Source organism: Hyperolius riggenbachi, chromosome 12 (genome assembly GCF_040937935.1).
Source record: "Hyperolius riggenbachi isolate aHypRig1 chromosome 12, aHypRig1.pri, whole genome shotgun sequence".
Classification (NCBI taxonomy): domain Eukaryota; kingdom Metazoa; phylum Chordata; class Amphibia; order Anura; family Hyperoliidae; genus Hyperolius; species Hyperolius riggenbachi.
This window is the reverse complement of record NC_090657.1, coordinates 215,188,623-215,332,801: the sequence shown is the minus strand read 5'-3', so window position 1 is coordinate 215,332,801 and position 144,179 is coordinate 215,188,623. Positions and strand designations below refer to the sequence as shown.

The 144,179-nt window shown below is 47.5% G+C and overlaps 1 protein-coding gene across 5 annotated transcripts; it reads left to right on the top strand.

Annotated features, from left to right (window-relative positions):
* The first annotated feature begins 58,397 nt into the window (after positions 1 to 58,397).
* DNAI2 (dynein axonemal intermediate chain 2) lies at positions 58,398 to 135,313 on the top strand. Of its 5 annotated transcripts, none has more exons than XR_011025166.1 (15): positions 58,398 to 58,500; positions 63,702 to 63,889; positions 85,456 to 85,617; positions 87,290 to 87,411; positions 93,193 to 93,335; positions 96,101 to 96,214; positions 108,034 to 108,173; positions 112,602 to 112,724; positions 115,475 to 115,698; positions 117,680 to 117,815; positions 118,914 to 119,060; positions 122,725 to 122,970; positions 134,233 to 134,268; positions 134,382 to 134,525; positions 135,193 to 135,313. XR_011025166.1 is itself a non-coding variant. In XM_068262754.1 (15 exons), exons 3-14 carry the CDS (start codon positions 63,707 to 63,709, stop codon positions 134,266 to 134,268), a joined length of 1,779 nt encoding a protein of 592 aa, XP_068118855.1. In that variant the 5' UTR covers positions 58,413 to 58,500; positions 61,676 to 61,796; positions 63,702 to 63,706; the 3' UTR covers positions 135,193 to 135,313. The 5 variants fall into 5 exon arrangements, 3 of the variants coding, with proteins under 3 accessions (XP_068118856.1, XP_068118854.1, XP_068118855.1); XR_011025165.1 differs by having other exon boundaries at positions 134,230 to 134,268; XM_068262754.1 differs by lacking the exon at positions 134,382 to 134,525 and adding an exon at positions 61,676 to 61,796 and having other exon boundaries at positions 58,413 to 58,500; positions 134,230 to 134,268.
* Positions 135,314 to 144,179: the final 8,866 nt, after the last annotated feature.

Here is a 144,179-nt window from a genome sequence, read left to right as displayed (position 1 = left end):
GCATACCTGTTCAGTGAACCCACCACTGCATACCTGTTGTGTTCAGTGAACCTGCCACTGCATACCTGTTCTGTTCAGTGGACCCGCCACTGTATACCTGTTCAGTGAACCCGCCACTGCATACCTGTTGTGTTCAGTGAACCTGCCACTGCATACCTGTGCTGTGAACCCGCCACTGCATACCTGTTCTGTTCAGTGGACCCGCCACTGTATACCTGTTCTGTTCAGTGAACCCGCCACTGTATACCTGTTCTGTTCAGTGAACCCGCCACTGTATACCTGTTCTGTTCAGTGAACTCGCCACTGTATACCTGTTCAGTGAACCCGCCACTGCATACCTGTTCTGTTCAGTGAACCTGCCACTGCATACCTGTTCTGTGAACCCGCCACTGTATACCTGTACTGTTCAGTGAACCCGCCACTGCATACCTGTTCTGTTCAGTGGACCCGCTACTGTATACCTGTTCTGTTCAGTGAACCCGCCACTGTATACCTGTACTGTTCAGTGAACCCGCCACTGCATACCTGTTGTGTTCAGTGAACCTGCCACTGCATACCTGTTCTGTGAACCCGCCACTGCATACCTGTCCTGTTCGGTGGACCCGCCACTGTATACCTGTTCTGTTCAGTGAACCCGTCACTGTATACCTGTTCTGTTCAGTGAACCCGCCACTGTATACCTGTTCAGTGAACCCGCCACTGCATACCTGTTCTGTTCAGTGAACCTGCCACTGCATACCTGTTCTGTGAACCCGCCACTGTATACCTGTACTGTTCAGTGAACCCGCCACTGCATACCTGTTCTGTTCAGTGGACCCGCTACTGTATACCTGTTCTGTTCAGTGAACCCGCCACTGTATACCTGTACTGTTCAGTGAACCCGCCACTGCATACCTGTTCTGTTCAGTGGACCCGCTACTGTATACCTGTTCTGTTAAGTGAACCCACCACTGCATACCTGTTCTGTTCAGAGAACCTGCAACTGTATACCTGTACTGTTCAGTGGACCCGCTACTGTATACCTGTTCTGTGAACCCGCCATTGCATACCTGTTGTGTTCAGTGAACCCGCCACTGTATACCTGTACTGTTCAGTGAACCCGCCACTGCATACCTGTTCTGTTCAGTGAACCCGCCACTGTATACCTGTACTGTTCAGTGAACCCGCCACTGCATACCTGTTTTGTTCAGTGGACCCGCCACTGCATACCTGTTCTGTTCAGTGGACCCGCCACTGTATACCTGTTCTGTTCAGTGAACCCGCCACTGTATACCTGTTCTGTTCAGTGAACCCGCCACTGCATACCTGTTGTGTTCAGTGAACCCGCCACTGTATACCTGTACTGTTCAGTGAACCCGCCACTGCATACCTGTTCTGTTCAGTGAACCTGCCACTGTATACCTGTTCTGTTCAGTGAACCCGCCACTGTATACCTGTTCAGTGAACCCGCCACTGCATACCTGTTGTGTTCAGTGAACCCGCCACTGTATACCTGTTCTGTTCAGTGGACCCGCTACTGTATACCTATTCTGTTCAGTGAACCCGCCACTGCATACCTGTTGTGTTCAGTGAACCCGCCACTGTATACCTGTACTCAAATGTAGAAAGGAGGCTGGCACCACCAGAAGTAGAAAAGTAAAAATTAGCTCTTTATTGATCAGTCATAAAATGACAGCATGGTCAAAAATAAGGCTTTGGCGGCCTTATTTTTGACCATGCTGTCATTTTATGACTGATCAATAAAGAGCTAATTTTTACTTTTCTACTTCTGGTGGTGCCAGCCTCCTTTCTACATTTGACTACTGAGGATTCTGAGGATACAGGGATCCAAGGCTTGGGCACACAACAGTTCCTTCCTATGGATGAGTGCTCCTCCAACTTCTGTTTTTGAACTGTATACCTGTACTGTTCAGTGAACCCGCCACTGCATACCTGTTCTGTTCAGTGAACCTGCCACTGCATACCTGTTCTGTGAACCCGCCACTGTATACCTGTTCTGTTCAGTGAACCCACCGCATCAGTGCGCATACCTGTGCAGTTAAGTGAACCCACCTACCTACGTGAGTGCACGCAGTGTGATATACCACTCCGTGCATACCCGATATGGACAAAACAGGTAGAGGAAGAGGTAGTGCCAGAGCCAGAGGAAGGCCACCCGGCAGGTCTGCGCGAGGTCGTGTGAATGTAATTTCGTGTGGACCTGGCCCACAGTACAGTGCTCGGAAGAAGGCACGTCCCATCACCTCCCAAGATTGTCAGGACGTGGTTGAGTATTTAGCGACACAGAACACCTCATCTTGCTCAGCCACCAGCGCTACTACTAGCACCACTTCCGCTGCATTTGACACTTCGCAAGAATTATTTAGTGTTGAAATCACTGATGCACAGCCATTGTTGTTACAGCCAGATGAATTTTCACCAGCTCATATGTCTGAGTTACGCGGCAACACTATGGATGTAACGTGTAAGGAGGATGAAGGACCTACTGATGGTGCATGTTTGGATTTGTCTGAGGCAAGCGAAGCTGGGCAGGATGATTACGATGATGACGATGATAGGGATCCTCTGTATGTTCCCAATAGAGGAGATGAAGAGGGGGACAGTTCAGAGGAGGAGTCAGAGAGTAGTAGGAGGAGAGAAGTTGCTGAAAGAAGCTGGGGCAGCTCTTCGTCAGAAACAGCTGGTGGCAGTGTCCGGCACCATGTATCGCCACCTATGTACAGCCAGCCAACTTGCCCTTCAGCATCAGCTGCTGAGGTCCCCATAGTGCCCACATCCCAGGGTGGCTCAGCGGTGTGGAAATTTTTTAATGTGTGTGCCTCAGATCGGACCAAAGCCATCTGTTCGCTCTGCCAACAAAAATTGAGCCGTGGAAAGGCCAACACTCACGTAGGGACAAGTGCCTTATGAAGGCACCTGGAGAAAAGGCACAAACAGCAATGGGATGGCCACCTGAGCAAAAGCAGCAGCAGCACACAAAAGAAAAGTCACCCTCCTTCTCCTCTTCCTCCTTCAGGTGCATCATCTGCTTCTGCCGCTTTCTCCCTTCCACCTTCACAGGCACCCTCCTCCACTCCGCCTCTGCCCTTGAGCGCTTCCTGCTCCTCTGCCCACAGCAGCAGTCAGGTGTCCGTGAAGGAAATGTTTGAGCGGAAGAAGCCAATTTCGGCCAGTCACCCCCTTGCCCGGCGTCTGACAGCTGGCGTGGCGGAACTGTTAGCTCGCCAGCTGTTACCATACCGGCTGGTGGACTCTGAGGCCTTCCGTAAATTTGTGGCCATCGAAACACCGCAGTGGAAGATGCCAGGCCGCACTTATTTTTCGAGAAAGGCCATACCCCAACTGCACCGTGAAGTTGAGAGGCAAGTGGTGTCATCTCTTGCGAAGAGTGTTGGGTCAAGGGTACACCTGACCACGGATGCCTGGTCTGCCAAGCACGGGCAGGGCCGCTACATTACGTACACAGCCCATTGGGTCAACCTGGTGGTGAACGATGGCAAGCAGGGCGCAGTGGACCAAATTGTGACACCTCCACGGCTTGCAGGCAGGCCTCCTGCCACCTCCTCTCCTCCTGCTACATGCTCTTCGCTGTCCTCCTCCTCCTTGGCTGAGTGGCAGTTCTCCTCTCCAGCTACACAGCCCCAGCTCCGCAGGGCCTATGCTGCATGCCAGGTACGACGGTGTCACGCCATCTTAGACATGTCTTGACTCAAAGCGGAGAGTCACACTGGAGCAGCTCTCCTGGCTGCTCTTAAGAAACAGGTGGATGAGTGGCTGACCCCGCACCACCTGGAGATAGGCAACGTGGTGTGCGACAACGGCAGCAATCTGCTTGCCGCTTTGCATATGGGGAAGCTGACACACATACCCTGCATGGCACATGTCATGAATCTAGTTGTTCAAAGATTTGTGGCAAAGTACCCTGGCTTAGCGGATGTCCTGAAGCAGGCCAGGAAGTTCTGTGGGCATTTGAGGCGGTCTTACACAGCCATGGCACGCTTTGCGGAAATTCAGCGGAAAAACAACATGCCGGTGAGACGCCTCATTTGCGATAGCCCGACTCGCTGGAATTCGACCCTGCTTATGTTCTCCCGCCTGCTAGAACAGAAGAAAGCCGTCACCCAGTACCTCTACAACTACAGTAGAATGAAACAGTCTGGGAAGATGGGGATGTTCTAGCCCGACAACTGGACACTGATGAAAAATGCATGCAGGCTCATGCGGCCGTTTGAGGAGGTGACAAACCTGGTGAGCCGCAGTGAGGGCACCATCAGCGACTTAATTCCCTACGCTTACTTCTTGGAGCGTGCTGTGCGTAGAGTGGCGGATGAAGCTGCGAATGAGCGTGACCAGGAACCGTTACGGCAGGAACAGGCATGGGACCAATTTTCATCAGACCCAGCTGTTTCCTCAACACCTGCGGCAGCACAGAGGGGGGAGGAGGAGGAAGAAGAGAAGTCGTGTGCAGAAGATGAGTCAGACTCAGAGGATGATGAGCAAGGTGTTTCTTTGGGGGAGGAGGAGGAGGAGGGGACGGTGGCAGGAGAACACCCGCAGCAGGCGTCGCAGGGGGCTTGTGCTGCTCAACCTTCCCGTGGTATTGTTCGCGGCTGGGGGGAGGAGGTTGACTTACGTGACGTCACTGAGGAAGAGCAAGAGGAGATGGAGGGTACTGGATCTGACTTTGTGCAGATGTCGTCTTTTATGCTGTCCTGCCTGTTGAGGGACCCCCGTATAAAAAACCTCAAGGGGAATGAGCTGTACTGGGTGGCCACACTACTAGACCCTCGGTACAGGCACAAAGTGGCGGACCTGTTACCAACTCACCTGAAGGTGGAAAGGATGCAGCACATGCAGAACCAGCTGTCAACTATGCTTTACAATGCCTTTAAGGGTGATGTGACAGCACAACGCCAGCAAGGTACCACTGCCACTAATCCTCCTCCCGTGTCCACGCAGTCAAAGACAGGACGCTCCAGCGATCTCATGGTGATGTCGGACATGCGGACGTTCTTTAGTCCAACGCCTCGCCGTAGCCCTTCCGGATCCACCCTCCACCAATGCCTGGAACAGCAGGTAGCTGACTACCTGGCCTTAAGTGTGGATGTAGACACTGCTGTGAACAGCGATGAGGAACCCTTGAACTACTGGGTGCGCAGGCTTGACCTGTGGCCAGAGCTGTCCCAATTTGCCATCCGCAAGCGTCCTGTCAGAAAGGACCTTCAGCGCAGCTGGAGGCATTGTCACTGAGAAGAGAAGTCGCCTAAGTCACAAAAGTGTTAAGTACCTCACCTTTATCAAAATGAATGAGGCATGGATCCCGGAGGGTTGCTGCTCGCCCCAAGACTAAGTCAGTCCCCGCACACACAGCATCTCTGCCTGCACGCCGTGTGACTGGCTGCCTGGCCTGCCCCAAGAAGACTAAGTCGCTCCCAGTCCCTCCACACAGCATGTCTGCCTGCAGGCCGCTTGACTACCTTCTCCGCCACCACCAACAGGGTCCGGGACTCCAGGCGGATTGCTGAATTTTTTAGGCCGCTGTTAGCAGCGGCCGCTGTAATAATTTTTCTGGTGCGTGTACATGACTGCCTAATTTTTCTGGCTGCACTGCGGGCAGCTGCAACAACAAAAGAAAAGGCATGTACATGCGCCCATTCCCCTTCGTGATCATTACCTTGCCGTGGTGAAGGGGCTTGCGTATCACAATGAAGCAATGACCGGCGCCTAGATGAGTGTCTCGGGGGGCACACAAAAGATAATAAGGTCGTTGCTTCATTGTGGTCAGACCAAATTTGATCAGCTGGACAGTCACTGTTCTGTCATTCAGCTACATCAGCCAGGCGACCATATGGGCTGTAAAGCCACCAAAACCTGCACTCTCGCCATTGTGCGCACCAGTCCAGCACGGCCGTCACTACACAAACAGCTGTTTGCGGTGCGTTACACGGTGAGTTTGGTGTGTCAGTGTGAAGTAGTACCTTAATTACACTCCCTGATTGATGTATACACATGCAAGATGTTTTAAAGCACTTTAGGCCTGTCATTTAGCATTCAATGTGATTTCTGCCCTTAAAACGCTGCTTTGCGTCAAATCCAGATTTTTCCTGGGGACTTTTGGCGTGTATCCCACTCCGCCATGCCCCCCTCCAGGTGTTAGACCCCTTGAAACATCTTTTCCATCACTTTTGTGGCCAGCATAATTTTTTTTTTCCAAAGTTCGCATCCCCATTGAAGTCTATTGCGGTTCGCGAACTTTAACGCGAACCGAACGTTACGCGAAAGTTCGCGAACCCGGTTCGCGAACCTAAAATCGGAGGTTCGGCCCAACTCTAGTCGTGGGGAAAAATGAAATCTTCATCTCCATAAAGCTTTTCAGCAGATGGAAGCATGAAGTGCTCCATAATCTCCTGATAGCTAGCTGCATTGACCCTGCCCTTGATAAAACACAATGGACCAACACCAGCAGCTGACATGGCACCCCAGACCATCACTGACATTCGCTTCGGCCATAGGAAGTGAGTGTCATTTCCTGCTTTGCCGGCTGCCAGATAGGAGTTACCGCGTACTAACGCAGTAATCCCCGAAGAATGTTGCCCCCAGTGCGGCCCCCAGGCTTCCGCCAACATTCAGAGTGAAACCGGCCTGAATTTGCCAGAGACTAATACTGCACTTTGGAAGCCCGATCGATTTACGTTCAGACTGGCATCAATCTGGCGTGCTCGAAAAGGCTCGGTTAGATGTGTGGCAGTAGCGGCTTCTTGACTCCCTGTGTGTAATGCGTACCCACAAAACGAACAAAATGAAAGTCAATGGGAACGCAATGGTATGCGTTTTTCATGCGTTTTTTCCCCAAAATATTTTTTTTGCTGTATTTTGGTTTCCTGCTGTCTTCCAAGTGATTTGCATGAATGGAAATCTAAAAATGCATGGAAAACGCATACAAGCCGCATATGCTATGCGTTTTGTATATGCAAACACATTAACCTCCCTGCCATTCTAAAAATTAGCTGCGCACGGCAGGGAGGGTGTTTTTTCGCATTTTTTTTAGCATGTATCTAGCCTAGCGCTAGCTACATGCTTCCCCCCCTCCCTGCGGCATCCACCCGTATGCGCCGATCGCCGCCGGCGCATATGCCCATCCGGCAATCCCGTTCTGAACGGGATTTCCATGAGGGCTTCCCCGGTCGCCATGGCGACGGGCGCGATGACGTCACCGACGTCATCGACGTCGTGATGTCAGAGGGAGTCCTGATCCACCCCTCAGCACTGCCTGGCACTGATTGGCCAGGCAGCGCACAAGTCTCGGGGGGGGGAGCACCCTCTGATGCGGCGGGTAGCGGCGAATCGGTGCGGAGCGGCGGCGATCGTAAGTGACACGCAGCTAGCAAAGTGCTAGCTGCGTGTATAAAAAAATTATGCAAATCGGCCCAGCAGGGCCTGAGGAATCCTCCGCGGCAGGTTACTGCGAGCTGAGCTCAAGATAACCAGCAAGGAGGTTAAAACACATGGAAAACGCATTGCAAACGCACCACAAACGCACAAACACCGCACACAACATTAACTTACAACATGACATAAAACGCAGCGTTTCACGCTATGTCCTATGTGAACCCAGCCTTACATGTGCTGTCAGTGCAGATTAAGGATTAGTGCATAAGGGCCTGTACAAACAGACTGCGTTGCGCTGTGTTCTTATCATGCATTTTTTTTCAATTGCAAAGCCTTTTTAAAAATAATGAAAATTGTGATGAATTGTACACAGTAGTATGATGCGATTTTAGAAACTTGCAATCGCAGTGACTGCATTAGAAAATCGCATACAAAAAAGGCAAGGAAATTGCATTTTTTCGAGGTCAAATCCTAGGAGACCTTGCAACTTCCTGTTGAAGGACTTTAAAAGACTCAGAGACGAACCCAATACTAAAACTCTGATATTTACCCGGGACAAGCCTACAAGAGCTTAACTAACTCTCCCTAGCAGAGTCTGTCAGCAGCTGTCCCTTAACTAATTACTGTAGGCAGATGAGTGAGTAAAACGACAGGAGAACCTTGCCTTTTATAAGGGGGGGTGGGGCTCCAGGAGTGAGTGCAGTGTGATTAGCGATTATGTGCCTGCTGACTGATGTAGAGGGTCAAAGTTGTGCCTAATGGAGCATTATGGGGGCGAATCGAACTTCCGCAAAACTTCACCTTCGCCGGTGAACGCAAACCACCTAAAGTTCGCCTGGAACCGTTCGCGGACAGACCGTTTGGGCCATCTCTAGTAGGCACATGCCTACAGGCACCTTATGTGGGAGAGTCGGCCCCTCCTCAGATCACTGACCTCCGGAGCTTAAAGTCTTATCCCTGCCTCATATCAATGGTGGTCGATTTTAGCGCTCGATCGATTGCAAATAGATACATGATTGAATAGCCGTTCGATCGATTTGCGGCCAATTTAGATCAAATTCGATCGATTTGATCTACTGACAGGGTGGAAAATCTAGGTCAATCTGCTGCTGGCAGAAGGTTGATGGCCCATAGAGTTGCACTGGATCTAATGGTGCAGTAATGCCTTTAGATCGATTTTCAATAGATTTCCAATAGATTTAATTCTGAAATCTATTGGAAATCATTTCCTATTGTGTGGCACACATCAGATAGATTCCTGTTAGATTCGACCTGACAGGCATCTGACAGAAATCTATCTGATGGTCGAATCTGCTGCAAATCTATCAGTACTGTATATGGCCACCTTTACACCATAATCCTTGTCTCATGTCACCAAGGATGATATGAGATTGTGATTACAGTTTAAAGGTGGCCATATACTGATAGATTTTCAGCAGATTCGACCATCAGATTGATTTCTGTCAGAAGCCTGTCGAATCTAACAGGAATCTATCTGATGTGTGCCACCTGCTAGGAACAGATTTTCAGAATGAAATCTATTAAAAATCTGCTGCCAGCAGCAGATCGACCTAGATTTTCTATCCTAATAGATAGATCAAATCGATCGATCGGCCGTTTGATCAAGTATCGATTTGCAATCGATCGATCAAACACTGAAATGACCAGTGTATGGGCCCCTTAATATTCTAAGGACAACTAGTGACATAAGGAAGGGTTTAGAGTTCAAAATATTTGTACTTGGGGGTGTGGCCTGTGTTCAGGGGCTGAGTTTAGGGCAATAAAGTTCTTGTGCCTATGGGCCTTTGAGTTGTAAATCTGGCCCTGCACATGAAGCAGGCATGGGCAAACTTGGCCCTCCAGCTGTTAAGGAACTACAAATCCCACAATGCATTGCAGGAGTCTGACAGCCACAGTCATGACTCATAAAGGCAAATGCATTGTGGGATTTGTAGTTCCTTAACAGCTGGAGGGCCAAGTTTGCCCATGCGTGTGTGAGCTCCTCTGAGGGACAGTTAAGTGACATGACTATGTACTCTGTACAGCGCTGCGGAAGATGTTGACACTATATCAGTAATAATAATAATTGTGGTTTAAGTTTCTGTCTCACAGATCTGGGCCATGTTCATGAATGATTTCTAATTTAGGAGATGATGGATTCTCCCGGGAGTCCTGCGAGGAGAATTCTCCGAGAGTCACGTGACCGTCTTTAGTAAATTGTGTGTATTGTGTGCAGCGGAGATTACTGACTGCGGGAAGCTAATCCAGCAAACAAACACTGCCTGCGAAACACAGGAATCCCACCAAGCATTGTCCTTCAAGGGGAACAGAGACTGAATTTGGGGGCTGGATTGGCCATTCTCCTGGCGGTGAGAAACCCTCATTATCCGCACACATCCCCCGCTGCGATCCCATACAGCCCAACCTTGAACGTGGCGGGCGAGACAATGGCCTGCTTTGTCACATGGTAATTCCCCTACAGTGTAAGGGCCGCTCTGTGACCTGAAATAATGGCTGCAAGTCAGTGGCGGAGGAGATTGTATACACACACACACATACATGGCCAGACCGCACGCTGCTCTTTTTATTGGTTGTCTCAGCACTTGGCAAAGAGGACCTGTCTTTCAGAACCACTTTCCTGTAAAAGACAGGAATTTAGGCCAGGATTTATTGCTGTTATGTTTTGAAGGTGTTGGGGAGCAAATAAATAGGTGACTTGCAAAGCAACTGGTGCCGGAATTTCCTACTCTTTGGTTCTACAATTCCTGTAAAAGACAGCTGAAGTGAGCGGCATATGGAGACTGCCATATTTATTTACTTTTAGGGCCCATTCACACTTGAAAGTGGCAAAACGGTAGCGCTTAGTGCCACCGTTTTGCGTGGGTGATTATACCGTGATTAGCGTGATAAAATCACTGTACACTTTCGTGATTCCCAACGATCGCAAGTGCTCAAGAATTGCAAGAAAATGCTGCAGGCAACATGTTTTGCGATTGCCATTAATCGTGAAACGCCCGCTATTGGCGGCGATCGCGGCAGTGAGATCACTGCCATATGGTTAAATTTGCGCTAGCGCTTCAGCAATTAGCGGGAATCACCTGCTAATTGTTCTAGTGTGAATGAGTCCATAAACAATGCCAGTTGCCTGGAAGTCCTGCTGATCTCTTTGGCTGCAGTAGTGGCTGAATCACACACCTGGACCAAGCATGCAGGTAATCCAGTCAGGCTTCTGTCAGAGCACCTGATCTGCATGCTTGTTCAAGGTCTATGGCTAAAAGTACTAAGGTGCGTACACTCCTTTGGTGGCTGTCTCCTGTCAGGGATCAGGGCCTGATCTTGGGCGAAATCGATGGGCCTAGCTGCATACACACGTCAGCTTTGTAGCTGACAACGCACTGTGTTGCTATGTGTGGGGAAGGGATGGGGGAACGCCGGAGAGGTGACGAGTGGCATGTGCGTGACGTCACGCAGTCGGTAGGGGAGTGGCGCAAACAATGGGATCGGCGTCGCTGGGTGTGAATAGATCCGCCAGGTGGATCGCTCAGGGGTTGGGGGTCACGGGTTGCCGTACACACCCCCCTGATTATCGTCTGAGGCGGTCGTTATCATGTCTTGCTTGTGCAATGATTCTCTATGAGAGAGTTCATATCTGAGAGGTTAGTTTGCGATCTGCTTAAAAAAGAGGTGCTTGGGCCATTTTTGAGGCGATTTGCCTAAATGGAAGGTATAGGAAAAACACAAAATGCTCAAAAAATCGCTTTGTCAAGAAATTGCGTGAGTGATTTAAAAAAAAAAAATACATTGGGCTTGATTCACAAAAGTGTGCTAAGTGTTAGCACGCCAGTGAGAAGCAGCTTATCACATGCAAACTGCCTCTTCGCGCGCTAATGCGCGTGTAAAGTTTAGTGCGCCTAAAGTTTTGCGCGCGTAAAGTTTTATGCGCCCATTAAACCCTATGCGACTTCCCGTTCACACTGGACTTTACGCCCGAGTTTATTCCTCAAAACGGTGCTAACCTACTTAGTGCAATGGTTATCACGCCCAAAAGTCTTTAGGCGTGCTAAGTACGTTAGCACCGCTTTGTGAATCAAGCCCATTGTATTTATTGTTTCTGGATTTTATTCCGGATCAAAAGACGGAAGCACTTTGCAAAAGCGCTTACAAAAACGCCCACTAAAATGAGCGAACGCGCAGAAAATCGACAGGAAACGCAAAAAAAAAAGCCCACCGCGGACGGACACGTGAGCCGAACGTAATGTGAACAAGGCCTGCGTCCTGTTTGTTTACTGCGATCAATGGAATTCTCTGTCCTCCATTTTGAAAATGGTGATTATTATTTTTATATAGCGCCAACATCTTCCGCAGCGCTGTACAGAGTATATAGTTTTGTCACTAGCCGTCCCTCAGAGGAGCTCACAATCTAATCCCTACCTTAGTCATATGTCTATATCATAGTCTAGGGCCAATTTCAGGAGGAAGCCAATAAACTTATCTGTATGTTTTGGGATGTGGGAGGAAACCAGAGTACCCAGAGCAAACCCACACAGACAGGGAGAACATACAAACTCCGTGCAGATAGTGCCCTGGCTGGGATTCAAACCGGGGACCCAGCACTGCAAGGTGAGCATGTTAACCACTATGCCACCATGCTGCCCATATAATCACGTGGATCCTCTGTCAGCTATAACTAAAAGGACAGCTGATGAGCAAGGTAATGTCCATGTTTTCCTATGGCTCAAGTGGGCGATGTTACAGTTTAACAGTGTGCTGACCCGGAAGCTGTTACAAGGCTATCATGGAGGACAGAGAATTCCATTGATCGCAGTGGACAAACAGGACCCAGGAGAGGAGAAAGAGATTAATGAGTAGGTAAGTATGACCTACACAAAATATCCATGGGGCCATTGACTTACATGACTTCCGGTCAGCTCACGTTGCTGCGGATGTTGACCGGTAACGAGCTGAAAACGTTCCAGTGTGAAATGAGCCTCAGTGTCGGATGCAAATCCAGGATTTTCAAGGGGGGGGGGGGGGGGGGCGGGGGTGTTATTCCTGAAAGGTCTCCCTCAGCCCTCAGCCACGCACAATACAGTATAATAATGTGGTAGGACATCATGCCTGACAACAAGATCGATCAGGAGCAGTTTGGATACAGATAATAATGAGGACAGCCGACATTGGTAATGAAGGGGAAAGTGAAGCATTCACACAACAGGGCACAGGACTGTGCTCATACCTGACTCTTAAGTTCCCCAGAGCTACTCCATCCTCTGTACACACACTGCTGCTCCATGCTCTGTACACACGCGGCTGCACCATGCTCTGTACACACGCTGCTGCACCATGCTCTGTACACACCCTGCTGCACCATGCTTTGTACACACACTGGTGCTCCCTGCTCTGTACAAACACTGCTGCTCCATGCTCTGTACACACGCTGCTGCACCATGCTCTGTACACACGCTGCTGCTCCATGCTCTGTACACATGCTGCTGCTACATGCTCTGTACACACGCTGCTGCTCCATGCTCTGTACACACGCGGCTGCACCATGCTCTGTACACACCCTGCTGCACCATGCTTTGTACACACACTGGTGCTCCCTGCTCTGTACAAACACTGCTGCTCCATGCTCTGTACACACACTGCTGCTCTAAGCTCTGTACACACACTGCTGCTCTAAGCTCTGTACACACACTGCTGCTCTAAGCTCTGTACACACACTGCTGCTTCTCCATGATCTGTACACACGCGGCTGCACCATGCTCTGTACATACGCTGCTGCACCATGCTTTGTACACACACTGGTGCTCCCTGCTCTGTACAAACACTGCTGCTCCATGCTCTGTGCACACACTGCTGCCCCATGCTCTGTACACACACTGCTGCTCTAAGCTCTGTACACACACTGCTGCTTCTCCATGCTCTGTACACACCAGGGGCCCCGCGAGGCACCAAGCAGACCACGCGGCCGCTTGGGGCCTCAAGGTCTTAGGGGCCTCGGCGGCTCCGTGACGTCGGCGTGACGTCACTGTTTTCCTGCAGCCCCGCGGGGCTGTCAGAGCAGAGCAGGGCTACGGGAAGATGGCCGCCGCCGAAGCCCTGCTCTGGAGACTATTTATGCCTCCAGTACAGGGCTTCGGGTGGCCATCTTCCCGTAGCCCTGCATTCAATCAGCGCGGGAGATTGGAGGAGGGAGGGAGCTCCGTGGGAACTGCGCACCTGAGGAGCCGGCCGGGAGACGGGGAGAGAAGACTTCTGCCAGTGCCAGGTGAGTAAATTCTTTTCTTTTTGCAGCTCTAATTGCGTTTATCTGCTGAAAATGTGCCCTAATTGTGTTTGATATCTGCTGAAAATGTGCCCTAATTGCGTTTGATTTCTGCTGAAATGTGGCCCAAATTGCGTTTGATTTCTGCTGAAATGTGGCCCAAATTGCGTTTGATTTCTGCAGAAAATGTGCCCTAATTGCGTTTGATTTCTGCTGAACTGTGCCCTAATTGCATTTGATTTCTGCAGAAAATGTGCCCTAATTGCGTTTGATTTCTGCTGAAAATGTGCACTAATTGCGTTTGATTTCTGCTGAAAATGTGCCCTAATTGCGTTTGATTTCTGCTGAAAATGTGCCCAAATTGCGTTCGATTTCTGCTGAAATGTGCCCTAATTGCGTTTGATTTCTGCTGAAAATGTGCACTAATTGCGTTTGATTTCTGCTGAAAATGTGCCCTAATTGCGTTTGATTTCTGCTGAAAATGTGCCCTAATTGCGTTTGATTTCTGCTGAAAATGTGCCCAAATTGCGTTTGATTTCTGCTAAAATGTGGCCCAAATTGCGTTTGATTTCCGCTGAAAATGTGCCCAAATTGCGTTTGATTTCTGCTGAAATGTGGCCCAAATTGCGTTTGATTTCTGCTGAAAATGTGCCCTAATTGCGTTTGATTTCTGCTGAAAATGTGCCCAAATTGCGTTTGATTTCTGCTGAAATGTGGCCCTAATTGCGTTTGATTTCTGCTGAAAATGTGCCATAATTGCGTTTGATTTCTGCTGACAATGTGCCCAAATTGCGTTTGATTTCTGCTGAAATGTGGCCCAAATTGCGTTTGATTTCTGCTGAAATGTGGCCCAAATTCTGTTTGTTTTCTGTTGAAATGTTGCACAAATTGCATTTGTTTTCTGTTGAAATGTTGCACAAATTGCGGTTTTATTTTCTGGTGTCTGGGGTAACTGTTGCTGCATTTATTATTTAATGGTCATAGTTGGCTATATTTGCTGTGCTACGGTTAAGCTCCGCCCATACAATGTCTTGGCCAAATCCATCTTTTCGCTGCGCGCGCCTCAATCACCCCCACATCAATTTTCCCCCGCAAACAGCCCTGTCTCAATCCGCTTTCCAGCTCCACCCACATGTCATGGCCACGCCCACTTATGCGGGATAGCCACACCCATTTTTCGAAGGATAGGGCCACTTCCTACAGTCCGCTTGGGGCCACAAAAACCTTAGCTGCACCCCTGGTACACACACTGCTGCTCCATCCTCAGTACACACGCTGCTGCACCATGCACTGTACACACACTGCTACTCCATCCTCCGTACACACGCTGCTGCTCCATGCTCTGTACACACACTGCTGCTCCATGCTCTGTACACACTGCTGCTCTAAGCTCTGTACACACACTGCTGCTCCATGCTCTGTGCAAACACTGCTGCTGCTCCATGATCTGTACACACGCTGCTGCTCCATGCTCTGTACACACACTGCTGCTCCATACTCTGTACACATGCTGCTGCTCCATGCTCTGTACACGCGCTGCTGCTCCATGCTCTGTACACGCGCTGCTGCTCCATGCTCTGAACACACACTGCTTCTCCATGCTCTGTGCACACGCTGCTGCGCCATGCTCTGTACACATGCTGCTGCTCCATGCTCTGTACACACGCTGCTGCTCCATGCTCTGTACACACACTGCTGCTCCATACTCTGTACACATGCTGCTGCTCCATGCTCTGTACACACACTGCTGGTGCTCCATGCTCTGTACACACGCTGCTGCTCCATGCTCTGTATACACACTGCTGCTCCATACTCTGTACACATGCTGCTGCTCCATGCTCTGTACACACACTGCTGCTTCATCCAAAGTCAACTGTAGCAAGGAAAGAAAGGAGGCAGTGCTGTGAGCTAGAGGATACCTGCAGATATTGTGGTGTCTCAACTTGTGCCTGTCCCCAGACACTGCACCGGCCCGTGGTCTGAGGGGGGATTCTTGGCAGCCGTGATTCCCCCCCACCCCCTGCGTTTGCCTATGAGTGTTTGCTAGTATTTTAAAACGATCTAACAGGCAAATATGGCATGAGTCTTTAGAGAAGGTGTTACAGACAGAGGATCCACATGATAGTCAGGCAACCTGTCAGAGGGAGTCAGGACTGGCCACCTCCTTGTTTCTCCCATGATAGGCTGGTTGGGCTCATCAGGCAACTGTGTTGTGACTTTTTCTGTTGTATATCCCGAGTCTTCCTCTCGGGGACCCGGTGCTTCATGCGAGCCGCAGGAGGGGACTATTTCCCACGCCTGGGCCGTCGCCGGCCTCTCCCACCATGCTTTGTTCTGTGGCAAAGTTCTCAGGGCTTGTACAACAAAAGTGACATAATGGCATCATTCATGGCAGGCTGTGTGTGCCGACATGGGGATCCTCAATGCAAGGGCTTCACGGCTTTCAACTGCCAAGAAAAAGAGACACTACAAATAACATAATGGAGAGAAAGCCCTCGCCCGTCTCCACCCCTCTCAAACTGCAAACACCGCTCTCCAGTACTGGAAGTGTCAGTGTACTCGTACTGTAGGGTTAAATATGGCTGTCAAAGGGGGCCCAGATCAGTAATGCAGTAAGCTTATGTCACTGATTTTAGCCCCATTTCATAACACTGTCACGCCACCTCCATTATATGCAGTATAAGCTGTAAAGGTGGCCACTAATTGGATGGATTGGATTGGTTGTAAATAATCTCCACAATTGATTACGAACGATTATAAAAACAGTCATCCAATTGGATTTTCATGGAACCAAAATTTGGATCTTCCTGTTGGTTGTGAGACATAACATAAGCTGTTACTCTGTGCCTGTACTGATAGTAAACTAGCTGCAGTGTGTGCTGATCTCTGCTGCCTCCAGTATGTACAGTATAAGCTGTTACTGTGTGTCTGTACTGATAGTAAACTAGCTGCAGTGTGTGCTGATCTCTGCTACCTCCAGTATGTACAGTATAAGCTGTTACTCTGTGCCTGTACTGATAGTAAACTAGCTGCAGTGTGTGCTGATCTCTGCTGCCTCCAGTATGTACAGTATTAGCTGTTATTCTGGGCCTTTACTGATAGTAAACCAGCTACAGCGTGTGCTGATGTCTGCTGCCTCCATTATGTACAATATAAGCTTTTACTCTGTGCCTGTACTGATAGTAAACTAGCTGCAGCCTGTGCTGATCTCTGCTGCTTCCATTATGTACAGCATAAGTTGTTACTCTGTGCAGGGGCGTAACTAGAAATCACTGGGCCCCCCTGAGAATATTTGGATGGGTCCCCCCCCCATAGGTGCCAAATAATCGTAATGGGGCAGCGTTTCACTGTAAATTAATTGTAAAGTGGGCAGCATTTTACCAGACAATCGTAATGTGGGCAGAGTTCACCAGAAAATCGTAATGTGGGCCAGAAAATCATAATGTGGGCAGAGTTCACCAGAAAATCGTAATGTGGGCCAGAAAATCATAATGTGGGCAGAGTTCACCAGAAAATCGTAATGTGGGCAGCAGTTACCAGAAAATTGTAACGTGGGCAGCAGTCACCAGAAAATTGTAACGTTGGCAGCAGTCACCAGAAAATTGTAACGTGGACACCAGTCACCAGAAAATTGTAACGTGGACAGCATTCACCAGACAATCGTAATGTGGGCACTGCAGTCACCAGAATATCGTAATGTGGGCCAGAAAATCGTAATGTGGACAGAGTTCACCAGAAAATCGTAACGTGGACAGCATTCACCAGACAATCGTAACGTGGGCAGTGTTCACCAGAAAATCGTAATGTGGGCCAGAAAATCGTAATGTGGGCAGCGTTCACCAGAAAATCGTAACGTGGACAGCATTCACCAGACAATCGTAACGTGGGCAGTGTTCACCAGAAAATCGTAATGTGGGCCAGAAAAGCGTAATGTGGGCAGGGTTCACCAGAAAATCTCAATGTGGGCAGCAGTCACCAGAAAATCGCCATGTGGGATGCAGTCACCAGAAAATCCTAATGTGGCCAGCAGTCACCAGAATATCGTAATGTGGGCAGCAGTCACCAGAAAATCCTAATGTGGGCAGCAGTCAGTCACTAGAATATCGTAATGTGGGTAGCAGACACCAGAAAATCCTAATGTGGGCAGCAGTCACCAGAAAATCCTAATGTGGGCAGCAGTCACCAGAAAATCGCAATGTGGGCAGCAGTCACCAGAAAATCGCAATGTGGGCAGTCAGTCACCAGAAGATCGTAATGTGGGCAGCAGTCACCAGAAAATCGCCATGTGGGATGCAGTCACCAGAAAATCCTAATGTGGCCAGCAGTCACCAGAATATCGTAATGTGGGCAGCAGTCACCAGAAAATCCTAATGTGGGCAGCAGTCAGTCACTAGAATATCGTAATGTGGGTAGCAGACACCAGAAAATCCTAATGTGGGCAGCAGTCACCAGAAAATCCTAATGTGGGCAGCAGTCACCAGAAAATCGCAATGTGGGCAGCAGTCACCAGAAAATCGCAATGTGGGCAGTCAGTCACCAGAAGATCGTAATGTGGGCAGCAGTCACCAGAAAATCGCAATGTGGGCAGCAGTCACCAGAAAATCGCAATGTGGGCAGTCAGTCACCAGAATATCGTAATGTGGGCAGCAGACGCCAGAAAATCGCAATGTGGGCAGCAGTCACCAGAAAATCGTAATGCGGGCAGCAGACACCAGAAAATCGCAATGTGGGCAGCAGTCACCAGAAAATCGCAATGTGGGCAGTCAGTCACCAGAAAATCGTAATGTGGGTAGCAGACACCAGAAAATCGCAATGTGGGCAGCAGTCACCAGAATATCGTAATGTGGGCAGCAGACACCAGAAAATCGCAATGTGGGCAGCAGTCACCAGAAAATCGTAATGCGGGCAGCAGACACCAGAAAATCGTAATGTGGGCAGCAGACACCAGAAAATCGTAATGTGGGCAGCAGTCACCAGAAAATCCTAATGTGGGCAGCAGACACCAGAAAATCCTAATGTGGGCAGCAGTCACCAGAAAATCCTAATGTGGGCAGCAGTCAGTCACCAGAATATCGTAATGTGGACAGCAGACACCAGAAAAAAAAAATGCCCCTGTAAAAAAACATTCCTTACCTGTCAGGAGTCTCTCCAGGCCTCTCAGCTCCCCGACGATCCTCCTGTGCACTGCAGCACATCTCCAGCGCTGACAGGCACTGTGCAGGGCTACGGCAAGATGGCTGCCGAAGCCCTGTACTGGAGACACAAATAGTCTCCAGTACAGGGCTTCGGCGGCCATCTTGCCGTAGCCCTGCTCTGCCTGCCGGAGACTATGCAGGCTGCTGGAGCGGGGCTGCGGGGAATGAACTGGCGCAGCGTCTATCAGACGCTGCGGCCAGTTGAGCACCTTGCTGGGGGGTCCATAGCAGCGCTCCCCCCGCGCACAGTGAGCGGGCCCCAGAGCAGCCCCGGGCCCCCCTGCGGCTAAGGGGGTCGCATCCCCGGTAGGTACGCCGGTGACTCTGTGCCTGTACGGATAGTAAACTAGCTGCAGTGTGTGCTGATCTCTGCTACCTCCAGTATGTACAGTATAAGCTGTTACTCTGTGCCTGTACTGATAGTAAACCAGCGACAGCGTGTGCGGATCTCTGCTGCCTCCATTATGTACAAAATAAGCTGTTACTCTGTGCCTGTTCTGATAGTAAACTAGCTGCAGTGTGTGCTGATCTCTGCTGCCTCCATTATGTACAGCATAAGCTGTTACTCTGTGCCTGTACTGATACAATACAAAACAATACAAGGACAGACAGTGTGAATATTACAAGTTAAGGACATTATAAGTAGTGGCAGTAAGCAATGTGAGAATTGTTCATTTACAGTTCTGTGCTGATTACTATCAAGTCCTAGCAGCTCTAACGTGGTTCAGCATTAAGTATGGCTACCGCTTGAGGAAAAAAGCTGTTCCTGTGTCTGGAGGTTTTGGTAGCGATTGACCGGAATCTTACTCCTGAAGGCATGCGCTGGAAGATGGAGTGAGCTGGGTGAGAGGGGTCACAGGCCATTTTGGTCGCTCTCTTTCTGCACCTGCTAGCGTGAAGATCCTGCAGGGAAGGTAAGCTACAACCAATTATCCTTTCCGCTGATCGGATGATGCGCTGCAGCCTCCCCTTTTCTAATGCTGAGCAGGAGCTGAACCATACAGTCATGGATGATGTTATGGTGGATTCGATGATTGCAGTGTAGAACTTCACCATTAGACTTTGAGGTAGGCCAAACTTTTTCAGCTGCCGTAGATGGTACATTCTCTGTTGCGCTTTCTTGACAATAGTGGCAGTGTTGATGTCCCATTTTAAGTCGCTTGAGATCATGGACCCAAGAAACTTGAATGACTCTACCTGGGTTATTGTGGATCCATTTATGGTTAAGGGGAGGTGCTGGGGGGGAGATCTCCTAAAGTCTATTATCATCTCCATAGTTTTGAGAGCATTTAGTTCCAAGTTGTTGCTGCTGCACCAGGAGGAAAGCTGTCCCACCAGCCTAGGCTGAATCCCAACCGAGCTTCTTTGGAGGCCGGAGATCTTTTCTACTGGCTTTAGAACTCCCAGTAAACGAACATTCCACAGAGATCACCTGCCAGTGCAAGAGATGTTTCCACCCGCTATAAATTTCAGTAAGTAAATTAGGGAAAGGAAAGACTTTACAATGGGCAAACAATAACTAAATATAAATTAATTGTATTGTAAAATATATATATATGTATATATATATATATATATATATATATATATATATATATATATATATCATTGTATTGGCCCGGGTTTGTATTTGGCTGGTGTTGGCTTTGCCCACTTTTTCTAACCCTAACACACAATTACTCTATGACCTAGTTTGTGAGCTTTACGGTCTTTGGCATCAATAATTTGCATTGAAATGAAACAAACCTGATTGGCTGTGGCTCCACCCCCTTTTCTGAATTTGAACCCCAGTCACAAACCTGATTGGCTGTGGCTCCACCCCCTTTTCTGAATTTGAACCCCAGTCACCCAAGTATCAACTTTACCAGGTTTGAGGCTTGTGCCATTTACAATGCAAGAATTGCAGGAATTAAAGAGTATTCATCTTGAAAATCAAGAGATTAATTTTGATTGGCTTTTGTAGGCTCCACCCATTTTTCTGAATATTAATCCCAGTCACCCAGTGATCAACTGTGCAAAGTTTGAGAACCCTGCCATTAAAAGTGTAAGAATGGCTGCAGTTTACATTTTCCCAGTGAAATTTGTATTTGCCTCTGCCCACTGATGATCCGGTGTTGCCTGGGTATGTATTTGCCTGTTGTTGGCTCCGCCCACTTTTTCTAACCCTAACACACAATTACTCAACTCAGTTACTCAATGACCAAGTTTGTGAGTAGGGATGGCCTGAACCTCCGATTTTGCGAACTTCCGCAAAAGTCGGTTCGCACGAACTTTCGCAAACTGCAATAGACTTCAATGGGGAGGCAAAGTTTGAAAACTAGAAACACTTATGCTGGACACAAAGGTGATGGAAAAGATGTTTCAAGGGGTCTAACATCTGAGTTTTTGCATGGATGAGTGGGCTAGATGCCAAAAGTCCCCAAATCTGGATTTGACGCAAAGCAGCGTTTTAAGGGCAGAATTCACATTGAATGCTAAATTGCAAGCCTAAAGTGCTTTAAAACAGCTTGCATGTGTATACATCTCTTCCTCAGTGACGTCAGGTAAGTCCTCCTCCTCCCCCCAGCCACGAACAATACCATGGGAACGTTGAGCAGCACAAGCCCCCTGCAACGCCTGCTGTGGTTGTTCTTCTGCCGCCACCTCCTCCTCCTCCAAAGAAACACCTTCCTCATCATCCGAGTCTGACTCCTCTTCCCCACATGACTCTTCCTCTTCCTCCCCCCTCTGTGCTGCCGCAGGTGTTGAGGAAACAGCTGGTTCTGATGAGAATTGATCCCACAACGCTTCCTCCTGTAACTGTTCCTGTTCACACTCCTCCACAGCTGATCCACCACTCTACACACAGCACGCTCCAGGAAGCGTACGGAATCAAGTCGCTGATGGTTCCTTCACTGCGACTCACCAGGTTGGTCACCTCCTCAAACGGCTGCTGCATGCGCTTGCATGCATTTTGCATAAGTGTCCAGTTGTTGGGCCAGAACATCCCCATCTCCCCAGAGTGTGTTCTTCTACTGTAGTTGTAGGGGTACTGGGTGACAGCTTTCTCCTGTTGTAGCAGACGAGGAAACATAAGGAGGGTCGAATTCCAGCGAGTCGGGCTATCGCAAATCAGGCGTCTCACCGGCAACTTGTTTCTCCGCTGAATATCGGCAAAATGTGCCATGGCCGTGTAAGACCACCTGAAATGCCCACACACCTTCCTGGCCTGCTTCAGGACGTCCTGTAAGCCTGGGTACTTTGACACAAATCTTTGAATGACTTGATTCAGCACATGTGCCATGCAGGGTACATGTGTCAGCTTTCCCAAATTTTACGCGGAAATGAGATTGCTGCTGTTGTCACACACCACGTTGCCGATCTCCAGCTGGTGCGGGGTCAGCCACTGATCCACCTGTTTGTTAAGAGCAGCCAGGAGAGCTGCTCCAATGTGACTCTCCGCTTTGAGGAAAGACATGTCTAATATGGCCTACCTGGCATGCAGCATAGGCCATGGGGAGCTGGGGCTGTGTAGCTGGAGAGGAGATCGCAGCACCAGTAGAGTTGAACTGCCACTCAGCCAAGGAGGAGGAGGAGGACAACAGCAAAGAGGATGTAGCAGGAGGAGAGGAGGTGGCAGCAGGCCCTCCTGCAAGCTGTGGAGGTGTCACAAGTTCCACTGCACAGCCACGTACTCCCTGCTTACCATCGGTCACCAGGTTGACCCAATGGGCTGTGTAAGTAATGTACCTGCCCTGACCGTGCTTGGCAGACCAGGCATTCGTGGTCAGGTGGACCCTTGACCCAATTCTGTGTGCCAGAGATGACACCACTTGCCTATCAACTTCACGGTACAGTTTGGGTATAGCCTTTTTAGAGAAATAATTGCGGCCTGGTATCTTCCACCAGCTTGTATGGTAACAGCTGGTGAGCTAACAGTTCCGCCAAGCCAGCTGTCAGACGCCGGGCAAGGGGGTGACTGGCAGAAATTGGCTTCTTCTGCTCAAAGATTTCCTTCACAGACACCTGCCTGCTGTGGGCAGAGGAGCAGGAACTGCTCAAGGTCAGAGGAGGAGTGGAGGAGGATGGCTGTGAAGGTGCAAGGGTGAAAGCGGCTGTAGATGCTGCACCTGAAGGAGGAAGAGGAGAAGGAGGGTGGCTTTTCTTTTGTGTGCTGCTTTTCCTCAGGTGGTCTTCCCATAGCAGTTTGTGCCTTTTCTGCATGTGCCTTCGTAAGGCAGTTGTCCCTACGTGGGTGTTGGCCTTTCCACGGCTCAATTTTTGGAGGCAGAGAGAACAGATGGCATTGCTCTGATCTGAGGCAGACACATTAAAAAATGTCCAAACCGCTGAGCCCCCCTGGGGTGATGGCACTATGGTGGCATCAGCAGCTGACGTTGAAGGGCATGTTGGCTGGCTGTCCATAGGTGGCAATACATGGCGCCGGACACTGCCACCAGCTTTTTCTGATGACAAGGTCCCCCTGCTTCTTTCAGGAACTTGTCTCCTCCTACTCCTCTTTGACTCCCCCTTGGTCATCTTGAACTGTCCCCTTGGTCATCTTGGGCTTGATTCACAAAGCGGTGCTAACCTACTTAGCACGTCTAAAGTCTTTAGACGCGCTAACCAGGGTGCTAAGTAGGTTAGCACCGGATTTCTCAATCAGATCACGCGCTAACTTTGCGCGCGCAAAGTTTTACGCGTGCAAAGTTTTATGTGCGCTAAGTCCCATAGCTTTAATGGGCACTTCGCGCGGTGCGCCCTGCGCTCTGTGCAGTGTGCGCGTAAAGTTTTACGCGCGTAAAGTTTTACGCGCATAAAGTTTTATGCGCGAAAAGCTGGTTTAGACGTGCTAAGGGGGTTTTCACAGGCGTGCTAACAGTTAGCACCGCTTTGTGAATCAAGCCCTTTGTCTCTTAGGATCCCACGTGGCATCCGTATCATCGTCCTCATCATAATCATCCTGCCCATGCCTCAGATACCTCCAAAACTGCACCAACAGCAGGTACTTCATCCTCCTCCTCCTCACACGTTACGTCCATAGTGTTGCCTAAGTCAGACATATGAGGTGGTGTAACTTGCTTAGCACCTTCATCTTGTTATAACAATAATGGCTGTGCATCAGTGATTTCCCCACCAAATAACTCCTGCGAAGTGTCAAATGCAGCGGATGTGGTGCTTATAGTAGCGCTGGTGGCTGCAGAAGATGAGGTGTTCTGTGTTAATTAGTCAACCACATCCTGACAATCTTGGGAGTTGATGGCACATGCCTTCTTCTGAGCACTGTACTTTGGTCCAGGGCCGCATGAAATCACATCAGCATGACCTCGCACAGACCTGCCGGGTGGCCTTCCTCTGGGTCTTCCTCTACCTCTGCCTCTACCTGTTTCGTCTGTTTTGTCCATATCGGGGGGATGAAGTGAAAGGTATCAGGTATGCACTGACTTGACTAATACAATGTGCAGTCACACAGGTGCAGTTAACAGGTATGCACGGAGTGGTATATCACATTGCGTGCACTCACGTAGGTAGGTGGGTGCACTGAACAACAGGTAGGTATATGCAGTGATGGGTATTAAATGTGCAGCTGTCACACACACACACACACACACACACACACACACACACACACACACACACACACACACACACACACACACACACACACACACACACACACACACACACTTACTGTGAACAGGTACAGTGACTGGTGGTATTAAATATTACACTACGTGCACTTACGTAGGTAGGTGGGTGCACTGAACACAACAGGTAGGTATATGCAGTGATGGGTATTACAAATGTGCACCTGTCACACACACGTACCGTGAACAGGTACAGTGACTGGTGGTATTAAATATTTCACTGCGTGCACTCACGTAGGTAGGTGGGTGCACTGAACACAACAGGTAGGTATATGCAGTGATGGGTATTACAAATGTGCACCTGTCACACACACACACAGGTACCGCTGTGAACAGGTGCAATTACTGGTGTTATTAACAATGCGTGCGCTCACGTAGATAGGTAGGTAGATAGGTGCACTGAACAGTGAACAGATGCAGTGATTGGGATGGGATTACAAATGTGCAGCTGCCTGTCACACACACAGGTAGTCACTGAATGTGCTGGGCCTGGCAGTGGTACAGTAGGAATTAAGGTGCCAAAGGCCAGCTGCGACTGACTGACAGGGTTGTATATAATGCAAGTGGACCACACACAAAAAAAAGATCACAAGAACAAGATTAACTCTCAAAAGAGCTGTTGAGGGGTGTTTTTTTTTAGCAATAAGAATCAGCAAGGAGAAAGCTAACAAGCCTACAAGAGCCTAACTAAGCTTTCCCTATGAGAGTCTACAGCAGCTCCCCCATCTCTAATTACTGTAGGCACACGAGTGAGTCCAATGCCTGACGCTGCCTGCCTTTTATAAGGGGGGGAGTGGCTCCAGGAGGGAGTGTAGCCTTGCTGGCTACAATGGGGATGCTGACTGTGATGTAGAGGGTCAAAGTTGACCCTAATGATGCGCTATGGGTGCGAATCGAACTTCCAAAACGGGCGCCCCGAATGCGGCATACAGACTGCTAGGGCACTTTTATTTGGCCTAAGGAAGTGGGCATAGTTCCACGAAACGCGTTGCCTGTGCTTAATATTCAATTAAACTTCCTTACTTAAAGTGAGTTTGCCGTCTGTGAGGTAAGCCACCTCAACCTTTTTTCATTTTATTGATTTTAAAGTGTTTTATATACATTGGGCGCCTCTTTACCCTCTACTTTTCTGAATTTGAACCCCAGTCACCCAATGACCAACTGTACCAGGTTTGAGGCTTGTGCCTAGTGTTGGGCGAACAGTGTTCGCCACTGTTCGGGTTCTGCAGAACATCACCCTGTTCGGGTGATGTTTGAGTTCGGCCGAACACCTGATGGTGTTCGGCCAAACCGTTCGGCCGCATGGCCGAACTAAGAGCGCATGGCCGAACGTTCCCCGAACAATCGGCTAGCGCTGTGATTGGCCGAACGGGTCACGTGGTTCGGACCCGAATGCGCTCTGATTGGCCAAACTGTCACGTGGTTCGGGTAAATAAATACCCGAACCACATCATATCTCCGCCATTTGTCTGTGGGTTTAGCTTTGGGTAGGCAGGCAGGGTAGTTCGCGCTCCAGCCACGCTAGCCAGGGTCCCCCCAGTCATTGTGTGTCGCTGCTGGGAACAGTAGTACACCGCTCGCTCAGCCACACTATATAGCATTGTGTTTACTGCCACTCTGTGTACCTCGCTCAGCCACACTAAATAGCATTGTGTTTACTGCCACTCTGTGTCTGCTGGGAACAGTAGTACACTGCTCGCTCAGCCACACTATATAGCATTGTGTTTACTGCCACTCTGTGTACCTCGCTCAGCCACACTATATAGCAGTGTGTTTACTGCCACTCTGTGTCTGCTGGGAACAGTAGTACACTGCTCGCTCAGCCACACTATATAGCATTGTGTTTACTGCCACTCTGTGTACCTCGCTCAGCCACACTATATAGCATTGTGTTTACTGCCACTCTGTGTCTGCTGGGAACAGTAGTACACTGCTCGCTCAGCCACACTATATAGCATTGTGTTTACTGCCACTCTGTGTACCTCACTCAGCCACACTATATAGCATTGTGTTTACTGCCACTCTGTGTACCTCGCTCAGCCACACTATATAGCATTGTGTTTACTGCCACTCTGTGTCTGCTGGGAACAGTAGTACACTGCTCGCTCAGCCACACTATATATCATTGTGTTTACTGCCACTCTGTGTACCTCGCTCAGCCACACTATATAGCATTGTGTTTACTGCCACTCTGTGTCTGCTGGGAACAGTAGTACACTGCTCGCTCAGCCACACTATATAGCATTGTGTTTACTGCCACTCTGTGTACCTCGCTCAGCCACACTATATAGCATTGTGTTTACTGCCACTCTGTGTACCTCGCTCAGCCACACTATATAGCATTGTGTTTACTGCCACTCTGTGTCTGCTGGGAACAGTAGTACTAGTAGTACATGCTATCCGCACGCTTCTTGTCCTCATGCAAGGCCTGGGTTGTTGTGTCTGAAAGCGTGGCCTTCTCCTCCTGCGCCTCCTCCTGTTCCATCACTTGTGCTGCTGCTGGGTTAGCGTTGCCGGTCCCTGTTTATGGAACCTCATATCTTTATTACATTTATGACTGCATGGCGGCAAAATGCATACTATCCGCACGCTTCTTGTCCTCATGCAAGGCCTGGGTTGTTGTGTCTGAAAGCGTGGCCTTCTCCTCCTGCGCCTCCTCCTGTTCCATCACGTGTGCTGCTGCTGGGTTAGCATTGCCGGTCCCTGTTTATGGAACCTCTTATCTTTATTACATTTATGACTGCATGGCGGTAAAAAGCATGCTATCCGCACGCTTCTTGTCCTCATGCAAGGCCTGGGTTGTTGTGTCTGAAAGCGTGGCCTTCTCCTCCTGCGCCTCCTCCTGTTCCATCACGTGTGCTGCTGCTGGGTTAGCGTTGCCGGTCCCTGTTTATGGAACCTCTTATCTTTATTACATTTATGACTGCATGGCGGCAAAATGCATGCTATCCCCACGCTTCTTGTCCTCATGCAAGGCCTGGGTTGTTGTGTCTGAAAGCGTGGCCTTCTCCTCCTGCGCCTCCTCCTGTTCCATCACGTGTGCTGCTGCTGGGTTAGCGTTGCCGGTCCCTGTTTATGGAACCTCTTATCTTTATTACATTTATGACTGCATGGCGGTAAAAAGCATGCTATCCGCACGCTTCTTGTCCTCATGCAAGGCCTGGGTTGTTGTGTCTGAAAGCGTGGCCTTCTCCTCCTGCGCCTCCTCCTGTTCCATCATGTGTGCTGCTGCTGGGTTAGCGTTGCCGGTCCCTGTTTATGGTAATGGAACCTCTTATCTTTATTACATTTATGACTGCATGGCAGCAAAATGCATGCTATCCGCATGCTTCTTGTCCTCATGCAAGGCCTGGGTTGTTGTGTCTGAAAGCGTGGCCTTCTCCTCCTGCGCCTCCTCCTGTTCCATCACGTGTGCTGCTGCTGCTGCTGCTGGCCTGGGTTAGCGTTTCCGGTCCCTGTTTATTGAACCTCTCATCTGTATTACATTTATGACTGCATGGCGGCAAAAAGCATTGCTATATCCTCACGCTATTTGTCCTCATGCAAGGCCTGGGATGTTGTGTCTCAAAAAGCGTGGCCTTCTCCTCCTGCGCCTCCTCCTGTTCCATCACGTGTGCTGCTGCTGCTGCTGCTGGGTTAGCGTTGCCGGTCCCTTTTCCTGGAACCTCTTCTCTGTATTACATTTATGACTGCATGGCGACAAAAAGCATGTTTATATCTTTGAAAAGGACTAAATATATTGTAATGCAATCTCAAACAGGCAAAAAAGTCTCTGAAAAAACTTTATTGACACATATACAAAAATAGAAAAAATGGTTCTTCATTATCACAAATGGTAGGTCTTAAAAGCACATTGGTTGGTTTGAAACAACAATGGTTGTAGCTTTATGGGCATTTACACTTCAAGGCAACGACACATGCTCGTTTCGGGCTTTTGTATAGAGTTATATGCGCCCTTCATCAGGCCGTGTTACCCAATTCTGCATAGCTCAACCAGGAAAAGGAAAAGACCAATCAGGCGAAGAGCCAAAAAATGGGGGGCATCTGAACCAACCAGATGCACTAGACCTTCCCAAAGGCTGCAATGGAGAGTTGCTGAGCGGGGTCCCCGCGGCAATTTCAATCACGAAAATAGCCAAAAATAAAAGGCGTAGGGTGGCGGTTTATATATCATTGGAAAGAGGAGAAAGAGAGCTTTAAAATGATATGCATCTTTCCATAGTTTCTGCACTGCTCGGAGTACCTTTAAGTTTATTGGACTTACAGAAAGTGTGCAATAATTGTTTTAACAAAATTAGGCAGGAGCATAAATGTGGGCACTGTTGTCATTTTTTTGTTATTCTAAAACCTTTAGAACTAATTATTTGAACTCAAATTGGATTGGTAAGCTCAGTGACCCCTGACCTACATACACAAGTGAATTCAATTATAAGAAAGAGTATTTAAGGGGAGCAATTGTAAGTTTTCCTCCTCTTTTAATTTTCTCTGAAGAGTAGCAACATGGGGGTCTCAAAACAACTCAAATGACCTGAAGACAAAGATTGTTCACCATCATGGTTTAGAAGAAGGATACAGAAAGCTGTCTCATAGGTTTTAGCTGTCTGTTTCCACAGTTAGGAACATATTGAGAAAATGACGACCACAGGCTCAGTTCAAGTTAAGGCTCGAAGTGGCACACCAAGAAAAATTTTGGATAGACAGAAGCGACAAATTGTGAGAACAGCCATAGTCAACCCACAGACCAGCACCAAAGACCTACAACATCATCTTGCTGCAGATGGAGTCACTGTGCATCGTTCAACCATTCAGCGCACTTTACACAAGGAAATGCTGTATGTAAGAGTGATGCAGAGGAAGCCCTTTCTCCGCCCACAGCACAAACAGAGCCGCTTGAGGTATGCTAAAGCACATTTGGACAAGCCAGCTTCATTTTGGAATAAGGTGCTGTGGACTGATGAAGCTAAAATTGAGTTACTTGGGCATAACAAGGAGCGTTATGAATGGAGGAAAAAGAACACAGCATTCCAAGAAAAACACCTGCTACCTACAGTAAAATATGGTGGTGGTTTCATCATGCTGTGGGGCTGTGTGGCCAGTGCAGGGACTGGGAATCTTTTCAAAGTTGAGGGACGCATGGATTCCACTCAGTATCAGCAGATTCTGGAGACCAATGTCCAGGAATCAGTGACAAAGCTGAAGCTGCTCTGGGGCCAGATCTTTCAACAAGACAACAACCCTAAACACTGCTCAAAATCCACTAAGGCATTCATGCAGAGGAACAAGTACAATGATCTGGAATGTCCATCTCAGTCCCCAGACCTGAATATAACTGAAAAACTGTGGTGTGAGTTAAATGGGAACTGAAGTAAGAGGTATACGGAGGCTGCCATATTTATTTCATTTTAATCAATACCAGTTGTCTGGCAGCCCTGCTGGTCTATTTCTCTGCAGTAGTATCTGAATAACACCAGAAACAAGCATGCAGCTAGTCTTGTCAGATCTGACTTTAGAGTCTGAAACACCTGATCTGCTGCATGCTTGTTCAGGGGCTATGGCTAATAGTATTAGAGGCAGTCGCAGAGGATCAGCAGGGCTGCCAGGCAACTGGAATTGCTTAAAAGGAAATAAACATGGCAGCCTCCATATACCTCTCTCTTCAGTTCCCCTTTAAAGAGAGCTGTCCATGCTCAGAAGCGATCAAACCTGAATGAACTAGAGACGTTTTGTAAAGGGGAATGGTCCAAAATACGTTCAGCCAGAATCCAGACTCTCATTGGAACCTACAGGATGCGTTTTGAGGCTGTATTTCTGCAAAAGGAGGATCTACTAAATATTGATTTCATTTCTTTTTTGTGGTGCCCAAATTTATGCACCTGCTAATTTTGTTTAAACAATTATTGCACACTTTCTGTAAATCCAATAAACCTAATTTCACTTTTCAAATATCAGTATATACATTCTTTATGTTATTTTGATAACAGTTCTCCTTTAACGTTAAATTACCAGCTATATTTTGCGGTGACAGTTTATATTTATTGGTCATGTTATAGCAGTCTCTGTTCCTGCTGACTCTGCATCCTCTTATTTGGGGAAGGGAGACGTTTGCAGTTATAGCTGCATTGTAGTCACCTCTCCCCGGTACAGGCATTTTTCAGGCCGCCTTTGGTGAGGGAGAGGTCTCGCATGGCAATGGTTTCCATGGAAACTAAATGTATTGTGGTGGAAATTCTGCTGAGCTATCAAGTCATCTAGGTTGTATTTCCACATGTTTAAAATATTTCATATTCTTCGTGAAATACAAAACGCAGGGTTTGCGCGTCTTCCATGAAGATTAAGCTAGATCCTTCATTAGTGTCTTCCAGGAGACCGAGTTCAGCCTCTTCCCAAGAGCCTCTTCCCAAGAGTATGTTCCAAGATACTGAGGTTAGCCCCTCCTCTTCTAGGAACCTGAGGACAGACCCTCCCCTATAGTGTCTCCCAGATAAATCAGTTCAGCCCCTTCCCTAGAAAGACTCCCAGAAATGTGGGGTTTGCCTTTAAAGGAACACTCCAGCAAAAATATAAGCTGTTAAAATCTGACAGAACCGTCAGGTTTTGGACTATTCCATCTTCTCATGGGGCAGTCTCAAGGTAGCTACACACCATACAATTTTTTAAATATCTGTTCAATTCAAGAATAGCAATCAATTTTTCTGACTAATTGTAACAACAATTCAAAAATCTGACCAATGTAACACACACCTATGTTACATTTTTCCCCAATCATGAATAACATAATTGGAAGCTCAGAAAAATTGATTGGAACTGTTCATCAAGTAACTGACAATCCATCACACACCATACAATTCTTGATAAAGTTGGTCTGAAATTTCCAACATGTCCAATCTCCAAAAAACAAAACCCAAAGAAAAGCTCTCGATTTTTCGGGACAACCAATCATAATTATCAAATTGGTGAAAAGTTGGAGTTTTTAATTGTATGGTGTGTGGCTGCCTTCAGGGTTTTCTTTGTTTTCAGAAGCATTTCCTGAATGGCAGTTTAACTGCCAAAACTGTATGATACCAGCCAGCCTCCCTACCCGTTTGCACACTATTTTGGCAGTTAGACTTAGCAACTGCCATTCAGGAAATGCTTTTGAAATCAAAGTAAACCCTGAGAACCCCCCATGAAGAGATAGGCTAGTCCAAAACCTGTCGGATCAGTCAGATTTTAACTGCTTACTTTTTTCGCTGGAGTAGTCCTTTAACCACTTGAGGACCGTGGTCTTAAACCCCCCTAGTGACAAGACCATTTTTTATAAATTAGGCCACTACAGCTTTAAGGGCTCGCTGCAGGGCCGTTCTGCTCAGCACACAAGTGACCCCCTCCCCCCTTTGTGCCCACCGACAGAGATTTCTGTTGGTGGGCTGTGATTGCTTCAGGGTAGGTTGTTTGTTTATTTTTATTTATTTATTTTTTAATACATTGCACTATTTTTTTTTTTAATCTTATTTTATCCCCGCCCTCTGCTAGTCAATGACAGCAATCGGCCTCCCCAGTACAGCCGTGTCACACAGCTGTCCCCAGTACAGCGCTGCCGTAGATCACAGCGCTGTACTACTGCCATCTAACAGTCTCCTAGCGGCGATCGCCGCTGGGAGACTGATGATGGAGCAGAGCACGCAAACTCCTGCAAAACCCCGCCCCAGGACTTTTACGCTAATTGGCGTTACGTGGTCGACTAGGGGTTAAAGAGGAACTGTCACAAAAGTCTTAAAATTTAGAACACATACAAATAAGAAGTAAAATGAGCCATACATTACTTTTCTCCTATGTTGCTGACACTTACAGTAGGTAGTACAAATCTGACATTACCAACAGGTTTTGGGTTAGTCCATCTCTTCATGGGGATTCTCAGCATGGCCTTTATTCTTTATAAAGACACTCCCTGAAAAAGGATTTATACAGTGATGCTGGCCAGCCTCCCTGCTCGCTGCACACTTTTTTTGCAGTTGGACGGAGCAACTGCCATTCACTAAGTGCTTCTGAAAATAAAGAAAACCCACAAAATCCCCCATGAGGAGATGGGCTAGTCCAAAATCTGTCTGTAATGTCAGATTTCTACTATTAACTGTAAGTGACAGCAACATTGGAGAAAAGTAATTTATAACTCATTTTACTCTGAAAGAAACGTACTTCTTATTTCTATATGTTTACATGTATTTAAAATTTTAAGATTTTCACGACAGAGGTCCTTTAAACTAGAATGTTTTCCAGGAGACCAAACTGCCTTTCCGTTGCAGTGTCTCCCAAAACCCGAGGGCAGCCCTTCCTCTACAGTGTCTCTTAGGAATCTGAGATCAACCTCTTCTCTATATGGTCTCCCAGGAGCCTGAGGTCAGCCCTTCCTCTACCTCCCAGGAGCTAGGGCTCAGCTACTTCTAGAGGCGTATCTGGGTAATATAGAGCCTATGGCAAACACTGAAATTGCGCCACCCTCCCCAGTCAGAGCCCCCCTCCCCTCTAAAAAAGCATCCTTTCTTGTGTACATGTGTTATGGTTGCCTGTGGTTTTTGTCTCGGGATATTGCTGAAGTTACTTTTCTGGGAATATGTCTTCCTATTTCCTCTGTGTCCTCTTTTCTAACACTAAGCCAAGTGCGCCCTACATGCATAAATTAAGTAACAATATTCCCCTGTTCCCCAGATAACAATTAATGTGATCTGAGGTCTGAGTCTGGGACATAGCACCCCATGGTGCTGTGGCGCCCATGGCTTAAGCCATGCATGCACCGCTCTAGATACGCCTCTGTCTACACCAGGCATGGGAAAACTTGGCTATCCAGCTGTTGAGTAACTACAAGTCCCACAATGCATTGCAGGAGTCTGACAGCCACAGTCATTACTCATAAAGGCAAATGCATTGTGGGATTTGTAGTTCCTTAACAGCTGGAGAGCCAAGTTTGCCCATGCCTGGTCTACACCCTAAGGCCCTGTTCACATTTCAGATTTGTAAAATCGCCAGCGCTTAAAAAAAATACCCAAACGCTCAGAGTGTGAACAAGCCCTTACAGTGTTTTCGAGAAGCCTGAGGTCATCCCTTCCTCTTGAGTGTCTTCTAGGAGCCTTAGTACATCCCCTCTTCTAAGTGTCTTCCAGGAGCCTTAGTACAGCCCCTCTTCTAGAGTGTCTTCTAGGAGCCTTAGTACAGCCCCTCTTCTAGAGTGTCTTCCAGGAGCCTTAGTACATCCCCTCTTCTAAGTGTCTTCTAGGAGCCTTAGTACAGCCCCTCTTCTAGAGTGTCTTCTAGGAGCCTTAGTACAGCCCCTCTTCTAGAGTGTCTTCTAGGAGCCTTAGTACAGCCCCTCTTCTAGAGTGTCTTCCAGGAGCCTTAGTACATCCCCTCTTCTAAGTGTCTTCTAGGAGCCTTAGTACAGCCCCTCTTCTAGAGTGTCTTCCAGGAGCCTTAGTACAGCCCCTCTTCTAAGTGTCTTCCAGGAGCCTTAGTACAGCCCCTCTTCTACAGTGTCTTCCAGGAGCCTTAGTACATCCCCTCTTCTAGAGTGTCTTCCAGGAGCCTTAGTACAGCCCCTCTTCTAGAGTGTCTTCTAGGAGCCTTAGTACAGCCCCTCTTCTAGAGTGTCTTCTAGGAGCCTTAGTACAGCCCCTCTTCTAGAGTGTCTTCTAGGAGCCTTAGTACAGCCCCTCTTCTAGAGTGTCTTCCAGGAGCCTTAGTACAGCCCCTCTTCTAGAGTGTCTTCTAGAAACCTTAGTACAGCCCCTCTTCTAGAGTGTCTTCTAGGAGCCTTAGTACAGCCCCTCTTCTAGAGTGTCTTCCAGGAGCCTTAGTACAGCCCCTGTTCTAGAGTGTCTTCCAGGAGCCTTAGTACAGCCCCTCTTCTAGAGTGTCTTCTAGGAGCCTTAGTACAGCCCCTCTTCTAGAGTGTCTTCTAGGAGCCTTAGAACAGCCCCTCTTCTAGAGTATCTTCTAGGAGCCTTAGTACAGCCCCTCTTCTAGAGTGTCTTCTAGAAACCTTAGTACAGCCCCTCTTTTAGAGTATCTTCTAGGAGCCTTAGTACAGCCCCTCTTCTAGAGTGTCTTCTAGGAGCCTTAGTACAGCCCTTCTTCTAGAGTGTGTTCCAGGAGCCTTAGTACAGCCCCTCTTCTAGAGTGTCTTCTAGAAACCTTAGTACAGCCCCTCTTTTAGAGTATCTTCTAGGAGCCTTAGTACAGCCCCTCTTCTAGAGTGTCTTCTAGGAGCCTTAGTACAGCCCTTCTTCTAGAGTGTGTTCCAGGAACCTTAGTACAGCCCCTCTTCTAGAGTGTCTTCTAGGAGCCTTAGTACAGCCCCTCTTCTAGAGTGTCTTCCAGGAGCCTTAGTTCAGCCCCTCTTCTAAGTGTCTTGCAGGATCCTGAAGTCATTCCCCTCCCCTAGCATGTCTTCCAGGACCATGAGGCCAGCTCCTCTTCTAGAGTGTCTTCCAGGAGCCTTAGTTCAGCCCCTTTTCTAAGTGTCTTGCAGGATCCTGAGTTCAGCCTCTCCTCTAGAGTGTCTTTCAGCAGCCTGAGGTCAGCTCCTCCTCTAAACTCTCTCACAGGCACCAGAGGTCACCTATTCCCCTAGACCAGGGGTCCTCAAACGTTTTGGGTCAAGGGCCGGGTCAACATACTTCAGACTGCTGGGGGGCCGGAGTGTACATAAAATTGTCTTTGCGTGCCCAACAGTGAAGCATACCCAGGTGACAACCTGAAGTCCAATTGGACAGCAGTGTCACCTGATGTTGAATTTGATTGGAAACCAGCAAATTACTGCTTTTTTGGCTTCCATGTGCATAGGTGGTGCCAGCTCTGCTATTCTATATGTGGACCACCAATATCTAAAGATGTAGCTGACCGCATCTATAAGTAATTCATTTTCTGTGGTGGGGGGGGGGGAGCAGTAAAAAAGTCTCAGGGGGCCGCATTCAGCCCGCGGGCCTTAGTTTGAGGACCACTACCCTAGACTGTCAGAAACATGGGATCTGCTGCTAAAACAGAATGTCTTCCAGGACACCAAGCTCTAATCTCCATTATAAGAGTGTCTTCCAGGAGATCGAGTTCAGCCTCTTCTCTAGAGCATCTTCCAAAATGCTAAGGTCAGTCTCACCACTTCTAGAGTTTCTCCTCGGACCCCAAATTTTTGGTTGAGCTGGGGGTTGTATTTACCACTGATTTCTACTTACACCCCTTCATGCAAGATTTACATTCATTGCTTGGCCATGCTCTCTCTTTGCTGCAGCGTGCTACGCATTGCCTTCTCTTGTGCTAAGAGGTGCTCCGGATCTTCTGGGATCCTGTCCGTGCCCTGGGTCTGTCTTCCACATGCCAGAGGTCAGCCCCTTCTCTAGCATATCCCTGCAATCTCAAGGCATGACAATTATTGTAGGCCTCAGAGGGGTGGCCATGGTCACATACCTCCAAACCATCTAGATTTGATAGCGGTGCTTCTCTAATTTCATCCAACAGAGTCCACCGATGTGCGTCCTCCTCACGCTCTAGTGCCTGGCCCCCTGGTATCTCCTCCTGTGTTGCGTACAAGTGACACCAGGAGATCGAGATGCCAGGCACTAGAGCCACAGGTGTGTGTAGAGAGGTTGGTCGTACATCTTAGGGGTTTGGCTGGAGGAGGTGAGAGAAGAACTGCTAACAGTAATTAGGGCCACTAAACACAACCAGAAAAGCTATATTGTGGAGGGAGGGTGCCACTAAACACCACCAGGGAAGTTGTATGGGGGAGCGAGGGGGGAGGGGCACTAAACACCACCAGGGAATCTGTATTGGGGAGGGAGGGGGCCACTAAACTTCACCGGGGAATCTATATTGGGGAGGGAGGGGCCCACTAAACACTGCCAGGGAAGCTATATTGGGGAGGGAGGGGGGCCACTTAACACTGCCAGGTAAGCTGTATGGGGGAGGGTGGGAGCCACTAAACACCACCAGGGAAGCTGTACTGGGAAGAGGAGCCACTAAACACCACCAGATAAGTTATATTGGGGAGGGAGGGGCCACTAAACACCACCAGGGAAGCTGTATGGGGGAGGGGGCCACTTAACACCGCCAGGGAAGTTGTATGGGGGAGTGAGGGGGCCACTAAACACCACCAGGGAAGCTATATTGTGGAGGGAGAGGTCATTAAACACCACCAGGGAAGCTATATTGGGGAGGGAGAGGCGACTAAACACCACCAGGGAAGCTATATTGGGGAGGGGAGGGGGGGTTGGGGACGCGCTAAACACCACCAAGAAAGCTATATTGGGGAGGGGGCCACTAAACACCACCAGGGAAGCTATATTGGGGAGGGAGGAGCCACTAAACACCACCAGGGAAGCAATATTGGGGAGGGAGGGGCCACTAAACACCACCAGGGAAGCTATATTAGGGAGGGAGGAGCCACTAAACACCACCAGGGAAGCAATATTGGGGAGGGAGGGGCCACTAAACACCACCAGGGAAGCTATATTGGGGAGGGAGGAGCCACTAAACACCACCAGGGAAGCAATATTGGGGAGGGAGGGGCCACTAAACACCACCAGGGAAGCTATATTGGGGAGGGAGGGGCCACTAAACACCACCAGGGAAGCTATATTGGGGAGGGAATGGGGCCACTAAACACCACTAGGGAAACTCTATGGGGGAGGCGGGGGCTAGCACCAGACACTAGGGAACTGCATAGGGTGGAGGCCACATACAAAATTGGGTCGTTGATAATGGTGTGGCACGGACAGGTCTTAGTGTCTCTTTCAAAAGTCATCATAATGTGGTCCCACAATATGCATCACTCCCCACAATGTCACCTGTTGTATTGTATTGTTCTCTCAATGTTTATATTATAGTTTTATTTATTGTTTTCCTTAATTTTGGTTCAAATGCAGTTTGAACAGTTAGAAGAGCCTTCCCTCTCTGAATGCCACAGATTGTCAGTTGATTACTAAGGTACTGATGGACATCAGTTGGTTGACAACTGCGCTGCATAGCAAGAAGCTGAACAGAAAGGACCAGGGCTCAGAGTGTTAAAACGTTATTGTAATTGCATGGAATCGTTTTTGTCCCCTTAGATGTGGCTTGTTTGGCGTGATAATTCCCTGGGGTGAGCGTCAGGGAGGCGGAGCATCAGCAGTGTTTAGGCTGAAGTGTCTCTCACAGGTCCTAATAACTGCAATTAGGGTGTCTGTCTGCCCCTCCTCCGCACAGCGAGCTCCCCACTGCGATTCTCTGTCTACCCAAAACTGCTCTGGGGAGAGGCGGAGCTTGGAATATATACCATTTGCACAGAACGCAATAAATAGGACAGTCTGCTGTAAATAATAAAGTCACACAGATATATATGATATTTTTATTGCGATTGTAAGCTCTTCTGCTTCTTTCCATCCGTGGTGTATAAAGGGTTTATGTTTCCTAACGGCTGTGGATTATATCTGTGGTCACATCCGGATCCACTCGTGCACTGGGAAATCAAAAAAGATCAGGGCCAGATTTACCATAAGGCACTGTAGGCACGTGCCTACAGGCGCTCAGCGATGGAAAAGCGGCTCACTCCCCTCCCCGAGTGCCTTCCTCCCTTCTTCCCTATGCAGAGTCCTGATGAGAGTATAGATGAGAGGTTATTCACCCTGCTCTGCATTCCACTGATGAGATCTCCCGTCAGGGGCACCTCTAGCTACTTAATATTGAGGTTCCTCTAGCTACCTAATACTAGGGGCACCTCTAGCTACTTAATATTGAGGTTCCTCTAGCTACCTAATACTAGGGGCACCTCTAGTTACTTAATATTGAGGTTCCTCTAGCTACCTAATACTAGGGGCACCTCTAGCTACTTAATATTGAGGTTCCTCTAGCTACCTAATACTAGGGGCACCTCTAGCTACTTAACCACTTCATCCCACAGGGTTGTTCATTTTTTGCATGTGAGCAACTTTCACCTCCCATTCATTTGCCAATAACTTTATCACTACCCATCACAATGAATTGATGTATATCTTTTTTTTTCCACCACCGATTAGGCTTTCTTTGGATAATACATTTTGCTAAGAATTATTTTATCCTAAATCCATTTTAACAGGAATATTAAGAAAGAAATGGAAAAAAAATAATTATTTCTCAGTTTTTGGCCATTATAGTTTGAAATTACAGTGGCTTGCAAAAGTATTCGGCCCCCTTGAAGTTTTCCCCTTTTTGTCACATTACTGCCACAAACATGAATCGATTTTATTGGAATTCCACGTTAAAGACCAATACAAAGTGGAGTACACGGGAGAAGTGGAACGAATATCATATATCATTCCAAACACTTTTTACAAATAAATAACTGCAAAGTGGAGTGTGCGTAATTATTCGGCCCCCTGAGTCAATACTGTGTAGAACCACCTTTTGCTGCAATTACAGCTGCCAGTCTTTTAGGGTATGTCTCTACCAGCTTTGCACATCTAGAGACTGAAATCCTTGCCCATTTTTCTTTGCAAAACAGCTCCAGCTCAGTCAGATTAGATGGACAGCATTTGTGAACAGCAGTTTTCAGATCTTGCCACAGATTTTCGATTGGATTTAGATCTGGACTTTGACTAGGCCATTCTAACACATGGATATGTTTTGTTTTAAACCATTCCATGTTTGCCCTGGCTTTATGTTTAGGGTTGTTGTCCTGCTGGAAGGTGAACCTCCGCCCCAGTCTCAAGTATTTTGCAGACTCCAAGGGGTTTTCTTCCAAGGTGTGCCCTGTATTTGGCTCCATCCATCTTCCCATCAACTCTGACCAGCTTCCCTGTCCCTGCTGAAGCGAAGCACCCCCAGAGCATGATGCTGCCACCACCATATTTGACAGTGGGGATGGTGTGTTCAGAGTGATGTGCAGTGTTAGTTTTCCGCCACACATAGCGTTTTGCATTTTAGCCAAAAAGTTCAGTTTTGGTTTCATCTGACCAGAGCACCTTCTTCCACATGTTTGCTGTGTCCCCCACATGGCTTGTGGCAAACTGAAAACGGGACTGTGGTGATATATTGGGGTGCTGATAATGTTAGGGATAATAACAGAACATATTTCTGTCTTTTTTCTGTCTACTGGGTAAAACCTCAGATGTGTATTGTGCTTGGTAGTAATTGGTCACCTGGCCAGAGTAATCTGAAGGATAATGTAAGTCTGCATGTAAATGTACATTACCTCTGCCCTCATTGTCCAGCCGGGGAAACTGCGTGTACTGCTAATTAGCGGCCAATTGAGGAAGAATAGGCTGGTCGGCATGGCTTTTGAACTGGAATCAGCCATTGTCCCATCATACAAAGCAAGCCTACCAGAGTGTTGGGGATGGGAAGCTGACACCTGAAGGTTGGAAATTTACATGGAAGGGGTTGGAAATTTCTACAGACTTTAAAAACGGAAGTGGAATTGCTTTGAAATCTGTAAGTGTAAACAGGATTACAGGCAAACTGCTACCTGTAACCAAAATTCAATCTTTTCATGGATGTGCTAAAATACACTTTAACCAAGGAAATAATGTGGAGGAAGCTTTTTGATGTCTGCAGAGTTCAATGGGTGAGATTGTATACTGCCAAACTTCAAGAAGCTAAAACAGGAACCCCCTTTGAAGTTTGCATATCACAAGAAAGATTATGACAAGCGTTCGGTGATGTCACAAACGGGGAAACTGCATTAGTTCCTGGGGGCTGGACATTAAATGCCCCAGGGGACACTTCGGACTATTTAAGCTGGCCCAGGACAGCCACCGGTATCTTCTCTCGGAGGTAGCGAATAGCTAGGGATGATCGCGACTCCTGGTCGAAACGGCGTCCTCCCGTCAAACAACGTTCTAACCTAAGCTGGTAACGTTCTTTTTTCCCCCGTTTATTTTTACGCAAATATCCGTGTGTGTTATCTTTGTAACTTTTATCTTGTAACTATTTTTACTTTGTATATATTAAGTTCTGCACTGTTCTATGTTTTTCTGGAATATTAAATTATTATTTAATAAGCTTGACTTCTGCCGTACTAAACTAACACTCATAGCCTAGAAGAGACTGAAGTGTAACCGTGTATAAGTTTCATGCTTAATTGTACGCTTGAGCAACACTACCGTAGGAAATTGTAATTGCATTGTGTGTGGGGGCGTTTGTTATACGTTGGCCTAAGCGCACAGCTGACCCAACGTACGAACAACGCCAGTGCGAGTAGCGACAGCAGAGTGGCTAACAGTATCGTTCGGAACGACTGTTAGTGGGTCTTTGCTTCACGACAGTGTAAGATTGCAACTGTGTGTGTGTGTGTGGGTGCGTGGCGTTCCCGTATTTGGCCTAAGCGCAAAGCTGACCCAAATACGAAAACGCGGAGTGCGCGCTGAGGACTCGACAGCAGAGTGGAAGTGTCTAGCGAACCGCTAGTGGTGGCAGTGAGAGGTGTTCTGAGGGGTCCCAGCCTTGTTTTAGCTTGACTAAGGCTGCTTCCCCTCTCAGTCTGGTCAAACCCGCAGTCGGGAACCGTATACGCAGGCGTGCCGCGGGCCGGTTCCTGACATAATTGGCTGGCAGTGGTGGGATCGTTTGGTACATTAGTACGCAGTTTAGCTCGCTATTCTGAGTACTAAAGGCTGGAAGCTTGCTAGAAGCAACTAGCCTACAGAAGTCTACTCAGTGCAGAATCTATATACGTTTTTTTTTTGTTCAAAGATACACACTTAGTATTTGCTTTCCCTTCCCCCCTTTTTTCTTTTTATTTTTTGCAACACGATGGCTCAGAAAGCATCCAGCTATGCAAGGCAAAACAAAGAGATACTACTCAACCTGTGTGAGCACAAAGGCATCGAGACGGTGAGCGGCCAGACTAAGGAGCAGTTAGTTCGTGCGCTCGAGGAGTATGATGAGGCAGAGCGAGCCCGTGCTTCAACGTCAGCGGATGCAGCTCACGACACGCCAGAGGAGGAATCGCTCCCGCCACAGAATGCGAGTGGAGACGATGTCCTGGACGATCCACCAAGCAGGGAGATGCCATCTCTGGAAGCTGATCTACAGCTACTGAACTCGGCTGATCCTGAACTGCGCCTAAAGCTGATCCTACTGCACCGACAGGCAGAGGAGGGAAGAGCTGAATGGCGACGCCAGGCCGAGAGGGACAGACTCCAGGCCGAGAGGGAACAAGCTGCACAAAGACACCAGGCCGAGAGGGAAAGAGCTGAACGGCAACACCAGCTGGAGCTGGCTAAACTTCAGCAGCAGAACCGGTCTGCTGGACCCGCAGAACGCGAAGGTGAGCGAGTCCACAGAATCCCCCTGGATAAGTTCCCCGCTATGGACAAGGACTCTGACATAGACACTTTCCTACAGGGGTTTGAAAGGACTTGTCGGCAGTATGGGGTGCCCCGCGAGCAGTGGGCAAGATACCTCACACCAGGGCTGAGAGGCAAGGCCCTGGAGGCATTTGTGAGTCTCCCCCAGGAGGAAGAAACAGACTTTGAGGCAATTAAGAAAGCCATCATTGCACGATACCACCTCACGCCAGAGGTGTATCGCAAACGTTTCAGGACAGTGCAGCGAGGCCCTAATGACAGTTACCTGGATCATGCTTGCAACCTGCGCACTGCCTTCCAGCAGTGGTTAAAAGGACTGTCAGTCAAAACCTTGGATGCCCTGCAGGAGCTGATGATAAAAGACCAGCTCCTACACACGTGTCCTGTTGATGTCCGGCTGTTTGTGCTGGATCGAGAACCAAAGACAGTGGATGAGGCTGCGGAAATGGCCGATGCCTACACCGCCCATAGAGCACCTGAGTCCCGGAGGACTACTACGCCCAGCTGGAGAGGAGAACAGATGGCTAAACCTGTTTCACCCAGCACCCAGAGGAGGCAAGCACCGCTGTCTCCTGGATTCAAGCAACCTGACACTCGGAAATGCTTTGTATGTGACAGGGTGGGTCATATCAGCACGACTTGCCCAGAGAGGAAGAGGGAGGCCCCAAAATCCAGTGAGGCCTCAAACCCCAGTGAAGTCCCAACGGCTTTGTGTGCTACCAGGAATGCCACTGGCTATGCAGAGAATCTGCAGCTTGTCACGGTTGGGGGTACAGTTGCCACTGGGCTGAGAGACACTGGAACAGAAGTGACTCTCATACATCCCCAGCTTGTGAACCCAGAGCAGTACCTACCTGGGAAAATGATTGCTGTCAGAGGAATTGGGGGTGTCACCCCAGCCATACCCACCGCCTTGGTCCACCTGGATTGGGGGGCCGGCAGTGGACTGAAAGAAGTTGGGGTAACTGACAAAATCCCCACCAACGTTTTGCTGGGTACTGACCTGGGACGGTTAGTGGCCCGGTATGAGCCTACCCCAAACCCTGTGGAGCCTGCATCCCCAGCAGAAGTTCAGGACTCTTGCAAGGTACTGTTTGATAATGCTGTGCAAGTGGGGAATGCTGGCGAGGCCCCAGGGGCTATGGACTGTGTACTAGGAGCCAGCCCTAGTGAGTCTCCAGTGCCTAGGCCTGGAGTGGAACCTGTTGATACCAAGAATGCAGAAACTGATGAGGTCATTTATGATGCACGGACTATCGAGGCGATTGAGGCAGGAACTGTTGATGATACTTGTGAAGTGCTGAGTAGCAATGGGTGTAATGCTGCAGATAATGTTGATGTTTTATGTGATGTCCCAAATGACAATATATGTAGGGCTGATAATGCTGATGCCATATGTGTTGTGCTACAAAATGCGGGGTGTCATGTGGACACTCCATTAGCTGCAGGAGTAACCAGCGGCGCTCGCTGGGCTGCAGCAGGTGGACTGTCCACTGAAGGGGCAGATGGCACCAGGCCAGATCCTTCCCCTTCAGATGGTTTCAAGACCAAAGGTGATGTGGTTTATGATATGGGTCAGGTGGGCGCTCCCTCGGCTGCCGTGGTAACCCGCAGCGCTAGCGAGTCTACAGCAGAGGGACTGTCCACTAAAGTGACAAATGTTGCTGGGTCAGCAACATCCACTTCGGAACCTGGCTCTGAGGGCCCAGGAGCCTCTCCGTCTGCAGCCTTCCTAGAATGTGTGACAGGCAGCCCTGAGCTCTCTGGGGCTGTTCGATTTGACAGCAGCCTGGAAGAGCTCAGGGGGCTAGCCAGCAGGTCACCAGCTGGGAGGGGCGGGCTGAGAGGGTTCTGGGAAGTTATTCCCTCGGAGCTGTCCGAAGTGGAGGAGGCAGCCCGGCAGAGAATCATTCCCCAAAGGGACCGAGAGATAGCTCCTGCCACTATAGAGAAAGTGCGTGTAGCGACGGTTGGAACCCTCCCCCAGCTGCAGCACTGTCTCTATGGTCGCGAATTCACGGTCGTCACTGACCCACATTCCCCTGGTTGGTTACGTCAGGTTGCCAAGGGCAACGACACATTGCAGCAACCTGACCTAGCTTTCCAGTCGTGTAGCTTGGAGCTAACTGACAGGTGGGGAACCCTCCTGAGGATGCTAAAGGGTTACCCCACCCGGCCAGGCCGTCAATGTAGGCTTTGGCAGGATGATTCGTTAGAATCACCTGCCAGCGCTATCCGGAAGGGGAGCAATCATGGGAATGCTGATGGGTTGTCCCGTCAAGCAGAACCAACAATGTAGGCGCAGGCAGGATAATCTGGGAAGATCATCTGCCTTGCCCCATTCTAAAGAGTGTGGTGTGGTGATATATTGGGGTGCTGATAATGTTAGGGATAATAACAGAACATATTTCTGTCTTTTTTCTGTCTACTGGGTAAAACCTCAGATGTGTATTGTGCTTGGTAGTAATTGGTCACCTGGCCAGAGTAATCTGAAGGATAATGTAAGTCTGCATGTAAATGTACATTACCTCTGCCCTCATTGTCCAGCCGGGGAAACTGCGTGTACTGCTAATTAGCGGCCAATTGAGGAAGAATAGGCTGGTCGGCATGGCTTTTGAACTGGAATCAGCCATTGTCCCATCATACAAAGCAAGCCTACCAGAGTGTTGGGGATGGGAAGCTGACACCTGAAGGTTGGAAATTTACATGGAAGGGGTTGGAAATTTCTACAGACTTTAAAAACGGAAGTGGAATTGCTTTGAAATCTGTAAGTGTAAACAGGATTACAGGCAAACTGCTACCTGTAACCAAAATTCAATCTTTTCATGGATGTGCTAAAATACACTTTAACCAAGGAAATAATGTGGAGGAAGCTTTTTGATGTCTGCAGAGTTCAATGGGTGAGATTGTATCCTGCCAAACTTCAAGAAGCTAAAACAGGAACCCCCTTTGAAGTTTGCATATCACAAGAAAGATTATGACAAGCGTTTGGTGATGTCACAAACGGGGAAACTGCATTAGTTCCTGGGGGCTGGACATTAAATGCCCCAGGGGACACTTCGGACTATTTAAGCTGGCCCAGGACAGCCACCGGTATCTTCTCTCGGAGGTAGCGAATAGCTAGGGATGATCGCGACTCCTGGTCGAAACAGCGTCCTCCCGTCAAACAACGTTCTAACCTAAGCTGGTATTGTTCTTTTTTCCCCCGTTTTTTTTACGCAAATATCCGTGTGTGTTATCTTTGTAACTTTTATCTTGTAACTATTTTTACTTTGTTTTTTGTAATCTTTTTGTATATATTAAGTTCTGCACTGTTCTATGTTTTTCTGGAATATTAACCACTTAAGCCCGAAGGGTTGAAATTTTTTTACATCCGAACAACTTTCACCCCCCATTCATTTGCCAATAACTTTATCACTACTCATCACAATTAATTGATCTATATCTTGTTTTTTCCGCCACCAATTAGGCTTTCTGTGGGTGGTATATTTTGCTAAGAGCCACTTTACTGTAAATGCATTTTAACAGGAAGAATAAGAAAAAAATGGAAAAAATTCATTATTTCTCAGGTTTCAGCCATTATAGTTTTAAAATAATACATGCCTCCATAAATAAAACTCACGTATTGTATTTGCCCATATGCCCCGGGTATTTCACCGTTAAAATTATGTCCCTATCACAATGTATGGCGACAATATTTTATTTGGAAATAAAGGTGCATTTTTTCCGTTTTGCGTCCATCACTGTTTAGAAGCCCATAATTTATTAAATCATATTGATATACTCCTTTGACATGCATATTTAAAAAGTTCAGACCCTTAGGTAACTATTTATGTTTTTTTTTTTTTTTATTATTGTAATTTTTTTTTTTTTAATGTAAACTTGTATGTGGGTATTTTTTGGTGTGGGAGGTAAACAGGGTTTTTTTTAATATATGTATATGTTTAGTTTGAAAACTATTTTTTTTTGGGTGTAATTAGCTATTTGGCCACAAGATGGCCAGAATCAAAAAGTCCTGGGAGCGATCGATCTCGCTCCCAGGCAGAAGAAAGGAGCCCAGAGCTCAGAAAAGCCGCAGCATCTGAAGAGATGCTGTCGGCTTTTCTCCGGGGGGGTCCGATCAGCGAAAGGGATTTATAATCCCTTTCACTGATCGGTGGGATAGCGGCCCGCAGCGGGGGCGCGCACGGGGGGGCCCGCGGGAGCGCACGCGACCCGCGGGAGTGCGCGCAGCCCAACTGGACGAGAAATCTCGTCCAGTTGGGCTTAAGTGGTTAAATTATTATTTAATAAGCTTGACTTCTGCCGTACTAAACTAACACTCATAGCCTAGAAGAGACTGAAGTGTAACCGTGTATAAGTTTCATGCTTAATTGTACGCTTGAGCAACACTACCGTAGGAAATTGTAATTGCATTGTGTGTGGGGGCGTTTGTCATACGTTGGCCTAAGCGCACAGCTGACCCAACGTACGAACAACGCCAGTGCGAGTAGCGACAGCAGAGTGGCTAACAGTATCGTTCGGAACGACTGTTAGTGGGTCTTTGCTTCACGACAGTGTAAGATTGCAACTGTGTGTGTGGGTGCGTGGCGTTTCTGTATTTGGCCTAAGCGCAAAGCTGACCCAAATACGAAAACGCGGAGTGCGCGCTGAGGACTCGACAGCAGAGTGGAAGTGTCTAGCGAACCGCTAGTGGTGGCAGTGAGAGGTGTTCTGAGGGGTCCCAGCCTTGTTTTAGCTTGACTAAGGCTGCTTCCCCTCTCAGTCTGGTCAAACCTGCAGTCGGGAACCGTATACGCAGGCGTGCCGCGGGCCGGTTCCTGACAGGGACTTCTTATGCTTTTCTGTTAACAATGGCTTTCTTCTTGCCACTCTTCTATAAAGGACAATTTTGTGCAGTGCATGACTAATAGTTGTCCTATGGACAGATTCCCCCACCTGAGCTGTAGATCTCTGCAGTTCGTCCAGAGTCACCATGGGCCTCTTGACTGCATTTCTGATCCGCCGTCTTTACCCGCCACCCACCTCCTCCACCACCATTGCCTCACAAGTCGGTATGTTATTTACAAGACCGCTATGAAGGATCCCATGTGATTGATTTGTCACTGCTGAAATAAACACAGATATCAGAGGACGGAAGGTGCACATATCTTTCTTCTCTCTACTACAAAGATTTGCTACTTCTATTCCCTGTGATATGACGGAGCACACGTCCCAAATGTGACTGACAGCAAGGATCCAGTCAGAAGTGGTGAGAGTGCATATTGCTTTTTATTCCTTCCACTGTGTATTTGAATGGGAGTGCCACACCATTTTTCCCTCTAGTGTAACAACCTTGATTTTAAATGTAAAACAATGTATTTATTTAACAAAAAATGGATGTGGGTGTAGTTTTACTATTTGGCCACAAGATGGCCACAGTCAAAAAGTCCTGGAAGCATACAATCACGCTTCCAGGAACATGAATGAGGACGGGAAACTTTTTTTTAACTCAGAAAAACCACAACCTCTGGTAAGAGGCTGATGATTTTTCTGCAGAGGACTTCGATCAATGAATAGGAGCTATAATCCTATTAATTGATCACTGGGCTAACGGCCGGCGGCTGGAGAGTGCATGGGAGCGTGCGCTGGAGCACGCGCGGCCAGCAGTAGTGCACGCAGCCTATCTGGATGAGAATGTGCATCCAGATAGGCTTAAAGTGAGTCTGAAGCAAGAATAAATCTCGCTTCAGACCTCATAGATAGCAGGGGCATGTGTGCCCCTGCTAAAACGCCGCCATCCCGCGGCTTAACGGGGGACCCTTCATCCCCCAAATCCCCCTCTGTGCAGCGGGGGAGCGCTTCCGCATTGGGGCAGGGCTAACCGCCGCAGCCCTGCCCCACGCGCGTCTGTCAGCGCGTATCTCCGCCTCTCCCCCGCCCCTCTCAGTCTTCCTTCACTGAGAGGGGCGGGGGAGAGGCGGCGATGCGCCGCTGATAGACGCGCTGTGAGGCAGGGCTGCAGCCGTTAGCCCTGCCAAAATATACAACCAATTTGGTCGTTGATATTGCGGGGGGGGAGGGGGGGTTTGGGGGTGAAGGGATCCCCGTTTAGCCGTGGGATAGCGGCATTTTAGCAGAGGCACACGTGCCCCTGCTAATTATGAGCTCTGAAGCGAGAATTATTCTCGCTTCAGTGTCTCTTTAAGTGGTTAATATTTGAGGGTAGTTCTGGCTCTCTAATACTAAGGAGCACCTGCAGTTACCTATGACAGGCAAAGGAACTATGGGAGAAGGGACTGCCAGCATACCTGCGATACAGTTCGGCGGGGTTTGTAGGTTCATGAAGAGGAACGTCTAAGGTGTCAGGACATCTGTACATATAGGCTCCTCTGAGGTAAATTCGGGCCTGAAAAAGATATAGGGCCATCTGGCATGCAGGCACATACTGACGCCCAGGACCAACTTTTTGGGCCTCAAGGCACACCATTTGACCTGAGGAAGCGGCTTACACCGTGAAACACGTTGTTGTGCTCAATAGCTACTTATTCCAAGGTGGGACCTCCCTACTTACTTTTATACATTAAAGAACTATTTTTTTTCTTGGGCACCTCCAGCAATACGTCTTTGTGAGTGAACCTTTTGGAGCTGTGACCACCATCTCCTACCCACAAGGCCAAGTGGGAGGCGGTACTTCCCCACATGCTCGTACGAGTGGTTGCCTCGTCCTCCATACCCTACGATAATACAATAGATTAGGCCCCCGGTGTCCCTGTGTTCTTTTGCATCCACTAGCCCATTCTAAAATTGTGATTGATGGAATGATCATTTGTCGTCAATTGGTACCGCTAACAGTACCAAATCTGACCGATTGTATGGTTGATCGTTCAGGAGATAGTGCCGTTAATAGCAGGGGCGTAACTAGACCTTATAGGGCCCCTTGCAAAAATGAAAGCATAGGGCCCCCTTGGTTTCCAAACCCCATGCGGGTCACGTTATCGAGAGCCGGCGAATGGCAGCAGAGAGTGTTCTGCTGTGAAGCAGCGTCTGGAGGCAGGAAAAAATTACACACTCCCTCTACTCTCTACTCTGCATGGCCGGAGGAGGTGGCAGGGCAGTTTTTGTGAGCGATAAAAAGGGAGTTTTTTTTTTTTTTTTTTTAAAGCTAATTGGCTTCATTTGCAGTTGGGGAGAAGGAGGAAGAGCCACCCCCCCCCCCCCCCCCAAGCCATCAGGGGTTGCAGGGGTGATTGCTATGCACATGGGAGTACTGATGCCTGGGAGTACTGATTGATGGGAAATTAAGCTTCCGGAATCAAATCTCAGCTGTTGTGAAACATTCCTTCTTTCATCTAAGGAATATTGCAAGGATTAAACACCTAATTCCTTCAGAGGATCTTCCAACCCCAGTTCATGCCTTTGTCACATCAAGGTTAGACTACTGCAACGTCCTCTACACAGGCCTGCATAAGAAAGACTTACGCTGCCTGCAATTAGTACAGAATGCCGCCGCAAGGCTGTTAACGAGCCAACCCCGCCATTGCCACATAACACCAACCCTGTGCTCACTCCACTGGCTACCGATAAAATGGAGAATTCTGTTTAAGATTGGCTTACTGACATTCAAATCCTTGCACAATCTGGGCCCTGGATACCTGAAGGACTTGTTGCAACTGCATCACACCCCCCACAATCTTAGATCAAAAGGACGTAACACCTTGGTCACCCCCAGAGTCCACCTCAAAACCTTTGGAGATAGAACATTTTGTCATGCTGCCCCTACAATTTGGAACTCCCTGCCACACCCAATCAGGACAGCTCCATCCCTGGAAGCATTTAAGTCTTTAGTCTGGCATTCATGAACATCTGACTATCTCCTCTGTAACACAACCTAGCCTGCAACCCTGTATTAATCTGAGACACAACTATGCGCTTTGAGTCCTATGGGAGAAAAGTGCTTTACAAATGTTATTGTATTGTATTGTATATTGTATTAATAGGCACCGTATCCAATTCACTTTTTCTCCTAGGAGATAATTTTTCATCTTCTTTTTAAAATAATTTCCCAGCACTTTTCAATTGAAAAAGTATCAAAAAGTGGCTGGAAAACTAATGTCAACGTTATTTGGCGGTTTAAAAGGCATTTTATCAACAAGATGTGAAAATATCGCCTACGTGAAAACTCTGGAACGTTAATTGCTTATGGGCCCTTAACTCTGACCCACCGTTAGATTCACACTTCTTTCGAGGGCGTTTTCCCAAGCTCATAAAGTCTTTCAATGGCAGTGCAGTTTTTGCTGTGTTTGTATGCAATTTGGAGAGAGAGAGAGAGAGAGAGAGAGAGAGAGAGAGAGAGAGGGAGAGAGAGAGAGAGAGGGAGGGAGGGAGGGAGGGAGGGAGAGAGAGAGAGAGAGAGAGAGAGAGGGAGGGAGGGAGAGAGAGGGAGGGATATAGAGAGAGAGAGAAAGAGAGAGGGAGGGAGGGAGAGAGAGAGAGAGAGAGAGAGGGAGGGAGGGAGAGGGAGGGAGAGAGAGAGAGAGGGAGGGAGGGAGAGAGAGGGAGGGATAGAGAGAGAGGGAGGGAGAGAGAGGGAGGGAGAGAGAGGGAGGGATAGAGAGAGAGAGAGAGAGAGAGAGAGAGAGAGAGAGAGAGAGAGAGAGAGAGAGGAGGTTGGGAGAGAGGGAGGGAGAGAGAGAGAAAAAGAGAGAGAGGGGGAGGGAGGTTGGGAGAGAGAGAGAGAGAGAGAGAGAGAGAGAGAGGGAGGGAGAGAGAGGGAGGGATAGAGAGAGAGAGAGGGAGGTTGGGAGGGAGGGAGGGAGAGAGAGAGAGGGAGAGAGAGAGAGGGAGGGAGGGAGAGAGAGAGAGAGGGAGGTTGGGAGAGAGAGAGGGAGGGAGAGGGGTTGGGAGAGAGAGTGGGAGGAGAGGGAGGGAGAGAGAGAGAGAGAGAGAGAGAGAGAGAGAGAGAGAGTGAGAGTGAGAGTGAGAGTGTGTGTGTGTGTGTGTGTGTGTGTGTGTGTGTGTGTGTGTGCGTGCGTGCGTGCGTGCGTGCGTGTGTGTGTTTTCGGCAGTAGGTCTGATTTTTTTATTTTATCATGCAATTCACGCTTCAGGCTGGGAACACACTAGGCAGTGCGTGAAAGGTTGCGTTTTGCTGCATATGCATTTATGCGGTTTTCCATGTGGCCTATTGACTTACATTATGTGTGTTAACGCTAGCGTTTTACGCAATGATAGGGTTTCTGCCCAGTGTGTTTCTACCCTTAGTGCAAGTCACTGGGAGCTCAGAAAACGTGCTGATTTTCTAATTTAGATACTGTTTCATTTAAAGGAGTCATGAAGCTAATTAACCTACCCCCAAATCTACTTACCCGGGGCTTCCTCCTGCCCCTTGCAGCTGACATGTCCCACACTGCAGCTCAGCTCGCAGCCGGTGGCCCGGGATCCCCGCCAGGTGCAGAGGGCAACCTCAAGGTCGTCTTCTACTGCGCCTGTGCAAGCGCCGCTGTCAATCAAGCCCACGTGACCGGAGTGTACTGCGCAGGCAGGGCCGGCGGCGTGGGACATGTCAGCTGTAAGGGGCTGGAGGAAGCACCCGGTCAGTAGATCCGGGGTAGGTTAGTTAGCTTGATGACTCCTTTTATAAATAAACTTCATTTTGTATTAACAGAAAAATTCCAAACGAAAATTTGCAGACGAACGTAAACACAAAATGCAAAACCGCACAAGTAAAAGCACCAGAAAAAAAACTGGTTGTAATTGGGCCAAACAAAATCAGCAGTTCCAAGCTGCACGCAATTTGCATTATATTTTCATGCAAATCAAAATTATTTCAAAGTAGGGATAATCAATGATTTGCAAATTTTTCTGAGTTTATGCAAATGTTATGCAAATAAATACTGTTTGAAACTGGACCAATCAATTTAATCCAGGGCTGCCAGGCAACTGGTATTGTTTAGAAGGAAATAAAGTTGCAGTCTCCATATCATTCTCGCTACAGTTGTCCTTATTAGTGCTGATTCCATATGCAACACTGCCATCTTGTGGTATCACTGTGTATACACAGTTTTTTTTTTTTTTTTTTTAGCTTGTCTTGGCTCCTGTTGCATGCAACAGGAGTCCCGGTCAGCAAGGCTATTAGCCCCGTGCAAGGAAAAAGCGTGAGTGCCCTAAAGCACCCCCACAAAACGTGCCCGAGTAGCCACGGGCCCCACAATACAGCAGGGCCCTTCCGGTTGTTCCCCGAAGGGAACCTTCCCCCTTTGCCATGGGCTCAGGGGGTGGCATCCTCCAAACACCCGAGGGGTTGGAGGATCCTGGAGTCCTCCGAGGAGGACCCCTACTGCGCCCAGTGGTTACCCAAAGGGCCTGGCCATGTGGCATCCCACATGGTCTGGGTGGCTCCCCCGAGAGGGAGCCGGGTGGGAACCGAAGTCCCCGGTGCCAGCAAGCTGGCCCCGACCTTGCGGCCGGAGTGATAAAAATTCTGCACTCTCCCTAGCCAAAAGGCCGGGGAGCTGCGTTAGTTGGCGATGCATATGGGCAGTACAGACCAAAGCACCCTACTTCCGCCTGAGATCTGCCACATCTCAGGTTTTTTCAGGTGCACCTGGAGCGCCACTTCCAGGGGCAGTATGCCTAAGCAAAGCCCTCAGCCATTCAGCCTCGACCATATACTGTGTATACACAGCTGCTATACCTAAGGCGAGGTTCACAGTAGGAGCTGCATTGCATTTCCTGTAAAAACAGGAATGCCACAGATCCGCACGTTATATGACTATTGCAGTGAGTGCATACAGTGAAGAATACAGCCTATGAAAAGTTAGGCGGTAAAACACTGCATGCATAGGTTTATCGTTACAGTGACGTACCCATGAGGATGCATCTGTTAATTGCAATGCAATGCCCCACTGTAAATGAAGCCTGAAAAGTATGCTTCACTGACGCTGCTGAAACGCACACGTTATGCGGAATGCACCGCATGAATTTACAGTTCCGCTTTAAGTATTCATTTTTTTTGATTTTCCCATTTTATACTGTGGCTACTGTCTTCACAACGATGAAGGTGAGGTTCCAGGCTGGGCTGACAGGTGAGTTGTGCCCACGGTTTCTGCTCCCATCACTCTGCATATAGCCGGGTGGGGGGAATGGAGGAGCCACTGGTGCGCCCTCTGGGCTCTGCGCTCAGAGACTAGTGCCTTCTTAGCCTTCCCATTGGCCCGGCCCTGCATACAATTCTTGGTAAAGTTGCTCTCACTTTTCCAGCAAGTTCCATCTGAAGAAAAAAATGGGAAAGGGAAATTCAATCCAATTTCTCAGTCTAATAACGAAAAACGTTCTTTTTTTTTGTACAACCGATCGTTTTCATCGAATTGCAATAAAATCAAACATAAAAATGTTAGTGTGTGTGTATGTGTCCCTCTTCAGGCCAACACTCCTTTCACAGCATGAACTTCACCTCACACCTATACCATTCTCCTGTGCTGTGTGATCTTGTACTGTTGTATTGTGTCATGGCCTAGCGTTGTCCGCCACCCCTATGTATTGATGTTTGTAACCCTATTTGTTGTCCAGCGCTGCGTAATGTGTAAGCGCTTTATAAGTAAAGTTAATAATAATTTGGTGTGGGAATATAAGTAGTCTCAGAGTCTCTCATCTATTACGTTTGCTAAATCTGCCATAATGCAGTATAAAGGTGGCCATACACTGGTCGATTTGCCATCAGATTCGACCAACAGATAGATCCCTCTCTGATCGAATCTGATCAGAGAGGGATCGTATGGCCACCTTTACTGTAAACAGATTGTGAATCGATTTCAGCCCGCCCCCTGCATACATTACCTGTTCCGGCTGGTACGAGTCCCCTGGTCCCCGCTGTCTTCTTCTCCGCTCCGGGCTCCAGACAGTTCCTGCAGCTACTGAACTTCCTGTCCAGGGGAAGTTTAAACAGTAGAGGGCGCTCTACTGTTTAAACTTCCTGCTGGGACAGGAAGTTCTGTGTAGCTGCAGCCGGTCCGGAACCCAGCGCGGAAAGAAGACAGCGGGGACCAGGGGACTCGCGCCGGCCGGAACAAGTAATGTATACCCGCTGTATTGCGTCGGTCGTCGGGCATTCGAACGCTGCTATCGACGCACTCCCGACCCGCCGGCGGTCGAGAAAAATCTTCCGCACGGAAGGATTGACGGGAACGATCAATTTCGGACGGAAATCAATTGTTCTGTCAGCAGTGTGCGTGGCGATTTCACAGCCGATTCGATCACTGTGATCGAATCGGCCGTATATCGGCGGGAAAATCATTAGGTGTATGGGCCCCTTAAGGGTATGTGCTTATTGTCACATCATTAGGCACAGAAGTGTGACCACAAGGCCTCAGAAGATGTGCAGCCATCAGCAAGATGAACGTCCTGAAGCGGTGGCATGAATCAACGGAGCTCAAAAGTAAGTATGGAACATAATTATCACAGGAAATGCAACAATCTTAAAGGAGTTATCAGGCTTTTTAAAAGAAATAAGTGCTACTTACCTTCGTCCACCCCTAAGCTCCCAGCATGTCCCTCGCTGCAGCTCCGCCGTCAGCTGTTTGCCGCTGCTGCCTCCCGGTCCCCGGCCATGACGTCAGGCCGACCTAGAGGTCGGCCTGTACTGCACCTGCGCAAGTGGCGCTGTCAATCACCACCACGTGGACCGGAGCGTACTGCGCAGGCGCAGAACTACTGTGCCTGCGCAGTACGCTCCGAACCACGTGGCGGCGATTAACAGCGCCGCTCGCGCAGGTCGCCGGGGACCGGGAGGCAGCGGCAAGGGACATGCTGGGAGCTTGGGGCTGGATGAAGCCCCGGGTAAGTAGCACTTATTTTCTTTTTAAAAGCATGGTAATTCCTTTAAAGAGAGCCCGAGGTGGTGTTTACCTCCGAGATAGCGACAAATAATGTCGCCAATCTCGGGAAGCTATAGCGTGGTCGTGGGGGGCATAGAGCAGTGATGGGAGGACACAGAGGCATGCCGTAATTCCTATTACGGCCTATGGTGGCGCCGGCTGCGCCCAAATCTCCTGCGCTGTTGTTACAGCGCTCGCCATCTGGGACCTGAGGCCCTCTGAAGATTACTGACAAGGACTTGCCAGGACAGGAGTGCAGCCACCCATTTCAGCATGGACATGCTGGTGCCAGAAGAAAAGCCTGGCGCCCCCATGTTCTGGAGGGTCTCAAGCAACAGCAGCGTTCTGGAGCACAGCGTGGGAGGCCTTTGGAGGATCCAGATCCTTCACTCTCCTTAGGTATTTGATTATTGTTTTCCCTCTGGGGGTTTAAATGGAATCAATATGTCAGCCTTTGTATCCCTCTCAGTGCAGGTTCCCTTTCAGGCTGGGAACACACTAGGCGGTGCGTGAAAGGTTGCGTTTTGCTGCATATGGGTGTTTAAAGTGCGGTTTGTGTTTTGCACATGCATTTTAATGCGTTTGCGTTTCGCACATATGAATTGCATATGCATTTTTGTGCATTTTGTATGCTTTTTTTATGTGTTTTATGCTAATCACTAGGAAGTCAACAAGAAGCGGAAATATCAAACTTGGTTTAAAAAAAAAAAAAGCATAAAAAACATACAAAACTCAATAAAACGATATACCTATGCGTCACTATTGACATACATTTGGTGCGTTGTAGATGCGGTTTGGAAAATATGCACGTTTAGCAGGGCCGGATTTACCATAAGGCACACTAGGCACGTGCCTACAGGCGCCTAATTAGTCAAAGGCGGCATTTCTTTCATGTCCCCTTTAAATTTAAAAGTGTTAAAACACAATAGCGGCCACTCGCGTCTTTATTTGCAGCGGGTGGCTGCGGCCGCAACTACAGTGAGGGGCAGGCCCGGGCGGTGAGTGGCAACACACGCACACACACACACACAATTAATTACACTGCTCTCCCCGCCCACCGGCCGCCGTTTCCATGCCTGCACGCAGCGCTGCAAACAGCTGCGTGCATAGGCGGTGGGGGGAGGCGCGATTGTACGTCTGCTGGAAGCCGGGAGTTTGAGGAACCACGTGGGCAGGCATGGCATCACTTACTGGCGGCAATTGCGAAGTGAGCCTGCCCTGCCTGCGGATACAGAGGAGGTGGGGGAGGAATCAAGTGGCAGAGACGTACAGGTAGGCAAAAATGTCAGCCCGGCTCCCTCTCCTGTGCCGCTGGTGCTCTCTTACGTTATTCTGCCGGCGCACCGGTCCGGTCCTCCTATGACACAGCCTGAAGCACGTGCTTAAGGAGCGTCAACCTGGGAGCGACGAGGACGGATGGATTTCTGCCCCAGGAGGGCTTGGCGTCTAGCTCCCTAGAGAACAGTCTGCCTGCATAGCTCCGAACACGAGCTGGAGATTGCCCTGTGCAGGAAAGAGGCAGAGCTGCTCAGCCCTGTCTCTAGCAGGCAGCACATGGACAGGCGTTGCAGCCCTGCTGGCCTCACTCACCTCTGCCCCCTCCTTCCTGCTCCAGCTATCAGCAGCATCAGCGGCACCCTGGACAAGTTGGACAGCGTCAGGTCAGCACTTTGATTTACAGCAGGTGTGTTGAGTATGACCGATACCATGTGCATAAACTGACTCCTGTGACACCCACTGCCTTCCTTTATTAATTAATTATTCTGATCAGCTTATATACTGATCAGGATGATTAATTAATAGTGCAGATAGTGCAGTGTTGCAGAGCTCAGTGATGCACATTGTAACATGCTGCTGGATTCTGTTAGCTGATGTCTGTAGTGAGGAGGAGGTGGGGGCAGAAACAGGCACTGTGTGAGTGAGCTCTGGACAATTTAGATCAGAAGATTATTTGTGGGATGCATGCTTCCTGGTCTCCCCTCTCTCCCCCTCCCATCATGTGGCTTCCTCTCTCTGATGGGCTTTGCATCTCCAGGCAGAGGGTTATGGTGGCAGGCTTTCTCTCAACATGTCCCTGACTAATATAACTGGTGAGATCTCCTCTTGCTCTATTTCCGCATTGTCTGTCCCCCCCGTACATCTTCAATTTCCCCCCTCTCGCTCTCTCTTTCCTGATCCACTCTTATATTTCCCTTACTTATGGCTCTCACATCTCTCTATGTCTTATATAGCACTGACATCTTCTGCAGCACTTTACAGAGTACATAGTCATGTCACTGACTGTCCTCAGAGGAGCTCACACTCTAATCCTGCCATAGGCATAGTGTAATGTCCTACCATATTATTATTATGTATTTATATAGCACTGACATCTCCTGCAGCACATTACAGAGTACATAGTCATGCACTGACTTCCCTCAGAGGAGCGCACACTCTAATCCTACCATAGTCATAGTCTAATGTCCTACCATATTATTATGTATTCATATAGCTGTGATATCTTCTGCAGCACATTACAGAGTACATAGTCATGTCACTGACTGTCCTCAGAGGAGCTCACAATCTAATCCTACCATAGTCACAGTCTAATGTCCTCCCATATTATTATGTATTTATATAGCACTGACCCCTCCTGCAGCACATTACAGAGTACATAGTCATGTCACTGACTGTCCTCAGAGGAGCTCACAATCTAATCATACCATAGTCATAGTCTAATGTCCTACCATATTATTATGTATTTATATAGCACTGACGTCTTCTGCAGCACGTTACAGAGTACATAGTCATGTCCCTGACTGTCAATTTAGTCACTCTAATCTTGCTATCAGAAACCCTAACCTGGTACTTAATGTTATCCCTTTTCCCATAAATGGACATAGCTGGAGATAGTAGGCCTTGGGCAGTAAAACATACAACTTTGGTCCTGGCGGTGGTTTTATTTATTAAGAAAAGGGTGTGGCTTGTGCTGAGGGGCGGGGCTTAGGGCACTAGAACTTCTGTGCCTACAGGCTCCTGAGCTGTAAATCCGGCCCTGACGTTTAGCATTGCAGAGTGCAAACATTTTTTTTTTTATCATGCGACTCATTGACTTGCATTATGCGCATTAACGCTGTCGTTTTCCGCAACGCTAGTGTTTCTGCTTAGTGTGCTCCTACTCTCAAAGGGTACTAATGCGTTTCGCAAGGGACACCTTCACTTCCTTGGGGTATAAAGATTGTGCTCCCCATGGATTTTTTTTTCTGTGACGCAATGGTATATGTATGGCCGGCCAGCCTAATGCTTTGCTGTAGAGTGTGAAAGACATCATTATTCCCTGAAAGAAACTGAAACTGTACAAAAAGTATGCATGGAATAGTCTTGTTGAGAGGAAGTTGCTTTTGTTTGCAAAAAATACATGGAAGCAAAATACAGAAACCCTGCCCTGCTGTTAATGTTTATGAAGAATTACGCAGGGCTAAAAGAAAAAAGAACTATAATTTGCGGATAGTGACCAGTCCAGAGTATAAAATTCACATACAGAAGAAGATGCTGGTTGTAAATAAGGCGCCATGCCGCCATCTAGCGGCAGAATGGAAGAACTACATGCTTCCGTGACATTTCCACGCCGTTTAAATTTAAATATTTCCGTTTCGAACACACGCGGGTTGTGTTCGGGAAAGTCTGCAGAACAAAGAAATCCGTTGTTAAGTCAGTTTTCCGGGAGTGCCCCTTACCATTTGCCACGTCCAAGATGGCGCAGCCCGGCTTCAGGCAGGCTTGTGCGCATGCTCAGTGCTAGACCGGCGCTTTCCGGAGTCCCTGCGTTGCTAGGAGACGGTAAACAGCCTTGATTCCGCGTTGGGGCATCTGGAGAGCAGATTGGCACCCGGTGATAAGGTAATAGACTGCAGGGCTGAGAGGTGGTGTGCTGTCTGCTGCTAGGAGGACTGGGAGTCCCAGAAATAGGGCAGTCCTCCTTTCCATGTGGGCAGGCTGAATGGCAATACCTGCAGAGCCCCTGATTGTTGTAGGAGTGCCATCTTCACTCCTGCCTGTCACCAATGTCTCCCTTTGGAAATGGAAGGATGAGATCAGATGGTTGAGCTTCACCTCTGAGTGTTAACTCGTCTTTTATCTTATGGTCCTTCCACGCCGTGCAATTTTCACTTCACCCTAATGCTCTCCGCTGAGCACCATAGCTCTCAACTATCCCTCTTTCGGAGGGACAGTCCCTCTTTGGGAGCCCTGTCCCTCTTTCCTCCTCATTTGTCCCTCTTTCAGGACTTTATCCCTCTTTGTATGTAAATATATATTTCTCTACTAAAAATGTGGTTGGCAATAAAATTTATTCCCATTCTTTAAATTGATATATTACTAATTTTAAAATGTTATAATGAAGGGAAATGAATCAGGATAGAAAGGACCAGTGTGGTTTGCATTATAATACAACATATTTTTCTTATGAAATCTTTATGGATTGCGTGACTAGGGGTGTGACAGGGGCGTGATCAGGGGTGTGGCTTAAGTGAAGGAAGGAAAAAGTTGGGCGGTATGGAGCACCAATGCATCCATGGCGTAACTACAACCTACTGGGCCCACCAGCAAATATCTGACAGCGAGGCCCCGAGCCTCCCCCGCTTCCCCACAATAAGAGACCTGCTTCTGTCAGCCAATGCAGAGTTTAAAGAGAACCTGAACTGAAATTAAACCATACACAGGTCATACTTACCTCCTGTGTAGTGTACTCCTCAATCTCTTTCTCCTCTCCTGCGTCCTGCTTGTCCACTGTGATCAATGGAATTCTCCGTCCTCCATTTTAAAAATGGCCATTACCTCATAACAGCTTCCTGGTCAGCACACTGTTACACTGTAACATCACCCATTTGAGCCATAGGGAAACATGGACATTGCCTTGCACATTCAGTTGTAACTGATGGCTGCTGATGTATAACTGACAGCAACTGGTAGATTTCAGTTCTGACAAAATATTGTCAGAACTGGAAGGGATCGCTGTAAGAAGAAAATGGTAAACATCTGGGAGGAACTGAAGGTGAGGTTAGTATGTAATATTCATTTGCAGCTACATCATGTGTTTATTTTAAATAATTTTACTCACTTCAGGTTCCCTTTAAAGAGGAACTTTAACCCAGGATTGGACTTCATGCCATTCAGTAGCTGATACCCCCTTTCCCACGAGAAATCGTTACCTTTTCTCTAATAGATCCTCAGGGGGGGTGTTGGCGCAATCACTGCACAAAGCGATTTTGTGAGCGTTTTTCCCATACCTTCCATTGTAGCAAAATCGCCATAAAAATGGTACAGGCAGAGCTTTGCTGAGCGGAAAGCGGACGATACGCGCTGATATGAACTGTGCCATAAGGATTCATTGCATAAGCGATTTTAGGGCGCTCAAAAAAAACGCAAAACACCCTAGGTGTGAACAAGCCCTGGTACATTGCAGAATGTACATCTCAGAGAGGAAGTATTTGACAATGGGCAAACACTGACAAAATAATCTATTAACCTCCCTGGCGGTCTATTAAAACCGCCAGGGGCGCAGCGCAGCACTTTTTTTTTTTTTTTTTTTTGTAAATCATGTAGCTAGCCCAGGGCTTGCTACATGATAGCCACTGTGCAGCGGCATCCTCCCACCCCTTCCAATCGCCTCCGGCGATCAGAGCAAACAGGAAATCCCGTTCAGAACGGGATTTCCTGTTTGGCTTCCCCCATCGCCATGGCGACCCGATCCACCCCACAGCGCTGCCTGGCACTGATTGGCCAGGCTGCGCACGGGGTCTGGGGGGGCCTCTAACGTGGCGGGTAGCAGCGAATCGGCGGCGAGCGGCGGCGATCGAGTTATTAGTGATGGGAATTCCGGCTCTTCTCAGAGAATCGGCTCTTCTGAATCGGCTTCCATGAAAGAGCCGGCTCTTACGGCTCTGAATCGGCTCTTAATTAAATATCACTAGACACCACTCAGAATCGGATTAAAAGCCCCGCCCCCGTCTCCATGCCAACTCCAGACTACTTCTCTGACTGAGGCAATCCCTCCTGCTACTGCTCTGCTCCGCCCCAAACACTCCTACAAGCTGCAAGAAGAGAACTACATCTCCCAGAATGCCTCAGCGACCTTTATTACGGAGCAAAGCAGAGCTAAAAGGGGCGGCTGAGGCATCGGCTCTTCTCAGAGTGAGCATCGGCTCCTCAGATTCACTTCAAAGATCCGGCTCTTAGAGCCGGCTCGTTCGCGAACGACCCATCACTACGAGTTATGCACACAGCTAGCAAAGTGCTAGCTGCGTGCAACAAAAAAAGTGTACAAATCGGCCCAACAGGGCCTGAGCAATCCTCCACGGCGGCTTAGCCAGGGAGGTTAATTAATATTGTAATAAAATAGGCAATTTTATTCATTATGTTATTTTCACTACAGTCAATACAGAGTGCCAGCAGCGAAGCGTTACACATTACATGCCTCTGGTGACATGACAGGTCATCTTCGCTCCCCTCTTCCGTGTAGTTCCTCGCTGTGCAGCCAATCACCATGCGGCTCCTGTCATCTGACAGGCATCGTTATCGACACAGAAAAGGAGCAAGAAAGACCTGCCCATCATCGGAAGGAGTTATGATGCAGCATAACGCTCTGCTAATGCTGCTCTGAGTTTACTGATAGGAGAATGTTGCTGGATAGGTGAGAGCTTGTGGGGAGGACATCTGGCCACACATTCCAAATATAAGACACACTGACCCCCCCCCCCCCCCCTTCCCAAAAACACACACCCTTAGGGGAAAAAAGGTGCGTCTTGGATTCCTAGAAATATATCTAACTCTCTTTTTTTAAAATGTTTTCATTGGATGCTAGCAACACAAGAAGCGAAATGCTGAAAAAACTCAGCATGCAGAACTTAGGAAAATCAGAATCGCTTGTAGTGTAAAAGAGCCCTTACGCTGCTATTTTTCCCCGATTCTTTCGCACGTGTACAACTGTTAGCAGAAAGCAAATCTCATATGCTGTAATGATAAAGATATTTATAAAAAAATAAATAACTTTTTTTTTTTTTTTTTTATAAAACAGACCTGAACTCAGAGCTTCCTCTCTACTCAAAAAGACAAGCAGCAGCATAATAACATTTAAAGAAAAACATTCCTTGTTACAGCTGATACAAATCTGCAGTGTGTCTACTTCCTGCGTCCATGTAAGCAGACAAAGGGTTAACATCCTGTGTTTATATATTTAGCAGTTCTGGTGTGGCAGAGGAGATTGCTGAGCTGACACAGTTAGGAGATCAAATTTCCCTTGTGATTAGTCACAGATGAGGGGGAATTCTCTAAATACAGGGTGCATTTCCATAAGTTTTCTTTCTATCCCGTGCAAGAGTTCAGGTCCACTTTAATTACTGGGGAGATTTTGTATAAGCAAAGAGAACACTTATGTGACATTAAAAAATGGTTCTCAATCCCTTTCCCAGTCACTCCTTATCGCCTTTTCATCACCTCAGCAAAGCTGAAGCTGGGAGCGACCTGAACTCTCTCCATTTCATGTCTCCTCTACCTAATTTGTTAGACCGTTTTTACAGCCCTAATTACTGAGTTAATAAAAATATGAAGGATTTGTCAAACTCAGGTGATGAGCAGTAAAGCGAATGTAGAAATGCATCGCTCTTAACTCAGAGACTACACGGGCAACAAATCAGGGTCAGGCTGTAGAGAGAGTGCACTTATACAGCAATTTGCATGTGCATTTTCAGAATATACTAAAGATGAAGCCTAACCCTGTCCTGTCTCTGATGGCTGTGCTTTCATTTTATTTTTAAAAGCTCCTATTGGCTTGCATTCAAATCATGGCAATCGTGATTTTAAAAAAAATCGCAATGGCAGCTATTTTACCATGATTTTAATGTAAGTCAATAGTAGCGTGTTTTTAAAAAACGAAGCTTGCTCAAAAATTACTCTGCGGTGCACCTCTGCCCTAAAGCCTCATTTACATTGGGTGTATTCGGAAACGGATTTAAGTGCATGATAAAAAAAAGTGTGTGTTCATAACGCGTTTTGGTGCACCTGTTTTAAGCAGACCCATGCGTTTTACATGCGCTTAAAGCGGAACTGTAGATACAAAATAAACCCATTGTTTCACTTACCTGGGTCTTCCCCAAGCCCCCAGCAGCTGTCCTGTCCCGCGCCGAGTCTCCACGAGCCTCCGTTCAAAGCCAGCGCAGCCCTGCCAAGCGTATCCTTTCTTCGCGTTCCTCCCTGCAATAGCAGGCGCAGTGGCCCGGCGGCGAAACATAAAGTATGTGGCGGTGGGAGAACGGAGGCTCGTCGAGAAGCAGGACAGGACAGCTGCTGGGGGCTTGGGGAATCCCCAGGTAAGTGAAACAATGTGTTAATTTTGTATCTACAGTTCCGTTTTAAACACACTTGAAAGTGTTTTAGTTCTGCATGTTTTGATATTTTGATGTAACAGTTGTCAGTGAAGATTTGTTTTCTTTAAAAAAAATAGTTTTTTCTTTTTTTAATTAGGAGTAAAAAATGCATCTCCCAAGCGCAATGCTGTGTGCTTCTACGTGTTATAAAAAGTGCATCCATTTAATTGCTCTGCGCTTCTATACACTAAAAAGCGCACCCATTCACTTGCGTTGCTCTGCGCTTCTATACACTAAAAAGCGCACCCATTCACTTGCATTGCTCTGCGCTTCTATACACTAAGAAGCGCACCCATTCACTTGCGTTGCTCTGCGCTTCTATACACTAAAAAGCGCACCCATTCACTTGCGTTGCTCTGCGCTTCTATACACTAAAAAGCGCACCCATTCACTTGCGTTGCTCTGCGCGTCACAGTGCAAAACACAGAAATCCATGCAACACCCCATTTCTCAAACGGTCAGTAGCGCAGCACGTAGATGTGAACGTGGTACATTAGAATGAACGGGGAAAGCTGTACCAAGCAAAGCACACAGCACAATGCGCTGTGAAAAGCATACAGCGTCCCTAGTGTGAACCAGGCGTAACTGAATCTTTTTTTATTTGGATGCAGATATTGCTCGTAGATTTGTTACTCTATAACTGTGTAAAGACTGATGGCGTTTCCTCTTCCCCTGCAGGCAGCATGGAGATCGTCTATGTTTACACGCGGAAGCGGAGTGAGTTTGGGCGTCAGTGCAACTTCTCGGATCGCCCAGCGGAGCTGCACGTGGATATCCTGCCGGACCCCTCGCAAGCGCTAAACTTCATAGAGAGGAATCCGTGCGACATGGGGATCCAGTGTGCCCACAACATGTCCGAACACGAGGTACCGCGTGACCGCACTGCGGCAAAGCTGGAGGCCGCCTGCGGTGTATTTTATTTCTTCATTCAGAACGGTAGAGGCATTCAGTGAGATGCAAATCCCAGCTTGCATGAAAATTCCATTCAAATTGTATGCTGCCCGTGAGTTTTTTTGGCAGATAGATGGCTCGATAGATAATTTCCAACAAGTCCGATTTGATTTTGATCGGTTTTCTCATAGAAGTAAATTGAAAACGATCGGAAAGTAAATCTACCCAAAAAACTAATTGTGTATTCCCAGCATTAGTGTTGGCCAATCAGGTGCACTATCTGCAGATCTTGATCAGCCCCATTCCTAGCTGAATACAATTTTCAGGCAAGCTGGAATTCCAGGCATCGCATTGAAGCATCAAAATTACTCGGTTGTAGAGTATTTTATGTTTTATTGAAGCTGATTTTGAATTGTGAAGACCTGCAGGGCACTGGATATTAGGTAGTCCTTTACTTGGATTCTAATGGTCACAAAACATTGCCCATAGCCAAGCAGCAGATGTGAGATAACATAAAAATGACCGTCCCAGGTGTTGTGCCGCTTCCTCCGAGGCCCAAGATGTCTGCCTGGCAGTTCTCACCAAATGGTTTAAAATAAAGGAATAGCTTTTGTTATGCAATGCCCAGCATGTGGACTCCCTCTACAGCACATATCAGTGAGTATGGATTCTACAGCACATATCAGTGAGTATGGATTCTACAGGACATATCAGTGAGTATGGATTCTACAGGACATATCATTGAGTATGGATTCTACAGCACAGATCAGTGAGTATGGGTTCTACAGCACAGATCAGTGAGTATGGATTATACAGCACAGATCAGTGAGTATGGATTCTACAGCACAGATCAGTGAGTATGGATTCTACATCACATATCAGTGAGTATGGATTCTACAGCACAGATCAGTGAGTATGGATTCTACATCACAGATCAGTGAGTATGGATTCTACAGGACATATCAGTGAGTATGGATTCTACAGTACAGATCAGTGAGTATGGATTCTACATCACATATCAGTGAGTATGGATTCTACAGCACAGATCAGTGAGTATGGATTCTACAGCACAGATCAGTGAGTATGGATTATACAGCACATATCAGTGAGTATGGATTCCACAGCACAGATCAGTGAGTATGGATTCTACAGCACAGATCAGTGAGTATGGATTATACAGCACATATCAGTGAGTATGGATTCCACAGCACAGATCAGTGAGTATGGATTCTACAGCACAGATCAGTGAGTATGGATTCTACAGCACATATCAGCGAGTATGGATTCTACCGTACAGATCAGTAAGTATGGATTCTACAGCACATATCATTGAGTATGGATTCTACAATACATATCAGTGAGTATGGATTCCACAGTACAGATCAGTGAGTATGGATTCCACAGTACATATCAGGGAGTATGGATTCTACAATACATATCAGTGAGTATGGATTCTACAATACATATCAGTGAGTATGGATTCCACAGTACATATCAGTGAGTATGGATTCCACAGTACATATCAGTGAATATGGATTCCACAGTACAGATCAGTGAGTATGGATTCTACAGTACAGATCAGTGAGTATGGATTCTAAAGCACATATAAGTGAGTATGGATTCTACCGTACAGATCAGTGAGTATGGATTCTACAGCACATATAAGTGAGTATGGATTCTACAGCACATATCAGTGAGTATGGATTCTACAGCACATATCAGTGAGTATGGATTCTACATTACACATCAGTGAGTATGGATTCTACAGCACATATCAGTGAGTATGGATTCTACATCACATATCAGTAAAGTATGGATTCTACAGCACATATCAGTGAGTATGGATTCTACAGCACATATCAGTGAGTATGGATTCTACAGCACATATCAGTGAGTATGGATTCTACCGTACAGATCAGTAAGTATGGATTCTACAGCACATATCATTGAGTATGGATTCTACAATACATATCAGTGAGTATGGATTCCACAGTACATATCAGTGAGTATGGATTCCACAGTACATATCAGTGAGTATGGATTCTACAGCACATATCAGTGAGTATGGATTCTACAATACATATTAGTGAGTATGGATTCTACAGTACAGATCAGTGAGTATGGATTTTACAGTACAGATCAGTGAGTATGGATTCTACAGTACATATCAGTGAGTATGGATTCTACAGCACATATCAGTGAGTATGTATTCTACAGCACATATCAGTGAGTATGGATTCTATAGTACAGATCAGTGAGTATGGATTCTACAGTACAGATCAGTGAGTATGGATTTTACAGCACATATCAGTGAGTATGTATTATACAGCACAGATCAGTGAGTATGGATTCTACATTACATATCAGTGAGTATGGATTCTACAGTACATATCAGTGAGTATGGATTTTGCAGTACATATCAGTGAGTATGTATTCTACAGTACAGATCAGTGAGTATGGATTCTACAGTACATATCAGTGAGTATGGATTCTACAGCACATACAGTATCAGTGAGTATGTATTCTACAGCACATATCAGTGAGTATGTATTCTACAGCACATATCATTGAGTATGGATTCTACAGTACAGATCAGTGAGTATGGATTCTACAGTACAGATCAGTGAGTATGGATTCTACAGCACATATCAGTGAGTATGTATTATACAGCACAGATCAGTGAGTATGGATTCTACATTACATATCAGTGAGTATGGATTCTACAGTACATATCAGTGAGTATGGATTTTGCAGTACATATCAGTGAGTATGTATTCTACAGTACAGATCAGTGAGTATGGATTCTACAGTACATATCAGTGAGTATGGATTCCACAGTACATATCAGTGAGTATGGATTCCACAGTACATATCAGTGAGTATGGATTCTACAGTACATATCAGTGAGTATGGATTCTACAATACATATCAGTGAGTATGGATTCCACAGTACAGATCAGTGAGTATGGATTCTACAGCACATATCAGTGAGTATGGATTCTACAATACATATTAGTGAGTATGGATTCTACAGTACAGATCAGTGAGTATGGAGTCTACAGCACATATCAGTGAGTATGGATTCTACAATACATATTAGTGAGTATGGATTCTACAGTACAGATCAGTGAGTATGGATTCTAGAGTACAGATCAGTGAGTATGGATTCTACAGCACATATCAGTGAGTATGTATTATACAGCACAGATCAGTGAGTATAGATTCTACATTACATATCATTGAGTATGGATTCTACAGTACAGATCAGTGAGTATGGATTCTACAGTACAGATCAGTGAGTATGGATTCTACAGCACATATCAGTGAGTATGTATTATACAGCACAGATCAGTGAGTATGGATTCTACATTACATATCAGTGAGTATGGATTTTGCAGTACATATCAGTGAGTATGGATTCTACAGTACAGATCAGTGAGTATGGATTCTACAGTACATATCAGTGAGTATGGATTCTACAGCACATACAGTATCAGTGAGTATGTATTCTACAGCACATATCAGTGAGTATGTATTCTACAGCACATATCATTGAGTATGGATTCTACAGTACAGATCAGTGAGTATGGATTCTACAGCACATATCAGTGAGTATGTATTATACAGCACAGATCAGTGAGTATGGATTCTACATTACATATCAGTGAGTATGGATTCTACATTACATATCAGTGAGTATGGATTCTACAGTACAGATCAGTGAGTATGGATTCTACAGCACATATCAGTGAGTATGGATTCTACAGTACATATCAGTGAGTATGGATTCTACAGTACAGATCAGTGAGTATGGATTCTACAGTACAGATCAGTGAGTATGGATTCTACATTACATATCAGTGAGTATGGATTCTACAGTACAGATCAGTGAGTATGGATTCTGCAGCACATATCAGTGAGTATGGATCCTACAGTACATATCAGTGAGTATGTATTATACAGCACAGATCAGTGAGTATGGATTCTACAGTACAGATCAGTGAGTATGGATTCTACAGCACATATCAGTGAGTATGGATTCTACAGTACAGATCAGTGAGTATGGATTCTACAGCACATATCAGTGAGTATGTATTATACAGCACAGATCAGTGAGTATGGATTCTACATTACATATCAGTGAGTATGGATTCTACATTACATATCAGTGAGTATGGATTCTACAGTACAGATCAGTGAGTATGGATTCTACAGCACATATCAGTGAGTATGGATTCTACATTACATATCAGTGAGTATGGATTCTACAGTACAGATCAGTGAGTATGGATTCTACAGTACAGATCAGTGAGTATGGATTCTACATTACATATCAGTGAGTATGGATTCTACATTACATATCAGTGAGTATGGATTCTACATTACATATCAGTGAGTATGGATTCTACAGCACAGATCAGTGAGTATGGATTCTACATTACATATCAGTGAGTATGGATTCTACATTACATATCAGTGAGTATGGATTCTACAGTACAGATCAGTGAGTATGGATTCTACAGTACAGATCAGTGAGTATGGATTCTACATTACATATCAGTGAGTATGGATTCTACAGTACAGATCAGTGAGTATGGATTCTGCAGCACATATCAGTGAGTATGGATCCTACAGTACATATCAGTGAGTATGTATTATACAGCACAGATCAGTGAGTATGGATTCTACAGTACAGATCAGTGAGTATGGATTCTACAGCACATATCAGTGAGTATGGATTCTACAGTACAGATCAGTGAGTATGGATACATAATGCTTCTTTATCTGGTCCTTTTTGCCAAGGTGCCTTAAGCCCCATCTACACGAAGCGATCCAGCGGCTCGATTAGCCGCCGGATTGCCTCTGCCGCGTACCCGCCACATCCCCACTCGCCCGCGCGTGCGTTGTAGTCGATCCCCCCTCGTCCCCGCCGGCGCCGCTTATCTTCCGCTCGATTCCCTGCCATTGTCCCCTCGTTGGGAACGAGCAGGGAATCGGCGGTGGCGAGATCCGACCTGTCGGATCTTATCAATCGAGCCGATTGATAAGTCACATCGCTCCGACGTAGACGGAGCATTACACATGCCACACTTGTTGTTTGTTGATATATGCAGTAAGAGATGCTGTTATTCCCCCCACCATCCTCTGCGCCAAGACCACCCAAGGCTGCCACAAAAAGAAAAAGAAGGTGAAACAATCATCAGACATTGGGAGGAGGAAGGCGCCCCAAAATATATCAAACCATTAAACCACAGTTTAAAAGGTACGAGGAATTTAAGTCAGAATGACGCATTCCGTAGTTAAAGGAAACCTAAAGTTATTAAAAAAAAAACAGTTTAACTTACCTGGGGTTTCTACTGGCCCCCTGCAGCTGCCCTGTGCACCGTGAACGATCCTCCGGTCCCCTGCAGCGACTCCGTTTTGTTTTCTGGGGAGAAGGGGCGATTGCTGGGGACCGGAGAATCGTTTCGTGACAGCATGTGCATGGGGTGGCTGCAGGGGGGCAGCAGAAGCCCCAGGTAAGTGAAACTGTTGTTTTTTTAATTACTTTAGGTTCCCTTTAAAGTGAAGCAGAGACGAAGTACCCTCATGTATTTTACCATATATATCAGTAGGAACATTAGAGTAAATTACCCTGCTGTCTGTTTAATCCTTCACTGCTTAGCCTGTTTGTTATCAGCCCTGATAAAATCCCAGACTGAGCATTCAGTCTGGCTTTGCTCAGGAATCATTATAGCTGAGTCATTATAGCAAAGCCAGAAGGGGGCAGGTTTGGGCTTAAAAATACAGCAGAGAAGACAGACTCCGCTATAATGATTCCTGAGCAAAGCCAGACTGAATGCTAAGTCGGGGATTTTATCAGGGCACTTTGCCAGCCGCGTGTGCTACCTGATCGCCGCCATAGCGCGGCGATCCGCCGCGTGCAGCGGCGAAAGAGGGTCCCCCCAGCCGCCCGAGCCCTGCGCAGTCGGAACAAATAGTTACGGCCAGCGCTAAGGGCTGGATCGGAGGCGGCTGACGTCAGGACGTCGGCTGACGTCCATGACGTCACTCCGCTCGTCGCCATGGCGACGAGGAAAGCCAAACAAGGAAGGCTGCTCATTGCAGCCTTCCTTGTTACTTCTGATTGCTGGAGGCAATCAGAAAAATGCGTCGGGAGCGCCCTCTAGTGGGCTTTCATGCAGCCAACTTTCAGTTGGCTGCATGAAATAGTTTTTTTTTTAATTAAAAAAAAACACCTCCCGCAGCCGCCCTGGCGATCTTAATAGAACGCCAGGGTGGTTAAAGGACAACTGAAGTGAGAGGGATATGGAGGCTGACATATTTATTTCATTTTAAGCAGTACCAGTTGTCTGGCAATCCTGCTGATCCTCTCCCTCTAAAGGTGGCCATACACTGGTTGATTTGCCATCAGTTTCGACCAAAAGATAGCTCCCTCTCTGATCGAATCTGATCAGAGAGGGATCGTATGGCCACTTTACTGCAAACAGATTGTGAATCGATTTCAGCCTGAAACCGATCACAATCTGTGGAGCTGCGCCCCCCCCCCCCCCGCATACATTACCTGTTCCGGCCGGCGCGGGTCCCCTGGTCCACCGCTGTCTTCTTCTCCGCATCGGCTCCCGGCTGGCATCTTCTCCCATCACCTTCCGCATCACACATCCGGCATCCGCCCTCTATTTGTACTTCCGCTGTCACTGCAGTGACACAGGAAGTTATGCCGGATGCCGTGATGCGGAAAAGATGCCAGCCGGGAGGTGACAGCGGGGACTCGCGCTGGCGGAGCAGGTAATGTATCTCCGCTGTATTGCGTCGGTCGTCGGGCATTCAAACGCCGCTATTGACGCACTCCCAACCCGCCGGCGACCGAGAAAAACCTTCCGCACGGATGGATCGACGGGAACGATAGATTTCGGACCGAAATCCATCGTTCTGTCAGCGGTGTGCGCGGCGATTTCACGGCCGTTTCGATCACTGTGATCGAAACGGCCGTATTTCGTCGGAAAAATCGTTAGGTGTATGGGCCCCTTAATACTTTTAGCCATGGACCCTGAGCAAGCATGCAGCAGATCAGGTGTTTCTGACATTATTGTCAGATCTGACAAGATTAGCTGCATGCTTGCTTCTGGTGTGAATCAGACACTACTGCAGCCAAATAGATCAGCAGGGCTGTCAAGTAACTGGTATTGTTTAACCTCCTCAGCGGTATTCCCGACACTTTGTCGGGCATACCGCTCTGTGGCCCCAGGAGTCCCCCATAAATAAATGTGCCTAATGGCTGTAAATCCTCCAGCTAGCACTAGGCTAGCTAATAAGAGTGTCCGGCACCCCTGGATCCCCCCGTTTATACATTACTCAGCCTGGATCCAGCGATCGCTCAGCCTCCCGGCACAGCTCTGGTCTCTCTATGGGGAGGATCGGGTTTGCGCATGATGTCATCTGCGATCCTCCCCATAGTGAAGACCGGAGCTGTCCAGGGAGGCTGCGCTGATCGCTGGATCCAGGCTGGGTAATGTATAAACGGGGGAGCGGCGGGGATCGGAGGGTGCCGGAGACTTCTTCTAGCTAGCCTAGTGCTAGCTAGAGGGTTTATAGCCATTTATTTAAAAAATCGGGCAAAAAGTAACAAAACCTCCTGAGCGGCGTAACGCTCAAGAGGTTAAAGAGGAGCTGTTAGGTATAAGGTCTCAGAGAAGATAAACACATATATCAGTAGCTAAAGATTGGCTGTACTTACATTACATATGCATTTCACTGTCCACGTTTGGATTTCACAGAATTTGTATATAGTATATGCAGAGATAGATGCTCCTGACAGCTCATGGCAGGCTCCATGTTTTTCTGTCAAATGTGTGGTCATGTCCTGCCTGCTTCCTGATCACAGAAAAGCTTGTACTAAATAACACAGTGTGCAGTGAATATTAATGAGCCATGTGGCTAGGAACAATAGCTGACTCCTGCAGTGTACTCTGCCCGGAGATTTATCAGTGCTACGCGCTGGACTGATTACAAGCTGCTGTAACGTCTCATTAGCAGCCGAGGGGAGGGCCCCAGAATGCTTTGCAGTATAGTATGCAGCTTGCGTCCTTATGGGTCTATAACAGCCTTACTGATAAGCACACATCAAAGGTAACTGAGATTTTTATCTTCACTAATGGCTTTTGGGCTTCCTTCTAAACTGTTTAACACAGGAGAATAGAGGTTTAAATTAGCTTCTGCAGCCTGACAGTTACTCTTTAAAAGGAAATAAATATGGCAGCCTCCATATGCCTCTCACTTCAATTGTCCTTTAAAGGCAAAAAGAGCGGTAGTTTATGTGTAAAAACAAAAACGGACAATGCGTTTCAGGGGAGTGAACCCACTTCCTCAAGGCCGTAAGTAATACTTGGAGCAAGAATTGCACTGCTTGGCATGCCGGTAAATATGTGCAATACTTGCCCTAAGACACTATTCACTGACCTGAGGGAGCACGTGTTTTTTTTTGTTTTTTTACAAATAAGCCACCTCCTTATTTTACCCTAAACTATTTATTTCTCACCCTGACTGAAGCTCCTCTTACCTTTTTAAACTGTTTTGAAGTGTTTGTATACTTTTTGGAGCTCCTCCCTCCCAAGTTACATTACGACCCCTGGGGGGTGGTTAACAGTTGTGGCCTCTAATAGTCTCCTTCTTCGGTGACCTTGACTTTTTTTTCTGGAGAGCAATCAAACTGTATATACAATCAATACAATCTGGGCTCTCATATAGAGGCCAGGTCGCTGCCACCGCAATAAAGCGTGCGAATGCGCTAAGTCTAACTCTAGCTAAATCCTGTGGGAAAAAAGGTTAATTTGACAACCTTTCTAGAGATAGCAAAACTTACAATATTAATAACAAAACAGTTATGGTAACATGTCTACGGAGATATGAATTAGTTTACGGAGATTTTTCAGAACAGCACTTAGACGATTTTTAGTTGTTTATTTAAAGAAATAATGCAGAACTAAATATAGCAATAGAAACAAATCGATACAGAAATAATAAGGGTTCAATATGAAAATAATAGCTGATTACAGTCTGAGCAGTTTTTCAAGTTGTCGTGTCCTTTGCGATAATGAGTCCAACAGAAGATATGAAGTCCAATTCTGGAAAGTTCTGTGGAATGGATATAAGTCCTTTGATAATATAGCCAATCCGGTATGGTATGGATGGCTGCAGCAGGACTCTCAGTAAGTACAAACAAACACTCACATCCCCCCAGTGCAGGGGTTGTGAGATGGAAGAACACTCATTTTCTACAAGCAGGCTAATAAATGTAAAGGAGTACTCCAGATCATATTTTGTGCGCATTTTTGTATGCTTGCACAGATTGCGTGGTTCTGCTGGTGAACCCGACCGTCACACTGTTCCACACCCCAGGTTTATGAGTACCACTTTTAGTGGTCTTATTTATGTTACGGCCAGAACCCGAAGTGTGGCCACTTCGCGTTCTGGCCGGCCACTTCGGGTTCTGGCCGGCCAAAGTGCGAACTGGCCGCTGCGCTGCGGCCAATGTTAGAAATTAAATGTTTCCCCTCGCAAGATTAATGTGTTTTTCTGGCCGTCTCTGGCCAAATGTAGCAAAAAGTTAGTTTAGTTAATGATATGAAGCCGGCGGCTTCAGCTATCTCTCCTCCCCCTGCCTCTCTTTCTCTTTCTCCTATAGGCGCTGCGGGAGGTGGGTGGGGGGGGGACACGCGAGTCCCCCCAGAGTCGTTCGTGGCTGCAGAGAAGCAGAGTGGGGAGGCTGCAGACATCGCTTCTGCCAGCACCCGCTCTGCAGGAACGGCAGGATTGCCTGCTGCGACGAACGACTCTGGGAGACACATGTCTCCCCCCTCAATCCGGCTGCTAGTATTGGGGAGGAGAGGAGGCAGGGGGGAGGAGAGAGAACGGAAGCCGCCGGGTTCATTTTATTAAATTACCTAACTTTTTGCAACATTTGGCCAGAGACGGCCAGAAAACACATTAATCTTGCGAGGGGAAACATTCCATTTCTAACATTGGCCGCAGCGCAGCGGCCAGTTCGCACATTGGCCGGCCAGAACCCGAAGTGGCCGGCCAGAACGCAAAGTGGCCACACTTCGGGTTCTGGCCGTAACATTTATACCATTTGCATAACATACTACACCATAAGGGCTTTCTGGTTTATCCTGTGATGGAAGAGCCAAGGTTTTCTAGACCTCCTCAATCATCAGAAGGGAACAGTTACTTCAGTGGCCTGAAGCAAGATTACAATGTTATCTGGGTAACCTCGACTTTATTAACTATTTTAGGAACTATTTAGGAACTATTCTCTTCAGCTACAGCAGTGATCCTTGGAGTTATTTTTGGGGGTGTGGTGGTTCTTTTAGCTATATCTAGGAGAAGGGATGTGTCACAAACTGGGGGGAGGGGGGCGGGGGGGGATTTTGTTATGTATGTAGGGGTGATACTATTTAGCAGCACAGGTAGTGTAGGTTTGGGGGAGTCATATTAGGCTGGGCTTGCGCTCTTTACTTACTCACGATCATTGTAAGTGATTTGGTTGTAGCGTGACTGCAATAATTCACCTATGTTAATTAAGGTAGTTGCAGCCGGTGCTAGCAGGGGCGTAACAATAGACCCTGCAAAGGATGCAGCCGCAGGAGGGCCCAGAACCCACAGGGGGCCCCATCCTGAGAGACTGACAACTAAGGGCAAGGAGAGAAAAAAAAATGTTCTGCTCTCTGTAACATCGTTCTAATGACTGCATCTGCTCAGCCACTGATAAGGAATCCTACAAAGTTTTGCACACAAAGATTTGTAGACAGAACCTATTCATTGTGCAGCAGGCTCTTCTGTACAACATCCAGCCCCTAACCTCTCTACCCCTCCCCGAGTGCTCTGTCCTGACAGGAGGGGGCCCCACCCAATGTTTCGCAGGGGGCCCCAGTAATTTCTAGTTATGCTCCTGGGTGCTAGTAAAGTATTGCAGTCGCACTACTACCACATCGCGTGGCACTTACAAGGATTGCGCATTAGACAGGTGTGCGCTCGCTAGTATTTACCCACGTATCTTGAGCGCGGTAGCTAGGATAAATCAGCCCCTGTGTTAGGCTCAAGTATTTTGCACCACTGCAGTTCCGCTAGGCTTGGGTGTAGGAGGGGGAGGAGATCAGTATGTGTGTGAAAAAAGCCTCTGAAAGTCCATCAGTCTCACTCCATGAAATGCAGTGTTTTAATAGCACAAATACTGTTTTCAGCAACCGTTCAGAGCAGATTATAAGTAAAGGGGGAAAAAAATAGTATTCAAATATTAAAAGTGATTCCAAATGTCTTGGGATATGCATTTCCAGAGAGAGATACTGAAGCGAAAAAAAAGTGATGATATAATGAATTGTTTGTGTAGTACGGATAATTAATAGAGCAATAGCAGCAAAGAATTTATTTTTAGTTATATAGCTTATTTTTATACCATTGCATCATTCTCTAATATTTGTAGTTTACACACTACTCAGCAGGCTAAATTATTTTACAGAGCAGGCTAGTGAACTTTTGAACTGTGCTCTGCAGAGAAAAAGAAAATACAATGACTGACAGTTGAGATAATAAGCTTCAGAAGACGGAGCTCTCTGCGACTTTGAAAGTCGTGGAGTCCAGTGGCTCTTTTACATAGATAACTTGAGTTTCTTAACTCTTCCTGTGCTGGAAACAATATTAAACTCATGTCTCTGCTCCTAATGTTTTACTTCTTAGCTGTACCACACATACAAATCATTATATCGTAAGTTTATTTTCACTTCAGATTCCATTTAAGTGACATGATGAGATAAACATATATGACTACATACTAGCCCTACTAAGAAATCAGCTGACTTCCCTTTCTGTTTTCCAATAGACCTAGAGTTAAGAGTTAAAAAACTTTAGTTGTTATCTATGCATAACAGCTTCTCTGAGCTTGAACAGTTTGTGGAATTCAGTCTGGTTTCCTGAAAAGTAAATAGAAGCTAAAAGCTGTAAAGACAGCGCAGGAGATTTTGTCATAGCCGGCGCCACCAGAGGCCGTTATTGGAATAACGGCTTTAGCGGCGCTCAGTGAGTAAATTTGGAGCTGTCAAAAGATGAAGCACAAATGACTAGTAAAAAACACTGTAATTTAGCTGCCAGCAATAGCTGGAAACCGAATTGCATCTTTCCCCACTAACCATAGTGATCTGAAGTTTTGCAGGAGCGGGGTAAGCCATATATCGGCTTTACCCTGTGCCCAAATCTCCTGGCGGCTGAATCATGTAGATTCTAAACAGTAGCAGGGGGCTTTCTGACGCAATCTAAAAATAAAGCTATAAAAACTGGAAATACAAATGAGACTTTTTCTACACTTCTAATGTTCTATTTATCTTCCGTACTGTACAAGTTTATTTTCACTTCATGCTGTGAATCTGGCTATATAGGTGTGATACCTTTGTCTGCCAATGGTAGGCCGGGCTGTCTTTTAGTCATCCTGACACTTAGTAGAGGCTGGCACAAATATCAAAGACTGCCCTGGCTGCTGGAACAGTTCTCACTGGCAACACATCACAGCGCCTGCCAATATGCCACGTTTAGTGATCAAAGGAAATTCTCTCTCAGCAAATAAATCTGGAGAGAGCAGAGGGACATCATGCAGTACAACCTCAGAGCCTTCAGAATCCTAACTTCCAAAATGCTTACGAAGCCATTACAGCAGAATGTTTTGGTAAGCGGGTACAAGGGTCAAATCATGGAAAGTAATCCTCCATTTTATCTGAAACCACCAACCTAAATGTCATGTGTTTACACCACCTGATAGCATCTGCTCCTGCATGACTAATAGCATTTCTGGATTTTTCAAAGAGGATATTTTCTTAATATACCTTAAAGAAAACCTGTTACTAAAAAAAGTTCCTCGGGGGTACTCACCTTGGGTGGGGGAAGCCTCCGGATCCTATCAAGGCTTCTCAACTGCAGTATTAGCTCTCTATTGGTCCTGTGCTCATAATAATCACTTCTATAGATACTTTGCATAGTGGTAATCATTAACTAGCTGTTCACCATCCCCTTCTTGCACCTCTGACACTGTAGTTGCCATTGGTTTTGGTGCGCCGTATCAATTGTTGTTTATAGAATGCTTGGGGGGCCCCATTGTAAAACTTGCATCGGGGCCCACAGCTCCTTAGCTATGCCACTGGCCTACAGTGTCGTTTCACCTTATGCATCCGAGCAACATTCACCTCCCATTCATTCGCCAATAACTTTATCACTAGTTATCACAATTAATTGATCTATATCTTGTTTTTTCCGCCACCAATTAGGCTTTCTTTGGGTGGTACATTTTGCTAAGAATTATTTTCTTTCTAAATGCATTTAAACGAGAATTTTAAGAAAAAATGGAATTATTTTTTTTATTTGTTTTTTTATGAAAAATTTTATTTGGGTTTTTTTGGAGTGGGGATTTAAACATGGGATTTTAAATTAAATTTATTGTGTATATTTAAAAAAAAAATATGTAGATGTAGTTTTACATCTACATATTACAAGATGGCCACAGTGAGTTTTTGATTTTCCGTCCTGCAAGCGAGAGCTCTCGCTTACAGGAACAGAAGGGGTGACGCGGGACTCAGAAAAATCGCGGCTTTCCAGAGAAAGCTGTCGGTTTTTCTTAGGGGAACACCGATAAATGAATGGGATCTGTATTCCCATTCATTGATCTCAGGGGCAGCGAAAGGTGGCGGGAGCATGCGTGGCCCCGCAGCAGCTGTGCAGGCTATCTGGATGGATATATCCGTCCAGATAGACTGAAGTGCTTAACTGTGGGGCATACAATCAAAAATCAATTCTTTATTTTTATCTGGTAAACAAGTAATAAGGATGCTAACCAGGCAATCCAAAAGTTAAAATCACTGTTACTTTTCTTGTTGATAAATGATCATTCCCCAGTTTACCTGACTCGGTACACACAAAATTTGGTAGACAAAAAGGAATTTCCAGGGCATGCTGGGTTGTCCTTTTTTGCTTTTCTATTTACCCTCAGACTTAACTAATGCAGCTCTGATTGGCCAATATTTCTCATGCTGAGACAATGCACTTTATATAGTGAAGGGCGAGAAAAGCAGGCAGAGGAGAGTAGGGCAGGAAATGACATCAGGATTGTCTTCAAAATAGCCACACTTAAAGAGAACCATAGACAATAAAATAACATATTTATACATACCTGGGGCTTCCTCCAGCCACATTAGCCTGGATCGCTTCTTCGCTGCCTCTGTCCGCCGGTACAGGGTCCCATCATTTCAGCCAGTCGAGCCAGTCGGCGCAAGCGCAGTGCACTTCCTCCGCGCATGCGTACAGAGCCGGAGGGAGCCCCTGCGCATGCGTACAACTGGCCGCATCCGGCGGAAGTGACTGGACCCAGTACGGGTGATAGAGGCAGCAGAGGACGGCGGCGTGGGAGCGATCCATGTGGATGGGGCTGGAGGAAGCCCCAGGTATGTATAACATCTTTCTTTCATTTTTAAAATGCGTTCGACTCTGGTTCCCTTTAAAATGGGAAATGCTAAGAAGGATTTTCTAAAATCAAAACGGGGACTGTGCAATATATATGTTATGTAAGTAGAGCAAGTATTTATTTACTTATATATGTGGGGGGGGGGGGGGGGGGTTTCTGAGATAGTATGGCTGACAGCTGCTCTTTAAAGTAAACCAGAGACGAAGCACCCTCATGTATTTTACCATATATATCAGTGGGAACATTAGAGAAAACACCTACCCTGCTCTCTGCTTTATCTTTCACTGCTCTGCATGCTTTCTTATCAGCCCTAATAAAAACCCCGACTGAGCATTCAGTCTGGCTTTGCTTAGGAATCATTATAGCTGAGTCATTATAGCAGAGCCAGAAGGGGGCAGGTTTGGGCTTGAAAAGACATCAGAGAAGACAGACTCAGCTATAATGATTCCTGAGCAAAGCCAGACTGAAAGCTCAGTCAGGGATTTTATCAGGGCTGATAAGAAAGCATGCAGAGCACTGAAAGATAAAGCAGAGAGCAGAGTAGGTGTTTTCTCTAATGTTCCCACTGATATATATGGTAAAATACATGAGGGTGCTTCGTCTCTGGTCCACGTTAAAGGACTCACAAGGCAAATGAGAAAATTTACTTTCACTTACCTGGGGCATCTTCCAGCCCCTGGAAGTTATTTGGCTCCATTTGGCACAGCTCCAGGGCACACCGGGGTTCTGCTGGCAACCTGTAAGGATCAGCGACCCCTGGTAACCCATTCCGACTCGGTTCCTTCTGCACATGTGTGGGCATGCGCTAGCCCCGCGCGTGTATGTGCCCACATCATCTGGAGCGTATTGCGCTGTCACAGTAAGCTGCTGGTGCCGTGGGCAAGTACTCACGCGGGGCAGGTGCACTCCCGGGCAGTTCCCGACCCATCAGTGGTCAGCGATCCTTACAGGCGTCCAGCAGGACCCCGGAGAGGACCAGAGCTGCGCCGAGGGACACAAATGACTTCTAGGGGCTGGAAGAAGCCCCAGGTAAGTAAAAGTACATCTCTTTATTCGCCTCGTGTGTCCTTTAACAAATAAAACATTATTTATTTTTTTTTACAATATTACTCTAGGAATTATTTAGTCAGCATCTGCCCACTGTAAAATCTTTCCTCTCTCCGATCTACAGTACATTCCTATATTTATCACAGATGGCGACATCTTTACTGCTGGCAAGGTGCACCACTACGGAATGTTTTTGTTTTGTGTTTTCTGAAGTCAATAGAAATAACGTCTGGTCTCCCAGAGTGCACTGGAAGGAAAAGGGTTTGTGACATTTAAAGCCTAGGTTAACCATCACTGAGAGGGCGGGGATAGATAGATAGATAGATAGATAGATAGATAGATAGATAGATAGATAGATAGATAGAGATGCTGGAAGCAGAATAATCAATGTACAATTGGTTATCTTGAATAATTTAGTAATTTTTTCAGTATGTAGCTGCAGTGCCCGTTTAAAGGGATTCTTAAGCCAGGAATGAAAAATCAGTTTTACTTGCCTGGGGCCTCTACCAGCCCTCTGCAGCCGTCCTGCGCCCACTGCGAAACGCCTGTCAGGCTGTAACCTCTTTGTACTCTTGCCCCTGCTGCCACTCCATATCCATACGTGCTTTTAAAGGGGAACTGAAGAGAGAGGTATATGGAGGCTGTCATGTTTATTTCCTTTTAATCAATACCAGTTGCCTGACAGCCCTGCTGGTCTATTTCTCTGCAGTAGTATCTGATTAAAACCAGAAACAAGCATGCAGCTAGTCTTGTCAGATTAGACTTAAAAGTCTGAACCACTGAAACACCTGATCTGCTGCATGCTTGTTTAGGGACTATGGCTAATAGTATTAGAGACAGAGGATCAGCAGTGCTGCCAGGCAACTGGTATTGTCTAAAAGGAAATAAACATGGCAGCCTCCATATACCTCTCTCTTCAGTTCCCCTTTAAGAATTTAGCAATAAAAGGACTGGATTGATTCATACCTATGTGGCCAGTTGCTGCTTTTGTTTTCATGGACTCTTTGCCTTCGTTGTGAGCATAGGCCATTGAAACCAGCTTTAGAAGCAGCATGCCTTTAATCTAGGTCCACCACTTTTTCTGCATAAGGCTCGGTTCACATGTGTTTTAAAAACGTATCCGTAGCTCCATCTTTGTGCCCCGAGCAAAACCGGAGCCACGGACACCAATGTTAAAAATAGCGTCCGTCTTCACTCACTTCAAAAATGGTTCCGTGGGGGATCTGCTTTGAAAAGTTGAACGGGGGGTCCGGATTTGCAGGGTTTTCACAGACCCCGGATACACGGAGGGGTAGGGCAAGGCAATACATAAACAGATCTCCCTCTTCACAGGCTATTTGCATACAAAACACGGCGGGAGATCCTGATTGCCATGCTGGAGGGGGTAGCAGCCAGGAAGGGGTCCAGCGGGCGCAGCGGTGGGGAGAAGGGTCAGACCCCCCACTCCTCACCTGGGTTCCCCCTTCCGCGCTCCCCCTCCAGCTACTTTTATTAAAATCATTGCCTGTGGGGAACACGCTCACCTGCTTGTTCTGAAGTAGAGAGGGCAGCATTGAAGGATGTGACACGCCGAGCGGTGGAACTCAAGGAACTGAGTGGTTTCCTTGCTCGCCACATGCAATGATCTTAACAAAAGTAGCTGGAGGGGGAGCGCGAAAGGGCCCCTTTCCTGGCTGCTACCCCCTCCAGCATGGCCACCCCCACTACCCATGGCCAGGGCTGGGGATACGTAATTTTAAACGCAAATGGATCGGAAACAGATGCTGCCAAAGGACAACACGGATCCATTTGCGGTCCAGTTTTTGAAAACCGGACCACGGATTGCGTTCTACAACCGGCACGGTTGGCACTAGTGTGGACCGAGCCTAATTCACTGTAATATAACTCGCATCTGTCAGGCTAACCTCTTCTCTGCCTGCACTGCTTGTCACATGACTACAAAATGCTGGTTTTGTTCAGCTGTATTAACATATGATTAGATAGATAGAGAGGATAGGTAGGTAGACAGACAGACAGACAGAGAGAGAGAGAGAGAGAGAGAGAGAGAGATAGATAGATAGATAGATAGATAGATAGATAGATAGATAGATAGATAGATAGCTGTTATAGCTTATAGAGCTCCTCAAAGATTCTGCACAGTGGTTACTTCCTGGTGTTCTGGGAGAACAGAAAGGGTTAACCGCCTGTGTTTACATATTTGCTCAGAATTTGACAGCTGACAGTTAAAATAACACTAGCTCACTACTTGCTGAGAAGGGAGAATTAGACAGACTGTTCTCTATGCACACACACACACAGGATAGATTACTCTGTGTTTCCTTGTGCAAGAGTTCAGGTCCACTTTAAGGTGGCCATACACTTATAGATGGCCACCAGATAGACTATCAGATAGATCCACATCTGATCAGAGAGGTATCTGTTAGCTTCACACAGATTTTCAATTGATTTTAGCATGACATCCTCCCAGGCAAAGTGGTTTAACTTCATGCCGCAGATCTCCTGTTCCCCGTGTCCTCTTCCTGGTCATGACGCACGCACTTAAGTTCAAACTCTAAAGGTCGGAGATGTATGCTGTCCTACCTCTGATGCTTAAAGTGTACCCGAGCCGAAGCTCTGGTACAAAATCAGATACTTACCTTCATAGAGGGAAGCCTCAGGATCCTATTGAGGCTTCCCTTGCTATTCCTTGGTCCCCCGTTGCGGAGTGCCACCCCCAAAAGATTAGCGACAATGCATTGTTGGTGATCACATTGGGGCTGCGCAGCTGCTCTTCCTGGTTCAAGTGCACGCAAATAGCCAACTGAGCCCGCCCGCACATGCGAAGCAGCACAGAGCAGCCGGATCCTTTCTACTGCGCATGCGTGGGCGGGCTAGCATGCGGTTGCGTGCACTTAAACCAGGAAAAGGATCAGCAAAAGGGGCCGCGCTCAGCAACGGAGGGCATGTTACAACCGAGGGAAGCTTCATTAGGATCTTGAGGCTTCCCTCTCTAAATAGTATGTAGGAGATTTTGAACCTGAGCTTCGGCTGCGCAGGAGTACTGCCAAGTAGGGTTGCGCGGTATACCGGTATGACGATATACCGCGGTTTGATTGAGCATGGTAATCATACCATGCACAATCTCGTTTTACTGGTTTTCCGGGGGGCGAGGCGGCAGGTGCACGAACAGCGGCGGGGATAAGTAAATACTCACACCTGGGTCCTGCACACTGTGTACTGGCTTAATGCTTCCTGTTCTTGCGTCACATTTGACTGAAACAGCGCCCCCTGGTCGGTATTACAAGGAGATGACGCAAGAACACAAAGTAGAATGAAGCCAGTACAGCGTGCAGGATCCAGTAAGTGAGTATTTACTTATCCCCGCTATTGCGTTCCCCCATTACTTCCCCCCCCCCCCCGCTCTCTATACTGCAGGCACCTACTACTGGCTACATTTATCCCTGGCTACCTATGCTGGGGCCACCTACTACTGGCTACACCTATCCCTGGCTACCTATGCTGTGGCCACCTACTACTGGCTACGTTTATCCCTGGCTACCTATGCTGCGGCCACCTACTACTGGCTACACCTATCCCTGGCTACCTATGCTGCGGCCACCTACTACTGGCTTCACCTATCCCTGGCTACCTATGCTGTGGCCACCTACTACTGGCTACGCCTATCCCTGGCTACCTATGCTGCGGCCACCTAATTCTGGCTACACCTATCCCTGGCTACCTATGCTGCGGCCACCTACTACTGGCTTCACCTATCCCTGGCTACCTATGCTGTGGCCACCTAATACTGGCTCCACCTATCCCTGGCTACCTATGCTGCGGACACCTACTACTGGCTCCACCTATCCCTGGCTACCTATGCTGCAGCTCCCTACTACTGGCTACACCTATCCCTGGCTACCTATGCTGCGGCCACCTACTACTGGCTACACCTATCCCTGGCTACCTATGCTGCGGCCACCTACTACTGGCTTCACCTATCCCTGGCTACCTATGCTGTGGCCACCTAATACTGGCTACACCTATCCCTGGCTACCTATGCTGTGGCCACCTACTACTGGCTACACCTAACCCTGGCTACACCTATCCCTGGCTACCTATGCTGCGGCCACCTACTACTGGCTACACCTATCCCTGGCTACCTATGCTGCGGCCACCTACTACTGGCTACACCTATCCCTGGCTACCTATGCTGCGGCCACCTACTACTGGCTACACCTATCCCTGGCTACCTATGCTGCGGCCACCTACTGCTGGCTACACCTATCCCTGGCTACCTATGCTGCGGCCACCTACTGCTGGCTACACCTATCCCTGGCTACCTATGCTGCGGCCACCTACTACTGGCTACACCTATCCCTGGCTACCTATGCTGCGGCCACCTACTACTGGCTACACCTATCCCTGGCTACCTATGCTGCGGCCACCTACTACTGGCTACACCTATCCCTGGCTACCTATGCTGCGGCCACCTACTACTGGCTACACCTATCCCTGGCTACCTATGCTGCGGCCACCTACTACTGGCTACACCTATTCCTGGCTACCTATGCTGCGGCCACCTACTACTGGCTACACCTATCCCTGGCTACCTATGCTGCGGCCACCTACTACTGGCTACACCTATCCCTGGCTACCTATGCTGCGGCCACCTACTACTGGCTACACCTATCCCTGGCTACCTATGCTGTGGCCACCTAATACTGGCTACACCTATCCCTGGCTACCTATGCTGTGGCCACCTACTACTGGCTACACCTATCCCTGGCTACCTATGCTGCGGCCACCTACTACTGGCTACACCTATCCCTGGCTACCTATGCTGCGGCCACCTACTGCTGGCTACACCTATCCCTGGCTACCTATGCTGCGGCCACCTACTGCTGGCTACACCTATCCCTGGCTACCTATGCTGCGGCCACCTACTACTGGCTACACCTATCCCTGGCTACCTATGCTGCGGCCACCTACTACTGGCTACACCTATCCCTGGCTACCTATGCTGCGGCCACCTACTACTGGCTACACCTATCCCTGGCTACCTATGCTGCGGCCACCTACTACTGGCTACACCTATCCCTGGCTACCTATGCTGCGGCCACCTACTACTGGCTACACCTATCCCTGGCTACCTATGCTGCGGCCACCTACTACTGGCTACACCTATCCCTGGCTACCTATGCTGCGGCCACCTACTACTGGCTACACCTATCCCTGGCTACCTATGCTGCGGCCACCTACTACTGGCTACACCTATCCCTGGCTACCTATGCTGTGTCCCACCTACTACTGGCTACACCTATCCCTGGCTACCTATGCTGCGGCCACCTACTACTGGCTACACCTATCCCTGGCTACCTATGCTGCGGCCACCTACTACTGGCTACACCTATCCCTGGCTACCTATGCTGCGGCCACCTACTACTGGCTACACCTATCCCTGGCTACCTATGCTGCGGCCACCTACTACTGGCTACACCTATCCCTGGCTACCTATGCTGCGGCCACCTACTACTGGCTACACCTATTCCTGGCTACCTATGCTGCGGCCACCTACTACTGGCTACACCTATCCCTGGCTACCTATGCTGCGGCCACCTACTACTGGCTACACCTATCCCTGGCTACCTATGCTGCGGCCACCTACTACTGGCTACACCTATGCTGCGGCCATCTACTACTGGCTACACCTATCCCTGGCTACCTATGCTGCGACCACCTACTCGTACCGTTGCAACCCTACTGCCAAGACGCTGCGTCAGTCGTCACCATATCAGACGCAAATTGTGACATGTTGCAGACCCACCGCTGATCAAGCACAATTTTCTATGCGCGATCTACCAAATGGATTTTCGGATGGAAATCAATTGATCGGGCAACGTTTGTGTGATCTGCTAGAAATCGCTAATGCAGTTAATCTGTTATTGATGGGTAAAATTGCCTAGTGTATGGTTAGCTTTAGTCATGTGATAATCCTCCTTCTGTTTTCTTCCGCAGGTGAACACGGAAAGGTTTGAAATGGAAGTTCGGGGGGTAAACCACGTGGAAGGGGGGTGGCCCAAAGACATAAACCCACAGGAGATGGAACAGACCTCCCGGTATCGGAAGAAGGTGGAGAAGGACGACCACTACATCACCACCATCACACAGCTGGGAAGCGTAAGGGATAAAACGGGCGTTATTGTATGGTCAGCAGAGTGGTCATCTATTGTGAACTTTAGAAATAAAGCTTTATGCCTGCTACACAACATGCAATTTCCCGTCAAATGGAATCGATTTTTTCCGACTGGTCCAATCTGATTTCAGATTATTTTTTTTATCGGTTTTATACAGAAGTGATCAGAAAATCTATAACAAAAACGAGCAGAAATCAGATCAGACCTGTATGAAATAATCAATTTGACCTGACAGGAAATTGCATGGTGTGTACCAGAATACCAGAGCTAAACGAATTATTAAAAAGGTCGGGAGCAGGCATGTATTGTATGCAGTCCTCATGCCCACGGCTCCCCCCGTTGTCCTCTGTCCCCCTCCTTTCTGCCCTAAATCATCGCTGCAGCTCAGTCCAGGTCGCCCGGGTCAGGCTGTAGTGCGCAGGCGCCTGTGGCCAGGAGCGCTCTGCGCACGACAGCACGCTGACCCCATTTTTAATAACTCGTTAAGCTCTGGTATCCTTTAGGGCCCCTTCACACTACCGCACCACGCCCACCGGGCAATGAAAGTCTACGGGGGAATTCACACTCCCCACGTTGCGGTGCGCTGCGCAGGAAGTCCCCTATCTAACGCGCTTCCAAACTTATGTTACTGTGCGGCTCCTGTGGCAATCTACGTCAGACTGGAGGGTCACAGTTTTCAGCGTCGCGCATGTGCGGAAGCATACTTTAGAAATACACTTTTGCACATGTCATCGATTTTCCAACAGGAAGTGAGCATCACTTCCTGTTGGCCAAATGCCAGACAGGGATTACCGCGTACTAACACGGTAATCCCTGAAGGCATGTCTTTGGCAGTGTGGTGTGCGGCCTGCACCGCTGACTGACGCCACACCGCAGTGTGAAGCCGGCCTTAAGCTGTCCACTAACGGTCCAATTTCTAGCAAAAAATCGTTCAAGCGATCAGAAATTCTGATCGGATTGGTTGTAAATAATCTCCATTGGTGGACACAATCGATTATGAACGAGTGAAAAAAATGTCGCCCGAATGAATTTTCGTCGAACGAAAATTTGGATTTTCTTGGTGGTCGTGATAGATAGGAAGCAATGATTGGTTAAGCTGGCCACTAACGGTCCAATTTCTAGAGAAAAATCGTTCGAGCGATCACAAATTCTAATCGGATTGGTTGTAAATAATCTCCATTGGTGGACACAATCGATTATGAACGAGTGAAAAAAATGTCGCCCGAATGAATTTTCGACGAACGAAAATTTGGATTTTCTTGGTGGTCGTGATAGATCGGAGGCAATGATTGGTTAGTTGATGGTGTAGTGAACGATTTTTCATCCGATCAGAATGTCTGATCGCTCTAACGATTTTTCGCTAGAAATTGGCCCGTTAGTGGCCAGCTTTAGTTGATGGTGCAGTGAACGATTTTTCGTCCGATCAGAATTTCTGGTCGCTCGAACGATTTTTCGCTAGAAATTGGACTGTTAGTGACCAGCTTTAGGCTTTATACACACACTAGATAAATTCCATTGTATGCAAATGAATCCTTACGAACAAATGACATCTGCGAACAATGTGACATGCAATGATTGTGTGCATAATGCAATAGCGTGGTCATTGACGACATTGCCATAGGTATTGACCTCCAGCTGTGTGATGTGCCATACAGGTAATGGAGCACTGCATCAAACAGAACAACGCCATCAATATCTACGAGGAATACTTTGAGGAAGAGGAGGAGCTGGAGGGGATGGACGAAGCGCCGTCCGCTAAGACCATTAATGTGTTCAGGTAAACGTACAAGGCCTGGTACTAATGGATGTGTTTCCCAGCATAGAACGCCATGTATACTCACAAAGCACTTTACTAAAGACAGCAATACACTTATGCGTGAACTGATCTAATCAGCCAATCGTGGGGCAGCAGCACAATGCATAAAATCATGGAGATACAGATCAGGAGCGTCAGCGCTCCCTGCCCAGTATTACTATTGTGCAGTTCTGCAGAGAGTATATGTGAATACAGCATGAGGGCCCTTTAGAAAGCAGTCGCAAACGCTGAATGGCGTGGCCTGGTGGATCTCCTGTCTTTCTTCAGTCACTATACCCCAATCTATTGCCGTGAGTGACTCTGAGCCTGGCCCACCTATAGACAAGCCCACGCTTGAACAGGAGACTAAACACGTCTACCTGACTTTGGTTGCCCCCAGGACTTAAAGAGGAACTTCACTGAACATTTTACTGTTGGCAGGTGATTTAGCTGCTGCATGGTTTTTGGCAGTTGGAAACAGCTGTAAACCGCTATTTCCCACAATGCAACAAGGTTCACAGACATGAAACTGACAAAAGCTCGAACTTTTCTTGTGGGAGGCGTTACTTGTGGGAGAGTTTTCACCACAATATCAGTCATACAGCGCCCCCTGATGGTCTGTGAAAAGGAATAGATTTCTCATGTAAAAGGGGGTATTAGCTACTGATTGGGATAAAGTTCAATTTTTGGTTGGAGTTTCTCTTTAACCTCCCTGGCGGTAAGCCCGAACTGAGTTCGGGCTATGCCGCCGGGAGGCACCGCTCAGGCCCCGCTGGGCCGATTTGCATAATTTTTTTTTTGTTACACGCAGCTAGCACTTTGCTAGCTGCGTGTAACCTCCGATCGCCGCCGATCCGCCGCTATACGCGTCGCCGCAGCCGCCCCCCCCCCCCCCCCAGACCCCGTGCGCTGCCTGGCCAATCAGTGCCAGGCAGCGCCGTGGGGTGGATCGGATTCCCCTTTGACGTCATGACGTCGGTGACGTCATCCCGCCCCGTCGCCATGGCGACGGGGGAAGCCCTCCAAGAGATCCCGTTCTTTGAACGGGATCTCTTGATCTCTGATCGCCGAAGGCGATCGGAGGGGCTGGGGGGATGCCGCTCGGCAGCGGCTATCATGTAGCGAGACTTTGTCTCGCTACATGAAAAAGAAATTTTTTTTTTTTTTAAAAACGTATTTGCTGCCCCCCGGCGGATTTTAATAAACCGCCAGGGAGGTTAAAGAGGAACTGTCGTGAAAATCTTAAAATTTAAAACACATACAAATAAGAAGTACATTTCTCTCAGAGTAAAATGAGCCATACATTACTTCTCTCCTATGTTGCTGTCACTCACAGTAGATAGTAGAAATCTGACATTACCGACAGGTTTTGGGCTAGTCCATCTCTCCATAGGGATTCTCAGCATGGCCTTTATTCTTAATAAAGACATTCCCTGAAAAAGATTTATACAAAGATGCTGGCCAGCCTCCCTGCTCGCTGTACACTATTTTGGCAGTTGGACGGAGCAATTGTCATTCACTAAAGGCCCATACACACGTCGGATTTTAGCGAACGACCCGTCGTTTGAACGTTCCGTCGTTCGGACGTTTTCGCGTCAAATCCGACGTGTGTACAGACTATCGTTCGGGTGATAAGACTGGTTACCAACGATCCGTACACACGTCGGATTTGACGCGAAAACGTCCGAACGACGGAACGTTCAAACGACGGGTCGTTCGCTAAAATCCGACGTGTGTATGGGCCTTAAGTGCTTTTAAAAATAAAAAAAAAACCTGAGAACCCCCCTATCAGAAGATGAGCTACTCCAAAATTTTGTCGGTAATGACAGATTTCTACTTCTTATTGTAAGTGACAGGAACATAGGAGAAAAGTAATTTATGGCTGATTTTACTCTGGGAGAAATGTACTTCTTATTTGTATGTGTTTTAAATTTTAAGATTTTCACGACAGTTCCTCTTTAAAGAGTAACTGTCAGGCTGCAGAAGCTAATTTAAACCTCTATTCTCCTGTGTTAAACAGTTTAGACAGAAGCCAAAAAGACATTACTAAAGATAAAAATCTCTCTTACATTTAATGTGTTCTTATCAGCAAAGCTAAGCTCCTAAGGAGGACGCAAGCCGCATTCCATACTGCAAAGCATTCTGGGGCCCTCCCCTCGGCTGCTAAGGAGAAGACGGGATCAAGTTTCAGCAGCTTCTAACTCAGTCCAGCCACAGCACAGATAAATCTCCGGGGCAGAGTACACTGCAGGAGTCAGCTATTGTTCCTAGCCACATGGCTCATTAATATTCACTGCACACTGTGTTATTCTGTACGAGCTCCTCTGTGAATAGGGAAGCAGGCAGGACATGACGACACATTTGGCTTCACAAACATGGAACCTGCCATGAGCTGTCAGGAGCATCATTCTCTGCATATACTATATAAATATTCTGTGAAATCCAAACGTGGACAGTGAAATGCATATGTAATGTAAGTACAGCCAATCTTTAGCTACTGATATATGTGTTTATTTTCTCTGAGACCTTATACCTAACAGCTCCTCTTTAAAGAAAACCTGAACTGAAAATTAAAAGTCAAAATAAACATACATAAGTCATACTTACCTCCTGTGTAGTCTACTCCTCAATCTATTTTTCCTCTCCTGCGTCCCGTTTGTCCACTGTGATCAGTGGATTTCTCCGTCCTCCATTTTGAAAATGGCTATTACCCCATAACAGCTTCCTGGTCAGCACACTGTTAAACTGTAATATCACCCACTTGAGCCATAGTGAAACATGGACACATCAGTTCTCCTCTCAGCTGTAACTGACAGCAACTGATATATAACTGACAGCAACTGATATATTTCAGTTCTGACAAAATGTTGTCAGAACTGGAAGGGATCATTGTAAGAAGAAAATGGTGAGCTTCTGAGAGGAACTGATGGCAAGGGAACTATGTAATGTTACCTCATGTGTTTATTTTAAATAATTTTACTCAGTACAGGTTCTCTTTAAGCGTGCAAAGTATAGTGACTGAGGCTGGAAAGACAGAGGTACAGCCAGAACCACAACAAGACAGTTCAATCAGCAGGCTAACTCAGGGTTGGGTACAGTTCCAGGTCATACACAGAAGATCAGATTGGTGCAGTACAGAGGAGCAGGCAGAATCAGTGTCAGATACAATCCAAGGTCAATTTCAGGCGGCAATCATTAGAGATTGTTTTTGCCATCTAAGCCTATAGGACAGCCGCACATGCATACGCAACCGCCCTTGAGAGATTGCAGCCCGTCTCGGCACTGAGGAGACGTTAGCTGACCTAATGACGTCGGGTGTGCGGCGATGCGGATCCACCCACTCTGTCCGCAACCCGGAAGTATCGCGCTGGAAGCCACGGAAAGTAAGTCCCTTACAACATACATGAAAAAGTAAGAAATTTTAAATCAGGATGATACCATTTATTGGTTAACTTAAAAAGTTATTTTAACCACTTCCCTACCACAGTTTTTTTCCCCAGAGCAATTTTCATATCACGCTCCTTGCATTAATTCGCTAATAACATTATCGTTATTAATCACATAGAAATAATCTATATATTGTTTTTTTTCTCCACCAATAAGGCTTTCTTTGGGTGGTACTTTTTGCTAAAAATTATTTTATGTTACATACATTTTAAAGGGAATAATAAGGAAAAAAATGAAAAAAAAAAATATTATTTCTCAGTTTTCGGGCCATTATAGTTTTAAAATAAAACATGCTGCCGTAATTAAAACCCACACATTCTATTTGCCCATTTGTCCCGGTTATTGCAGCATTTAAAATATTTCCCTAAGTTAATGTATGGCGCCAATATTTTATCTGGAAATAAAGGTGCATTTTTTCAGTTTAGTGATTTCTAATTATACATATCTAATTAAAATCCTTTATTTGCAAAATTAACAGTAGTATTCCTATATTTTTTTTATAAGTGTTTTATTTGGGTAACTATAGGGTAGGAATGTATAACTATATATAAAGTGTATGGGCTTGATTCACAAAAGAGTGCTAACTGTTAGCACGGCGGTTTTGGCGCAAATTTTCGCATTGTGCTCGATTGCAAATTTTTGCACGAAACGATAACGGTTTGGCGCGCAAATGTGCATTTTTGCGCGAAAACGATATTGATTTTGCGTGAAAATTCGCGTTTGCACGTGAAACCGTTATCATTTTGCATGAAAATTCGCGATCGCGCATAATGCGAAAATTTGCGTGAAAACAGCCGTGCTGACAGTTAGCACTCTTTTGTGAATCAAGCCCAATGTGTTTATGTTTGAGTGCATTTTACTTTTTGGCCGCAAGATGGCACTGCATTTAACTTCAGAGTACGTAAACAGTACTCAGAAGTAAGTAGTGTATCTGTTTAAGACGTGAATGAAATGCCAGCGTCAGCGTGATGCCGGTGTAGTGACAGAATGGGCAGCCCCGCAGATTGTGCAGCTCTGTTGGTTCTGCGCATGCGGCTGTACAACGTGCGTGCTACGTCATCCTCCAATGCTGCAGCTTGAATTCACTCACGAAAAATGTATATTTTAGTGCTGCTGCGCTCTCTATTATTATACTCCACCCCTTGCCCGCCGCCTGCTGTCTATCATTATACTCCACCCCTTGCCCGCCTCCTGCTGTCTATCATTATACTTCACCCCTTGCCCGCCGTTACATTCCATAAGATGATACGGAGGATATCGGGGAGGGCAGTGGGAGGGCATTATGATAATACGTATGTCTTGATGGACGTATGTCTTTTTTTCAACCTATGTAACTATGAGAGGGCAGGCTTGGGCTTGAAAAGACATCAAAGAAGACTGACAGCTATAATCATTCCGGGAAAAGCTAGACTGAATGTTCAGTCGGATAAGGCCCCGTTCACACTTGCGTTTTGGCATGCAAACGGACCGGATCCGGATCGTATCAGGACCTGATCCGGATTGGAACCGATCCGGATCCGGTCCGTTTGCATCAGGAATGCTTCAGGCTGCCATCCGGATCCGTGGGGAAAAAAAAAAAAACAAAATACCTTAAAATTTGTTGGGGTCTGCAGAACGTGCTCCTGGTGCACCCGTAGAATCAGGACCTCCGCTGTAGGCCTCACCTCCACCTCCGACATACTGCCAAAACAACTCCAGCACGTGTGTCACTGCTGCTCCACTCCAGATATGCTGGGCCCATGTGTCCCCATCCGAAATGGCCGCTATGATACGCATAGGAAGTGGGGTAGAACGTCAGGTTCTCCAGTGTGTTCTGTGCTTCCGTTTCCCATTGCTTTCATATTTCCGGATGGTGCAGTCAGGATCCGGTCCGGGTGCGTGGGTCGGATGATCCGGACCGAAAAATAGCGCATGTTGGAAAAGCGTCCGGAGTCCGGCTCTGGTCCGGCTCCGTACTGTACGGAACGGACGTGTGTGAACGTCCGCATAGCCTATGCATTGCTATGCGGAACGTACGTTCCGTTTGCACAGTATACGGTCCGGATCCGGCCCGGCGAATCCGGACAGGGAACGCTAATGTGAACCGGGCCTAACAGGCAGAATGTGCAGTGAAGAATGAAACAAAGAGCAAAGTAGGTGTTTACTGTCATGTTCCCATTGATATATATGGTAAAATACATGAGGGTGCTTCATCTCTGCTTCTCTTTAACCTAGTGTTATCTTTTTAAAAACAAATAAATAATAACCGAAAATAATTTGTGTGAAGATTTTGTTTACGTTTTGTGAGTTTGTAAATGGAACTTTTTATTTCAACAGGGACCCCAACAAAATTGAGCGCACTGCCACCCACCTCTCCTGGCACCCTGACGGCGGCAGGAAGCTGGCGGTGGCCTATTCATGTCTGGAATTTCAGCGAGCCCCCAAGGACATGAGCTACGACTCCTACATCTGGGATATTGGTGAGAATATTTATTCTCTGAGTCCTTCCTAACCATTGCTAGGGGAATACTGCTAACATGCCGATTAGCTAGCGGAAGTTCCAACCAGCAAATCAAAGCATCCCCTTCTTCCTGATCGGGGCTAAACAGCATATTCATTGTTGGAGTATGATTTCTTAAACTGTTAAAGCGGACCCAAACTAAACATTTTTTTTTACGCAAAATATTTAGTTGCACCACTCTGACACATGCAAAGATAAATAAACACTCCTTCAAGCCTATGAGCATTTCAGTGCATGCTTTTCACCCTTCTCTTTTCATAACTAGGGTTATACAGGTGGCAGCCATTACTTCTGAGCTTAGTAGGAGGTTTTATATAATGGATGTGTTTGCCATCAGCTACCCTCCCTCACAGGGGTGTCGTCTATGTAAAATCTCACACAAGCTGAGATCACCTCCCCTGTGACATCATCAGTAGCAGCCTTTGTTTTGTTTTTTATCTCCTCCACCAGTCTGCCGGCTTCTGTCCCGGCAATATGAAAGGAAGGGAGGAGTTCCTCCAATAAATGTAAAATATTTTAAATTTGTTATCATGCAGCTGAAAAAGGCTGCTATTTATTATTATAATTTAGAAAATAGATTTTATTTCTGAAATCTTGTATTTTTAATTTTAATTCCACTTTAAAGGTATACTGTAGGGGGGTCGGAGGAAAATGAGTTGAACCGACCCAGGGCTTCTAACGGTCCCCCGCAGACATCCTGCGCCCGCGTAGCCATTCACAGATGCTCCGGCCCTGCCTCCGGTTCACTTCTGGAATTTCAGACTTTAAAGAGAGACTGAAGCGAGAATAAATCTCGCTTCAGACCTCAGAGTTAGCAGGGGCATGTGTGCCCCTGCTAAAACGCCGCTATAGCGCGGCTTAACGGGGGTCCCTTCACCCCCAAATCCCCCTCCGTAATGCGGGGGAGCGCTTCCTGGTTGGGGCAGGGCTAACCGCCGCAGCCCTGCCCCACGCGCGTCTGTCAGCGTGTATCTCCGCCTCTCCCCCGCCCCTCTCAGTCTTCCTTCACTGAGAGGGGCGGGGGAGAGGCGGCGAGCGCCGCTGACAGACGCGACTGGAGGCAGGGCTGCAGCCGTTAGCCCTGCCTCCAGGAGTGACCAAATGCACGACCAAGTTGTGCTGGGGTGGGTTTGGGGGTGAAGGGACCCCCTTTGTGCGGCGCGATAGAGGCGGTTTAGCAGGGGCACACGTGCCCCTGCTAACTTTGAGCTCTGAAGCGAGATTTATTCTCGCTTCAGAGTCTCTTTAAAGTCTGAAAACCACTGCGCCTATGTTGCCGTGTCCTCACTCCCGCTGATGTCACCAGGAGTCGTACTGCACAGACACAGACCATACTGGGCCTGCACTGTACGCTACTGGTGACATCAGCGGGATTGAAGACACGGCAACGCAGGCGCAGTGGTTTTCAGACTTTAAAGTCTGAAATTCCAGAAGTGAACCGGAGGCGGGGCCGGAGCATCGGTGAGTGGCTGCGCGGGCGAAGGATGTCTGTGGGGGACCATTAGAAGCCTCGGGTAAGCTCAACTCATTTTCCCCCGACCCCCCTACAGTATCCCTTTAAGTAAAGGAATTCCACAAGTTGTTAAGAATGATGAGCAAGTTTTCTCCTAAGTGGGTTCTGTTTGGCTACCTGAGTCTATTATCTATTTGAGTTATATATCTATTATCTATTTGAGTAATATAGTCTATTATAAGCAGTGGGCTGCACGGTGGTGTAGTGGGTAGCGCTCCCACACCATCTGTACAGAGTAGTACAGTATGTTCTCCCCTTCTCTGCATGGGTTTCCCCCAGGCGCTCCAATTTCCTTCCACATCCCAAAAACATTCCTAAAATTGGCCCTAGACTACAATGGATATATGAGTTTGGTGGGGATTAGAGGAGTTAGACCAAGGGCCCCCAAACTTTTTCGGTCAAGGGCCGGAACACCATACTTCAGGCTGCTGGGGGGCCGGAACATACATAAAATGATGTTGAAAAACCCTACATTGAATCTAGGTACAGTATATATTCCCCCAATCGTGCCCGGAGGAGACTTCCCAGCAGCAGCCATTCAGTCATGTGCGCCTGAAGAACGTCTTTGTGCACCACACAGTGAAGCATACCCAGATGACAGCCTGTCGTCCAGTTGGACAGCAGTGTCACCTGATGCAGAATTGGATTGGAAGCCAGGCAATTACTGCTCGCTGGCTTCTACAGTATATGGATGGGTGGTGCCAGCACTGCTATTCTATATGCGGGCCACCAATATTTAAAGGTGCAATGAGCTGCATCTATAAGTTATACATTTTGTGTTTGGGGGGCCAGGGACAAAGCCTCGGGGGCCGATGAGGACCACTGAGTTAGATAGTTAGTGAAAAGACCATATATACTCTTTAAAGCACCATGGAAGATGTTGGCACTATATAAATACCAAATAATAATAATAAAAGACTTCTCTCGCTATAATTATCTCTGACACTAAAGTCTGGTACACACTTTCAATTATGATGAGCAAATCACTGACAAATATTACCCCCTCCATGTAGTGTGACGGATTACCTACACAATCTGCTTATAGTATTCACTATCTGTTGACCCCCATACTACATGAAGGTGGTAAAATTGGTCAGTGATTGGCCAATCGTAATTGAAAGTGTGTACCAGGCTTTAAAACCTTCTAATCCAAGCACCAAGTGTCTCTTGAACTAACGGTTACTTTCTTCCATCTTCCTTCCATTTCTCAGAAAATCCCAACAAGCCAGAGGTGACCCTGAAGCCATCGTCCCCCCTCGTGAGCCTGGAGTACAACCCCAAAGACTCGCACATCCTGGTCGGGGGCTGCTACAACGGACAGATCAGTAAGGGGGGGGGGGGGGGTAGATATGGGGGGTTACGGAACTGAAGGATGGAGATTAGCAAATAGCACCATGGATTTTAAAAAAAATGTGTCTATGAGGCCGCAAATAATTTGTAACTCTCACATGGATCATATCAGATCATAGTGATACCATACAGAAAGGTTGGTGAATTAAACAATGCACATACACTAGATTTTGGTTGCCAACAGGGCCGGATTTGTACTTTTTACCGTCCAAGGGCACTGTCACCAGCTGCCGCCCTTCAGTATAGGTAGTGAGATGACCCCTCCCCCCCTTCCCTCTAGTATAGGTAGCCAGATGACTCCCATAATCCCTCCTTTTTCCAACCCCCCTTTCAGTATAGGTAACCAGCTTTCCTTCACACCGCAGCAGCCATCAGTGTCACTCATTTCTTCACTCATCTCCAGTGCAGAAGCTTCCTCTTCCTTTCCATCTCCAATGCTGCCCAAGTCCATAGCCACCCGCCACAATACAAACGTGCAGAGAGAGCAAGGTGGCCGCTGCACAGGCGGCTGGCAGCAGAGTAACCCGGTCAGGCACTAGCCTGATCTCCCTGCATTGCAGCATGTGCAAGCTTGCAAATGCTGCACCAGTTTAGCCTGCTGCTTTGGTGCCCTTGCTCCTGTGGTGTGCTGGGCTATGGCCTATGTGGCCTTGGCCTACATCCGGCCCTGGTTGCCCAAGATAATCATTCTTGATTGTTTCAGGTGAAAATACAGCATGAGTACAGGTATCCGCCAATGCCAACGGCTTTTTCTCCTGCGATGCCCTATTTCAGAGAATATTCTGCTATTGTAGCTGTTCCTGTGAGCTGCATCGAGACACCTCCTCCCCCACCCCTCTCCATAGCAACAAATGGACTGTCTGGCCGTCATTTGTACGCTGATCAGGGTTAATCTATCACCCGGTATGATCACAGAATATCTTATTTAACCCAGGTGTGTACAACATGTGCTATTGTAGTCAGGGCCGGTTCCAGTAACAATGGGGAATCAGGGCAAAATTAGCCTGGGGGGCTCCAACAGACAACCCCCTGACCAAAAAGTGGCATTAGGGGCCTATTGTTGCCTATACCTGTGCCCCTTAACCGGCTGCTGACCCTCCCTCTCAATCACCTCCCAAAAAAGCCAGATTTATACTTTTAGTGCCCCTAGGCCCAGGGCTGTGGATTTGGTATAAAAGTCATCCGACTCCTCAGTTTATAGAACCAATGACTTCAACTCCAAGTACCAAAAAATTGTTCTGGCTCCTCTACTCCGACTCCTTAGTCTAATACTTAGCAGGGCTGTGGAGTTGTTACTAAAATCGTCCGACTCCCGACTCCGACTTCAGTTTATGAAACCTCCCACTCCAGATAGCCAAATTTGCTCCGACTTCAAAGCCCTACCTAGGTCATATTTCATGTTGCTCCCCTTCCATTAGCATCTCCCTTCCATGTGTTGTTCCTCATTTGCAGTCTTTCTTTTCAATTTGCAGACTCCTCCTTCATATGCAGCAACCCCTCTTTCATGTCCAGCAGCACCCCCATGATCTGCTGCCGCCCAAGGCCTGGGTCTTGCCAGAAAACCGGGCCTGCCTGCCACCTTAACTGTGCTCCCTGGGTCTCCTGCAGAGCCTTTGGCAGTGTAGTGTCTCACGCTACTCTGCCAAAGACTCTGGGGAGCAAAAGTTAAGATGGGGAGACTCCTTGGGGGCCCCTACAGGCTCTCTGCCCCTGAGAAAATTGCCCTCTTTGCCTCTATGGTAGCATTGGCCTTAATTGTAGTCACATACAGTCCCCTCACCTAGAATTTCTCTATAGATTCAAGGCTTAGCCCGCAATTATGGAACATAAGAGTTTTATTTATTAAAGTGAAGCTCCAGACTAAAAATCTACTCAGCAGCACTGAAAAGGCTTGGTGTTTCTTTAACAGTTTCACAGCATCAGAACTTTGTTTTTCTTACCCAAGCCTCATTTTTAGTTGCACATAAGAAAACTGCCAGGGCATTTTTCCCCTGATGCTGTGCAAAGCATGATGGGATTTCTGATGTTGTTCTCCTTCTGCTGTTGTGGCGCAATTTTTTTTTTAATTTTGAATTTTAGATTTGAAGCCTAGCGCGCGCAGCTGGGAGGGGTGATCAAGACACAGGACAGTTGGAACTGTGTCTCATGCTCTCTGTCACCTCCTTTCAACCAAAAAGATGGCTGCCCCCATGAAATCACAAACATTTGCCTGTTCTTTTAAAACAGGGTGGGTAAGAGATTATATTACCAATCCATTTTAATAAACATAACTAATGTAACTTAATGACAGTATGCTTGTTTAGGCTGAAGTTCCCCTTTAAGCACCAAATCCATTTTGTGGGCAGCATTTCTTAAAGAGAATCTGTACTCTAAAATTCTTACAATAAAAAGCATACCATTCTATTCATTATGTTCTCCTGGGCCCCTCTCTGTTGTTTCCGCCGCTCTCCGTCGCGATCCTGGCTTTTAATCGCCAGTTTTAGGAAGTGTTTACAAACAAAAAACATGGCCCCTAACCAGCAATTGTTGTTTGTATATATCTCATGTTACAGTATACTACAAGTTTTTATTACATAGAGAATTATCTGCACACCAGTCTGGGATTCTCACAGTTCTCAGAATGAGACAGGCAGCTTCCTTCCCCCTCAGAGAGCTCTGTCTGTGAGTAGTAAACAAAGCACACAGAGACTGCATGGGGAGTGGAGGGGCATGCATAACTTCTCCCTATCACAGCTGAGGCAGCATATTCCTCCCTGGGTCGACAAAGCTTGACAAAGAAAAGAAGATTAGATATATAACAGAGACAGTGCAACTAGAAAAGGCTGCAGTAAGCCAGAACACATTAGAACAGGTCTAGGAACTTATAGGATGCAAGAAATAAGGCTGAAAATGTTGTTACAGAGTCTCTATAATGGTGCTCACATACTCTGTACACCCCCTTATGATGCGTATACCTGATGAGGTGGAGCTGACCACAAAACACGCTGTTTAATAAATTTTGGCCCTTAACCAATTAACCTGTTCTCTCCCAGGACATACATTTACATCTTCTTTAACCATTTCAGCCGCCTGGACATGATCCTCACGTCTAGGCGACTACTCTGATGCAGAGGCGTGCTTCGGCGCGATCGCGGGCACGCCCCCGTGTCCCCATGCTGTCCCCCGGTAGCCCTGGGATCAGTTCCGTTCACCGATCTAAGTTGCAGGCAGAAAAACCAACGGTTTCTTATGCGAGACCGCAGTTTTTCTACAAAAAATTTTTCCCCCGTACTCCTTGTGCTTCCGGGGCGCGAGAAGGAGAAAAAAAAAACTCAAGGTGGCCATCTTGTGGCCAAATAGTAAAACTACTTCTACATACATTTTTCATGCCAATTTACACATATTATAACATTAAAAATTAACTGTTTATTTCCCAACACCCCAAAAATTACCCAAATAAAATTTTTAATAAAAAAAAAAAATTACAATAAAAAAACAAACAAACAAACATAAATAGTTACCTAAGGGTCTGAACTTTTAAAATATGCATGTGAAGGGTGTATCCTACGAACAATTTTTAAATTATAAGCTTGTAAATAGTGATGGACGCAAAACTGAAAAAATACACCTTTATTTCCAAATAAAATATTGGCGCCATACATTTAGATAGGGACAAAATTTAAATGGTGTAATAACTGAGACAAACGGGCAAATAAAATACGTGGGGTTTAATTATGGTAGCTTGGATTATTTTAAAGCTGTAATGGCTGAAAACTGAAAAATAAATGTTTTAAATTTTTTCTTAATATTCCTGTTAAAATGCATTTATAAAAAAATAATTCTTAGCAAAATGTACCACCCAAAGAAAGCCTAATTAGTGGCGGAAAAAAACAAGATATAGATCAATAAATTTTGATAAGTAGTGATAAAGTTATTAGCGAATGAATGGGAGGTGAAAATTGATCTGATGCATAAGGTGAAAAATCCCTGCGGGCTGAAATGGTTAAAGAGGCCCTGTAGTACAATGCAGTAAATTATTCAGGATACCCACTTTTACGGTAATTATTCTGGTTTCGGCATCAGAAACGTTTCCTATATCTCTGCATTGCTGTTTATTGGTATGTAGCCCCACCCTCCCACTGAGGCTTAAAGGGATACTGTAGGGGGGTCAGGGGAAAATGAGTTGAACTTACCCGGGACTTCTAACGGTCCCCCGCAGACATCCTGTGCCCGCGCAGCCACTCACCGATGCTCCGGCCCCGCCTCCGGTTCACTTCTGGAATTTCTGACTTTAAAGTCTGAAAACCACTGCGCCTGCATTGCCGTGTCCTCGATCCCGCTGATGTCATCAAGAGCGCACAGCGCAGGCCCAGTATGGTCTGTGCCTGCGCAGTACGCTCCTGGTGCCATCAGCGGGAGCGAGGACACGGCAACGCAGGCGCAGTGGTTTTCTGACTTTAAAGTCAGAAATTCCAGAAGTGAACCGGAGGCGGGGCCAGAGCATTAGGGAGTGGCTGCGCCAACACCGGATGTCTGCGGGGGACCATTAGAAGCCCCGGGTAAGTTCAGCTCATTTTCTCCCGACCCCCCCCTACAGTATCCCTTTAAGGTGCGTACACACATGCGACTATAGTCGTTTGAAACGATCGTTCCCCGATCATTTCAAACGACGATCGTTTAAAAAAAAGCAGCCAACGACCATTAAATCTAACGACGGACGAGCTAGATCGTTAAAAACAAACGATCTGTCTTGGCGGATTTTTCCCAACAACGATCATTTGCAAAAGTAGTACATCGTTGGAAACGGTCGTTCATACTAGGCTTGACATGTGCATTTCACTATTTCCCCATGGAACTTTTCATTTTTATGCGGAAGCGCAATAGTTGCTTTACGTGATGTAACGTTCGTTTTAACGATCAGATCGTTAAACACCTTTAAAAACTACCTTTACTTAGGTCGTTCTTTCGTCAATTAAAAGTTCGTTCGTTGTTCACAACGAACGATCGTTGTTGCATGTGTGTACGTAGCATTAGTGTTTATTATTTGGAATTCTCATTCTGGGACACCAGACATCTTTTCTACTGGCTTTAGAACTTGCCAGTACTAAAGATGGTGCTTTCTGTGATACATTTCAATAAAGTAAATCAGGGAGAGGAAAGAATTTACAATGGGCAAACACAGAATAAATAATTTAAAAATTAAGATTTAAAAAAATGTGGAAAGCCTCTGGATCCTATCGAGGCTTCTCTCATCCTCCTACGGTGGTCTCGCTGCAGCCCGCTGAACAGCGGGCATGTAAATATTTACCTTCCCGGCTCCAGCGCAGGCGCAGTTTCGTATCTCCGCTTGGAAATAGGCGGAAATAGCCGATCCCAGTCGGGTCCGCTCTACTGCACAGGCGTAAGTCTCCTGCAACTGCACAGTAGAGCGGTACCCGACTGAGATCGGCTATATCCGCCTGTTTCCGAAAGTAGAGCCGCAACAGCTCCCCCTCTGGAACAGGGAAAGGTATTTATTGCACAGCCTGACAAATTGTCAGCTGTGCATTACGTGTGCTGCATCGAGACCGTCATGGGACGAAGGAGGACGTGGGAAGCCTCGATAAAATCCACAGGCTTTCCCCTCCCGAAGTGCGTACCCTCCCAGGGGAACTTTTTCATTACAGAGTCTCTTTAAAGGCTTCCTGATGCGAAGGGGAGGTGTGCAGTCTCTTACCGCACCTCCGTTGTGGCTGCAGCCCCCTCTGTTTGCCTGTAGATGACTTCGGTATCCCACAGAGGGTCAGCGCCCTTTGACCCAGATATACAACACTGCGCATGCGCTGTATTCCAGGTCAGTTCACTTGTGACCACGCTCCCTGCTCGTCATGGTTGATGTGCGAATGGGCGCACATACTGATGCAGTCACAAGAAAGCAGACCCAGCATACAGTGCATGCACCGCTTTGTATATCCGGGTCAAAGGGCGGCAACCGCGCTGACCATTTGCAGGATACCGGAGCCATTTACAAGCGAACGGAGGGGGATGAGGCTACAAGGGAGGTGCAGACTGCACACCTCCCTACAAACTAACATAGCATCCGATTTTCTATACCCCTTCGCATTGGGTATCTTTAAAAAATAATTTTATTGGTAAGGTGTGTAAAGATCATTTTGGAGAAAAAACTTAGGAAAAAAAGTGGATTGAATAAGGGCCATAGGCCTCGATTCATCAAGACTTATCGAATCAATTACCGACAGCTCGGTAAAATACCGAACTTGATAAGTTGATTTCAGGAGTCATCAAAGTTATCTACAGCTGTTAGCGAGCATTCGGTAATCATTCGATAATGATGCAATAAAACGGAGGAAAGTGCAATTCATGAAAATAAAAGTGGGCGTGGTTTGGCGTTAAATTTAGGATTAGTTATCTCCTTCACTGCGCTGTCGTTATTCCTGTCAGATCATTGCTGACAGAGAAGATGGAGCCATTTGAAGTGGTTATGTATCAGCTGAGAGTGATTCAAAGGCGCAGAAGGGCAAGAATAATGTCTAGAAACATATCAATTTGCAAGAGAATGGATGTATTTTCTATAACAGGACATCATCTTGTAAGAGAACACAGGCAGTGCCAGGGAGGGTTAACTAAATTGCTAGCTGCACTACGTTTTTTCAGAAAAGGCTCTTATCAAGCTGTAGCTGGCGAAATTTTGGCATTGTCCCAAGCCACTTCCAGAATCCTGGTCCAGGTGTTAGGCCCTATTCGGAATGTTGCTAGGTGGTGCTCAATAGACTGCCTTTTTACCCACAATTCCACTGGAATCTTATGGCCTTGTGTTAAATTACCGCTGTAAAATCGTCACGTTACCATTGTTATCGACACGTTACCGAATGCGGAAAAACCTTGATGAATACAACTGAAACCGATACACTTCGAATTCGGTTATTTAACGAACTGTAAAAAGTTATCTCAATGACAGTGATGAATCGAGGCCATAGTCTCTATCTAATAAAGTGAAAGCCCCTGATTACCTCACCTTAACTCTCCTTACCAATTAATGCTCATCTATTGTAATCTTCATCCTATTTGCCTCAGTGATGGGAACTTCTGAGAACTTCTGAGACAACCGCACCTTCCCTAAGAACAGGCGGGGTAGCTGCGCGGCGGCACCCAATCAGCTTGCTTCATCACAATGACACGCCTCTAACTGTAACCTATCCTGTCTAGCCTCCCAAACTAGCATGTTACTCATATTCTGAAAATAATCAGGTTTCGTACGTTATTTGAATAAAATCAGCAAGCTCATTCATCTCCCTGTGCTGTTTCCCCATTGCTTGTTCATTTATATGCCCGATCATCCCTTCATGCGCTTAAATAGGGAATTGGTTTCCGCAATGTAATTAAACCCTGTGATAAAATAATAATGAGCGATTAGAGACAGATTTGTATATCCTTCGGGGAAATGTAGAAATGACTCTGCATAAATGGCAGCTCTTTTTTACATTCACTTGCCAAATATGCGCAGTGAGTACTTTATTAGGAACGCCGAAATAAATGCAGCCATACACCAATAGATCCTAAGCAAACGTGGAGAATGGCCAATACGTCTCTAATTGAGAATTGATTGGGAAGTATTGATCAGTGTACTGCCTCGTACCACTCAATATCGATCAGCTCTCACCAGTAATCTGAGCAGATATCAAATGGAAGATCATGGGGAGTAAGGTCAGTAAAAAAATTAAAATGTTTAAAAGGTAAGTTAACTTACCACTGAGATAAAATTACTCTACAGATACTGTATATGGGTCAAATGTATTTATTAACAAACACAGACAAAGGCGTTTTGTGGACATCAACAGGTTGCATGTTGTCTGTGTTTACTTTTTTAATACAGTAAATTAATTTTACCCATATATGTAGTTTTTCCCTGAGGTCAACAAACTGTCTCCAGGTAAGTGTACACAAACACTGGTTCGCACGACAGCCAGGGGCCCCAGTCTCTCTCACTGGCCAGGGGCCCCTAAACTGCCATGCGAAACCTAGAGGGAAATGCAGGCGAGCCCTGGATCTCTCACTTCCAGGGACTTCACCCCCATTACCTCTACACTGAATGCTAACTGCAACACACACAATTGCTCACTACCAGTTCAAGCAATTTCCTACCTTTATCTGGTCAGCAGGCACCAGTTGGCCAATCAGGTGTACGGTCATACACCCTTTGCCTGCCATACCAAATCTAGCAGGAATTGCATAAATTAGCATTCAGGTGGGAGGCTCGGTTGGACGTAATCGTTGATTACATCTTTTACAGGGACCGCCGCGTGTAGGCATCTCCCACACAGTCCCCTCCCTAACCACTCACCTGTCAACCGCTTCCTGGAAGCTGCAAAAAAGAAATTTAAAGAGGAACTGTAACGACAAAACGGCCCCTGGGGGGTACTCACCTCGGGTGGGGGAAGCCTCCGGATCCTAATTAGGCTTCCCACGCCGTCCTCCATCCGTCAGGGGTCTCGCTGTAGCCCTCCGTGCAGCGGTGACGTAATATTTACCTTCCTGGCTCCTGCGCAGGCGCTCTGACGGCTGTCGGCGCCGAAGTAGGCGGAAATACCCGATCTCCGTCTGGTCTGCTCTACTGCGCAGGCGCAAGTTTCCGGCGCCTGCGCAGTAGAGCGGACCCGACGGAGATCGGGTATTTCCGTCTATTTCCGTGCCGAAAGTCGCCACAGCGCCCCCGCTGGAGCCAGCAAAGGTAAATATTGAACTGACAGTCGGCACAGTCGCCGGCTGTTTGGAGGGCTGCAGCGAGACCCCCGTGGGACAGAGGACGGCGTGGGAAGCCTCATTATGATCCGGAGGCTTCCCCCACCCGAGGTGAGTACCCCCCAGGGGATCTTTTTGATGTTACAGTGTCTCTTTAAAATCATAAACACTGGTTTCGCATGGTGGTTTAGGGGCCCCTGGCCAGTGAGAGAGACTGGGGCCCCTGGCTGTCGTGCGAACCAGTGTTTGTGATTTAAAATTTCTTTTTTGCAGCTTCCAGGATGCGGTTGACAGGTGAGTGGTTAGGGGGGGGGACTGTGTGGGAGATGCCTACACACGGCGGTCCCTGTAAAAGATGTAAACAACGATTACGTCCAACCGAGCCTCCCACCTGAATGCTAATTTATGCAATTCCTGCTAGATTTGGTACGGCAGGCAAAGGGTGTATGACCGTACACCTGATTGGCCGACTGGCGCCTGCTGACCAGATAAAGGTAGGAAATTGCTTGAACTGGTGGTGTCCAGGTAAGTGTAGCAAGGCTTGGAGGGCCATAGTCTGTTGTAGAATTTTTACCCATATACAGTATGTAGAATAAAATGTATCAAGTGTGCAACATAAAACATTTTTATTGACAAAGAAGGGCCACTGAATAAGCTACATAAACAAAACTGGTTGAGCGGGGTGGACGCTGGGTATGCAGTAATGGTGTCTGATATAGCCTTTAATGGTTTATGGGTCCCTGTAATAAAGGCCCCATGGTTCAAATTTTTGGGAATAAAACACTGTAACTGTAAATCTGTAACTAAAAAAAGTTCCTCCAGGGGTACTCCTCTCAGGTGGGGAAAGCTTCTGAATCCTATCGAGGCTCCCCCCGTCCTTTTGTGTCCCACTACGTTCTCGCTGTGCCCCTCAGAACAGCGGGGATGTAAATATTTACCTTCCTGGCTCCAGTGAAGTATCGGCTCTCCGCGCGGAGATTGGCGGAAATAGCCGATCGCTGTCGGTCCGCTCTACTGCGCAGGCGCAAGTCTCCTGTGCCAGCGCAGTAGTGCGGACCCGACAGAGATTGTCTATTTCCGAGCGGAGAGCCGCAACAGCGCCTCCGCTGGAGCCAGAAAAGGTAAATATTGCACAGCCTGACAAATTGTCTGCGATGCGTTCCGTGGGCTGCAGTGAGACCGCCGTGGGACACAGGAGGACGGGGGAAGCCTCGATAGGATCCAGAGGCTTCACCCTACCGAGGTGAGTACCCCCCCATGGGAACTTTTTCCGTTACAGAGTCTCCTTAATGCCTATATGTCAGGGTTCTATTGATCTCGGCGCTGGTGATAGATACGGGCAGTCCCAAGGCGTGAGGTCTAAGTGAGCACGGGTCTTCACCAGTGCACCCCGCATGGGATGATGGGCCGTCACCCCTAATGGGTGGCTACTTTGCTGCCTGGTGCTCACCAGGTCACGACCCCTAGGACTACCTGACCAGAGATGAGAAGAACAGAACAGGAGGGAAGTATGGGACAGGCAGACTGACAGGCTAATCTGACAAGACCGACGGGCAGAGCTACAGATGGAGTCGGGCCGGATTTGTACTCTTTACCACCCAAGACCACTGTCACCAGCCGCCCCGCTTCAGTATAGGTAGCGAGATGACCCCTCCCCCTTACCTCCAGTATAGGTAGCCAGATGACTCCCATAATCATTCCTTTTCTCAAACCCTGTCAGTATAGGTAGCCAGCTCACCTTCACACCACAGCAGCCATCAGTGTCACTCACTTCTACGCTCGTCTCCAGTGCAGAAGCTTCCTCTTCCTTTCTGTCTCCAATGCTGCCCAAGTCCATTGCCACAATGCAAACGCATACCTCCCAACTTTTTGAGACGAGGAAGAGGGACACTTAAGCCACACCCCTTCCACACCCCTGATCACGCCCCGCCACACCCCAAGTCACGCACACCATAAAGATTCCATAAGAAAAATATGTTGTTTTATAATTCAAACCACACTGGTCCTTTCTATCCTGGTTCATTTTCCTTCATTGTAACATTTTGAAATTAGTAATATATCAATTTATGGTATGAGAATAAAGTTTAAAGTCAATCAAACATTTTTAGTAGAGAAATATACACTGTATATATTTACATAGAAAGAGGGACACAGTCCTGAAAGAGGGACAAATGAGGAGGAAAGAGGGACAGAGGGACAGGGCTCCCAAAGAGGGACTGTCCCTCCAAAAGAGGGACAGTTGGGAGCTATGCAAACGTACACAGAGAGCAAGATGGCTGCTGCACAGGCAGCTAGCAGCAGAGTACCGCGATCAGACACTGGCCTGATCTCCCTGCATGGCAGCATTTGCAAGCTTGCAAATGCTTCACCAGTTTAGCCTGCTGCTTTGGTGCCCTTGCTCCTGTGGTGCCTTAGGCCATGGCCTAGGTGGCCTTGGCCTAAATCCGGCCCTGGATGGTGTTCGAGCACACCCCAGCAACAGCACTGGAATGGGGATAGGTCATGGTTTAATACCCTGACCTTCACGCCAGTGCTGTGGCCAGCTCCCCCCCCCCCCCCCCCCCCAGGACAAATGAGGAAGGAGTGGACGCTGATCCCGGGAAGTCTGCTGGGTCAGTATCCCCCCGCTAAATTCACCGCTGGACTCGGGGAGCAGTAAATAATTAGTGGTGTTACACTATATCCGACACTACTGCGTATCCCGTGTCCACCCTGTCCAACCGTATTTGCTAATGAAGTTCCTTAGGGCCTCTCTCGGGCTCTTTTGGTGCGCACTTAGATGCATTTTGCACGTTATTTTGTCTATGATCCTGATTGTGGGGTGGTGAATGAGCCATGGTATCTGGCTGTGACAGACTGGTGATACAGTATCTGTGCAGGGGAGTCGAAAGCACTTTACTGATCTTGTAACTTGGTCCATGGTGAACTGGTAAGGCTCTTTCATTTGTGGTGCGTAGATGATGGGCTTTTATTTTTTATTGAGAAGACAGAGCAGCGCTGAAGTTTTTCAAGTTCTTCTAACCTTATTCCTGCAGAAACCCCAGAACCTGTATAATGTGGTACCTCTTCCTTGTAGCATACTGGGACACCCGGAAGGGCGGACAGCCGGTAGAATTATCGGTCATAGAACATAGCCATCGAGATCCCGTCTACAAGGTCATCTGGCTCCAATCGAAGACCGGGACTGAGTGTTTCTCCACCTCCACAGATGGCCAGGTGAGAAATATCTGCGACTAAAGGGGCCCATACACTGGTGCATTTCAGCCATCGATCGATTTGCGGCCGATGTCGAACTATTTGATCTATCTGGCAGGATGGAAAAACTAGGTCGATCTGCTGCTGGCAAGTGTATGGCCACCTTTACTCTGCTGCTGCAACACTGATGGGCTACTAAATGGGCCTGTAGACGTTTAAAGTGACAGTGCACCCAAATCTGATATTTCCTACTAGTGGAAATCAACCTTCACCACTCTTTCTAAAACATTTTGGCTGGAGTTCCCCATAAAAGTAATGTATAGATTTCATTAGCATGCTTTGTTGGTTGTGTTTAATGCTAAAATATATGATTTATGAGGGATACACAAAATATTCCAAGTCCATGTTTCATTTTTTTGGAGCTCTGGACTGGTAAAGTCTTGTGAGCATAAGAAAGTGTCACTAATGCTTTTACAGTAAAGAGGACTCTATCATTACTGTAAGCCAAGTCCTCAGACCCAGGTGTTCTCTATGGACCTAGCGTGTGGTTACTGCATAGCAATAAAACCAGATTATTGTACTTGACAAGCTGGTCAGTCAATAAACATTACATAATTCATAGAGATAACGATTCATAACCATTGTGTGTGAAAATCTATTGTTTGTACAGCTGTAGCCTGACATTTAACGATCTGTCATGGCGGATCACTAAGCAAATGAGAGCGCTACTCCCTGCAGCAGATTTCTCTCGCTTGTCCCCAGTTCGTTGCCTCTCTCCTTTTATTATCAGCCGCTCCCAACCCGATCATCCAGATTGATCATCAACCCTGAACTGACAGTTTACGTGAAAATTAAAGTTTTGGGGTCCTATACGGATTTGAATGCATTTACAGCTATTGTGCACCCCAGCTTTCCTCATAGTCCCTGTTAAAATATGTTTTATTGCTCCACTACACCGGAAGCGCTCACACCCTGAATGAGCGCATTTGAACTGGGCAGGCTCAGGTTCATGATCCGCTCACTCCCAGTAAAAGGAATCATACGTATCCAAAGACATAACAACAAAAGTTGTTTAGGTGATACCTTTAAAGAGAACCTGTAACTAAAAAAAGTTCCCCTGGGGGGTATTCACCTCGGGTGGGGGAAGCCTCCAGATCCTATCAAGGCTTCCACCATCCTTCTGTGTCCCACGGCGGTCTCGCTGTGCCCTCCGAACAGCAGGGATGTAAATATTTACCTCGCGCAGGCGCAGTATCGGCTCTCTGCTCGGGGATAGGTGGAAATAGCCAATCGCTGTCGGGCCGCTCTACTGCGCAGGTGCAAGTCTCCTACGCCTGTGTAGTAGAGCGGACCCGACAGAGATTGTCTATTTCCACCTATCTCCGTGCTGAGAGCCGCAACAGCGCCCCCGGTGGAGCCGGGGAAGGTAAATATATCTAGCCTTGTCAGGCTTGTCGAGCCCGGATTGCGGGACGCTTCGGGGGAGCCAGTGCTGGATTGCCTGTAGCTACAGGGATGGGGGAAGCCTCATTGGGTCCCCCCCATTTTTATTTTATTACAGAGTCTCTTTAATGACTAACTGTACAAGAGTTCTTTGCAAGCTTTCGAAACTTTCTTCTTCAGGCATATTTCAGAACTGGATCAGAAACTTGCCTGAAGAAGAAACTTAAAGTTTGGAAAGCTTGCAAAGGAATCTTGTACAGTTAGTCATTAAAGGTATCACCTAAACAGCTTTTGTTGTTATGTCTTCTCTCCATGACTAATACCGGACCATACGGAACTGGCTTCACTTACGTATGTCTTCTTTCCTTTGTGCATGAGCCAGAGATGCAACAATAGCCCCTGTGACCCCTGCAACTGCTGAGGGGCCCACTCCTTCTCCCTCTCCTTACCCACTTGCAGAGTAGCACATGTAGTGGAGTAATGTTTTCCTGCACCAGCACCGCGGGTCTCCTCCATGCATCACAGCCGCATGCTTTCTGCTGCCGATCACATGACCGATGCGAATCACGTGATTGGGAGCCGGCAAATGGCAGCCGAGAGAGTGCAGATGGACCCCAGCAGCACTGGAGCAGGCGGATATTACTCTGGTCCCTGCGCTATTCTGCATGCATATCAGCGCAAGCGGGTGGGAGGGGCGGGAATCGGGGAGAAGTTTTGATTCCATGGGGGCCCCACAACAATTTAATGGGCTGTTACGCCCTTGGCATGAGCTGTTCCTTTTTATTGGGCATGTGTAAATTGTAAACTTGTGCTTGCCCAGTAGGAATATTCACCCACACTGGGAATGAGTAGTTTGTGGACTTGCGCATGCTCAGTCATGTGCGCTCGTCCATGGCTGCAAGATCTTCCGGATTTTAGGAGTGGAATTAAAAAGAAAACCTGAAAATGGGGCTGCACACTGGAGACCACAAATCGCTGTAACTGCTTGTAGAAGCTTACCCTTTATTTATAGTGTGCCATACATTGCCATAAGCAATCCTACCCTGTTTAACTTTCACCACTCCAAGTCCTCTACATTGAAAGCTGACCTCATTCCAATTAAAAAGAAGATAAACAAAAAGAAGTAGAGAAGAAATAAGATAAAAATAAAGAAAATCAAGAGAAGAAAATGTATCAAGCCCAAGCCTGAAATAAAAATCAATCAATGACTGACATTATACTGGTTCCTATGTAAATATACCAATAATCTGTGGTGTACCTTCCATTCATGGGACCGCTCTGCCAAACTTTGATGGGTCCTTACTTATGTTCACACCCCTTCCCTTTTCTCCCCTTGGTGCCCTTCATGGCCGGGGGGCCCATCTCACAAGGGTCATAAGACAAGTGTGTCCATCATGATCGTCACTCCCATAACAAGTGTAGCCACAGAAACACCTGATCTGCAATATAGTCCCCTGTATCAAAGGAAGGAAAGGTTATTAGTTGAGGTTCCCCATAGCTCTGGGCCCCCTGCCATTGCAGAGGCTTCTCCCCTCTAGTGACACCCCTGCCAATAAATCAACACCCTATCCAGTATTCCCCAAAGCAGACACTTCACAAACCTTATTAAAATGGCCCAGATTATTCTGCAGTCTTGCTAAGAAAAATTCTGTTTTGTAGATATATTATATTCTACTTTTGCTTTAAAGGGACACTTAAGTCAAACAAAAAAAAATGAGTTTTACTCACCTGGGGCTTCCAATAGCCCCCTGCAGCTGTCCGGTGCCCTCGCCGTCTCCCTCCGATCCTCTTGGCCCCGCCGTCAGCCGCTTCCTGTTTCGGTGACAGGAGCTGTCAGGCTGGGGACGCGAGTGATTCTTCGCGTTCCTGGCCACAACAGCGCCATCTATGCTGCTATAGCATATATCATATACCATATAGCAGCATAGAGGGTGCTAATATGCCTGGGAACGCGAAGAATCACTCGCGTCCCCAGTCTGTCAGCTCCTGTCACCGAAACAGGAAGTGGTTGCCGGCAGGGCCAGGAGGATTGGAAGGTGACGGCGAGGGCACCGGACAGCTGCAGGGGGCTATTGGAAGCCCTAGGTGAGTAAAACGCATTTTTTTTGTTTGACTTAAGTGTCCCTTTAAGCCATTGCTGTAAGATTGCACATCCTTCCAATGCTTTGAAATCAAACATTATGCTGCTGTCCGGTTTTGGTTACAGAGACTTTAAGGATGAATGTTTGTCTTAGAAATCTGGAAGGGGTTTTTTTTGGTTGGGCACCAGGAAGGGAAAGGGGGGGGGGTTGGGGTTAGGGACAGGAGGGGGGTAAGGGGTCAGGAAGGGGGGTTTAAAGAGAACCAAAGATAAACACCTACTCTGCTCTTTGTTTCATCTTTTACTGCTCAGTCTTCTTGTTAGCAGCTCTGATAAAATCCCTGACTGAGGATTCAATCTAGCTTTGCCGGGAATGATCATAGCTGAGTCAGTCTTCTGTGATGTATTTTCAAGCCCAAGTGTCCCCTCTTGTGGCTCTGCTTTGCTGCTATGTATCCTGGTAGCAGGAAATCAGAGCCACAAGGGGACAGGCTTGGGCTTGAAAAGACATCACAGAAGACTGACTCAGCTATAATCATTATGGGACAAAGCCAGACTGAATGCTCAGTTGGGGATTTTATCAGAGCTGGTAACAAGAAGAGCAGTGAAAGATGAAACAAAGAGCAGAGTAGGTGTTTACTGTCATGTTCCCATTGATATATATGGTAAAATACATGAGGGTGCTTCGTCTCTGGTTCTCTTTAAAGTTATGCATTGGAGGGTTCTGTGTAGTTTTAGTAATATATCAGACAGTGACATTTACCAATGTTTTACTATCGTCATTACTGCTGTAAATATGTTTTGTTTTCATTTGGCAACCAATTCACAATGGTATTTATTGCTTAGACTTGTATGAGCTGCACCCAGCACCCACTTTTCCTCGCGCCTCTATTTCATGCATACCATTTTATGACTCTTGATTGCAGGTCTTGTGGTGGGATATACGAAAGATGAGTGAGCCCACTGAGAAGCTAATTCTGGACATCACAAAGAAAGGGAACCTGGATCTGGCCCTGGGGGGAATCTCACTGGAATTTGAGCCGACCATAGTAAGTGCTGAATTCCTGAGGCTGGCGTACTTTGTGAATAGAGAGAAAAGTCATTTCAGATTATAACTCCAGACAAGCAAGTTTTTATTTAAGCTTCAATTTCAACATAAAAATTTTGCCTAGATCGGTAGTGCAGGTCTATGAGGGCCACATATTAAGACATTGATGCACAATTTATTTTAAAGGACATCAAAGGTGAAAATAAACTGATGAGAAAAACAATTGCATCTATTGTGCTTCTCCTAGAAAATGACTTTTTTTTAGATATTCCACAATTTTTACAGTTTCATTGTCTCTGCTCAATGACCCCTTCATCTAGTATGCTAAAACTCAAACCTATTTTGACCCTTTTTATTTATTTCCTGCTCCAGGAAGCCATTTACGGACAGGAAAGTGTTTTATGGCTGGAATTACTTATCAGGGAGGGTTATGCTATAGTCTGACCCAGTCAGTCCCAACCCAGATAGAAACTGTCACTTGCATACCTGATGTTTAACTCTTTCAGGCAGAGAAAGAAAAACAAGGAACACAGCATAGTTGTTTGTGTGCTTGGCACTGTACATACACATGTCTATCTCATCATGTCACATGTCACATCTGTTGTCATTTAAGTACACCATCGCTTTACAAAAGCAGTTATGTATACCTTGCTGAGCATTTAATTAGATTTGATAGTAATTTAAAAACATTAAAAAAAAATCCTGGGCTTCTGGGCACACTTTAGAAGGGTCAGTAGGTTCAGTGTACATGAACCTTTGGCTCCAATGCAGGTCAGCTGTGGGCCAGTCGCAAGTCAACCTGACATCAGATGGTCAGTTTTTCATAGACTTTTTGTCTTTCATTGCAGTTCAGGTTGATTTGAAGGGAAGCTGAACCGAGTAAAATTATTTAAAATAAACACATGTACCTGCAAATGAATATTACATATTTAAAGAGAGTCTGAAGCGAGAATAAATCTCGCTTCAGACCTCATAGATAGCAGGGGCATGTGTGCCCCTGCTAAAACGCCGCTATCCCGCGGCTTAACGGGGTCCCTTCACCCCCAAATCCCTTCGGTGCAGCGGGGGAGCGCTTCCTGGTTGGGGCAGGGCTAACCGCCGCAGCCCTGCCCCACGCGCGTCTGTCAGCGCGTATCTCCGTCTCTCCCCCGCCCTTTTCAGTCTTCCTTCACTGAGAGGGGCGGGGGAGAGGCGGCGATGCGCGTCTGATAGACGGCGCTGAGAGGCAGGGCTGCAGCCGTTAGCCCTGCCTCCAGGAAGAGAATTTTACGACCAAGTTTGCGACCAACTTTTGCGGGGGTGGGTTTGGGGGTGAAGGGACCCCCGTTAAGCCGCGGGATAGTGAAGTTTTAGCAGGGGCACACATGCCCCTGCTAAGTATGAGCTCTGAAGCGAGATTTATTCTCGCTTCAGAGTCTCTTTAAAGCAAACCTTAAAGAGACACTGAAGCGAAAAAAAAATTATGATATTATGATTTGTACGTGAAGTACAGCTAAGAAATAAAACATTAAGATCAGATACATCAGTCTAATTGTTTCCAGTACAGGAAGAGTTAAGAAACTCCAGTTGTTATCTCTATACAAAAAAGCCATTAATCTCTACGACTTTCAAAGTGGTGGAGAGGGCTGTTTTCTGACTTTTATTATCTCAACTGTTAGTTAACTATTTACTTTTTCTCTGCCAGAGGAGAGGTCATTAGTTCACAGACTGCTCTGAAAGACTCATTTTGAATGCTGAGTGTTGTGTAATCTGCACATATTAGAGAATGATGCAATGTTAGAAAAAACACTATATACCTGAAAATAAAAATATGAGAATATTTTCTTTGCTGCTAATCTTCTAGTAATTATTCATAGTACACAACCAATTCATTATATCATATATATTTTTTTGCTTCAGTGTCTCTTTAACTGAGAGGGATATGGATATTAACATTTAAACAATACCAATTGCCTGGCAGCCCTGCTGATCTATATGGCTGTAGTAGTGGCTGAATCACATACCTGAAACAAGCATGCAGCTAATCCAGTCTGACTTCAGTCAGAGCACCTGATCTGCATGCTTGTTGAGGGGCTGTGGCTAAAAGTATTAAAGGCACAGGATCAGCAGGAGAGTCAGGCAACTGGTATTATTTTAAAAGAAAAAATCCATATCCTCAATTTAGGTTCCCTTTAACTCACTGTATGTTCCTCTCAGAAGCTCACTATTTTCTTCTAACAGCAATTCCTTACAGTTCTGACAAGATTTTGTCATACCTAAAATATATCAGTTGCTGTCAGTTATATATCAGTTCCTGTCAGTTATAACTGAAAGGACAACTGAGGAGCAAGGTAATGTCCATGTTTCCCTACAGCTCATGTGGGTGATATTACAGTTTAACAGTATGCTGACCAGGAAGCTGTTATGAGGTAATGGCCATTTTCAAGAATTCCATTGATCACAATGGACAAACTGGATGCAGGAAAGGAGAAAGTGATTGATGAGTAGGCTACATGGGAGGTAAGTATGTTGTATGTTTATTTTGACTTTTAATTATCAGTTCAGGTTTGCTTTAAAGATCCATGCAAATCAGGCATTACAGATCTATGAAACATAGACATTAAAGATCCATGCAGATTAGGCATTACGGGATGGTTGGAGTTTAGGGGGGGGGTTGTAATCCAGTCATTTTTCTTTTGTCAGTTTTAGGTGGATGTCCAACTATAGGAAAACACCATAATATAGTTAGTGATGTTGTGCCTTTTTATACAGCCAACCAAATTCATGGTGGGGACCGAGCAAGGCATGGTGATCTCCTGCAACCGGAAGGCCAAAACCCCATCCGAGAAGATAGTGTGCACCTACAGTGGCCATCATGGACCTATCTATGCTGTACAGAGAAACCCCTTCTTCCCCAAAAACTTCCTGACAGTTGGAGATTGGACTGCCCGAATCTGGTCAGAAGACTCCAGGGAATCCTCCATTATGTGGACAAAGTAAGCAGAGCATGACCAGGACCTCTGCTACCTCTCTGCTATGGTAGCCTAATGACTAATGCTGTCAGCTGGCATCTGTCACTCCCACTGTCTGTCCACCACTGCTCTCTCCTGCTGCTGTCTCTCTGACTGCCAGTAATCTGTTCTCCACCACTATCTCTCCGCCCACTGTCTGTCCACCACTGCACTTTTCTGCTGTCACCTCTCTCTCCACCCACTGTCTGTCCACCACTGCTCTCTCCTGCTGCCCACTCTCCCTCTCTCTGCACACAGCCTCTTCACCATTGCACTCTGCTGCGGTAACACCTCTCTCACACTGCCCACAATCTGACCACCACTGCTCTCTCCTGCTGCCTCCTCTCTCTCACTGTCCACTGTCTCTCTGCCACCATTCTCTCCTGCTTCTGCTTCTCTCTCTCCTCCCACAATTTGGCCACCACTGCTCTCTCTTGCTGCCCATTCTCTCACTGCCCACAATCACCACCATTTCTCCTCCCACTCTCTGTCCACCACTGCTCTCTCCTGCTGCCACCTTTCTCTCAACCCAAAATCTGTCCACCACCACTATTTCTCGGCCCACTGTCTGTCCAACACTGCTCTCTCCCACTGCCTCCGCGCTCTCACTGACCTCAGTCTGTCTACCACCACTATCCCTTCACCCACTGTCTGCCCACCACTGCTCTCTCTCTCCAGCTACCTCCTCTCTCTCACTGTCCATTACCACTATCTCTCCGCCCACTGCCTGCCCACGACTGCACTCTGCTGCTGCCACCTCTCTCTCTCTCTCAGCGCCCACTGTCTGTCCACTACTGCTCTCTCCTGCTGCCTTTGCTCTCTCACTGCCCACACTCTGTCCACCACCACTATCTCTCCACCCACTGTCTGTTCACCACTGCTGCTGCCTCCTCTTTCTCAGTGCCCACTGTCTGTCCACCACCGCTCTCTTATGCTGCTACCTCTCTCTCTGCCCACTGTCTGCCCCTGACTTCACTGCCACCTGCTGCTGCCACCTCTCTCTCTCTCTCAATGGCCACTGTCTGTCCACTACTGCTCTCTCCTGCTGCCTCCTCTCTCTCACTGCCCACTGTCTCTCCGCCACTGCTCTCTCCTGCTGCTGCTTCTCTCGCTCTCCTTCCACAATTTGTCCACTGCTCTCTCCTGCTGTGGCCCTGCGCATTCTCTCACTGCCCACAATCTGTCTACCACCATTTCTCCGCCCACTGTCTATCCACCACTGCTGTCTACTGCTGCCACGTTTCTCTACACCCACAATAAGTCCACCACCACTATTTCTCCACCTACTGTCTGCCCACCACTGCTTTTTCCCACTGCCTCCGCCCTCTCATTGCCACTGTCTCTCCGTCACCGCTCTCTCCTGCTGCTGCTTCTCTCTCTCCTCCCACAATCTGTCCACCACCACTATCTCTCCCCCCACTGTCTGTCCACCACTGCTCTCTCCTGCTGCCACCTTTCTCTACACCCACATACTGTCTACCACCACTATCTCTCCACCCACTGTCTGTCCACCACTGCTCTCTCCTGCTGCCTCCTCTCTCTCACTGCCCACACTCTGTCCACCACCACTATCTCTCCACCCACTGTCTGCCCACCACTGCTCTCTCCTGCTGCCTCCTCTCTCTCACTGACCACAATCTGTCCACCACCACTATCTCTCCGCCCACTGTCTGTCCACCACTGCCTCCTCTCTCTCACTGCCCACAACCTGTCCACCACCACTATCTCTCCACCCACTGTCTGTCCACCACTACTTTCTCCTGCTGCCTCCTCTCTCTCACTGACCACAACCTATCCACCACCGCTATCTCTCCGCCCACTGTCTGTCCACCACTGCTCTTTCCTGCTGCCTCCTCTCTCTCACTGACCACAATCTGTCCACCACCACTATCTCTCTGCCCACTGTCTGTGCACTACTGCTCTCTCACTGCCCACTGTCTCTCCGCACTTTGTCTTCCACCTGTAGATATCACATGAGTTACCTAACAGATGGGGCATGGAGTCCAGTGCGTCCATCTGTCTTCCTCACCACCAAAATGGACGGCACCCTGGATGTCTGGGATTATTTATTCAAGCAGAACAACCCATCGCTGAGCCTGAAAGTAAGTCTGAAGGGCTCCGTCTCCATTCAGCAATGATTTTCATGCACCTGTTTTGACAAGTTGCCAGTTTCCAAAACGGCTGTTCCCTTTACTTCCTACTATACATAAGGAGGGAGGTCAGGGTGGATAGAAAGAATTAAAAGGGTTTACAAGATGCAGTAAGTTTATAAACTTACCTAGAATCTGTCATGCTGGGATCCAGCGGCTCACCACTGTGTCCCAGTAATGGAGCCACTCCACTAATGTCAGCAACACCATTATTCATTTAGAATGAACACTCTGATGATGCTGGTATGTCAGTTCAGCTCATCTGCACAATAGTGTCCTATGTGCCAGGGGGAGGGGTTATGTGGTGACATCATCACTCTCTGCTCAGCCTTACAAACCTTTTAGTTTCAAGTGGGTGTGTCTGTGACCACCCTTGAGGCACCTAAAGGTCCTGCACCAAAAAGCAGTCTCCTGTTGGACAAAACCACTAAGTGGATCCAGCCATACTGGGGTTAAGGCAGTTTTTAATTTATTTTTAAAGAGGTGACATTTGAAGGGCAGAATTATATTTTTGCCTGCTGTTCTTTAGTGAGGGGTTATTGTACATTTTCTGTTGAGTTTTAGACTCTCTGAACGGTTTTACATTTTGGCACATATTTGACTATCTGAATCCTTCTGTGATATGGAGGCTGGCTCCCATTCAGGGACAGTGATGCTGGCACACAAATTCGGAGGCCGTGCCCCAAAGGTAATAAGCAATCAATCCTGAGTGGATAATGAAACAGTCTTGCCTCAGACAGAAGGTATAGAAATGTATTTTATTGACACCAGAAAGGACCACGCGTTTTCGTGGGACCTGCCTGCTTCTTCGGGGTATTAGCAGTGTCTTCATACAGCTGCACACACAGACTTGGAGCACCTATCTGAATGATTCTGGCAGTTGTCATTACTACCCGCTGCTACAGATAATATATAGCAACAGTTCATTGTGCTTCACCAGCCCGTTTCCCATCATTTGTTCCTAAAAAGAAAACCAAAACAGCCTTTTACTGAGTCTCTAATTTCATGTGATTGACGATAATCATAAAACGCCTTATTTTTCACCCGCAGGTGTGTGACGAGCCTCTGTACAGCCTCCGCTCACAGGATAATGGACGTTTTGTAGCTTGCGGGTCTAAGGATGGCTTAACGACCCTCCTGGAGTTGTCATCTGGGCTGTGCACCATGCAGAGGAACGAGAAGAATTTGGCCACTGCCGTAAGTACCAAAGCCCAGTCCATCAAAGGTAGATTATTCCGGTCTAATTGGACCTCTGATCCATCAAAGGTAGATTATAGTGGTCTGATTGGACCTTTGATGGTGTCAAAGGTAGATAATTGTGGTCTGCGTGGACCTGTGATCCATCAAAGGTAGATTATTATGGTCTGATTGGACCTCTGATGCTGTCAAAGGTAGATTATTGTGGTCTGCGTGAACCTGTCATCCATCAAAGGTAGATTATTATGGTCTGATTGGACCCGTGATCCATCAAAGGTAGATTATACTGGTCTGATTAGACCAGTGATGCTGTCAAAGGTAAATTATTGTGGTCTAAGTGGACCTGTCATCCATCAAAGGTAGATTATTTTTCCGGTCTGATTGGACCTGTGATCCATCAAAGGTAGATTATTGCGGTCTGATTGGACCCGTGATGCTGTTAAAAGGTGGAATTTTGGGGTTTGAGTGGACCTGTCATCCATCAAAGGTAGAATTTTGTGGTCTGAGTGGACCTGTCATCCATCAAAGGTAGAATCTTGTGGTCTGAGTGGACCTTTCATCCATCAAAGGTAGATTATTGCGGTCTGATTGGACCCGTGATGCTGTTAAAAGGTGGAATTTTGGGGTTTGAGTGGACCTGTCATCCATCAAAGGTAGATTATTGTGGTCTGAGTGGACCTGTGATAAATTGGCCAACACAACTCCCGGCATGCAGTGCTCTGAGGTCTGCAATGAGCTGCTGAATGCAATTCCCATCCTGCTGTGTTCCAATGTCTGCCACCAGCTTCAGGGATATCATTAAGGCTGGATACACACGGTACAATTTTTCACTAGATCGACAAATCTATTAGATAATTTACAATCTGATTGTGATCGATCGGAAACAATTTGGACATCTACACAAGATGTAATTTCTTATCAGATCACCGGTCGATCTGTTGGAAAATCGTATAATGTGTATGAGACTTAGCAGACCATAGTAAAGGCCGCTACACATAGTTCCTGGCTATGGTGGATGGTCGGACCGTCTCTGCCAAGAAACTACCATGTGTTCAGCCTCCCTGATACTTTTAGTACACAGAAAATGGACCAGCACCATATAAATAATGTTCAATTATTTTTATGGGGTACAGGTAGCTGTTCCATACATCAGGAGCCAGCAGAGCCGGGACAAGGTCCTTCAGCACCCAAGGCTGAGACACCAAAGTGCGCCCCTCCATCCTTCCCACCCCAGCCGTCACACACTAATTTGCTATTAGACTAAGAGGCTCCCCAGGGCCCCCAACATCCCCAACACCTTAATCTCTAGTTATCTGGCTTGCAGTCACTGCTATGTATGTCCTTTTCTTATTTCTTTGTGCTTCAAACACAATTGGGAATGACAGCTGAATGAATTGTGCGCCCCCTCCTACACTGCGCCCTGAGGCTGGAGCCTCTTCAGCCTCTGCCTCGGCCCGGCCCTGGGAGCCAGACCACCTCCCCATATTAGGTAGAATGTGCTAAAAGGGATTGATAACTGACCATATATATATATATATATATATATATATATATACATACATAGAAACAGAAATCCCTTATGTAGAAAGCACCAGTACTACCAAATTATATGAAAATGTAAACAATCACTTTATTAGAGAATTTCAACAACAATAAAAACATTAAAAACACCAAAAGGAATTGCTCTGGGTTCTATAACAATATTACAATGATAGAAAGTCCTAAATGATAAGAGAGGTACAACTTCAGAAGCGGGGGTCGCCCGTGAGATGCATTAAGGCAGTATTGCATTTGGGACTTCGGGGTGGCTTCTGCAGCACGTAAGCACGTTTTCTTTTCCTCTGGTCACTTGTTTATTCTGTTCAGTCGGTTGGTTCTCTAGCCGTCTTTACATGATCATTTATTGATTGCGCCTCTTGCACAGCAATACTTATGAATTCAGGTTATGATTAGCACCTTATTCTAATTAGCCCTCAACTTTAAGGGCATGTTTAGCACTTTTTAGGTGTTTACTAACACTCTTATAGATCTATATTTATTTGTGGCGCAGAATATACAGTATATACCTCTATTACATTAACTATTAGTCACTGTATGTGCTTCAAGTTGTACCCCCCTTATCATTTAGGACTTTCTATCATTGTAATATTATTATAGAACCCAGAGCAATTCCTTTTGGTGTTTTTAATGTTTTTTTATTGTTGTTGAAATTATCTAATAAAGTGATTGTTTACATTTTCATATAATTTGGTAGCACTGGTGCTTTCTACATACGAGATTTCTGTTTCTATGCGTGTATATATACAGCCACCCTGATACAACACTGAAAAATCTAGAGTGCTGTACACATTTCAGCCTAGCTCATTGTTCCCCTCCTAAAACCACACCCAGCCGAAATCCGCTTCACAGTGCATCAAACCATCTCCCCCCCCCCCCCCCTCTCCATAGCCTAGTAATGCTTCTGTAGGACACTTGGCTCCAAACGTCCCCCAGGGATCAAGTCCCGCTCCATATACTGTAGTTACCTGGTTTATAGCTGACTGTAGGTTTGCTGATAGGTTTGTTATTTGGAGTTTGGGCAGCATAGAACTTTTCTGATGGAGGTCAACGTTTCTCCAGGTCATTCTAGAATATTATTCTGTAGAACGTTTTTGTCATTCTTACCAAGCATCCTCCGGACTGCAGAAGCTACTCGGTATGGGCGATGAAACTTCTTCTATCTAGATCAGAAAGTGGTGTCCAGTTGAGGCTACATTACTTTGGCTTTGAACACAACAAGACGTTATCTTTAAAGCCTTGGTTCACCCTTCTTGTTTTGTCCATGTTAATAAATGGGAATAGAAGACTATGACCTGACTCATGTAATTGCTTTGTTTGATGCAGAGAAATTCCCATAGGAAAAGTCAGTCATGTGGCCCATTGCAGGAAGTATAGAGCTGGCCGCAGTTTGGGAGTTTCTTCCTCTGCACAAGGTGCCTTGAATCCAGCTTCCGGCATTTAGTGGCACTTTATTTGGCCTGAGGAAGTGGGCGAGTTCCCACGAAACGCGTTGTCTGTGCTTTTTTTTTTACTAATAAATATCCATTCCTATATGGGTGTGTCATCATTGAGGTAAGCCACCTCATTATATTTTAGTTGCTTTTAATGTATTTTATTCACCTTGGGCGCCTCTTTACCACAAAGCCATCCTCTGACTCTACCCACCTCCTCCCACTGCTCCCTCCTGTGGGCGGGGTCAGGAGAACATCAACAAGGTGCTGCGAAGGAACACCAGCCAAAGACCTCCTGTAGGTGATGATGGAATAGGGGAGGAGTCTGGACAGTGCATAGACTGCTTTTCAGTCCAATCAAGCAGCATCTGGCTTTCACACAGGAAGTCGGCACTATAAGCCCAGCCAGACACATAATAACATAATGAATATATCCAGTCTTATCTTTTTTTTATTTTTATATATAATCAAAGTTCTCCCTGTGGGGTCTTCAGGATCATAACTGCTAATTCTCTGACCTTTCAGTAAACCTCACTCTGTTCTGATATGACCCAGACAGTGTCTGACATCCAATGGCAGGCTCGTTAAATAACCCAGCTTTCTGGTTTGTTGGATCACTTCATATCCTCAGTGAATTTATAGGCGCTCATGTAACACCTGCCCTCTGTCCTCAGATGTTTGAGCGGGAGACGAAGCGGGAGAAGATCCTGGAGGCTCGGCACCGAGAGATGCGGCTGAAGGAGCGCAGCAGAGCTGAGCCGGGGAAAGAGGAGGAAGCCAAGGAGGATAAACCGGAGGAGAACACAGAGGAGCTCATCGCCAAGGCAGAGAAGGACTTCTTCGACATGATAGAAGCAGAGAAGAAACGGCGAGAGCAGGAGGAGAAGAGGCTGCAGGGAGATGAGGAGGAGGAGGAGGAGGTATGACATCACACTGTCTGCTCTGTATGCAGGAACTTCCTGTCTGCTCTCTCATATTAGCACTGTCTGCTCTGTATGCAGGTCCTTCTTGTCTGCTCTCTCATACTAGCCCTGTCTGCTCTGTATGCAGGACCTTCCTGTCTGGTCTCCCATACTAGCACTGTCTGCTCTGTAGCAGGACCTTCCTGTCTGCTCTCTCATACTAGCACTGCCTGCTCTGTATGCAGGAACTTCCTGTCTGCTCTCTCATATTAGCACTGTCTGCTCTGTATGCAGGACCTTCCTGTCTGCTCTCTCATACGAGCACTGCCTGCTCTGTATGCAGGAACTTCCTGTCTGCTCTCTCATATTAGCACTGTCTGCTCTGTATGCAGGACCTTCATGTCTGCTCTCTCATACTAGCACTGTCTGCTCTGTATGCAGGACCTTCCTGTCTGCTCTCTCATACTAGCACTGCCTGTTCTGTATGCAGGACCTTCCTGTCTGCTCTCTCATACTAGCACTGTCTGCTCTGTATGCAGAAACTTCCTGTCTGCTCTCCCATACTAGCACTGTCTGCTCTGTATGCAGGACCTTCCTGTCTGCTCTCTCATACTAGCACCGTCCGTTCTGTATGCAGGACCTTCCTGTCTGCTCTCTCATATTAGCACTGTCTGCTCTGTATGCAGGACCTTCCTGTCTGCTCTCTCATACTAGCACTGCCTGCTCTGTATGCAGGACCTTCCTGTCTGCTCTCTCATACTAGCACTGCCTGCTCTGTATGCAGGAACTTCCTGTCTGCTCTCCCATACTAGCACTGTCTGCTCTGTAGCAGGACCTTCCTGTCTGCTCTCTCATACTAGCACTGTCTGCTCTGTAGCAGGACCTTCCTGTCTGCTCTCTCATACTAGCACTGTCTGTTCTGTATGCAGGACCTTCCGGTCTGCTCTCTCATATTAGCACTGTCTGCTCTGTATGCAGGACCTTCCTGTCTGCTCTCTCATATTAGCACTGTCTGCTCTGTATGCAGGACCTTCCTGTCTGCTCTCTCATACTAGCACTGCATGCTCTGTATGCAGGACCTTCCTGTCTGCTCTCTCATACTAGCACTGCCTGCTCTGTATGCAGGAACTTCCTGTCTGCTCTCCCATACTAGCACTGTCTGCTCTGTAGCAGGACCTTCCTGTCTGCTCTCTCATACTAGCACTGTCTGCTCTGTAGCAGGACCTTCCTGTCTGCTCTCTCATATTAGCACTGTCTGCTCTGTATGCAGGACCTTCCTGTCTGCTCTCTCATACTAGCACTGCCTGCTCTGTATGCAGGACCTCCCTGTCTGCTCTCTCATACTAGCACTGTCTGCTCTGTAGCAGGACCTTCCTGTCTGCTCTCTCATACTAGCACTGCCTGCTCTGTATGCAGGACCTTCCTGTCTGCTCTCTCATACTAGCACTGTCTGCTCTGTATGCAGGACCTTCCTGTCTGCTCTCTCATACTAGCACTGCCTGCTCTGTATGCAGGACCTTCCTGTCTGCTCTCTCATACTAGCACTGCCTGCTCTGTATGCAGGACCTTCCTGTCTGCTCTCTCATACTAGCACTGCCTGTTCTGTATGCAGGACCTTCCTGTCTGGTCTCCCATACTAGCACTGCCTGCTCTGTATGCAGGACCTTCCTGTCTGCTCTCTCATACTATCACTGTCTGCTCTGTATGCAGGACCTTCCTGTCTGCTCTCTCATACTAGCACTGCCAGGTATAACAGAGGCCCTGATTGGCAAACTGAAGGTGCACATTAAAGAAAACCTATACCTGAAAAAAGTTCCCCTGGGGGGTACTCACCTCAGTAGGGGGAAGGCTCTGGACCCTATTGAGGCTTCCCCCGTCCTCCTGTGTCCCACGGCGGTCTTGCTGCAGCCCCCGGAACGCACAGGCGAGAATTTGTCACGCTGTGCAATATTTACCTTTTTTGGCTCCAGCGGGGGCACTGTTGTGGCTCTTCTGATGGAGATAGGCGGAAAAAGCCGATCTCCGTCGGGTCCGCTCTACTGCGCAGGCCCAGGAGACTTGCGTCTGCACAGTACAGCGGCCCGATGGAGATCGACTATTTTCGCCTATCTCCGTGCAGAGAGCGGATACTGCGCCTGCGCTGGAGCCAAGAGGTAAATATTTACATCGCCGCCGCTCCGGGAGGATTTTCTCCACCGCCGTGGGACCGAGGAGGACGGGGGAAGTCTCAATAGGATCCGGAGGCTCACCCGAGGTGAGTACCCCCCAGGGGAGATTTTTTTTCATTACAGATTTTCTTTAAAACAGTATGATTTTTACAAATGATTTTGTATTTCATTCAGATAAAATTGTATACAGTATATCAGGTTTGGTAGGTAGGTAGGTGCCCCCAGTATAGGTTAGATAGGTAGGTGTCCCCAGTATAACTTATATAGGTAGGTGCCCCCAGTATAGGCTAAATAGGTAGGTGCCCTTAGTATAGGCTAGATAGGTAGGTGCCCCCAGTACAGGTTAGATAGGTAGCTGCCCCCAGTATAAGTTGGATAGGTAGGTGCCCTTAGTATCGACTGGATAGGTAGGTGCCCCCAGTACTGGTTAGATAGGTAGCTACCCCCAGTATAGGTTAGGTAGTTAAAGGGATACTGTAGGGGGGTCGGGGGAAAATGAGATGAACTTACCCGGGGCTTCTAATGGTCCCCCGCAGACATCCTGTGTTGGCGCAGCCACTCACCGATGCTCCGGCCCCGCCTCCAGTTCACTTCTGGAATTTCTGACTTTAAAGTCAGAAAACCACTGCGCCTGCACGCCCGTGTCCTCGCTCCCACTGATGTCACCAGGAGTGTACTGCGCAGACACAGACCATACTGGGCCTGCACTGTGCGCTTGATGACATCAGCGGGATTGAGGACACAGCAACGCAGGAGCAGTGGTTTTCTGACTTTAAAGTCAGAAATTCCAGAAGTGAACTGGAGGCGGGGCCGGAGCATCGGTGAGTGGCTGCGCCAACACAGGATGTCTGTGGGGGACCGTTAGAAGCCCCGGGTAAGTTCAACTCATTTTCCCCTGACCCCAGGCGCGGAGCTAGGGGGGGTCGGGGTAGGACAAGTGCCCCGGGGCACCGGGTCCCCAAGGGCGCCCAGCTGAGCTTCGGGTTTTTTTGTTGTTGCGGGGCTGAGGGGAGCAGCGCAGAGAAGAGAGAGAGCTGTGCGGACGGTGGGGAAGGGGGGCCATCTCCCCCCTCCTTCCCTCACCTTAGGTGCTCTCTCTCTCCCTCGCTGTCCCCTCCAATGTCTTTCCGGTGGCTGGCAGCGGCGGGCGGAACTCACCTCCGTCACGCTCCAGCGCCGCGTCGGAACACCGGCCGGAAGCTCGGGTGCGCAGCCGCTGCTCTGGTCTGGACCAGACCAGAGTAGCGGCAGATCCATCTGGCGCTGCGACGAGACGGAGGTAAGTTCCGCCCGCCGCTGCCAGACACCGGACAGACATTGGAGGGGACAGCGAGGGAGAGAGAGAGCAGCTCTTCTCTGCGCTGCTCCCCTCCTGCTGGGGAGGGGGACACCTGGCTACCTACTCTGGGCACCTATACCTCTGGCTACCTACTCTGGGCACATATACCCCTGGCTACTGGCTACCTACTCTGGGCACATATACCCCTGGCGACCTACTCTGGGCACATATACCCCTGGCTACCTACTCTGGGCACATATACCCCTGCCTACATATATTGGGCACATATACCCCTAACTACATATACTGGGCATATACCCCTGGCTACCTACTCTGGCCACATATAACCCTGGCTACCTACTCTGGGCACATATACCCCTGCCTACATATAATGGGCACATATACCCCTAACTACATATACTGGGCATATACCCCTGGCTACCTACTCTGGGCACATATACCCCTGGCTACCTACTCTGGGCACATATACCCCTGCCTTCATATATTGGGCACATATACCCCTAACTACATATACTGGGCATATACCCCTGGCTACCTACCCTGGGCACCTATACCCCTGGCTACCTACTCTGGGCACCTATACCCCTGGCTACCTACTCTGGGCACATATACCCCTGGCTACCTACTCTGGGCACCTATACCCCTGGCTACCTACTCTGGGCACCTATACCCCTGGCTACCTACTCTGGGCACCTATACCCCTGGCTACCTACTCTGGGCACATATACCCCTGGCTACCTACTCTGGGCACATATACCCCTGGCTACCTACTCTGGGCACATATACCCCTGGCTACCTACTCTGGGCACATATACCCCTGCCTACATATACTGGGCATATATACCCCTGGCTACATATACTGGGCATATATACCCCTGGCTACATATACTGGGCATATATACCCCTGGCTACATATACTGGGCATATATACCCCCTGGCTACGTGGACTGAGCATATATACCCCCTGGCTACATATACTGGGCATATATACCCCTGGCTACATATACTGGGCATATATACCCCCTGGCTACATATACTTGGCATATATACCCCTGGCTACATATACTGGGCATATATACCCCTGCCTATATATACTGGGCATATATACCCCCTGCCTACATATATTGGGCATATATACCCCTGGCTACATATACTGGGCATATATACCCCCTGGCTACATATACTTGGCATATATACCCCTGGCTACATATACTGGGCATATATACCCCTGCCTATATATACTGGGCATATATACCCCCTGCCTACATATATTGGGCATATATACCCCTGGCTACATATACTGGGCATATATACCCCCTGGCTACGTGGACTGGGCATATATACCCCCTGGCTACATATACTTGGCATATATACCCCTGGCTACATATACTGGGCATATATACCCCTGCCTATATATACTGGGCATATATACCCCCTGGCTACATATACTGGGCATATATACCCCTGGCTACATATACTGGGCATATATACCTCCTGGCTACATATACTTGGCATATATACCCCTGGCTACATATACTGGGCATATATACCCCTGCCTATATATACTGGGCATATATACCCCCTGCCTACATATATTGGGCATATATACCCCTGGCTACATATACTGGGCATATATACCCCCTGGCTACGTGGACTGGGCATATATACCCCCTGGCTACATATACTGGGCATATATACCCCTGGGTACATATACTGGGCATATATACCCCTGGCTACATATACTGGGCACATATACGCCTGACTATATATACTGGGCACATATTATTCTCCTGGCTACATATACTGGGCATATATACCACTGGCTACATATACTGGGCACATATACCTCTGGCTACATATACTGGGCACACATACCCCTGCCTACATATACTGGGCACATATACCCCTGGCTAACTGTTCTGTAGACATCTCTACCCCTGGCTACCTGTTCTGGGGACATCTATACCGCTGGCCACCTATTCTGGGGACATCTATACTGCTGGCCACCTATTCTGGGGACAACTATAGACCTGGGGCTACCTATTTTTGGGGAACCACGTCAGATTGAGTGTATTTTGGAGAACTGCTGCCAGGTGAGAGGTGTCTACCATATTAAGGGGGCATTCTACCTATTTATGTGAAATGCTGTCTATTTATGTGACTCATGACTGCTGAATTTGTCTTTTTGGGGGCCTCATGGTTACTGAATTTGTCTTGTTGGGGGCCTCATGATTTGTTGGGGGCCTCAAGATCGCTGAATTTGTCTTGTTGGGGGCCTCATGATTGCTGAGTTGGTTATGTTGGGGGCCTCATGATTGCTGAATTTGTCTTGATGGGGGGGGGCTCATGATTGCTGAATTTGTCTTGGAACATGCTGGAAGGTACATACTGAGGGAGGGTGGGTGAGCGTGAGCCTGCTAACCTCCATATACATTTGGCTCCACCCATAATCACGCCCACATTTATTATGTGACCACGCCCCTTTTTGGCGCGGCGTGCTGCGCGCGCCGCAACCTTAACTTTGGGGGGGCGCATTAATAGTCTTTGTCCCCGGGCGCTGAAAATCCTAGCTACGCCTCTGCCTGACCCCCCTACAGTATCCCTTTAAGTACCCACAATATAGGTTAGATAGGTAATAGGTAGCTGTCCCCAGTATAGGTTAGATTGGTAGGTACCAGCAACATAGGTTAGATAGATAGGTAGGTGCCTCCCCATAATGGAAGGGGGAGTCAGCCGCGGGGAGGGCAGCCCGACCTCTCCTGGGCCGCCCTCCGTGCTCCCACCTTCGCTGCACAGTGCCCGCAGCTGGAAGCGCTGTATACAACAACTCACCTCCCTGCGTTCCAATCGCCGATCACTTGCTGCTGGTCTCCTCCTCTGCATAGCCGCTTATATACACTCTACTTCCTGTTATAAGTGTCTATGCAGAGGAGGAGGCGAGGGCACAGGACGGCTGCCACGGGCTGGAGGAAGCCCCAAGTAAGTGGATCTTTTTTTAAATTAGCTTGGATCACTCCTTTAAGAGAGTGCTGATGAAGCTTATTCTTTAGTTGAAATAAAGCGCACTGTCGCTACTGATTGTTTGCGTATATGTAAAAAAAATAAGTAAAAACAGGAAATTCGATCATGATTTTTCAAATGAATGAAAAATTGCAATGCAAAATCGCTATCACAGAAGCACGTAACTCCACTTGCCATGATATGCACAGCCTCCATTTTTCTTATTATTTAGTATTTATATAGCACTGAATTCTTACGTACAGAGTATATAGTCTTGTCACTAACTGTCCCTCAGAGGGGCTCACAATCTAATCCCTACCATAGTCCTATGTCTATGTATGTATCGTGTAGGGCAGTGTTCCCCAACCCTGTCCTCCAGGCCCACCAACAGTGCATCTTTTGCAGGAAACCTCAAACATTCCCAGGTGAGGTAATTAGTGTCTCAGCAGAGCTGATTAACTACCTCTGTGGTTTTCTGAAAAACATGTACTGTTGGTGGGCCTTGAGGACAGGGTTGGGGAACACTGGACTGTAAGATATGTATCATACTCTAGGGCCAATTTAGGGGAAAGCCAATTAACTTATCTCCTTCAAGAGGTGGCGCTTACTCTGTACAATAATGAGAACACACTACTCACACAATCATTGAAATATCAACATTTGTTGTCAATGCATAACATGTATATAAAATGTATATAAAGATTAGAGTGAAATCACCCTCCCACACAATAATATTGAGTCCAATTTGAAAAGTCTCTTGCTTAATCCACTGGACACCTTCAACTTCACATATACATGAAAGATTAATCCTCAGCAGTACACAAAATTCCAAGAGATAGAGATGGCCACCACCAGCACCCTTTGTGTGCCACTCACCGCATCCACTGACCACAAGGGTCAATATGGGCCTTGGGACAGTTCCCGGGTCGTCCCCCACCTCTACGATCAAATCACAGCAACAGAATCTCCCATGATATCTTCAACATTGAGTTACCTCAAAGGAAAACTTCACATAGGGTAATAACGTTTAAAACAGTATTTATTAAAAAATCGATTTACACTCACATGTTCCTCAGGTTAATAGCAGCTCAGAGTTTTAAAACGGGCTCTCCCCCGTAATGGTGGCCTAGGCTGGCAGGCTTCCGTCCCCTGGGGCTCACTAACGACACCGCCGCACGCCGGTGCACCTTAGGACTCCCCTCCTGGTTCTGTCTCGCCGCCTCCACGCCACTCCGTAAGGTCTAACTCCGCTTCCGCATCAGGCTCCGCCCTATCGATTTCGTCACTCCGTGACTCATCAGGGGCATGGAGCCTGATGCGTGCTGCAGAATTTTGTAGTCCACGTAACGTCGCCAGGCATGCGCATTGAGCCTCTGTTTAGGCCTCAACTACGCATGCGTCCTGTATCTCTCCCCGTAGCATCGCCAAGCATGCGCATTGAGCCTCTCTTTAGGCCTCAACTACGCATGCGTCCTGTATCTCTCTTAGATGCTACCATCTTGTGTCCATTGGCGGTAATGCATCCTGCATTTTAACATTCAGCAATATCCACTAAGGACCTAATTCCCATGACAGCCTGCAAGCCCGCCATCCAGTGGTCATGTACAATATTACACTCCATTTAACAGTAAAAGTTAAAATCACATCAACTCATATTTTCCATGCATAATTATATAAAAATGGAATTTTTTATCAGAATAACCTACCCATTCCAACAATTTTCCTCACAACCATCTACATAAAAATACCCGTGGTAATCCACTCCCCCCTATTTTTCTTCCTCCATGAGTCTAGATTATATACTACACCTTTACTCCGTTTCCCACCTCCCTCCACCCTATAGGTCACTTTATAATAACCAATAACCATTTTTTTACCCCATACCCTTACTATCATAGAGGCTGAAGGAGTGGATACCCACACACCAGGATAATTCTTTAATGTATGCCCCCTATTTCCCTACATTGAACCCTCAGCACCCCTATTTCCCTACATTGAAACCTCAACACCCATCCTTACCACAAATTTAATATGTACACCCATAATTAGCACCAATGGATACCACACCCAAAATCTACCCTTAATTCACCTATCCTCCACAGATTGGGAGGCATTGATTTTCCTCTCTTTGGTTCACTAATTGCACTCAACCCATATCCATGGGTCCCAACAGAGAGAGATTTTCACTTTTTTTACCCAACATACACCTGGCCTTTGCTCGGGGGAACTCATGACAGTTCTTGAGATGGTACTGAACAATTCACAATTCCGATGGTGGGTCCTGAATAGAACGTTCAACTGGTTCACAGATCTGTTAGGCTCTTTACTCTTTGTATGGTAACACTCAATTCACTCTACCTCTCCTTGGGATAGGACTTTCCAAAATAAACAAATTAAAAGATAAATCAAATATTCAAAAAGGGTTAGAACAAAATAAAAGTAAATGAAATAAAATATAAAGTGAGTGATGCACCCCTCTATACCATCAACATCACCCTCCTACAATATAACTCTGTGCACTTTGACTTTAAAGGGGAACTGAAGTAAGAGGTATACAGAGGCTGCCATATTTATTTCCTTTTAATCAATACCAGTTGCCTGGCAGCTCTGCTGGTCTATTTCTCTGCAGTAGTATCTGAATCACACCAGAAACAAGCATGCAGCTAGTCTTGTCAGATCTAACTTTAAAGTCTGAAACTCCTGATCTGCTGCATGCTTGTTCAGGGTCTGTGGCTAAAAGTATTAGAGGCAGAGGATCAGCAGGGCTGCCAGGCAACTGGTATTGCTTCAAAGGAAATAAACATGACATCCTCCATATACCTCTCTCTTCAGTTCCCCTTTAAGGCTGAATAAGCTCTAAATTTAGAGTTGTTGCAAGACTTGTACTTTAACTTAGTTGACTATGTATTTTGATCAGGTATCACCTGGGTTTTCCTGCAGCATACTTTAGTATCACAAGTTGCAATGTAACTCCTCCTCCACTTATCTTCTTTAATACTGTAAAGGTGGCCATACACTGGCCCGATTCGCCGCCGTTTCGACAGCAGATTCGATCACTGGGATCGAATCTGCTGACAATCGTTTGCGCTACACGCCGAATTTCGATCCTTTTTGTCCGATCCCGTCGATCGCTCCGTGCGGAAAATTAGCGTCGATCGCCCGCGGGTAGGGAGCGCGTCGCTAGCGGCGTTCGAGTGCCCGACGACCGACGCAATAGAGCCGCATACATTACCTGCTCCACCGGCACGTCTACGCCCGGTCACCGCTGCTCCGTGTTCGCGCTGGTCTCCGGCATGCTACAGTTCCTCCGGCCCGGCAGGAAGTTTAAACAGTAGAGGGCGCTCTACTGTTTAAACTTACTGCTGGGCAGGAAGAAGTAAAGCATGCCGGGGCCGGAGACCACTAGCGGAGACGGAGCAGCGGTGACCTGGGGACTGGAGTCGCGCCGGCGGAGCAGGTAATGTATGCGGGCATGCGGGCGGGGGGAGCGGCGGCAGCACCACCACCACCACAACAGATTGTGAACGGTTTCAGGCTGAAATCGGTTCACAATCTGTTTGCAGTAAAGGTAGCCATACGATCCCTCTCTGATCAGATTCGATCAGATAGGGATCTGTCAGTTGGTCGAATCTGATGGCAAATCGACCAGTGTATGGCTACCTTTAGATTCTCTTTAAATCTCAAACTCTCTGTACTTCTGTTCTGCAGAACATATCAACTGAAGAACTTATTACTTTAACTCCTGAATTGAAACGGACTTGACCGGAACAATGTCTCTTTATATATCAGGACTTAATGCAAGCGGGGACTGTGTCAGCTTTGCGGGCACTTTAGGGAGGCGACTAATGTCTTTCAGCAGCAGCAAGGCCTGAACACTCAATACACTTCTTATAATCAACAGTAACTTCACTTAGCACAAGGTCTCTGCCTGTGGATAGCTTTCACACACTAGCAGTCTCTAGTAACACCACTTTAGAACATAATTGGCCTCTTCAGGTTCTGGGTTGCTATCTTTAGCAAGCCTCTGCTGAACACTGGCTACTAACTGAACACACCCTGTGGCTTGTAGTTGGCACTCAGGCCTGTACTCATCTGTCTGTTGCCTACGGCCTAGCTAGGGTCTGGGCAGGGTCTGCCACCTCCGGTCACTGTCCAACCTGCTGTCGTTGTCCTTACTGGCTCTGCTCTGGTCACTGTATGGCATCCGGGTCCCCTCTCACTCTCCGGGCGACTGCTACGGCCTTTCTCTTGGTCCACCTCCTTCCCGTTCCGCACCGCTAGCTCCTGGTTACAAGTCCCATTCTCTCACTCTCTCTCTCTGGGGCGCTCTCTCTGGCTTCAGCCAGTTCCCTCCGGCTACACCCTTCTATCTCAGCCCCCTTGCGCCTGCGCAGTAGTTTTCGACAGGCCGCGCAGGGCTTCTGGAAAGTTCCAGCAAGTTCCACTGCTTTACATAATCTAGTCACCTAGCAACAGTCTATGCAACCAAATCAACGCTTTGGCTCCTCTCTATGCGCCGTTTTAGTTCCATCGACCTGCCGTCTAAGCCTTAAAGGCGCCACACACATAAAAATATATTAGCACTTTGTAACCCTCTTTTGAGGGGTTACAGAGGAAGCTGGAGTTCCCAGAGAAAATACCTACAGACACGAGGAGAACATACAAACTCCATGCAGCTAGTGCCCTGGGTAGGATTCAAACCGCTGACCACGACACCACCGTGGTGTCTCTATCTATGTACTGCTCACACTATTGGTGTCTCTGCATACTGTATGATCCCAGATAATAGAATATTGTTGTCTTTTGCAGGAGAAAGAGGTGTCTGAAGAGAAAGAAGTGAAATCATAGGTGAGTGTTACCTAACTAACTATTTGTACACCTCTCGTACCCCTCAGAGATCCCCCTCTTTACTTGTTTCAAACTAGCAAGACTTCTGACAGCCATCGCTTTTCTGCTCACAGCTGCCGCGACCTGTCAGCTTCCACAATGAATGAATGGTCGTTAGAAGTTTTGTCGGGTGCAACAGATCAAATGAAAAGGGGGATCTCTGTCAGCAGCCCTGTTGATAGATGAGGTCACAGCTTCCTGTGGATTGTATTGATATGGTGGGTTTTATCTTGTTATTACATAAATGACTATAGGGGATAGCAGCAGAACATTGTCACTATAGTGCAGCCTTCACCTGGGTCATCTCAGACCATAGCAGGGGATGTATAAAGGTCAGGGAATTAGTGGTTGTAGCTGGAGCCTTCAGTGAATCAGTAGCTGTGCAGTTGTACAGAGACGCCAGAAGAGTAAAACAATAATTTTAAAAGGTTTAATGGAGTATGTAAATAAACTATTTTTTGTTGAAAAAGCCCAACCGCATTCTGTGTCTACCTTGAAGGGGTAAGACCACCACTGCCTACTTCATTTTAAACCTTTTAAAACTATTTTTTTACTCTTCTGGCGACTCTGTACAACTGCACAGCTACTGAGTCCTCCCTTGGTGGAGGGGATTTGGCCCCTTTTCTTCTGATCTATGGAGAGCGACTTAATCCTGAGTGGGGACAGGTCTAATTCTCCCCATCCTTCACACCCACATTTCCAGTACATGCTATACATACATACATACTATACACTATACTGGGCTCTCTGTGTCTCTTTCTATATAACTTCAGTGAATCAGGTCTACAATGACACAAACCACAGAGGAGAGCATGGTCGGTCGCACTGTCCTGCTGCTGCACAGACGCCGCGTGTTACATAACGCTTCTCTCCTCTACCTTCCAGGGCTCATCAGGTCACCGCTGGAGCCACAAGACAGAGGACGAGGATGTACAATTATATTTATATCTGATGAATTTCCTAAAACCTTTCTCTTTTTGTAAATTTCAATAAACATGAAAACCAATATTGTATTGCATTACGGCAGTTGTGATTAAGGGGAAGGAGAGCTCTGGGGCGCCCCCAGCTGGTTATAACTAACTCATGCTGGGCTTCTGACAGGACTGAGTCAGCCACTTACATACCTGATGTTTAACTCTTTCAGGCAGAGAAAGAAAAAAAAGGAACACAGCCTAGTGATTTGTGTGTCTGGCACTGACATACTCATGTCAATCTCATCATGTCACATGTCACTTCGGGTATCCTTTAAAGTCTGTCACTCTGATCGCCTTTTGGCGCCATGTTGCACCACATAATAGCGTCATTACGCACTTGCAATGAGGGTGGAGCTACAGCGCGCAAACTGTTGCTGGCCACGCCCCTCTGCTGATGACTGGTTGCCTTCTCTCGCAGTAGTAAAGACCTTAACGGACACCCTCCCTGCACAGCAGAAAAAAAGTGTGGGGTGGGTGTGGCGTGAGTGATCGCTAAATGGGTTAAAAAGGGGTAAAGGGCAACTGTAATGAGAGGTATATGAAAGCTTGTTCCACAAACTCTTTTCCTAAGGTCGTTAAAGGACAACTGAAGTGAGAGGGATATGGAGGCTGCCATATTTATTTCCTTTCAAACAATACCGGTTACCTGGCAGTCCTGCTGATCCTCTGCCTCTAATACTTTTAGCCACAGACCCCGAACAAGCATGCAGCAGATCAGGCGTTTCTGACATTATTGTCAGGTCAAGATTAGCTGCATGCTTGTTTCTGGTGTTATTCAGACACTTCTGCAGCCAAACAAACTAGCAGGGCTGCCATGCAACTGGCATAGTTTAAAAGGAAATAAATGTGGCAGCCTCCATATTCTTCTCACTTCAGTTGTCCTTTAATGTCCTTAGGGCAATGGTTTGTGGAACAAGCGTTGTACATACATGCTGTTCGGGTATAGCTGAGCTGTGTGTATTGTTCAATGGAGAGGGGAGGAGGGATGACAGGCACGTAGCATCCTGCTGGACAGGTATGTATTAATATTGTGTATTTATCTGCTGTGGTGTCCTGCCAAACAACAAAATGGGGCAGCCGTGCACATGCTAGATTCCCGGCTGAAATGGCCCAAAGTGATCGCCTCCTCCGCGGGTTATGCATCATGTGTACGAGACTTCAGACTAACCCAGGCATTAGCCACAAGTATCAGCAGGCACAAGCCAAAGTCATGAGTGCTGACTTAATTCCTGCGTGTCCCCCTGGTCCTAACCCTAATCCTACAGTATCCCTAGAAGCCAGAACAACATTGCTAATCAAAGCAAGAAAGCATGCCAGGAATTAGCTGCCTGACACCCGCAAATACTGGAAGCCTTCCCTGTAAAAACATGCTGCGAGATCTAAAGCTCCAATCCACAAAACATAGCGGCTTTCCCAGCATGCCTGTGTGCCCAGCTGGGGGCGGAACCCCGAGCACACAACACAACAGCACGTTATTTGTCATAGGACTGTGCCCTTGATGTTAGGTTTCACAAACAGGTCAAACTTGAGTAAGATCTATCATAAATTAAGCCAGCATAGATCAGGGAAGTCTGTGTTTTCCCATCTGGTGGGGTGGAAGTGTGTGTGTGTGGTCCCAAGTTCACAACTGGTTGGGTGGAAGTGTGTGTGTGTGTGTGTGTCCCAACTGGTCGGGTGGAAGTGTGTGTGTGTGTCCCAACTGGTCGGGTGGAAGTGTGTGTGTCCCAATTGGTCGGGTGGAAGTGTGTGTGTGTCCCAACTGGTCGGGTGGAAGTGTGTGTGTGTCCCAACTGGTCGGGTGGAAGTGTGTGTGTGTGTGTGTGTCCCAACTGGTCGGGTGGAAGTGTGTGTGTGTTCCAACTGGTCGGGTGGAAGTGTGTGTGTGTGTCCCAACTGGTCGGGTGGAAGTGTGTGTGTGTGTGTGTCCCAAGTTCACAACTGGTTGGGTGGAAGTGTGTGTGTGTGTGTCCCAACTGGTCGGGTGGAAGTGTGTGTGTGTCCCAACTGGTCGGGTGGAAGTGTGTGTGTGTCCCAACTGGTCGGGTGGAAGTGTGTGTGTGTCCCAACTGGTCGGGTGGAAGTGTGTGTGTGTCCCAACTGGTCGGGTGGAAGTGTGTGTGTGTGTCCCAACTGGTCAGGTGGAAGTGTGTGTGTGTGTGTGTGTGTGTGTGTGTGTGTGTGTGTGTGTGTGTGTGTGTCCCAACTGGTCGGGTGGAAGTGTGTGTGTGTGTCCCAACTGGTCGGGTGGAAGTGTGTGTGTGTGTGTGTCCCAACTGGTCGGGTGGAAGTGTGTGTGTGTCCCAACTGGTCGGGTGGAAGTGTGTGTGTGTCACAACTGGTTGGGTGGAAGTGTGTGTGTGTCCCAACTGGTCGGGTGGAAATGTGTGTGTGTGTGTGTCCCAACTGGTCGGGTGGAAGTGTGTGTGTGTCCCAACTGGTCGGGTGGAAGTGTGTGTGTGTCCCAACTGGTCGGGTGGAAGTGTGTGTGTGTCCCAACTGGTCGGGTGGAAGTGTGTGTGTGTGTCCCAACTGGTCGGGTGGAAGTGTGTGTGTGTCCCAACTGGTCGGGTGGAAGTGTGTGTGTGTCCCAACTGGTCGGGTGGAAGTGTGTGTGTGTCCCAACTGGTCGGGTGGAAGTGTGTGTGTGTCCCAACTGGTCGGGTGGAAGTGTGTGTGTGTTCCAACTGGTCGGGTGGAAGTGTGTGTGTGTGTGTGTGTGTCTCCCAACTGGTCGGGTGGAAGTGTGTGTGTGTGTGTGTCCCAACTGGTCGGGTGGAAATGTGTGTGTGTGTGTGTCCCAACTGGTCGGGTGGAAGTGTGTGTGTGTCCCAACTGGTCGGGTGGAAGTGTGTGTGTGTCCCAACTGGTCGGGTGGAAGTGTGTGTGTGTGTCCCAACTGGTCGGGTGGAAGTGTGTGTGTGTCCCAACTGGTCGGGTGGAAGTGTGTGTGTGTCCCAACTGGTCGGGTGGAAGTGTGTGTGTGTCCCAACTGGTCGGGTGGAAGTGTGTGTGTGTCCCAACTGGTCGGGTGGAAGTGTGTGTGTGTCCCAACTGGTCGGGTGGAAGTGTGTGTGTGTCCCAACTGGTCGGGTGGAAGTGTGTGTGTGTCCCAACTGGTCGGGTGGAAGTGTGTGTGTCCCAACTGGTCGGGTGGAAGTGTGTGTGTGTGTGTGTGTGTGTCCCAACTGGTCGGGTGGAAGTGTGTGTGTGTGTGTGTGTGTCCCAACTGGTCGGGTGGAAGTGTGTGTGTGTGTGTCTCCCAACTGGTCGGGTGGAAGTGTGTGTGCATAGGCAAACGCAGGGGGGAATTACAGCTGCCCAGAATCCCCCTCAGACCAGGGTTGGTGCAGTGTCTGGGAATAGGCACAAGTTGAGACACCAGAATATCAGCAGGTATCCTGCAGCTCACAGCACTGCCCCCTTGGAGAAGTTAACAGAATTAGGTATGAGCACAGCTCTGTGCCCCTGCTGTGTGAATGCTTCACTTTCCCCTTCATTAGCAATGTTGGCTGTCCTCATTATTATCTGTCTCCAAACTGCTTCTGATTGATCCCGTTGTCGATTGGGAGCAGATCGGACATTTAGGAAATAATTTTCAGATCCTGTCAGTCGGATGGGAAATTGCATTATGTGGACCCAGCATAATGTCCTACTATATTATTATACTGTATTGTGACCTTTCAGGATCCCCCCCCCCTTGAAAATCCTGGGTTTGCCCCAGGTGTGTGTGTGTCCCAACTGGTCAGCTGGAAGTGTGTGTGTGTCCCAACTGGTCGGGTGGAAGTGTGTGTGTGTCCCAACTGGTCGGGTGGAAGTGTATGTGTGTGTCCCAACTGGTCGGGTGGAAGTGTGTGTGTGTGTCCCAACTGGTCGGGTGGAAGTGTGTGTGTGTCCCAACTGGTCGGGTGGAAGTGTGTGTGTGTCCCAACTGGTCGGGTGGAAGTGTGTGTGTGTCCCAACTGGTCGGGTGGAAGTGTGTGTGTGTCCCTACTGGTCGGGTGGAAGTGTGTGTGTCCCAACTGGTCGGGTGGAAGTGTGTGTGTGTCCCAACTGGTCGGGTGGAAGTGTGTGTGTCCCAACTGGTCGGGTGGAAGTGTGTGTGTGTCCCAACTGGTCGGGTGGAAGTGTGTGTGTGTCCCAACTGGTCGGGTGGAAGTGTGTGTGTGTCCCAACTGGTCGGGTGGAAGTTTGTGTGTGTCCCAACTGGTCGGGTGGAAGTGTGTGTGCCCCAACTGGTCGGGTGGTAGTGTGTGTGTGTGAGTCCCAAGTTCCCAAATGGTCTGGTGGAAGTGTGTGTGTGTGTGTCCCAACTGGTTTGGTGGAAGTGTGTGTGCGCGTGCATGCATGTGTTCGAACTCTACAAACTCGTAGCAGCGCTGAGCACTACAAATCTAGCTGCATCTATGGTGTGATCTATAGGAGGAGTCTGATCTAATATCAGCTGGAGCAAGGTGACATTTAGGGAAAACAATTCACATCAGGCAAATATTGACTGTTTTCCTGATCTTACAGTATGTGGTCATCCTAAAGCAGGCCTGAACTTCCTCTCTGCTCTAAAAGATAAGCAACAACATAAAAACCTTTAAAGAAAAACATTTCTTTGGTACAGCTGATACAAATCCTGCAATAAATCTGCAGTTTGACTACTTCCTGCCTTCATGGAGGCAAACCTATTGTTAACATCCTGTGCTTTCTAATGAGCTTATCTGCCTTGGCATTCAGACGACACGGGTAGAGGTCAAATTACAACTTGTGATTAGTCACAGATGAGGGGGAATTAGACTAAACTCTCTAAAATACATACAGGGTGGATTTATCTGTGTTTTCCTTGTGCCCTGTTCAAGAGTTCAGGTCCACTTTAAGCCTAAGTGCTCATTTCGCATCCGAGAAAACTCCCCACCAGGAGACTTGGGCGCAGGATTCAGCCGGTATATGGCTAATCCTGCTGCTGCACAAGTCCCAGTGGCGTTAATTACTATTCACCCTCCAGGTCCACATGGATGATGGGGAATGAGGTAATTCAGCTTCCAGCTATTGCTGGAGACCAAATTACAGTGTTTTCAAAGTAACTTCAGCTCCGTCTTCTGACGGCGCCGAAGTTACTCCCCGTGCGCCGCTATAACTGTAATTCCTATTACGGTCTATGGTGGCGCTGGCTGCGCCCAAATCTCCAGCGCTGCATTTGCAGTGTTCGCTCATTTCTACTATACAATTTGCAGCATTTTCCACAAATTTGGAGGGGAAAACGCAACTGATTGAAATAAATAGGCTGCTCCCGCGTAGTTCCTGTTCATTAATCTCTGTCCCTGTATGAATGGTCGCAGGCATCAAAGAGATGCCTCGATCATTTGTTTACGTCTGACGTAACACATCGCAGCACTACTTCCTATTTAGCGTACAATACGTACACAATAGGAAGTATTGCGCAAGGACATCTTTTGGACAAATATTTGTGGGTCTTTTTTTAAAGTAACTGTGTAGGTGTACTACACAGTTAATTTAAAAAAAGACCCACAAATACATTTAAAATTAACACATTACCTCCCTCACTATCCCATAATTACCCTTTTATTTTTTGTATTAAAAAAAAAAAAATTATTAAGAAAAAAATTACATAAATAGTTACCTTACGGACTGAACTTTTTTTTAATATATATGTCAAGAGGATATACTACTTTTAATTTTGAAACTATGGGCTTGTTAAAAGTGACGGACACAAAACTGAAAAAATTGACCTTTATTTCCAAATAAAATACTGGCGTGGCGACATACATTGTACTAAGGTAGGGAAATATTTTAAACGTTGCAATAACCGAGACAAGTGGGCAGATAAAATGTGTGGGTTTTAATCACGGTAGCATATATTATTATAAAACTATAATGGCCTAAAACTGAGAAATAATGAATGTTTTTAATTTTTCCATTTTTTTCTTATTTTTCCAGTTAAAACACAGTTAGAATAAAATAATTCTTAGCAAAAAGTACCCCCCAAAGAAAGCCTAATTGGGGACGAAAAAAACAAGATATGGATTTTTGTTGCTGTGATAAGTAGTAATAAAGTTATAGGTGAATGAATGGAAAGAACGCTGACAGGTGAAAATTGCTCTGGTTTTTAAAGCGGATCCGAGATGAAGAAGAAACTATAACAAGTAACTTGTCTATGTATCTTACCTAAAGTTTACATAGCATAGCAAGCTGCAAACGTTTATAATTATTTATTCCTGTGATACAATGAGGGCAGCCATGTTCTGTTTGTCACATTGTCACTGTCACAGGTAATATAGTTGCCCCAGTATATGTAATAAAGTTGCCCCCAGTATAGGTAGCTAGCACAGTTGCCCCCAGTGTAGGTAGCTAGTTGCCCCCAGTGAAGGTAGTATAGTTGCCCCAATATAGCTGCCCCCAGTATAGATAGTATAGTTGCCCCCAGGTAGGCAGCATAGCTGCTGCCCCCAATGTAGGTAGTGCTGCTGCCCCCAGTGTAGCTACCCCCAAGATAGGTAGTATAATGTCCCCCCAGTGTAAGTAGTATAGCTGCCCCCAGTATAGCTAGTATAGTGGCCCCCAGTATAGGCAGTATAGTGGCCCCCAGTTTAGGTAGTATAGTGACCCCCAGTTTAGCTAGTATAGTGGCCCCAAGGTAGCTAGTAAAGTTGCCCCAGTGTAGCTAGTATAGTGACCCCCTGTATAGCTGCCCCCAGTATAGTGGCTCCCAGGGTAGCTAGTATAGTGCCCCCCCTCCCCAGTGTAGCTAGTATAGTGGCCCCCCCAGTGTAGGTAGTATAGTGGCCCCCCCAGTGTAGGTAGTATAGTGGCCCCCCGTGTAGCTAGTATAGTGGCCCCCCAGTGTAGCTAGTATAGTGCCCCCCCCAGTATAGCTAGAAGGAGGGATGACAGCGGTGCCTCTCTTCCCCTCCAAAATGAAAGCGGGGGCAGCGGGTAGCAAAAAGGGCGGGCAGGCGGAGAATACTCACTTCCGCGTATCAGCCGCTGGAACGCTGAGTCGCTGTCGCATGCCTCTTCTGCGCCTCCAACATTGGAGGGGCAAAAGGGGCACATGACGGGGACGCAGCGTTCCAGCAGCTGGAACGCGGAAGTGAAGTGAGTATTCTCTGCACGCCTGCCCGCCCTGCCTGTTTGCTGCCCGCTGCCCCCGCTGTCATTTTGGAGGAGAAGTGAGGCAGAAGGAGGGGACCCAGGATCTGTCCCCCCTCCCCGCCGCTGTCCCTGTCACCCCTCCTTCTAGCGCTGCTCTTCCCCTCCTGCTCTGCAAGACTGCAACTATGGGGGATCGTGGAAACACCTCCCTGGCTGTCAGTCCCCCTGGGCGACACCCCCCCCCCCCACGCCCAATGGTAGGAACGCCACTGCCGCATGCTTGTTTCAGGTGTGTGATTCAGCCACTGCTGTAGCCAAAGAGATCATAGCATCAAAAAAGACACGGTACTCAGGATCTGTATGCAGCAACAAGCTGTATTGGAGCAAGCGATGACACTACATGTTTCGGACGGAGCCCTTCATCAGGTGGCCAAAGAGATAAGCAGAACTGACAAGCAACTGGTATTGTTTAAAAGGAAATATCCATTTCCCCTTCATCAGCAATGTCGGCTGTCTTCATTATTATCTGTATCCAAACTGCTCTTGATCGATCCTGTTGTCGATCGGGAGCAGATCGGACATGCCGGAAATAATTGTCAGATCCTATCAGTCGGACGGGAAATTGCATTATGTGTACCCAGCATGATGTCCTACCATATTATAATACTGTATTGTGCGTGGCTGAGGGAGACCTTTCAGGAATCCCCCCCCCCCTTGAAAATCTTGGGTTTGCCCCTGACCTGGGACAAGAATGCAGCCAGCCGAGTCACACCTGAAACAAGCATGCAGCCAGCAGAGTCACACCTGGAACAAGCATGCAGCTAGCAGAGTCACACCTGGAACAAGCATACAGACAGCGGAGTCACACCTGGAACAAGCATGCAGACAACGGAGTCACATTTGGAACAAACATGCAGCCAGCGGAGTCAAACCTGGATCAAGCATGCAGCCAGTGGTGTCACACCTGGAACAAGCATGCAGCCAGTGGAGTCACACCTGGAATGAGCATACAGCCAGCGAAGTCACACCTGGAATGAGCATACAGCCAGCGGAGTCACACTTGGAACAAACATGCAGCCAGCGCAGTCACACCTGGAACAAGCATGCAGACAATGGAGTGACACCTGGAACAAGCATGCAGCCAGCAGAGTCACATCTGGACCAAGCATGCAGCCAGCAGAGTCACACCTGGAACAAGCATGCAGCCAGCAGAGTCACACCTGAAACAAGCATGCAGACAGCGGAGTCACACCTGGAACAAGCATGCAGACAACGGAGTCACATTTGGAACAAGCATGCAGCCAGCAGAGTCACACTTGGAACAAACATGCAGCCAGCGGAGTCAAACCTGGAACAATCATGCAGCCAGTGGTGTTACACTTGGAACTAGCATGCAGCCAGCGGAGTCACACCTGGAACAAGCATGCAGCCAGCAGTCACACTTGGAACAAGCATGCAGCCAGCGGAGTCACACCTGGAACAAGCATGCAGCCAGCGGAGTCACACCTGGAACAAGCATGCAGCCAGCGGAGTCACACCTGGAATAAGCATACAGCCAGCGGAGTCACACCTGGAACAAGCATGCAGCCAGCGGAGTCACACCTGGAACAAGCATGCAGCCAGCGGAGTCACCCCTGGAACAAGCATGCAGCCAGCGGAGTCACACCTGGAACGAGCATACAGCCAGCGGAGTCACACCTGGAATGAGCATGCAGCCAGCGGAGTCACACCTGGAACGAGCATGCAGCCAGCGGAGTCACACCTGGAACAAGCATGCAGTCAGCGGAGTCACACCTGGAA

What these genes read in the sequence shown, in the direction of transcription:
- DNAI2 (XM_068262753.1), top strand. Translation starts at nt 63,707, where the DNA reads ATGGAGATCGTCTATGTTTACACGCGGAAGCGGAGTGAGTTTGGGCGT. An exon ending in CCACCTCCACAGATGGCCAG is followed by an intron (nt 108,174 to 112,601) that starts GTGAGAAATATC and finishes TCTTGATTGCAG; the next exon opens with GTCTTGTGGTGGGATATACG. An exon ending in ATGAGGAGGAGGAGGAGGAG is followed by an intron (nt 122,971 to 134,229) that starts GTATGACATCAC and finishes TGTCTTTTGCAG; the next exon opens with GAGAAAGAGGTGTCTGAAGA.